Below are 123,394 nucleotides of genomic sequence, written 5' to 3'. Positions count from 1 at the left end.
GGTAAGCTTTAGCTTAACAAAAACAATCTGGTTCCTCGGTCAGTATTTGCACTCCGAAAGTGTGGTGGTTTATAATGATCCTCTTTACATAAAAGAAGTAAATATTTTATGTCCTTTGTCCAACCTGGGAAATATGTTTGTGTACCTTAGGTACAGGTTAGAGGTGCAAATAATACTTTGAAGATTCCTATAACAGCCTCTCTTTCCAAAAATCTTTCTTGACTCTTAAAGCTTTCGATTTTCTTAAGACTTTTTTTCACATTGGAGGTTTACAGTGTTTTCATGTGTTTGTTTTTTTTTGCGGTACTCGGGCCTCTCACTGCTGTGGCCTCTCCCGTTGCGAGCACAGGCTCCGGACTCACAGGCTCAGCGGCCATGGCTCACGGGCCCAGCCGCTTCACGGCATGTGGGATCTTCCCTGACCGGGGCACGAACCCGTGTCCCCTGCATCGGCAGGCGGACTCTCAACCACTGTGCCACCAGGGAAGCCCCATGTGTACTTTCTTAAATGTATACATATTTTGTTTAAATCTCCTCCCAATCAGTATCTCCCGCTTGGGACAATGACCGACAGCTAATCTGCATTCAGGAATGTTTTTAAATAAATGTGACATTAATCACCATACTAGCAGCATAGATCTGAAACACAGAGTTATCCAGATATGTGCAAGACTTAGCCTGAGCCATTCCTTGTTTGCTGAGGATTTGCAGACAACCTGTGTCCTCTGGAAGGCCCCCAGTTGTCCACTGTCTCCAGGAGAAGTGACCGCTACTTGGGGGGGCACTGCCAGGGGCACACAGCTGTCTCCTCCACCTTTTTGTCTCTTGTGCTTAGCATAGGGCCAGCGTGAACTGTGCCATCAGTAAATGTTGAGCAAATTAACTTGGAGTTGTGTTTCCTTTTTAGCTATCAGTCTATCATCATGAGCAATTATGTGGAAACTAGTCTGTCAATGCCGAAGTCATGTGGTCACAGTATCCGAGTTCCTGTTGTGTGCAGAACTGCACTGGATGTCATAAAGGTATTAAAACTAAATACCGAGACGGGGTCTCTGTTCTCAAAATGTTTGGGTGACAAAATGATGTGTGGAAAGCATCTGTTATGTAATATGGGAGGTTTCTATATTGCACAGAATGAGTGTAAAGTGTTGGGGTATTGTTGAGAATGAATGATTTTGTTGGGTTAATGATGAAAATGACACCATTTCCAGTAATTATTGAATCTTACTAACATCCGTGACTGGTAAAATCATTTAGCTTTCAAGTTTGATTCTAAAATATAAGTCTTACATGTTCACTGTGATACTTTTAGTAAAATACTAGTAACTTTTATCAATCACAGTAACATTTTTTTACTTTTACAGCTACGCTAAGTCATCCTGAACCTATCCTGAAGTCTGGTAGAATGGTCAGGGAAAGAGAAACACCCCCATTTTTAATATTAGATTCTTTTTAGCTGTATTTTAAAACTGAAGCACAGTGACCTGTTGGTTTATTGCAACTTTCCACTGGTCCCATCAACAGTCTTGTTAAGAAAGGTCATCTTATATTACATTTATATTTAAGCTATGCATTGTTTGAGATTTTTGAGCATAGTTTGAAGTGTTTCTTTACTGTCGAGCCGCATCCTGTAAAGAATCGGGAGGCTGCACAGTATCCCGAGGTGCTTTATCTTTTGAAAAAAGTATCATAAAGGAATGTGTTTAAAGTTCCTAGTTGAACATTTGCAGAAAACAGTTTCTGAATTTCCATCTAAGAATCCTCACAGATAGGGGTTAACTTTTCCATTGTAGGGAACAGGGTCTCACTCAGGTCACTGCAGGGTAACTGGAGCTTCATCTTGAGGATTCATGTTCACGGTAATGAGACAAACCCTATGAAGGCTGTAGAAGCGGAACCTGGGGTCTGAGCACTCTGAGATGTGGCTTCTTGCTGCGTCTGCTTCTTCCCACACTTCTGCTTCTCTTCTCTTCTCTACCTTGGGGTGTCTGCTTGGAAAGGCAGTAATGTTTTTAAAGTGTTGTCTTTATGGCTAGATAGACTGTGTTTAGGTCTTTAGTCATGTATTAGCGAGTCACCTCATCTTTTGAGTGGCTCCCTAACTTATAAAATGTCTGCCTCGTGAAGGTAAGATAATGTCCTGACACACGGTTCAGTCTCAGTGTCCTTGTCCACGTCCTCCTTATCTGTTTTGTTTAAACTGCTCGTGGGTACACCTGTACCTCATGGCATGCTTATTTGAGCTCCAGGTACCAACTGTGTCCCTCTCTCAAGGTTTCCTATTCAGATTCCCAAGGGAGGATCTGGACCAGCTTGTCAGGGCTGCGTCCTGAGCCACAGATGTCTCTGCATTAGCTGGCGCTCCCCTTGCAGAGGGCAGTCTGCTCCGGAGCTGCGTCAGAGCTCATTGTGCAGAGGACCACGTGCTCTCCACCGCCACTGACCACACCTGCGTCACACAACAATGTCCCCCCACACCTGCCTCTCGCCCGTTTTCATCCTCTGATAGCAAGCATGACTGGCCAGTGAAGAGGGACGGCTCCTCGGCCATGTGAACACAAAGCTGTTTGCAACTCTGGTAAAACTCCTGTTGTGAAGAGTGTCTTTCTCCCCAAATTACGGCTTTTCCAGCTGGGAAGACAGCGGTTAGGAGGGACAGGGCTGCCCTGTAACAGCCACAGCAGTTTGGGATGGAATGGGAGGCACTGTTTGGCTCATCTTATTTAGCTTCCTGGTAATGTCTAAATTACGCTCATGTTATTTTCTCAGCTTCTAGAAGGAGCTCTCTGACCTTTAGAAGAGGCTGGAGAATCTTCCAGGGGAGAGAAGTTTGAGAAGCTCCAGCTAGAGGAACATGAAGTTTTCCAGTCCCTACCAAGTGGACTAAGGACAACAGCTTTCAGGGAAACATCCAAGATTTCTGGATCCTTCCACGGGTATGTACTTTTATTATTTTATTTTATTGTCCTATCTGTTCTCAAGTGATCACACTAGTACGAAGAACTAGCCTGCTTACAAGGTTTAAAAGGAAAAACTAATAAGAATTTTAAGAAGAAGGCTCAATGGGGTAGCGCAGAAGAATGCTGACTCTAGGATGAGAAGGGGGAAGCGGACTCGGGGATGGCTACAGGCTCACGGGAAAGATTGTGACAGTAACAGGCAGAACGGCGATACTGTTGTCAAACCAAGTGCCTCCTCCTGCCTGGCAATCCCAGAGCTGGTGCTACTGGGCTAACGCCTGAAAGTCTAAACTTTTGTATCTGCCAGATCTAACCTACAGAGAGAACTTATGTTTTTGGAGAAGTTACCAGAGGATGGCTTGTTTCCAGTAGTTGTTACCTCGTGTTTTCTTCCTTCACCACTGAGGCACAGACTCATAGGAACTCTTAATACAGCAAGAGGACAGCGGACTTCCCTGGCGGTCCAGTGGTTAAGACTCTGTGCTTCCAATGCAAGGGTTGCGGTTTCGATCCCTGGTGGGGGAACTAAGATCCCACATGCCATGCAGTGTGGTCAGAAAATTTTAAAAAAGAAAAAAATGAGGACAGGAGTCTTCTGCAGAAGGGCCTACGACTGGGAAGACAACCAGAACTGAAGACTAAGACCTACTGCTCCACCCAGGCCTGTGCACAGAATGACACCTTTTCCAGGTGAGAACACTAGAGAAATCGTCTACTGGGAACTACAGTGACCTTGTGTAAAATAATGTAATAACTTATTTAGCAGGCTGCCATTTACAGAACATGTTCAAAATCATTAATTAATCCTAATTTTTTGAACTGAGCATTATTCCCATTTTAAAAACAGGTGTGACTTGGCCAGGATCACATACATGGATTGTGTTTTAACTCCAAGTCCAGTGCTCTTTGACTCGCACTCATCATGTATACAGTTGACCCTTGAACAACACAGGTTTGAACTGCATGGGTCCACTTACATGTGGACTTGTTTCAATAAATAATATAGTACCTGTATTTTCATTTTACAGATCTTTAAGTTACATATGGGGAGAAGTTTGTGTTTGACCAGAGATCACAGTACATGGAATCAAAGAAACTGAGGGCTGAGTCCTGATCCTATCCAAACTGTTTCAGCTTCCTACCAACCCTGGGGTGAGTCATTTACCAATTCATCTGTTGTTGAGGCAGAGATAGCAATGCGTGGATTTTCGACTGAGGATGAGAGGGAGTCAGCGCCCCTAATACCCACGTTTTCTTTCTTTTTTTAAACTTTGATATGGACCAATTTTAGTCTTTTAATTGCATCTGTTACAATATTGCTTCTGTTTTATGTTTTGCTTTTTGGCCAGGAGGGATATGTGGGATCTTAGCTCCCTGACCAGGGATGGAACCCACACCCCTTGCATTGGATGGCGAAGTCCCGCCCCCCGCCCCCGTTTTCAAGGGTCCACTCTAAGAGTGAGTGCCTAGACTAGTCAGAATCACAGGAGAGAAAACATTACACCAGTTATTCAACTTTTTGAGCCTCAGCTGTAAAATGTACAGCTGAACTATTTTTAAGATCTTTCACTTCAGGTATTGTGTTGGGTGGGAGCACCAGACACTGAAGGAGATGGATGTAGGGGAAGATGAGGAAAGAGCTTTCACCAGTCCTGGAGGTGGATTAGAGGCTTGAGAACCCTGAGGAAACTCATCCCAAGTGACTGCCTTTCTCTTTTTAATGATGAAGTCCCTTTAAGAGAAAAATGAATGAGAGGTGATATATTTTAGGCAATATATCTCCCCTTGAAAAATGCAGAAAGCAAATAATTCTAAAGAAGCTGCATATGTAAAAGAATCTTGCCTATTGTGGAAAAAAAAAATGAAAGCATTTGTATAGGCATTATGGCCCAAGGAAAGTAAAAGTTTGTTTTATTTCACAACAGTAACTTCCTTGTAATTGGAGCACTGCCCAAAATTCAATAGTGATACAAATATAATACGTACTTTGACCTCCTAAGAAATTTATATCAGGCGAATTTTCTGAATTCCTTTAAAGGCAGAATGTTTAAACCATAGAAAACAATCAGAAACAATATATCAACGTGTAAAGCCACAGTTCAAAGTTCAGCTGAATATTTGCTATTATTGAGAACATTGCACATATTTTCAATAACTTAAAAGGGTCTTCACATCTCCTAATCCCCCCAGGAAGGACAACTTTCTTTTCACTAGATTTAAACAATAGATCCAAATATCTACTCAAAGTAGGAGGTTCTGACATTAACTATGTGTTTAACAGAAATATAGAAAATCATGAAGATACATGCAGCATTTAAAAATGATCATCATAGCAATTCCTTAGAGGTTGCAGAGGAGAAAGGCAGTTGTCTACTTCCTAATAGCACCTAAGGTTTATGCTACATAATGTAATTCAGCAAAACAGCATTCTGACCAATGATAAGCAACTTACAGAAAATTCTTTCGCCTATTCAGTGTTTCACTATAAAGCTATTTTGACCCATATTAAAATTTTTTAACTCCATTATGCTGACATTTCCAGAAGTATTAGCAGCAAGTTATCTTCATGCCATTTATTAAACTGAAAAAACAGATGGTACATTCTAGTTTTTACTTTAAAAGAGATTTAATTCAATCATTTGGTTCCTCACTATTTGAAAACTACATTTTCTTCCTCAGCACTACACTGAAAACAGCTTCCGTGATCCTTGACTCCCTTTCAACAGCAAACATTATCTGGTTCCCACTCAAACCCCATCTCCAATCCAAGAAAACGTGAGAGAGAATCTAAGAGAAAAAGTTCTGTTCCAGGTAAGACGAAATTCCAATCTCAAAACCATTTTGCTCCAACAACTTGGTTATTCCACCTGCTCCATCATTGAATAGAAATGATCACTGAAAACAAACGACACTGTCGGCACCCTCGTCACCCCCTTGCTAATTAAATCTTATGTCCTGTTTTATATCCAAATACATGCACATAAAACATCTGTACAGATAAATTAGTGTTAAGAATTAAAAACTCACATCTACAAAGGTCCTTTCTTTGTTCTGAAATCTATATAATTGTTTTGCAGACTGGAAATCTAAACATCTTGGCTACACATTAAAAACATGTCAGAATATAAATATGTTATGGAAAACTTCAGAACGGACCTTCTCTTAAAAGCAAACAAACTTAGAGTGCTTTTGTTATAGCTTAATCCTCTGAGACTTAAAAGAAGACACTAAATTCAGGTATTTACCAAATAGTGTTCATTTCTATTAGCTGAACAGCCCTAATACACCCACAGCTGAACTAGTAGGATAGTCTTTCTCAGCTCACTATTAGGAAGTTGAAACATTTTCAATTAAAGCCTTCATTTTTCCTGTAGACTTCAACATGTGTGGCCCAAACTAGAAAAGAAACAAAAAAGACACTGGTTCATGTAACAGTAATGATATGCCCCCCTCCCAATCACGGATCAAAGGTATGTCCTTCATGAAAAACCAAACAGCTAGGTAACATTAAAACGTTTATGAATTGACAAGTTGTTATAAACATGACATATCAAAAAAGTTATGCCTCGAAAACTATAATTACCTTAGCAAGAGCCTAGCTTAGTCCAATTTTACTTCTTTGAATAAAAGAAGGAAGATACAGAGTTTCCTTTTCAATGTCTGAAGACTTTCAAAGATGCTAGAATTTCTAAGAACACATATCCCCCATGGCAGTACCCAGAATAAAGGTAATGTATAAATTAATATATTTGAGCGCTTCCATGAAATCTGTTCAGTCTCCACCTTTGGCATGCCCACAGCCTGCAAGACCCTGGTCAAATGTCTCTCCCTCTTCAGGAGACTTCCTCACAGGTGCCCTAAGAGAAAATGATCTTTCCTTTCTATATCACAGCATTTTTGTTGTCCTCAGATATAAATTTTATTCTAATGAATTTCACTTCCTTATGCTTAAATAAAACAGCATGGAAAATTTAACGTAGGAGACACTAAGCAACGAAACCAGGGGGTTAACTTTTGCTTCCTTCTCTGTGCTCTTCTATAATAGGTAGTCTAGCTGTAGGGAAGGAGTAAATCCTGTAGCATACATCCTTTTGAATCTTGCAGGCAAACACAGCTGAATGTCTCAGAGCATGCAGCAGTGAAGTGAACTACCAGGCTGCGCTAGGAGAGAACTCTGCCCAGTACTCACCAACACTCCTTCGGAGGTGGCCTCTGATTCAGGCTTTGGAATTCCTTTCTCAACGTCACCTTGGCTATCACATTGATACCGATAAGCAAACTTCTTTTTCAGAGCCTCTGCTATGAGGGCAGCAGGGTCGGCAGCGTCCACCGGTTTGGGCTTTGGATCTTGTGCTGACCTGAGAGAAATGAACATAAACCAAGGGGGCGCTGATGCCTCCGGGAAGCACACAGGGAGCTCAACAGCACTTCTCTGGCATCACATACACTTGACAGACACTGACACATACTGATGCACCGAAGTGGAAACACGAGATTTAAGGCTCAATGAAAGAGCACAGAAGTGCCCAATAACAGTCACTCAGGTCCTCTCGGGAGCAGAGATTATGTGCTCCTTCAGGGCAATTAGGGTTCCATTCTTCTCCAAAAGCCTGGTGACTGCCAGAGCAGGGACACAGCACAGCTTCACTGGATGAATGACTGCACAGTAACGAAAAGCCTTCAAATGCAATTGGGGGAGAAACTGGAAAGTTACCTGCAAGTCTTTATTCTGCTAATCTCTTAGGCTCCTGTACACAGTTAACTATCTTTTTTAAACTAAAAACTTAGAGCTACTCGTGTAGTCATGTTATAAAACAAAGTTCTCAAGAAACCTAGTATCTGGGAGATTGATTGGTTCAAGATGGCAGAGTAGAAGGACATGCTCTCCCTCCTGCAGGAGCACCAGAATCACAACTAACTGGTGAACAGTCATCGACAGGAAGACACTGGAACGCACCAGAGAAGATACCCCACATCCAAAGACAAAGGAGAAGCCACAGTGAGACACTATGAGGGGCACAATCACAATAAAATCAAATCCCATAACTGCTGGGCGGGTGACTCACAAACTGGAGAACACTTATACCACAGAAGTCCACCCAGTGGAGTGAAGCTTCTGAGCCCCACGTCAGGCTTCCCAACCTGTGGGTCCAGCAAGAGGAGGAGGAATTCCTAGAGAATCAGACTTGAAGGCTTGCAGGATTTGACTGAAGGACTTCAACAGGACTGGGGGAAACAGAGACTCCACTCTTGGAGGGCACACACAAAGTAGTGTGCGCATCAGGACCCAGGGGGAGGAGCAGTAACCCCAGGGGAGACTGAACCAGACCTACCTGCTAGTGTTGGAGGGTCTCCTGCAGAGGTGGGGGGTGGCTGTGTCTCGCCATGAGGACAAGGACATTGGAAGCAGAAGTTCTGGAAAGTACTCCTTGATGTGAGCCCTCCCAGAGTCCACCATTAGCCCAAAGAGCCCGGGTACACTCCAGTATTGGGTCACCTCAGGCCAAACAACAGGGAGGGAACCCAGCCCCACCCATCAGCAAACAAGTGGATTAAACTTTTACTGAGCTCTGCCCACCACCAGTCCCTCCCATCCGGAAACTTGCACAAGCCTCTTAGATAGCCTCATCCACCAGAGGGCAGACAGCAGAAGCAAGAAGAGCTATAATCCTGCAGCCTATGGAACAAAAACCACATTCACAGAAAGGCAGACAAGATGAAAGGGCAGAGGGATATGTACCAGATGAGGGAACAAGATAAAACCCCAGAAAAACAACTAAATGAAGTGGAGATAGGCAACCTTCCAGAAAAAGATTTCAGAATAATGATAGTGAAGATGATCCAGGACCTCGGGAAAAGAATGGAGGCAAAGACTGAGAAGACACAAGAAATGTTTAACAAAGACCTAGAAGAATTAAAGAACAAACAGAGATGGACAATACAATAACTGAAATGAAAACTACACTAGAAGGAATCAATAGCAGAAGAACAGGTAAGTGACCTGGAAGACAGAATGATGGAATTCACGGCTGTGGAACAGAATAAAGAAAAAAGAATGAAAAGAAATGAAGACAGCCTAAGAGATCTCTGGGACAACGTTAAACGCAACGACATTCGCATTATACGGGTCCCAGAAGGAGAAGGGAGAGAGAAATGACCCAAGAAAATATTTAAAGAGATTATAGTCGAAAACTTCCCTAACGTGGGAAAGGAAATAGCCACCCAAGTCCAGGAAACACAGTGTCCTATACAGGAGAAACACACCAAGACACATAGTAATCAAATGGGCAAAAATTAAAGACAAAAATGATTGAAAGCAGCAAGGGAAAAATGGCAAATAACATACAAGGGAACTGCCATAAGGTTAACAGCTGATTTCTCAGCAAAAACTCTACAAGCCAGAAGGGAGTGGCATGATATATTTAAAGTGATGGAAGAATCTACAACCAAGCTTACTCTACCCAGCAAGGATCTCATTCAGATTCGAGGGAGAAATCAAAAGCTTTACAGGCAAGCAAAAGCTAAGAGAATTCAGCACCACCAAACCAGCTCTATAACAAATGCTAAAGAAACTTCTATAAGTGGAACACAAGAGAAGAAAAGGACCTACAAAAACAAACCCAAAACAATTAAGAAAATGGTAATAGGAACATACATATCGATAATTACCTTAAATGTGAATGGATTAAATGCTCAACCAAAAGACACTGGCTCACTGAATGGATACAAAAACAAGACCCATATAAATGCTGTCTACAGGAGACCCACTTCAGACCTATGGAGATACAGACAGCAAGTTAGGGGATGGAAAAAGATATTCCATGCAAATGGAAATCAAAAGAAAGCTGGAGTAGCAAAACTCGTATCAGATAAAATAGACTTTTAAAATAAAGAATGTTATAGTAACACAATAATAGTAGGGGACCTTAACACCTCACTTACACCAATGGACAGATCATCTAAACAGAAAATTAATAAGGAAACACAAGCTTTAAATGACACAATAGACCAGATAGATTTAATTGATATTTATAGGACATTCCATCCAAAAACAGCAGATTACACTTTCTTCTCAAGTGCGCACAGAATATTCTCCAGGAGAGATCACATCTTGGGTCACAAATCAAGCCTCAGTAAATTTAAGAAAACTGAAATCATATCAAGCATCTTTTCTGACCACAACGCTCTGAGATTAGAAATCAATTACAGGGGAAAAAAAGGTAAAAAACACAAACACATGGAGGGTAAACAATACACTACTAAATAACCAAGAGATCACTGAAGAAATCAAGAGGAAATCAAAAAATACTAGAGACAAATGACAACAAAAACATGATGATCCAAAACCTATGGGGATGCAGCAAAAGCAGTTCTAAGAGGGAAGTTTATAGCTATACAAGCCTACCTCAAGAAACAAGAAAAATCTCAAATAAACAATCTAACCTTACACCTAAAGGAACTAGAGAAAGAAGAACACACAAAACCCAAAGGTAGCAGAAGGAAAGAAATCATAAAGATCAAGAGCAGAAATAAATGAAATAGAAACAAAGAAAACAATAGCAAAGATCAATAAAACTAAAAGCTGGTTCTTTGAGAAGATAAAATTGATAAACCATTAGGCAGACTCATTAAGAAAAAGAGGGAGAGGACAAATCAATAAAATTAGAAATGAAAAAGAAGTTACAGCAGACACTGTAGAAACACAGAGCATCCTAAGAGACTACTACAAGCAACTCTATGCCAATAATATGGACAACCTGGAAGAAATGGACAAATTCTTAGAAAGGTATAACCTTCCAAAACTGAACCAGAAAGAAATAGAAAATAGGAACAGACCAATCACAAGTAATGAAATTGAAACTGTGATTAAAAGTCTTCCAACAAACAAAAGTCCAGGACCAGATGGCTTCACAGGTGAATTCTATCAAAGATTGAGAGAAGAGGTAACACCCATCCTTCTCAAACTCTTCCATAAAACTGCAGAGGAAGGAATCCCAAACTCACTCTATGAGGCCACCATCAATCACCCTGATACCAAAACCAGACAAAAAAAGAAAATTACAGACCAATAACACTGATGAACATAGATGCAAAAATCCTCAACAAAATACTAGCAAACAGAATCCAACAATACATTAGAAGGATCACACACCATGATCAAGTGGGATTTATCCCAGGGATGCAAGGATTCTTCAATATACGCAAATCAATTTGATTCACCATATTAACAAATTGGAGAATAAAAACCATATGGTCATCTCAATAGATGCTGAAAAAGCTTCTGACAAAATTCAACATCCATTTATGATAAAAACTCCCCAGAAAGTGGGCACAGAGAGAACCTACCTCAACATAATAAAGGCCATATACGACAAACCCATAGCAAACATCATTCTCATTTGTGAAAAACTGAAAGCATTTGCTGTAAGATCAGGAACAAGACAAGGATGTTCACTCTCGCCACTATTATTCAACATCGTTTTGGAAGTCCTAGCCACAGCAATCAGAGAAGAAAAAGAAAAGGAATACAAATTGGAAAAGAAGAAGTAAAACTGTCAGTGTTTGCAGATGACATGATACTATACATAGAGAATCCTAAAGATGCTACCAGAAAACTAGAGCTAATCAATGAATTTGGTAAAGTTGCAGGATACAAAATTAGTGCACAGAAATCTCTTGCATTCTTATACACTAATGATGAAAAACCTGAAAGAGGAATTAAGGAAAAACACTCCCATTTACCAATGCAACGAAAAGAATAAAATACCTAGGAATAAACATACCCAGGGAGACAAAAGACCTGTATGCAGAAAACTATAAGACACTGTTGAAAGAAATTAAAGATGATGTCAACAGATGGAGAGATATACCATGTTCTTGGACTGGAAGAATCAACATTGTGAAAATGACTATACTACCCAAAGCAATCTACAGATTCAATGCAATTCCTATCAAATTACCAATGGCATGTTTTTACAGAACTAGAACAAAAAAACCCTTAAAATTTGTATGGAGAAACAGAAGACCCCGAATAGCCATAGTGGTCTTGAGGGAAAAAAACGGAGCTGGAGGAATCAGACTCCCTGACTTCAGACTATACTATAAAGCTACAGTAATCAAGACAATATGGTACTGGCACAAAAACAGAAATACAGATCAATGGAACAAGATACAAAGCCCAGAGATAACCCCCTGCACCTATGGTCAACTAATCTATGACAAAGAAGGCAAGGATATACAATGGAGGAAAAAGAGTCTCTTCAATAAGTGGTGCTGGGAAAACTGGACAGCTACATGTAAAGAATGAAATTAGAACACTCCCTAACACCATACGCAAAAATAAACTCAAAATGGATTAGAGGCCTAAATGTAAGACCGGACGCTATAAAACGCTTAGAGGAAAACATAGGAAGAACACTCTTTGACATAAATCACAGCAAGATCTTCTTTGATCCGCCTTCTAGAGTAATGGAAGTAAAAACAAAAAACAAATGGGACCTTAGGAAACTGCAAACAAGACAAAAAGTAAACCCTAAGAATGGGAGAAAATATTTGCAAACGAATCAATGGACAAAGGATTAATCTCCAAAATATATAAACAGCTCATGCAGCTCAATATTAAAAAAACAAACAACCCAATCCAAAAAGGGTGGAAGACCTAAATAGACATTTCTCCAAAGAAGACATGTAGGTGGCCAAGAAACATGTGAAAAGCTGCTTAACATCACTAATTATTAGAGAAATGCTAATCAAAACTACACTGAGGTATCACCTCACACCTGTTAGAATGGGCATCATCAGAAAAATCTACAAACAGCAAATGCTGGAGAGGGTTTGGAGAAAATGGAACCCTCTTGCACTGTTGGTGGGAATGTAAATTGATACAGCCACTGTCAACAGTATGGAGGTTCCTTAAAAAACTAAAAATACAACTACTGTATGACCCAGCAATCCCACTACTGGGCATACACCCTGAGCAAACCATAATTCAAAAAGACACATGTACCCCAATGTTCTTTGCCGCACTATTTACAACAGCCAGGACATGGAAGCAACCTAAATGCCCACTGACAGACGAATGGATAAAGAAGATGTGGTACATATACAGAATGGAATATTACTCAGCCATAAAAAGGAACGAAATTGAGTCATTTGTAGAGATGTGGATGAATCTAGAGACTTTCATACAGAGTGAAGTAAGTCAGAAAGAGAAAAACAAATATCATACATTAATGCATATATGTGGAACCCAGAAAAATGGTGCAGATGAACCGGTTTGCACAGCAGAAACTGAGACACAGATGTAGAGAACAAATGTATGGACACTAAGGGGGGAAAGTGGCAGGGAGGGCTGGTGGTGGTGTGATGAATTGGGAGATTGGGACTGACATGTATTCACTGATGTGTATAAAATGGATAATAAGAACCTGCTGTATAAAAAAAAATAAAATTCAAATATTCAAAAAAAAAAGAAACCTAGTACTTGGTTTTAGGCATAAAAAATCAAGGGAAGTGAGAAAGAAGGCAAATGTCTCCTCACCTTTTTACTGACCGAAGTTTCACGCTGTTCATGTCTTTAAGGATCTCCAGCATATTTGGCATATCAGATTTCTTTGGATTGCTCTTGACTGAAGTCTTTCCAGCACAGGCGTTTTTCTCTCTTCGATCTCTAATCAGATCAATAGCAGATGCGCTTTGGCAGAGCCCTGACAGAGGGAGGGGAGGTGGCGGAGGGGGAGGTGGCGGGACAGAGGGTGGCGCTGTGGCAACGGATGCCGTAGATTCTAAGTCACCTACAGAAACAAGGTAAAGTCAGTTTGATCCTGCTGGTAATAGGCAAATAAACTATTTTAAAAGCAACATTATGTTAAGGACTTTATATCTGAAAACAGTATCCTTAAAAAGAATCGAAGTTACGTAAGTAGAAAGGAAGTTTCAGTTACTTGGTTGGAATCTAAATGCCTGCATCTCAGTCACTGTATCATTTAATCCCAAACTCTCCAGATGGAAACATTCCATTTAACTTAACAGGGCGCTTTTGTGATCTCCAGTGTTCAAGTCTGACTGCTGCCAAGTGTGTAGCTACTTTTAGATGAAACAGAGCATCGGTACTGCACACGTAACTATCTTCAGTATCTATAGTTTGACAGTTTAGTACTAGAGTATGTGAAAAAACCATTTGATACATTTGTGACTCTTTTTAAGTATATTTACATAGAAGATTTAATTGAGCATTAACTAGAATGTGCATTGACCAAAGTGTGTTTAAAGTTTTAGATTTATTGTTGAACAAATTTCTGGGAAGAAAAAAAAAAGTTATAATTTCCAAAATAAGAAGTAACCAAGAGTTAAAGTGGTTCTAAAATAAGAACCTAAAAATTCATCTTTCTGCATAACTGGAGATTAGAGAGTTGTTTTGGGGGTGAACTATATTAATTAGGGGGAACTCGATGCACACGAGTTTTACTCAAGGAATTTGGATTGTAAATAGAAGTCTAACATAAATCCCCAAATTCTCTCACAATTTACAGTAGTTTTCTAGTCTGCCAGAAGAGGGAGGTAAAAGCAAAAGAGAAATGTAATTCATAGGTTAAACAGAAAAGGGCAGGACTTTTTCCGGTTTTTCGTAAGTTACGTGCAAATTTCCCTTAAGTAACACCAGGTGCGGGGAGTGCACTCACCCTCTGCCCATCTTGGCCTGACCCAGGTTGGATGAGGTTTCCATGTGGGGTTACATTAAATTCTAGGACTGCAAGCAAAGTGGCTCAGAGGCAGAATAACTTGTCCTATCCTTTAACCTTTAGAGCTGGCTTATGCTGAGTCTCGCCAGGACTCAGGGAACAACACTCGGAAAAACAACCACTACCTACCAGCAGGTTAATGGGCTAGGATGTCAAGGCTATAGTTTCTTCTCCAAAGTGACAGTGACACACAAATAAAAGCAACAGTAGTCGTCCAGGAGTCACAGGACCTGAATTCAGTTTCCATTCCGGGCAAGAGGGAGAAAAATGACTATTGAATAGCTACTATGTGCTGAAGGTATCGTATATAATCTCCACGTTTACTCCCTACCATAGGTAACTACTATCCCCATTTTAAAGCAGGAAAGGGAGGTAGAAAGGCCAAGTACTTGCCTCAGGACATGTAGGTCAGTAAACAGCACTCAACCCTGTCAGGGTGGTCTTTTGCGATTACCTCCTGTCTGATGTGAATGGTGCCATTATCACAGACAACTAAGTTTACCACAGCATTCACATAAGTAGCAATTCAACTGTATCAATGTATGTATATGTTGTGTTTTCAGAATACACTCATCATCCTCTCTGACAGCATTAAGATTGTTCAAAACAAACAAAAACTACTTAACCTTGACTGGCTCCTGTACTGGACAAGGCAGAGGACTGACCCCTGATTTTCCAACAAGCCCAATGGCTGTTACTTTTTTTTTTTTTAAACTTTTATTGTAATATAGTTGATTTACAATGTTATGTTAGTTTCAGGTGTACAGCCAATTGATTCAGTTACACTTCTATATATACTTTTTTTTTTCTTTTCAAATTAGTGGCATTCTCCTAATTTCCAGTTTGCTAGTTAAAACAAATGTAGGACTTCCAGACCTGCACTGAGGTTCTGCTGTTCTTGGAGGGTCACAATTTTGGCAATCTGAGCTCTGAGGGCAGCAAGCTCACTTTCGAGGGCACAGATCTTCTGCAGTGCTTCCTCATTGGCCAGTGTCATGGTCCGCAGTGGAGGCTCTTCCAGAGACAGGTTTGGTAAGGAAAACTGCCTGGCTGGGGGCTTCTCAAAGAAAGGAAGATCATCCTGAAGGGGTTGCCTTGACCGGATCTCTGTCCTGCAAGGAAGACAGAAGGTTGGCTGTCACAGGCTTTGTTAGGGAATATAAAAAATCATCATTTCAAAGTTAATCAGAACACAGCAGAACATAACATCTGAGAACTTTTCAGGCTGACCTTACATAAAACCCCTGCTGTAAGTTTCAAAACAACAAAGCACTTATCAACCTGATGTAGATACACACCACGCCAGGTTTCTTGTTGGCATCATTCTTCTTCATCTTTATCTCTACATTATATGCACAAGCCAACACTATCCGGAGGAATCACAGATTCCAACAATGTTTTTGCTAATTCATGTTTTGTTTTGGTGGTTTGAACTAAGGTGATGCAACTTTTAATGCTGTTAAAAATGGTAAACTGGGACTTCCCTGGTGGTGCAGTGGATAAGACTCCATGCTCCCAATGCAGGGGGCCCGGGTTCGATCCCTGGTCAGGGAACTAGATCCCACATGCATGCGGCAACTAGAGTTCGCATGCCACAACTAAGGAGCCCAGAGCCACAACTAAGACCCAGTGCAACCAAATAAATAAATATTTTAAAAAAGGTAAACTAATTATTGGTTATATTTGACAAATCCTATCAGTAATCCATTAGCCCTTCTCCAGGGTCTTGGTTTCTGCATTTTGATGTCCGTGTTTTCCACTTGTGATAGAATACACCAAACTGCAAGACACACTGTAACAATATGGGCCAAATTACAGCATAAGAAACTGAAAAGGGGGGAAAAAGTAATGATAATTGAACCCATGCAGTAATTATACAGATGGTCTCATTTTCACTTGAGCGTAAAGAAAGATTTTCTAATATGCACTGCTTCGTAGGTTGAGAATAAAATTCAGATTTCAACTGTCAATTTATATATTTATCCATTTCCTCCTATTTTCTACAATTAGGTTTTTCCAGCCTCTAAGCCCTTTTCTCTTTTTTCTTCATCCAGCTTTATTGTGGAATAATTGACAAATATTGTGTGTGTGTCTGTGTATATATATCTATATCTATATCTATACACACACACACATATATATACATATATATATAGTACAGCATGGTGGTTTGTTAATGTGTACACATTTTGAAATAATCACCACAATCAAGTTAATTAACATATGCCAGTTTCCCTCACAGTCTCATGTGGTCATGTGACCGAGCTGTGTCTAACAAGATGGTGAGCCACCTTGGAAGGTTGCTTAGAGGGCAATGACTCAACTCTACAAGAAAGAAAGTCCTTTCATCTCTAGCCCTACCCACTTTTCCTGCTTCTGAGAGCCTTGAGAGTCGCTGAAGGCCAGAAGCTAACCTTGACAGGAAAGCCAAAGCTAAGGATGGCAAAGAGCCTGGCTGGTCCCTGAGGACACAATGGAGCCACTGTCAGCTTTGTACTATCCACTCTGGATGTTTCTGACTTGAGAAAAATAAACTTCCATCACCATTATTCTGGGCTTCTGTTTGATGTAGTCCAACTTAGATTGACTGTTACAACATTCACCAACATTATACCGTATTTCAGTTTTCCTTTAACTGAATACTCTGCTATTTTATTTTTGCTTGAGAGCTATGATAATTCATTCTACCTAGTGTCTGAATGAATGAATTCCTGGACCTTTAGCTTCTGGTATTTTGCACTGAATTCAGTTGTGTTTCTTCATATCTCATTTTGATTATGCCCTGTTAATTAAACTGTCATACACAGAGGATGCTTGCAAATTGTTTTTACCTGTAGTATTAATTATTAAACAAAAATACTTGGAGAGTAAATGTCCTCGTTATTACCTAACCCTATTACCTAGCTAGCAACCAACTTTAATAATACTAACCTCATTCACTTTATTTAATTTGGAATATCTGTGGGGTAGGAAAATATATTGGGCTTGCAAAGCTTTAATTACCATTTCCTTTCTTACCCCCACACTGGGAAGAAACAGGTAATGAAATGTCTAAAAAAAGTACATGACGATTAAACAAAGGTAAAAACTTTTATAAGAAACAATACCAGTGCTCTGATTAAATACATTAATGTGTTCTTTGAAAGATTATACGTTATATTAAGTTCAGATGCATGTGCTCTAATCAACCTGCAATAAAGAAAGTAACTTTAATAAGACATTAAACTTTTTAAAAATCACTATGGCTTTTTGTTAATATAACAGACTGAATTTTGATTTCTACTTACCTTTCATAGGGTAGGTCAAATAATTTCGTTAAACGTCTCTATACAATAAACACATTAAATTACAAGAAGACAGAAATTAGTCTACTGAATGAAGTTTTTTGGGGGGGATATTTACATAGAGTAATTTTATTTAATCAGTATAATGTCAAATATTTAATATGCTTCCTCAACTATATTCTTGACAACTGTCTAATCAAACATTAAAACACTACTTTTAAAATAGTGTTTTAAAATACTATTTTAAAAATACTACTTTTTGAAAGAACTAAGGAAACCACTGGTAGATAGAATACTGGCAGAGACCGAATTCTAGTCCTGAGAAAAGATCTGGGTAAAATATAGAAATCTCAAATAAGTGTACAATTAAAGTATCACACTTGTTCAAAACAACAGTGGAGAAAGGAGGAAGACTACTAGTAGGATCGGAGATGGTGGGTCTCGAGCAGGGGATGGATCAGAAGCAGAGAGTTCTCAGGACAGGGGACAGGCGCCCTCGCCACAGGCTGCCCGAGGTAGAGCACCCGGAGGGTGACGACTGGATGGAAGTGCAGCTGAGCAGAGAGAAGCACGAGAGCCTGGAGGTAAAGACACACCTCTACCCGCTACCGTCTCCCATTTCCCATGAAAGTTGGATTCTGCTCTGTTTATCTAAACTTACCTAAGAGAAAGAATATTTTGTTGAGAATGTAAGCGAGGATGGTTTGTTTTCGTATTATGTGTGAGTGCAGAGGTTTCCTAAACTCTATATTATAATAGCAAATAAAGATAAATTTTGGATGCCAGAATCGTTAGTGCTACTAAACAAAAAAATGATGTTATAATAACTGTTTTTTCAAGAACTCGTAGTCACTTTAGTAGTGAGTACACCCTCCCAGATCACAGGATCCAAAAGTATTATATGCTTTTACGTTTGTTTTAAAATGTTATCACTCAAGTAAGCCAATCATCTAATCCCATGAACATTTACTCTTCAGATACCCAGAACTGGAACAAGATAATAGGGCGATTTGGATTAAGAGATCAACTACAAGGCATGTTTGAACAGCTTCCTTTCTTTAAGATATCTTCCAGCCAAAATACATTGTAAGAGGAAATTAACGAATACTTAACAGCAAACGACACTGTTTAAGAAAAATAAGACGCTTCTACCTCTCCCCGTAACTCCTCCAGATGAATTCTATCCTTTTGTTTTTGCATCTACTGAGAATTAAGGGATAAGCACTCATTAATCTTGAAAACCAGTGTGCCAGGGTAAGAGGAAAAAAGTTTAGGACCTTTAGCAAAACGATTTAAGTAACAGTGTCAGATCATCTATATTTTATATGTCTATACTATTTTTATAACTTTGGTATAGATTCTGCATTTCCCTGTGTGAAGTACTGTTGACAGCTGTGGGTTCAAACAAATTATAGGAAATGTGGAAGTTTAAATGTGGATTTTTAGAAGCTGGAAAAGGAAAATAATCCTGAAATGATCATGTATTCTCAAAGACACAGAAAGATTTGACATTTACAGAAGCTTGAGAACCAAAGGCAAAAAAAAATAAAAAGAGTTGCTCTGTAATATTCTTATATATGGAAAAGCTTAGGTTTTATGAAAATTCTCATACATGTCCCTTCCTTCGAAACTATAAACACACACACACCCTTTTCCCACAGACATCTGTTTTGTAAGGCAGTCTACAAATAACTCGTTCTCAGAACCAATCTGTTTTGCCATCCTTCAGAATACAAGGCTATTAAAGAGCTAGAATATAGAGGCGAAAGTAATCCAAACTAAGAAATGCTCTTTTCTACTAAATTTGTGTATAATTCAGAGAAATTTTAAGAAAACACATGTAAAAACAAAAAGAACAAAAGAGGCATCAAGTACGGATGTCCCAACAGCAGAAAACAAACAGCCAAAGTATGATCGTTTCTTAAAAATACTGTCCGCCACAGACCTACTAGAGAATGGACTTGAGGACATGGGGAAGGGGAAGGGTAAGCTGGGACGAAGTGTGAGAGTGGCATGGACATATATACACTACCAAACGTAAAATAGATAGTTAGTGGGAAGCAGCCACACAGCACAGGGAGATCAGCTCGGTGCTTTGTGACCACCTAGAGGGGTGGGATAGGGAGGGTGGGAGGGAGGGAGATGCAAGAGGGAAGCGAGATGGGGACGTACGTTTATGTATAACGGATTCACTGTGTTATAAAGCAGAAACTAACACACCATTGTAAAGCAATTATACTCCAATAAAGATGTTAAAAAAAAAATACGGTCTGCATACTGACTTGTGCTGGCGAGGTTTGTACCCTCTTTGTTTGATTTGGCTCCGAAGTGCCTTATGGCACAAGGGTGCAGGCCCCCTTCAGAGCACCACCCACACGAAGTGTCTGGCTCGCCTACCTTTTCAATGTTAGTATCAAGGGCAGCCACTCTGAAGTACAACATCCACAGACATGAAGGGCTTTTTAAGCTCCACTGACTATGATAAAGAAAATCCTCAATTAAATATAATGTACCTCTGGGGTCCTTTCCCCTTACCTCACAGTTAATGAAAACTCAATATCTGAGATTGTTTTAAATGAGCCCAGTGCCCTATGAAAGGTGGTATTCCCCGGATGACTTTTATTGAGCCTCCCTCACTGTTTTAGTTGAGAGAATAGCTTAGAAAGGTACAGAAATACATGTTATTGTCAATAGGGTGCAGAGAAGGGGCGGAAAACTGGTAATTTAGTTCCCCGAAAGCACAATGCTGGATAGAAAGCTAACAGTATTTTTCAAAGTGAGCAAATAGCTGGATAAAGACAGCTGGCCTAGGGAAATTATTCTGAGGGAAGTAATCCGTGAAAGGACTATAGTGGGGAATAGTCAGGACTGTCAAGAGGCTGCAGACCCAGGTGACTAGTGGGATTCATCGCCTGTTCTAGAGTCTGTTCAACACAAGTCTCTTGTTTTGTATTTTAAAAGCTGGATCTGGGCTTCCCTGGTGGCGCAGTGGTTGGGAGTCCGCCTGCCGATGCAGGGGACACCGGTTCGTGCCCCGGTCCGGGAGAATCCCACATGCCGCGGAGCGGTTGGGCCCGTGAGCCATGGCTGCTGAGCCTGCGCGTCCGGAGCCTGTGCTCCGCAATGGGAGAGGCCACAACAGTGAGAGGCCCGCATACCGCACACACACACAAAAAAAAGCTGGATCTTCCTATAAGTGATATTTAGTGGCAATGACATTTCTTCCTTGAATGTAGTACTGTACTGATGTACATTATGAGTTAATGTCTAGTGTCAAATACTTAAGATGAAAATGGGAATGAATAACACCTGCTGTTTGCTGTGCTGTGAGTAGGAAACCGTCTTGCCCTGATCCTCTGTGTCTCCTGGTCTACACTTGCACCTATGGCACTGTGGCCAGCCAGCCTGCTTGCTTGCTGAGTCATTTCCTTTGGAGTCTTGTTACTCACTGTCATCCTCTATGAGGTTGGGGTTCTTCCCCGACACTCCTTAAAAAACAGCACATTCCATTTTACACTTGATATCTTTAGTCAAAGGCTTCAGTCTCACGTTATTCACTATTCTTATATCAGATTTTTGTAAATACATTCATCTTAATTCATTAGATTACAAACATTCTGGTATAAGAAAAAGGGCTACCCTCAAATACTTTCAAATCCTATGAACCTGTAAATTTTTATTTACTACATACTCAGTTTGATATGTACGTGGGATACAATTAGAAATTAACATATTAACAAAGAATGAACAAAGTGGAGTTAAACTTGAAACATTTCAGTATTCCTTAAATAATGTTCTACTCCAGGGAGAAAATATGTGCAAATGATGGGACCGACGAGGGTTTAATTTCCAAAATATACAAACAGCTCATAAAACTCAACAACAAAAACACAACCCAAATGAAAAATGGGCAGAAGACCTAAATAGACATTTCTCCAAAGAAGACATACAGATGGTCAACAGGCACATGGAAAGATGTTCAACATCCCTTATTATTAAAGAAACGCGAATCAAAACTATAATGAGATACCACCTCACATCAGTCAGAATGGCCATCACTAAAAAGTCTACAAATAACAAATGCTGGAGGGACTTCCCTGGTGGTCCAGTGGTAAAGAATCCGCCTTCCAATGCAGGGGACGCGGGTGTGATCCCTGGTCGGGGAACTAAGATCCCACATGCTGCAGGGCAACTAAGCCCATGTGCCACAACTACTGAGCTTGTGCGCCTCAGTGAGAGAGCCTGTGTGTCACAAACTACATAGCCCATGCTCCCTGGAGCCCGCACACCACAACTAGAGAGAAGCCCACGTGCTGCAACTAACACCCAACACAGCCAAAAATAAATAAATACATACATACATACGTACATAAATAAATGCTGGAGAGGATGTGGAGAAAAGGGGACCCTCCTACACTGTTGGTGGGAATGTAAATTGGTGCAGCCACTACATAAAACAGTATGGAGCTTCCTTAAAAAACTAAAAATAGAGCTGACACATGATCCAGCAATGCCACTCCTGGGCATATATCCAGAGAAAACTCTAATTCAAAAAGAAACACGCACCCCTATGTTCACAGCAGCACTATTCACAATAGTCAAGACATGGAAACAGCCTAAATGCCCATCAACAGATGAATGGATAAAAAAGATGTGGTATATATATACAATGGAATACTACTCAGCCATAAAAAAGAATGAAATAATGCCATTTGCAGCAAAATGGGTAGACCTAGAGGTTATCATACTAAGTGAAGTATGTCAGAAAGAGAAAGACAAATACCATATGACATCACTTATACATGGAATCTAAAATATGACACAAATGAACTATCTATGAAACAGAAAGAGACTCACAAGAGAACAAACTTGTGATTGCCAAGGGGGAGAGGGGGTGAGGAAGGGATGGAGTGGGAATTTGGGGTTAGCAGATACAAACTGGTATATATAGAATGGATAAACAACAAGGTCCTACGGTATAGCACAGGGAACTATATTCAATATCCTGGGACAAACCATAATGGAAAAGAATGTATGTATATGTATAACTGAATCACGTCGCTATACAGCAGAAATTAACACATTGTAAATCAACTATATGTCAATTAAAACAATAAAATTTTTCTTAAATGTTCTACTCCAAATGCAATTAAAAACTTGATGGCAGGGGCTTCCCTGGTGGCACAGTGGTTAAGAATCCGCCTGCCAATGCAGGGGACACGGGTTCGAGCCCTGGTCTGGGAAGATCCCACATGCCGTGGAGCAACTAAGCCAGTGCACCACAACTATTGAGCATGCACTCTAGAGCCTGCGAGCCACAACTACTGAAACACGTGGGCCTAGAACCCGAGCTCCGCAACAAGAGAAGCCACCGCAGTGAGAAGCCCGCACACCAGAACGAAGAGCAGCCCCCGCTTGACGCAACCAGAGAAAGCCCGCGTGCAGCAACGAAGACCCAACACAGCCAAAAATAAATAAAATAAATTTATTTTTTAAAAAACACAAAACTTGATGACAATGCCTATGATGTCTGCTAGAAGCCACAGAGATTATAGTCTTTAATTTCATCACACATAGTGCAAATGTTATGCTGTGTCTATGTCCAAAGACTACACATTCTCCATAGGCTACTGTTATGAAAGAGAACAAGTTAATTATCTGAGACGAGACTACCAGTTCTATTGATTCTTTCAAAGGATCTCAATGCTTCTTATAAAAATGAAGATTTCTTTCCAATCCTGAGGCCATTCTGTTAATTCAAAGGGAAATGAAAACGTGTACAGAACAGAAAAAAAAAATGAGGACTTGTGCATGCCACTGTGCTATAAGTTTTCTCGTGTTATCTTTCAAAATTCTCCTCTCAAAGCAGGTACTGGTACTTCCAATTTAGAGATGAGAAAACTGAAGTTCAGTGTATTTGAAAAACAAAATCAATTGTACAATAACCAATTAAGGACTCCTGTGTATGCCACTTTCCCAGAGAGATAATACCGTAACACTGTAACCAACAGTTACAGAAATGCCATCAACAAATTTCAAGGGAGAAATAAGAAACAAAGATATTGAATAGCCTTGGCTTTCATATAAATATAAATGTGACAGGCAGGGAAACACTCAAATGGCAATATATAAATCTTGAAAGTACTTCATATTATGTTTTTAAGATTTAAGTTACAGTTATGAGTTAAGTTACAAGTTTAAGCTATAAAAAATTGCCATGGAAATGCAGTTAATATCAAAATGACAGACGAAAAAAGACTCCAACTGCCTGGTAATAGTACTAGTATTAAGTAATTGTCAAGACAAAGTAAAATTCCATCAGATTTCATCCTTCTATTTTGTCCTATTGATTAAAATACACGATATGGTAAATCAACTGTCTCCTCAATCTATACAAAACACAATTTATCTGGTATGTGAAACTGATCAAACAGAGCTTCCTCAACGCTCCCGTCCTTAGGAAGAGGGTGAGACTTAGATGTGTCAGCCTGTTTATCAGGATGTCAGCCACAGGAACGTAACACAGAGTACCTTTCCCAGCCATCTAGATTTATTATACACATCCACAGTTAATCACAACTGATGCAAAAGGTGCTATAGCACCACACAGCAAAACAAAAAGTCTGCCCAATCTCTCTAGTCACATGGGCTGTGTCATTAACCTTGGAACTCTGGGGCCACTTCCCACCTGTCTGTCGACTTCCTCCTCCAGAGCATCGTGCAAATCCAGCTGGGTCTCCTGTTTCCTTTTCACTTTGTTCAGGTTCAGATTATCTTTACCTAGAATGCTTCCAGGCACCAATTTCTTTCAACATCACAGACAAAATCCATTATCCAAATCCGTTATGCCCACTCAATTACTCTATAATCGCAATCCCCATAATAGCTACCCCATAATGTCCTATCAAGTACAAACATGACATTTGTGTTAAAGGCCCTTCAGAGACTTTTCTAGGAAGATGGAGCACATGAACTTTTCACTGTTCTTCCTCCTAACTATAACTATAATCTCTGGACATCATACATAAAACAAATGTAAGAAGACTTCTGGACTTCCCTGGTGGTGCGGTGGTTAAGAATCCGCCTGCCAATGCAGAGGACACGGGTTCGATCCCTGGTCTGGGAAGATCCCACATGCCGCGGAGCAACTAAGCCCACATGCCACAACTACTGAGCCCGTGCACCACAACTACTGAGCCTGCGCTCTAGAGCCCGCGAGCCACAACTACTGAGTCCACATGCCACAACTACTGAAGCCTGCATGCTGTAGGGCCCATATGCCACAACTACTGAAGCTCCCACACCTAGAGCCCATGCTCCGCAACAAGAGAAGCCACTGCAATGAGCAGCCCACGCACCGCAACGAAGAGTAGCCCCCACTTGCCGCAACTAGAGAAAGCCTGCATGTAGCAACAAAGACCCAATGCTTCCCTGCTGGTGCAGTGGTTAAGAATCTGCCTGCCAATGCAGGGGACATGGGTTCGTGCCCTGGTCTGGGAAGATCCCACACGCCACAGAGCAACTAAGCCCGTGTGCCACAACTACTGAGCCTGCCTGCCTAGAGCCCATGCTCCACAACAAGAGAAGCCACTGCAGTGAGAAGCCCACGCACTGCAGCAAAGAGTAGCCCCTGCTTGTTGCAACTAGAGAAAGCCCAGGCACAGCAATGAAGACCCAACACAGCCAAAAATTAATTAATTAATTAAAAAAGACAATGCAGCAGAAAAATAAAGTTAAAAAAAAAAACAAGAAAAAGAAAAGTGAAAAAAACAAGACTTGCAGGCAGAGAGAAGGCAGACTGATTTGGACCTTGGGATCCAAAAGAAAAAGAAAAAAACAAAAACCCAGCATAGGAGTGAGTTCCTTGAGGTTTCCTTTTACCTCATATATCCCAGACTGGGCGCTACAGTAACAGGTAACCCAGAAATGCCAATGGATGCAGGGGGAAAAGTCTCAACAAAAGCCTGCTCTCTTAGCCAAAGGACCAAGAAAGGGGCAGCCTCCCACTTATATAAAATAACCGCTCGACTCCAGCCAACATCCCAGAACACGCTGCGGCCCCACCTCCACCAAGGAACGAAGGCTAACCTCCCTCCTTCCTAGGCTGTAATGAGATGCCTCAAACCCTACAAGATGGTGTCAGAGAAAGCAGGGACTTACTCGCCACCCTGTACGACAGTGGAGACAATCTGGGGTGGGGTGTGGGGGCAGAATTACACCCCACGCAGCATCGATGAGGCAGCCTCCCCTATCCGCCAGGCTGGTGCCCCAGGAGCACTGCCCTGGGGGTGGATGGGGGCCGAGGGGGAAACCTGGACTCTGCTCCCAGCTGGCAGTCACAAGATGGCACCCCTCCTCCCTTGCTATTAGTGAAAGCCGGCTAAAAGAAAAAGCTGAGATGAGAGCCAAAGTCTCAGATACTCAAAATATCTAGATTTCAATAAAATCACTCTGCATGCCAAGACCCAAAAAGAACACAAACGGAATGAAAAAAGACAACCAGCAGATGCCAACTCTGAGATGACAAGAGATGTTAGAAGTATCTGACAGATTTTAAAGCAGCTATAATAAAAAGGCTTCAATGAGCATTTAGCAGCACTCTTGAAACAAATGAAAATAATAGTCTCAGCAAAAAAAAAAAAAGGGGGTGGGGAACCAAATAAAACTTTTAGAACCAAAAAGTAACATAACTGAAATAACACAACGGATAGGAACAAAAGCAGAATGGAGAAGACAGAGGGAAGAACCAGTGAACTTAAAGACAGAACAATAGAAATTATCCAACTAGGAAAAAACACGAGCAGAGTCTCGGTGACCTGTGTGGCTACAACAGAAGATCTAATAATTGTGTCATTAGGGTCCCAGAAGGAGAGGAGGAAGACGGCAAGGCTGAAAAAGTACTTTAAAAAAACAATGGCAGGGCTTAGTTCCAGCCTGATGGGCGTCGAAGGCAGGCCAGTCTGTGGCCAAACGACGAGGCCACGTTGCAGCGGGACAGCGACTGCGACCACGCTGTGGGCCCCAGACAGGCGAGGAGACAAGATGGCAGAGCAGAAGGACTTGAACACACCTCCTCTCACGAAAACACCAAAATCACAACTAACTGCTGAACAACCATTGACAAGAAAAGCATGAAACCTACCGAAAAGATATTCAACATCCAAAGACAAAGAACAGGCCACAACGAAATGATAGGAGGGGCACATTCATGATACAATCAAATCCCATACCCACTGGGTGGGCAATGCACAAACTGGCAAGTAATTATATCACAGAGGTTCTCCCACAGGAGTGAGAGCTCTAAGCCCCACCTCAGGTTACCTAGTCAGGGGATCTGGCATTGGGAGGAGCCCCCAGAGGATTTCGCTTTGAAGCCCAGCAGGGCTTGATCACAGGAACTCCACAGGACTCGAGGAAAGAGAAATCCTACTCTTGGAGGGCACACACAAGGTCTTGTGTGCACCAGAACCCAAGGAAAAAGCAGTGACTTCAGAGGAGCCTGGGCCAGACCTACCTGCTGGTCTTAGAGGGTCTCCTGGGGAGGTGAGGAGGGATGTAGCTCACTGTGGGGTCAAGGACACCGGTGACACAGGTACCAGGGAGTACTCATTAGCATGAGTTCTCCTGGAGGCTGCCATTTTGACACCAAGTCCTGGGCCATCCAACAGCCTGTAGGCTTCAGTGCTGGGACACCTCAGACCAAACAACCAACAGGGTGAAAACATACCACATGCATCAGCAGACAGGCTGCCTAAGTCTCTCTGACCCCACAGCCACATCTAAACTCACCCCTTGACATGGCCCTACCCACGAGAGGGACAAACCCACCAGTGGGCAGGCACCAGTCCCTCCAACCAGGAAGCCTGCACAAGCCTCTAGACCAGCCTCACCCACCAGGGGGCAGACACCAGAAGCAAGAGGAACTACTATCCTGCAGCCTGCAGAACAGAGACTGCAAACACAGAAAGTTTGACAAAAAAAAAGATAAACCCCAAAAGAACAACTAAGTTAAGTGCAGATAGGCAATCTACCTGGAAAAGAATTCAGAGTAACGATAGTAAAGATGATCCAAGATCTCGGAAAAAGAATGGAGGCACGGACTCAGAAGATACAAGAAATGCTTAACAAAGAGCTAGAAGATGTAAAGAACAAACAAACAATTGAACAATTGAATGGAAATCACAAATACACCAGAAGAAATCAATAGCAGAATAAATGAGGGAGAAGAACAGGTAAGTGAGCTGGAAGACAGAATGGTGGAAATCACTGCTGCAGAGCAGAATAAAGAAAAAAGAATGAAAATAAATGAGGACAGTTTAAGAGACCTCTGGGACAACATTAAACACACCAACATTCACATTATAGAGGTCCCAGAAGAGAGAGAGAAAGGGCCTAAGAAAATATTTGAAGAGATAAAGCTGAAAACTTCCCTAACATGGAACAGGAAACAGTCACCCAAGTCCAGGAAGCACAGAGAGTCCCATACGGGATAAACCCAAGGGGGAACACACCGAGACACATATTATTCAAACTGACAAAAATTAAAGACACAGAGAAAATATTAATACTAAAAGCAACGAGGGAAAAGCAACAAATAACATACAAGGGAATCCCCATAAGGTTATCAGCTGATTTTTCAGCAGAAACACTGCAGGCCAGAAGGAAGTGGCACAATATATTTAAAGTGGTGAAAGGGAAAAACCTACAACCAAGAATACTCTACCCAGCAAGGCACCTGTTCAGATTCGACAGAGAAATCAAAAGCTTTACAGACAAGCAAAAGCTAACAGAATTCAGCACCACCAAACCACTTTTTCAACAAATGCTAAAGGAACTTCCATAGGTGGAAAAGAAAAAGCCACAACAACAAACAAGAAAATTATGAATGGGAAAGCTCACCAGTAAAGGCAAAAATACAATAAAGGTAGGAAATCATCCACACACAAATCTGATATCAAAGCTAGTAATCTTGAGGAGAGTACAAATGCAGGATATTGGTAATGCATTTGAAATAAGAGAGCAGGAACTTAAAACAGTCTTGTATACACATACTATGAGGTTTTGCTATACCAAACCCTCATAGTAATCACAAGCCAAAAATCTGCAATAGATATACACACAAAAAAGAAAGAGGAATCCAAACATAACACTGAAGATAGTCATCAAATCACAAGAGAACAAAAAAAAGAAGTGAAGAAAAAAGACCTACAAAACCAAATCCAAAACAACAAGATGACAATAAGAACATATGTATCAGTAATTACCTTAAATGTAAATGGATTAAAAGCTCCAACCAAAAGACATAGACTGGCTGAATGGATACAAAAACAAGACCCGTATAATATACTGTCTACAAGAGACCCACCTCAGACCTAGGGACACATATGGACTAAAAGTGAGGGGACAGAAAAAGATATTCCACGCAAATGGAAATCAACAGAAAGCTGGAGTAGAAATACTCTTATTAGACAAAATAGGCTTTAACATAAAGTCTGTCACAAGAGACAAAGAAGGACACTACACAATAATCAAGGGATCAATCCAAGAAGATACAACAACTGTAAATATATATGCACCCAACAAAAAAGCATCTCAAAATATAAGGCAAATACTAACAGCAGGATGAAAGTAAAAGAATAGAAAAAGATATATTATGTAAACATTAACCAAAAAAAAAACAACCCAGTTCTGACTATATTAATATTAAATAAAGTAGACTTAAGAGCAAAAAAATTATCAGGGACAGAAAGGGACATTATATTACAGTAAAAAGATAAAAGACACAGCAATCCTAAATATGTATGCACCAAACAGACCTCCAAAATATGAAAAGCAAAAGCTGATAGAAAAGAAAGGAGAAATACACAAATCCACAAATACAGTGGGAGACTTCAACACCCCCTTTTCAACAACTGTTAGAACAAACAGAAAATCAAGAATGATACAGAAGAATTTAGCAACACCATCAACCAACAAGTTCTATTTAACATTTATAGGACATTCCACTAACAACAACAAGAGTACACATTCTTTTCTAGTACCCACAGAACATAAACCAAAACGGCCCATATCCTTGGGCCATTAAAAAAAAAACTCAACAAATTTTTAAAGAATGGAAATACACCCTTCAACAACACAGGGGTTAGGGGCTCCAACCCTCCCCACAGTCCAAAATCTGCATATAAATTAGATCCGCCCTCTATAGCTGCAGTTCCTCAGTATCCACAGTTCTGCACGTGCAGATTCAACCAACCTCAAACTGTGTAGGACTATAGTACTTACTACAGAAAAAAATCTGCATGTAAGTGGGAACACACAGTCCAAACCTGTGTTATATCCTCTGACCACAACAGAATCAAGCTAGAACTCAATAACCAAAAAATCATAGCAAAATTTCCAAACATTTGGAAACCAAACAACCAAACTCTAACTTCAACAGTTAAAAGAAGTTGTCTCAAGGGAAATTTAAAAATACAATGAACTGAATTAAAATAACAATATATCAAAACTTGTGGGACGCAGCTAAAAGCAGTGTTGAGAAGGAAGTTTACAGCACTAAATGCTTATATCAGAAAAAGAGGATTTGGTTCAGGATGGTGGCGTAGAAGGACGTGCTCTCACTCCCTATTGCAAGAGCACCGGAATCACAACTACCTGCTGAACAGTCATCGACAGGAAGACTGTCAACAGGAAGTCTTCGACAGGAAGACTCTGGAACTCACCAGAAAAGACACCCCACATCCAAAGACAAAGGAGAAGCCACAATGAGACGGGAGGGGGCGGCGCACAATCACAATAAAATCAAATCCCATAACTACTGGGTGGGTGACTCACAAACAGGAACACTTATTCCACAGATGTCCACCCACTGGAGTGAACATTCTGATCCCCATGTCAAGCTTCCCAACATGAGGGTCTGGCAACAGGAGGAGGAATTCCTAGAGAATCAGACTTTTAAGGCTGGCAGGATTTGATTACAGGACTTCGACAGGACTGGGGGAAACAAAGGCTCCACTCAGGGAGCACACACAAAGTAGTGTGCGCATCAGGAACCAGGGGAAGGAGCAGCGACCCTAGGGGAGACTGAACCAGACCTACCTGCTACTGTTGGAGGGTCTCCTGCAGAGGTTGGGGGTGGCTGTGTCTCGCCATGAGGACAAGGACACCGGCAGCGGAAGTTCTGGGAAGGGCAGCGGAAGTTCTGGGAAGTACTCCTTGGCGTGAGCCCTCCCAGAGTCTGCCATTGGCCCCACCAAAGAGCCTAGGTAGACTCCAATGTTGGATCGCCTCAGGCCAAACAACCAACAGGGAGGGAACCCAGCTCCACCCATCAGCAGACAAGTGGATTAAACTTTTATTGAGCTCTGCCCACCAGAGCAACAGCCAGCTCTACCCACCACCAGCCCCTCCCATCAGAAAACTTGCACAAGCCTCTTAGATAGCCTCATCCACCAGAGGGCAGACAGCAGAAGCAAGAAGAACTATAATCCTGCAGCCTATGGAACAAAAGCCACATCCACAGAAAGACAGACAAGATGAAAAAGCAGAGGGCTATGTACCAGATGAGGGAACAAGATAAAACCCCAGAAAAACAACTAAATGAAGTGGAGATAGGCAACCTTTAAATGACACAATAGACCAGACAGATTTAATTGATATTTATAGGACATTCCATCCAAAAACAGCAGATTACACTTTCCACTCAGGTGCGCACAGAATATTCTCCAGGATAGATCACATCTTGGGTCACAAGTCAAGCCTCCGTAAATTTAAGAAAACTGAAATCATATCAAGCATCTTTTCTGACCACAACGCTCTGAGATTAGAAATCAATTACAGGGGAAAAAAATGTAAAAAACACAAACACATGGAGGGTAAAGAATATGGTACTAAAAAACCAAGAGATCACTGAAGAAATCAAAGAGGAAATCAAAAAATACCTAGAGACAAATGACAATGAAAACATGATGATCCAAAACCTATGGGATGCAGCAAAAGCAGTTCTAAGAGGGAAGTTTATAGCAATACAAGCTTACTTTAAGAAACAAGAAAAAACTCAAATAAACAACCTAACCTTACACCTAAAGGAACCAGAGAAAGAAGAACACACAAAACCCAAAGTTAGCAGAAGGAAAGAAATCATAAAGATCAGAGCAGAAATAAATGAAATAGAAACAAAGAAAACAATAGCAAAGATCAATAAAACTAAAAGCTGGTTCTTTGAGAAGATAAACAAAATTGATAAACCATTAGCCAGACTCATCAAAAAAAGAGGGAGAGGACTCAAATCAATAAAATTAGAAATGAAAAAGGCAAAGTTACAACAGACACTGCAGAAATACAAAGCATCCTAAGAGACTACTACAAGCAACTCTATGCCAATAAAAATAGACAACCTGGAAGAAATGGACAAATTCTTAGAAAGGTATAACCTTCCAAGACTGAACCAGAAAGAAATAGAAAATAGGAACAGACTAATCACAAGTAATGAAGTTGAAAGTGTGATTAAAAATCTTCCAACAAACAGAAGTCCTGGACCAGATGGCTTCACAGGTGAATTCTATCAAAGATTGAAAGAAGAGGTAACACCCATCCTTCTCAAACTCTTCCAAAAAACTGCAGAGGAAGGAACACTCCCAAACTCATTCTATGAGGCCAACATCACCCTGATACCAAAACCAGACACAGATACTACAAAAAAAAAATTACAGACCAATATCACTGATGAATATAGATGCAAAAATCCTCAACAAAATACTAGCAAACAGAATCCAACAACACATTAAAAGGATCACACACCATGATCAAGTGGGGTTTATCCCAGGGATGCAAGGATTCTTCAATATATGCAAATCAATCAATGTGATACACCATATCAACAAATTGAAGAATAAAAACCATATGACCATCTCAATGCAGAAAAAGCTTCTGACAAAATTCAATAACTGTTTATGATAAAAACTCTCCAGACAGTGGGCATAGAGGGAACATACCTCAACATAATAAAGGCCATATACGACAAACCCACAGCAAACATCATTCTCAATGGTGAAAAACTGAAAGCATTTCCTCTAAGATCAGGAATAAGACAAGGATGTCCACTCTCACCACTATTATTCAACATCGTTTTGGAAGTCCTAGCCACAGCAATCAGAGAAGAAAAGGAAATAAAAGGAATCCAAATCAGAAAAGAAAAAGTAAAACTGTCACTGTTTGCAGATGACATGATACTATACATAGAGAATCCTAATGATGCCACCAGAAAACTACTAGAGCTAATGAAGGCATTTGGTAAAGTTGCAGGATACAAAATTAATGCACAGAAATCTCTTGAATTCCTATACACTAATGATGAAAAACCTGAAAGAGAAATTAAGGAAAAACACTCCCATTTACCACTGCAACAAAAAGAATAAAATACCTAGGAATAAACATACCTAGGGAGACAAAAGACCTTTATGCAGAAAACTATAAGACACTGATGAAAGAAATTAAAGATGATACAAACAGATGGAGAGATATAACATTTTCTTGGATTGGAAGAATGAACACTGAGAAAATGACGACACTACCCAAAGCAATCTACAGACTCAATGCAATCCCTATCAAATTACCAATGGCATGTTTTTATAGAACTAGAACAAAAAATCTTAAAATTTGTATGGAGACATAAAAGACCCCGAATAGCCAAAGCGGTCTTGAGGGAAAAAAACGGGAGCAGGAATCAGACTCCCTGACTTCAGACTATACTACAAAGCTACAGTAATCAAGACAATATGGTACTGGCACAAAAACAGAAATACAGATCAATGGCACGGGATAGAAAGCCCAGAGATAAACCCACACACCTATGGTCAACTAATCTATGACAAAGGAGGCAAGGATATACAATGGAGGAAAGTCTCTTCAATAAGAGACTGGGGTGGTGGTGTGATGAATTGGGAGATTGGGATTGACATATATACACTAATATGTATAAAATGGATAACTAATAAGAACCTGCTGTATAATATATAAATAAAATAAAATTCAAAAAATCAAAATAAAGAGAAAGTCTCAAATTAATAATATCAATTCTCAGCCAAAGAACCTAGAAAAAGAGCAAAATAAACTCAAAGTAAGCAGAAGGAAGAAAATGACAGGAGCAGAAATCAGTAAAATTGAAAACCAAAAAAAGACAAAAAGAAAAATCAATGAAAGAGAAAGTTTGTTCTTTGAAAAGATTAATAAAATTGACAAATATTTTAAAAAGAGAAGGCATAAATTACTAATATCAGGAATGAAATGGGATATATTACTATAGGCCACGTAGCTATCAAAAGCATAATAAGGAAATACTACAAACAATTCTATACTCATAAATCTAACCAGTTAGATGAAATGGAACAATTAATTGAAAAATACAAACTACTACATCTCTTCCAATATGAAATTCGTAAGACAGTCACATAACTCTACTAAGGAACTTTAACTCATAATTTTAAAAACACACCAAAACTCAATTCCACCTATGGCCAATTAATCTATGACAAAGGAGGCAAGACTATACAATGGAGAAAAGTCTCTTCAATAAATGGTACTGGGAAAACCAGATAGTTAAATGTAAAACAATGAAATTAGAACATTCTTTAACACCATACACAAAAATAAACTCAAAATGGATTAAAGGCCTAAATGTAAGGCCAGACACTATAAAACTCTTAGAGGAAAACATAGGCACAACACCCTTTGACATAAATTGCACAGCAATATCTTTTTCAATCAGTCTCCCAGAGTAACAGAAATAAAAACAGAAATAAACAAATGGAACCTAATTAAACTCAAAAGTGTTTGTACAGCAAAGGAAACCATAAACAAAACAAAAAGACAACCCACATAATGGGGGAAAATATTTGCAAACGAAGCAACCAGAAAGGGAGTAGTATCCAAAATATACAAGCAGTTCATGCAGCTCAAAATACAAAAAAACACCCAACCCAATCAAAAAATGGGCAGAAGACCTAAGAAGACATTTCTCCAAAGAAGACATACAGATGGCCAAGAAGCACATGAAAAGATGCTAAACATCACTAATCAGAGAAATGCAAATCAAAACTACAATAAGATATCACCTCACACCAGTGAGAATGCCCATCAGTCAAAAAATCTGCAAACAATAAATGCTGGAGAGGGTGTGGAGAAAAGGGAACCCATCTACACTGTTGGTGGGAATGTAAATTGGTACAGCCAGTATAGAGAACAGTATGGAGGTTCCTTAAAAAAACTAAAAATAGAGCTACCATAAGATCCAGCAATCCCACTCCTGGGCATATATCCAGACAAAAACATACACGCACCCCAATGTTCACTGCAGGCACTGTTTACAGTGGCCAAGACATGGAAGCAACCTAAATGTCCATCGACAGATGAATGGATAAAGAAGATGTGGTACATATATACAATGGAATATTACTCAGCCATAAAAAGAATAAAATAATGCCATTTGCAGCAACATGGATGGACCTGGAGATTATCATACTAAGTGAAGTAAGTCAGACAGAGACAGATATGATATTTGTCTTTCTCTGTCTGGCTTACTTCACTTAATATAATATCATATCGCTTATATGCGGAATCTAAAATGAACTTATAAAGCAGAAACAGACTCACAGACTTAGAGAATGATCTTACGGTTATCAGTGGGGAAGGGTGGGAGGGAGGGATAGACTGGGAGTTTGGGATTGACAGGTATACACTGCTATGTTTAAAATAAAATGCCTTTTTGTATGTATAAATAGATAGATAGATAGACAGATAGATAGATAGATAGGTAGATAGATAAATCTCACCAAAAAGAAATCTACAGGTCCGGATGGTTCACTGGATAATTCTCATAGATGTTTAAAGAATTAACACCAGTTCTATACAATCTCTTCAGAAAATAGATAGCTTCATTTTTTGAAGCTAGTATTACTCTGACACCAAAACCAGACAAACAATCAGAGACTTAATTGTAAAACATAAAACTATAAACTTGAAAAAAACAAAAACAGGAGAAAATCCAAAGCATCTAACATAGGCACAGAGTTCTTACACTGACACCAAAAGCATGATCCGTAAAAGGGACAAATGAATGCATTAAAATATAAAACTTTTGCTCTGTGAAAGACCCTGTTAAATAGATGAAAAGATAAGATTTAACTTGTCCTACTTGCCCTACATTTGGGAGAAAATGTTTACAAACCCACACCTCTGAAAAATGACTCATACCTAGCATATATAAAGAACTCGCAAAAGAAAACCAAATTAGAAAACGGGCAAAAGACGTGAAGAGACATTTTATTCGAAAGCATATGAAGATGGCAAACATATGAAACGATGTTCAACATTATTAGCCAATAAGGAAACACAAATTAAAATGAGATGCACAATACACACCTATTAGAATGGCAAAAAAAAAAAAAGGAAAAAAGTAACATCATCAAATGCTGGTGAGGAAGCAGAGAAGCTGGCTTAGCCATACACTGCTGGTGGGAATGTAAAATAATACAGCCATTCTGGAAAACAGTGTGTCAGTTTCTTTAAAACTAAACACGCAACTACCTTATGACTCATATAAACCAACAATTGCCCTCATGGGCATTTATTCCAGAGAAATGAAAACTTATGCTGGCTCAAAATCCTGTACACATTTACATTAACTTTACTTATAAAAGCCAAGAACGAATCAATCCAGATGTCCATCAACTGGTGCATAGTTAAACAAACTGTGGTCCATCCATACCAAGGAATACTACTCAGTACTAAAAGGGAAGGAACTGCTGATACACACAGCAATCTGGATGAATCACTAGAGATTATGCTTAGTGAAAAAAGCCAGTCTCCAAAGGTTGTATATTGTATGATTCAATTTATATACCTATCTTGAAATGACAAAATTGTGAAAATGGAGAACAGATAAGTGATTGCCATTAAGGAGGGGTTGGAGATGGAAGTGAAGTGGGTGTGGCCATAACAGGGCCACAGGAGGGGTTCTTATAGAATGGAAATGTTCTGCATCTTGATTTAACCAGTGTCAATATCCTAGTTGTGATAGTGTACCATGTTTTGCAGGATGTTACCACTGGAGAAAACTGGGTAAAGGGTACAGGAAATGCTTCTGTATTCTTTCTTGTAACTGCATGTGAAGAATCTACAATTATCTCAAGAAGTTTAATCAAAAAAATAAAATAAACATCTTAAAAAAGAAAGGCTGTGCTCGCTTCGGCAGCACATATACTAAAATTGGAACGATACAGAGAAGATTAGCGTGGCCCCTGCGCAAGGATGACACGCAACTTTGTGAAGCGTTCCATATTTTTTTCCAATGCAGGGGTTGCGGGTTTGATCCCTGGTCGGGGAGCTAGGATCCCACATGACTTGCGGCCAAAAAACCAAAACATAAAACAGTAGCAGTATTGCAACAAATTCAATAAAGACTTAGGAAAAAAAAAAAAGGCTCTTTACCTGCTCATCCTGCAATAATCTGGTCTGTTCATCTACTGCTATGTCCTCACTCCTACTTGTCATTCAAATCAAGTTCCTTCTTTGCTCTTGGATTACTTCATTCTTATTTTATTCAGCTAATACCACTCAAATGAAATTACTCTCTAGCTAAAGTCAATGATAATCTTTCAACTGCAAAACAAAATGGAAACTTGCTAGGTTTTTGGTTTACCCAGCCTCTAAGTACCTGACACCGATGGAAGTTTACTTTCCTTCCCTGAAGCTCTCCTACCTCTGCTTCCACGACAACACTCTCTGCTGGTTCTCCTTCTGCCTCTCGAGCTACTTCTGGCAGGTAGGGGAGTCCCTTCTTTCTCTTTTCTTTTTCTTTTCCTCCTGATTTACTCCCAAATGCCAGCTTTATCCAGGATACACATGCTCTTCATGTCTTATACATGCTCCTTGAGTACTCTGGGTACCAGCCATTCTATCCACATGTTGAAGTGCAGGCACTCTTTATCAATATCTAGCTACACAAACTGTCTCCAGAGCAATGTCAACGTCCCACAGGAAGCTCAAACACAGCATATTCCACAATGGGCTACCTCTTACTCCCACCCTCCAGAAAGAAATCTGTTTTCCTATATTCTTATTAATTGTTCCATGATTCTCATATCCTAGCCAGAAACCTGGGAGTTATCCTAGACTCTTCCTTTCTCAACCCCAATACCCAAAAAGTTTCTTAAAAAAGTTTGAAATTCTTCTGAGTATCTCTTGATTTTGTCCTTTTTCTCCATGCCTTCTGTCGGTTTCTTAATTTAGTCACACTCTTATCATCTCTTATTTAGCCTATTTCCTGACTTGGCTCCCTTCTATTCTTTACACTGTTTACAAGGAAATCTAACTAAAATACAAATTTGGTATTATTCCTAGGATGCTTACATTGCTTCCATCGCTCTACAGTGCTTTCAGGAAAAAAGTGTAAACTTCTTAGCCTAACATGTATGACCTTTAAACCTCGACCTACTTTCCATATTCACCTCCTACAGCTTAGCCTTCTCTGCTACTCTCTAGCCTCATGGAGCCATTTGGAGTTTCCTGAACATGCCATGTGGTCTCCTGATGAGTACCTTTAAGCACATTCACTGTACCTGGAATACAGCCTTCCTGGTTGAGCGGCTCCTACTGCCCCTCAGCACTCGGCTCTACCAGCCCCTCCCCCCGAGAAGCCTTGCTGAACCTCTCACCCCACAGTGGCTTCTGTATTTACATAGTAGTCTTTCCAGGATCGCTGTTATTGATTTCCTTTTGTAATCTCCTCTAGCAAGTATTTCCAAGTATTCCTGGAAAGCTGGGACGGTGTCTTATTTTATCTATGTATCCTTCATGCCTAATAAGAAGAGCTGAATAAGCTGAATAGGTGTTTATTAGATTGAAGAGTAGTCAGTAATTTACTCAGGCTCTATCAAATAAATGAAAGCACTTCTCTAACTCTTGCATACTGTCTCCTTTGAATCAAAACTCATCCTGAAGCCAGGACATGGAACCAACCTAAGTGTCCATCCACAGATGAATGGATAAAGAAGATGTGGCACATATATACAATGGAATATTACTCACCCATAAAAAAAACGAAATTGAGTTATTTGTAGTGAGGTGGATGAATCTAGAGTCTGTCATACAGAGTGAAGTAAGTCAGAAAGAGAAAAACAAATACCATATGCTAACACGTATATGGAATCTAAAAAAAAAAAAGGGTACTGAAGAACCTAGGGGCAGGACAGGAATAAAGACGCAGACGTAGAGAATGGACCTGAGGACACGGGGCGGGGGAAGGGTGAGCTGGGGCGAAGTGAGCGCAGCATCCACATATATAGACTGTACACGACCGAACGTATAATAGTTCACTGGTGGGAAGCAGCCGCATAGCACAGGGAGATCAGCTCGGTGCTCTGTGATGGCCTGGAGGGGTGGGATAGGGAGGGTGGGAGGGAGACGCAAGAGGGAGGGGATGTGGGGACGTATGTATGCAAATGGCTGATTCACTTTGCTGTACAACAGAAACTAACACGGTATTGTGAAGCAATTATACTCCAATAACGATCTATTAAAAAAAAGACTATCTTGACTGTACAAATTTCCTAATATGATCCACAGTGATTCCTCTGCCTCAATAAGACCATTAGAATTACTTACTTATCTAAACGTATTTATGATAGGTCTTTCTGATTTCTCATTTTAGAATGTAAACTTCCTAAGGGCAAGGAATTCTGTAATTCTTAAGGACTAGGACACAGTTACAGGTCTCTAAGAACTTTACAAATACCAGCTGAGTGTTTAAAATGAACAGAAAAGATGACCGCTCAAAAAAAAAAAAAAAAGAAAAGAACTGGGTTACTAGAGATCAAATTAGGCTAATAAAAGGAAATACTGTAAATGTATCATTTTAAAATACTAAATACCGCAGCTCAGCTCTGATAGCCATCCAGACTAACCTTCGTCTTGTTGAACACTCTCCTTCTTCTTTGGCTACCCATCCAACATCAGCAAAAGACACCACTGCATCCCCTCCTGGCTGTCTGGGGCTCCATTCTGTTGTAGGGCTGGTAAGCTGTAAGTTACAAATAGGGAAAGTTCTTCATCTACCACCACAATGGTAGAATAAAACATTTTCTCACCTAAGGAAAATCAGCAGCTCTAGCATTACAAACACATGGACAGTTTCTAGCATTTCCATTGAAGGTCTCCATGAAAGAGACCTTTAGTTATGTCATACTGTTGTTTAATAGTACATGCAATCTCTGAATTATAATTTAACTCCTTCAATTTTTATTTTACAGGTCAAATGAGACTCATTAAAAAAAACAAAAACCTCTGTTCATCCTAAAACATTAAGAAAATTTTTAGAATTTAAACATTATAAATCAGTTCTTTTCTGAAGAGATTTAGTAAAAAGTACAGTGGCCAATTTGTGCTAAATCTGGGAATATTTTAAAAGGGATATTATATAGATACACTGTTATAATAATGAAAATACATTTTCAAATATCATTAGATCTCCTGATTTTTAAATTAAAGTATTAACTATATTAAAGAACCAAAAATACAAATAGCAGTAGAACAGAATTCTCTAGCTAACCTTAAACACCTAGATGAAGGAACAGAATATGCTGAAATAAATATAACAAAGAAAAAGCATGCAAGTTCTGAAACTGACCTTCAAAAAATGGAAAAATAACTTAATTGAATTAAATTTAAGTTTTGTTATACGGATAATGCCTCAGAGCCAGATGGCCAATGAATAATAGTTATCAGATTAATGTAATACTTCCTACAAGTTGAAGTAAGGTTTAAATAAAAAAGAAAATGCAGACTTTTTAATTGAAGAAAAACGTTTAAGAGGCCAAAGAGATTTACATGTATTTATCAGAAAGCTTCTACAGTAACCCATGCTTTGTTTGAACCTTCTTACTATTATCATTGCCAGATGAAGCTTTTGGAAACTACACTTAAATAATACTTGTTCCGGGCTTCCCTGGTGGCGCAGTGGTTGAGAGTCCGCCTGCTGATGCAGGGGACATGTGTTCGTGCCCTGGTCCGGGAAGATCCCACATGCCGCGGAGCGGCTGGGCCCATGAGCCATGGCCGCTGAGCCTGCGCGTCCGGAGCCCGTGCTCCGCAACGGGAGAGGCCACGACAGTGAGAGGCCCGCATACCGCAAAAAAAAAACTTGTTCCTCAACTGTAAAATATACCATACAAACACATAATACTAATATGGTTAAAATTTTTAAATAATATATCTTTAATTTTTAAATAATATATCTTTACTATTAAGAATAAAATTTTAACTAAACATACTGGCTACTGGTATGTGCACTCATTCAGATATCATAATTACCCAACATGATCAACTTCATAGAGTAGTATTAGAAAACTGACACTTTAACAAGATACTAAGAATATCAAGTATTTAAAATGCCTTAAATTATGGCTTTTGGGAAGGAAGGGGGTATAGGCAAGAAAGAAAACAAGTATATTAGAAGAGTAGAGATTTAAGAACTTAATCCTGGGCAAAAACAAAAACAAAAAAACTAATAACGGAATTAACATGAAAAAGCTTTTAAAATACCAGTGTTTTAAGGCACACAGTGGAGTAACTGTGGTCAGAAGAGAAAAAAAGTATAAGCTTCAGCAAGTACATTGTCAAGAGACATGATCAAAGAAAAACCAAAAAGAAGATTTTTCTACTTCTCCCTTATATGTTTCAGAAACTTATCTAAATAAGTCAATAAACAAATAGTTTTCAGTAAATTGGTATCCTGTACAACTTAAATAATATAAATGAACTGGGCATCACATCTGGTCTCAAGAGCCTGCGAATCTGGCAATATTCTGTTTCTATCCATTTCTAAGAACAGAACGGTATATTAATACCCCCATAACATTATAAAATGGAGATTCTAAGTGGGTTACATGGAGATTCGGGAACAGGAAGGTCCCCCAAGCTCTGTGGAAGCTCCTAGAAGATACAGTATTTAATGGGCTATTTTGTACAAGTGACAAATAATCATAAAGGTAAAACCTGAATGGTCCCTTCCTTAAGGTGCTAGTTCATGAAGATCAATTTGGTTACCTAACTCTTTGTTTAGAAAATAAAATTTTGTTCCAATACACTTACTAGTTGGTAGGAAGAAAGGTATATTTAAGATAAATAAAAATCTAGTTTTGACCTTAAGACTTCTTACCTTCTCATAAAAGCTACAAAAATTGCTGTTTTCTTCCCAGATATTTTCGTTCATAAAAGGAAGTAAAATACTTTTCAAAGAATACTCAAAAATATAAGTTAAACCCATTCTGTGACAGCCTTTCAAAGTATTTTATTTTATAATGTAAAGATCATACAATATTTCTCAATTTTACATCTGTAACACTTCGCATATTAAACATGAAATGTTGCTTTTTGCACAAACTTTAAAAAAAAACAATTATTCCATGGACTTGGTCTGTAATCTTACTGAGCATTGACTATATTTAATCACTGAAATAATACCATGTCTATAACATGTACTCAATGAGATGAAAATGTTAATGATACTGTCAGGAACCAATTCCAAAACTGATAATACCTGTATCATTTCTAATTGACATCCTGCCCCACAAAACAAAGTAGTTTTAGTATTTAAGTCACGTACCTACATTATAACAGTGATTTATGCCACCAAAAAAGAAGCCTAACAAAGTCCCTGGGGAAACTCATACAAAAAACAAAATAAAACTGAAAAAAATCTAATCTTTTTTTAAAAGGCCACTTCAGTTGTTGCCGAAATGGGCACTCAGTAGCATTAAGAATGAAACAGGAAGTACAGTTCACCTAGTAAACTACTAGTTTAGGTGAGGTCACTGTAGGCAAGGGGACTGAGGGCATGGAATTCTTGGAGGTATGATTTAGACACCACTACTAACATGCATGGATGATGAATGCGAAGTTTGAAAAAGAAAAGGTCAACTTACTGAAGGTTCCAGCAAGGTCCTGTCCTACCACAGCTATTGTTAGTAGGGGAAGAAAAAAAAAAAAAAACGACAGAAAATTTTTTTTTCAAAATCAAGGGCATTATAAAATTTAAAGTAAAATTAGTGCTTATTGATTTATCAGTATCCAAATTCCTTTCAGAAAGTAAGAAAAGCATTTCATTCAGAGCAAAATTCAGTAAGAGCATTGTATTTTTACTGATCTTAGGAAATTCAAATCAACATTTGAAACAATTTAAATTATCCAAGATTCAATTACACTTCAAGAATTTTACTGAAGTAATTTCAGGTAATTTTAAATATTCTGATAATGTAAAACTACACTGAAGAAATTGATTTACTTAATAAAACACATAAAAGAAAAATATAAAGCTTGTACAAAAGTTGAAATACTTAGAATAAAATATTAGAAGAGCTCGCTTTGTCCTCATGTGACTTTTCATAAAATAAACACACTGGTATTGGGAACCAGGATTCTCTCAGTTTCTTGCCAAAAACGGTGTAACAGCAAATATACTCAGTCTATTTTACCACCTTTTGTTTACAGCCAAATGCAAAACATGTATTCTTAAAAGTAACATGGTAAAAAAATTTCTAGATTTTTAATTACAGATTTAATTATTCCTCTTTTTCTACCAATTCCTGTCATAGTAAGAAAAAGTAAAAGCAGAATTTCTGCATTGTAATATAGTGACATACAGTGACACCAACAGGCCAAGAGGTATACCTGAGTAAAGAACACCAAACGAAATATTCTAGCTGAGACAGGCACTAACATTGCTGAGTAAGGTGGTCACTTAAAAAAAAACTGAGCATCTATTAACCCTTCCTATTCATGACCCACCTAGAATGGGGGAGGGAAGGAAGGTGAGGGGGAGAATAGGGAGAAGAAAAAGGACCAGAGAGACAAGAGGGAAGGAAATGTGTGTGTGTGTCTCTCAAAATAACCTAGGAAGGTAAGTAACAGTATCCCCATGGAAAAACAAGTCAATTACTGAGAATGAATAAAACATCACAAACATTAGTTATTTACTGAGCTGGGCTTCAAGTTACTACGCCATGTTACCAAATTTATAAAACATAATGCATATATCTGGATTCAGTTACCCTTAAGGGCCATTTTATAGCTAAAAATATCAAGAAATGGACATCACATACAGTATGACATCACATGCCAGCACAGTCCAGATTATCAGACAGGAACTGGGAAAACTATGAAGTTTAACAATGAAGTTTAGTATGAATCCAGGTACTTATCCTCAGATGGCTCAGACATCAAGACCATGATGATACCACACTACATCTCCCACCTCACTAGCTCCTGACAGAGGGGCCTTGTCTTAGTTCCCCAACAGTAACTTCCGTCTTTGCCTCAGGACCTCTGCACTTACTGTTCTCTCTGCCAACACTGCCCCACCTCCATCCCTCTCCCTGACTCTTTGAGGGGCTGGCTCTTTTTAATCCTTAGTTGTCATTCCTCCAGGGATGCCTTCCCAGACCACCACTGTTAGTCTCCCCATGCTATGCCAATTTTTCCTTCACTGCACTTAGTACAAATTATAGTTTTATGCTTATTAGCATATTTCCTTGCTTAAGCTCTCTCCCACTGAACCATATCCCAGTAAGGGTAGAGATCGTGTCCGTTTGGTTCACCACTGACCAACAGCACCTAACATAATGCATGGATTTCAAGCTGATTTGCTAAATAAAGATGGGCTGCCATGGGGCAGGCGGCTGTTTTACTTCTACCTTTAAGTCACAGTGTGTGGACTTCGGTGAGAACCTTATTCATTACTTGTTTGGTTACAGAACATTCCCTCCACCACCAATTCCAACAATCACTCCTAGCAATCTAAGAAAATAGCCTGGGGCAGGGTTTCCACAGGAAAAAAAGGTAATCCAGGTTAAATTTCCCAGAGTTCGGCCAGTTACTGAGCAGGGATTCAAACTACTGTAGCACAGGGCCCAGTCCCCACCCTCCCCTTATCTGATGGTATGCAGAAGCACTTTTTTTTTGCCTTAGATTTTTCTAAGTGTAGTATTTATTACCCCAATGAGCCACACTTAAGTTCCATGTTTTTCTTTAACTCATAAAATTTGAAATTTATAAAAATGACCCTAAAGGTGCTTTAGTGATTACTTCCATAATTTGCCAATAGATAATTATCTTACTGCTGTAAACTTTCTTTAGCAAAATACTAAAACACAATCTGTAAATGAAGTCCTCAAACTCGGCTGCATGAGAAGTTTCTGAAGAGGTTTTAAAAAACAAATGAAAAAAAATCGAATATATGAAATTCGGATTTAGTAAGCCTTGGATGACACCTTATATTCTTTATACGTTCCGTAAGTGTTTTTGCAAGGAGGCTGGGGCCTTGGAGGCTGGGGCCTGAGCATGGATATTTTATTTTTTTAAGCTCCTGGTGATTTAATCATGCAGCCAGTATTGAGAACCACTGCAAATCAAAACCTCTGAACTCCATTCCAACAAACAGAGCAAAGAAACATTGAGTGCTTTCATATGTTTTTTTTAACATTCATTACCTCATTTTATTCCCAGCCCAATATTCATTGGGCCCATTAACTGGATGAAGGTGTAAATAAGTGTGCTGATCTGTGTTCTGATTTGTGAAACTATAAATACACAGAAATCCAATTTGTTTAAAAAAAAAAAAAGGCAAAAGTTTTGGGAATTCCCTGGCAGTCCAGTGGTTAGGACTCCAGGCTTCCAATGCAGGGGGCATGGGTTTGATCCCTGGTCCGGGAATTAAGAGCTCGCATGCCAAGCGGCACGGCCCAAAGAAAAAAAAAATCCAATCTGTAAAATCAGGGAGAGATTAATCTACAACCAAGTAGATTAATCTGCTATTCTGCTGCAAGGTGGCAATAACAATAAAATCCCATCACTAGCATACTTTTATTGTGCGCTAATTATGTACCAGTTACGATATTCAGGGCTTTGCGTGGAGTATCTTGTCTAACCCTCACAACACAAAGTAACATGTCTGTCTTGCCTATCATTTATGTGAGAGTCTTACTTGTCTGCAGATATATGGGTCAGCTGACAACAATGAAAAGATGGTGTGATTTAGAAGGAACATACTGAGGCTTAAGATTTTGGAGGTGAAACTGTTGTGAGGGCGACCAACTTGAGGTAATGCCTATTGAGTGCTGGGTACAAGAAAAGGAATAGAAGTGAAAGTCAACAGGAGCAGAGGAAGAAAAGGAAATACGAGACTAAGTTCCAAAAGACAGTGAAATCACCCAGGACAACAAAGGACTGGCTTTGACTGCTAACTCCTGCTTCTGAATTGACCCATGAACACCTCATTCTCAAGTTTAATCTATTTCAACTTTTGTCTCCCTCCCTGGGTCCCACGGTGGTTCCCCAGTTCCAGACTTCCTATAGCAGTATTTACTCATGTTGGACTCCTAGACAGTCCAAATACATTCCATATCAATCAAACCTCCAAATGAGCCAAAAAAAATAGCAAAAATGAATTGTCAATTTTATTACTCTTAAACTGCATCCCTTATATTTTTTGAAGACTCTACATTTTTTATATTTCTGATAGACGTAGTAAAAAAATTAAATTAAAAAAACAGAAGAATGATAGCAGATTTAAAATATCTAAATTGGGCTTCCCTGGTGGCGCATGGTTGAGAGTCCGCCTGCCGACGCAGGGGACACGGGTTTGTGCCCCGGTCCGGGAGGATCCCACATGCCGCGGAGCGGCTGGGCCCGTGAGCCATGGCCGCTGAGCCTGCACATCCGGAGCCTGTGCTCCGCAACGGGAGAGGCCTCCACAGTGAGAGGCCCGCGTACCGCAAAAAAAAAAAAAAAAAAAAAAATCTAAATAAGTAGCAGATAAAACACTCACTTTAAGATTGATGCTGAATTTGAAAAGACGCAGCATGCTACAAAACTGCCTGGAAGTAAAAAATCTCACTATAAACAAATGTCTTCTGTTTTCTACTACATTCTCAAGTAGGTCACCAACATTTCTCTTACCTTATTCCTCTCCTTTATGTTAATCTATCTCTTTTCAAATGCAGCTCCTGTACTAAACCTAAAACTCTTATTCTGCTCAGATGCTTCTAAGTGACTAATAACATTGAGAAAGAGAATCCTGCCAAGAAAATGAACTTGGCCCTAGTACTTCGGCCCACTGACTGTCGAGGCAGATTTGGGTTGCTACCAGAAAATGCTGGATTATCTCTACGTCCTTTCATACATCTCTAGCTATGTGAACACAAATGCAAGTTCTCCTGCAACTAGGTTAAGCAGACAGATAAAATTTTAATGGAATGGAGCAATCAGAAGAAAAGTTACTAAGTCTTAGTTAACACAATAGTTATTTGAAGGAAACTGGCAAATAAAGCAATCAGCAATTGGTGTCTCAGTGAACTGAATTCTCAGAAATTGTGCTTGAGAGAATTACTATCATAGGTTTCTCTACTTTGATTTTAAAAAGCCCATCACTTGATAAAAATTACTTCTGGAAGGTTCCAATCTGTCAATCTCTAGATTGATGCATAAAGGTCTTGCCAGTCAATCTGCAAGTGGGCATAACAATGACCAACCTTGTTAGTCAACCTGAACAAATGCTAATTTCTACCACATACTTAGAAACAGATTTTTAACTCTCTCTACAAGGAGGAGTGATTTATAAGTAAGACATCTAATAAGCTCGCAGGGGCACTTTTGACCTTTTGACTTATGAGTTAAACTTATCTTCCACATTTCACATGCTAATCTGTTATTTAAAATTGGTATAGATTATCTGCTGAACTTTATATACTTAAATGTTGAACCAAAAGATTTTCTTATTACTGCTGTAGAGAATTACTGAAAAACAAGAATAAAGCTATGTCTCACACTAGAACAACCAAAAGGAACAAAAACCCAAATCAAGAAAATAGGAACTTATCTCCAAGCAGAGCTGAGCTACTCCTGATTTGATGCTAGAAGGCAATGCTCAAGGTCACCTGGGAATTAACAACTGCTTGGCTTATTATATGCTTCTAAGTCTGCGTATGTATTCTTAAGGATAAATGTCTTACAGAGCTTGAATAATCACTTCACAGAGGAGCTAAAATTAGAAAGACTTTACCGTGTTTTTATCCTCTTTTATTTTATTGATAGCAGCATCAATAGAGGGGAGAGGGTCAAAAAGTACTTTTAAAGCTGTCTGGCCTATTTACATCACCAAAGCACATATTAATATAAAATTTGAAATATATAAAATACAGTACCTGAAACTGAACTCTTGGACACTGGATCAGAGATAAATTAGTACCAATTTTCCTTACGATACTTCGAGATGAACCATATGGCTTCCCAGACCAAAGTACCTAAGTAGGAAAAACCAAAAGTTTAATTACAAGACTTACAGAACTGTTAATACAACGCATTGGACAATTAATTGCATGACATGCTGACACATTAATTATGGGATCACAAAGCTCTATATGTTACGGGAAATGAGCTAATATTTCTCAATTAAAAATTAAAGAATATATACAGCAGGTTGTTACTAATTCAATAAAGTTTAATGTAAGGCATTATATAAAAATGTAAAAGAACAACTAGTGGAAGTTCCCTGGTGGTTGAATCCCTGGTTGGGGATCTGATGCAACAAGCCGTGCAGCATGGCCAAAAGGAAAAAAAAAAAAAAAAAAAAAGAACTACTAGTAATTGTAAAATAAAATTATATTAGGAGTAAAAACTCATCTATTTTCCTTAGGTTTTCATACTACTCTGCAGAGGCAACTATTTTATCTCCTCTGCTATATTTTTAGAATTTTATAAGTTTTTCAAAACTACAAGCTACTTATAATAGACTTTCAAAACAAATGCAAATCAGTACAAAGTTCAGAATCTGAATTTGTACGATGCAGGATGCTGCATTTTGTTTGCTGCACAAGAAGGCCTGGCCAAGGGTGAGTGGGGGCCAAACTCCAGTTGTACTACATCTTCTTGTGAAGCCTTGTCTCAGGGGAAAGGTGTCTTTTCCTAATTTATACAAAAGTACTAAATAGGCTAGTGATAACCCTAATGAGCGGAATTTTTCAGATGAAATCATAACACACAGAGGACATTATGCTATGCTTAAAGCAAAAACAAACACAAACCTCCAAAGCAAAAAGCAAACCAAAAATGCACAGGCAGGATGTTAAATCATTACGAATTGTACCTTGAAACTTCTCCCCAAGTATATGCTCTTTCCTTAAAGAGAAAAACTATCCATCTGTTTTGAGTGTTATACCTGAAAGCCTGGACAGAAGAGGTAAAGAGAGGTGGTATACTATTAAAAGCAATTTGGAAAAAAAAGAATTGAGAATGATATGACTATTTACTAATTCATTCAACTGAGATATTCAATTGCATCCTAAAACTATTAAATAAATAGTACCAAATCAGCTGGCATGTATTCTGAGCAATGGACACTGACCCCTTTTTAAAGTCACTCCATGCCCATTCTAATTTAAAGAATGGAATTACAGTATGACCAAGCAATGTTACTGTAAACAGTTGGACCAAGCAATGTCACCGTAAACAGCCATGGCTCCAACACATGGCTCCTAACTAGACCTTTAGACCATTCTAAAAGCATGCACAACTTGTAAAACGAGTATAGAAGCAATCTGACTTCTTAGATTTTAGCAATCAAATCCAATTTAAGGTTAACAGGATGAATCAAAGTGAGGATCATGGGGTATATATAATACCTCTGGCATCTGCCTCTGCTCATATAATTCTCATCATGAATATGTTCAAAGTTTCAGATAAATAACAAGGACCTACTGTACAGCACAGGGAACTATATTCAATGTCTTATAATAACCTATAATAGAAAAGAATCTGAAAAAGAACAGATATATACAAATATATGTATAACTGAATCATTTTGCTGTACATCTGAAGCTCACACAACACTGTAAATTAACTGTACTTCAATTTTTTTTAAATGGATTTTAAAAAATGTTCAAAGTTTCACTGACTGTTTACCTGGGAGAGCTCCAGAAAGTACTATAACCTCCACTGGCTACTATAACCAACAAAAACTGTAACTCCTGTTTTAGAAATATAAATTAAAAGGATGGACAGGTGGGAAAACTGGTCAGTGGAAAGATAAGAAGACATCAATACTGAAATAAGAATATTAAACAAAGAACATAAGAGGTAAAGTTACTGTGAAGCTTAGAAGAGAATTACGTGGAGTTCAGGAAAGCAAATCATTCAAACCAATGATCATACAGAGGATTATCACATGAATAGTGTTAATAACACATGAGGACCAAGAGGAGGAAAAAGGGAAGAATCACAGCCTTACACACTCAACATAAGAGGCCAAGAAAAGCAAGAGGGAAGAGAAATGGGGATATAGGTACAGCTGATTCACTTTGTTACAAAGCAGAAACTAACACACCACTGTAAAGCAATTATACTCCAATAAAGATAAAAAAAAAAAAGAGGCCAAGAAAAAGTAAGAAGGGCAAGTAATTCTAAAACAGACAGTATTTAAGCAAACTCTCTACCTTATACATGTTAACAGGCGTCGATCTTTTAAAAAAATATCCATAGGGCAATAGTAACTACACCATTCAATCATTTCTTGTGTCTTCTATTTAGCCATGAGTCAGAACTCTCCTATGATGTAGGAGAATGCTATTTATACATCACAATGTAACGATTACATAGTCTAATGTGAATCTTCCATCCCTCCAGTAAGCAAAGATCTGAACTGCAGATGAAGAGGACAAAAAAGCTCACGAAGAAAAGTTCCAAAAGGACTTGCCAAGGTCAGAAACTAAGATTTCTGCCAGCTTTTAGCCTTCCTTGCTATGCAGGCTTCAGGGCTAAGTTTCAACTATTATCTTCCCATCTGCTTTATATCAGAAGGAAAGAATACCAGGTGCCTTCAACAAGGGAAGGTGGCCAAAGCTGCAGCTTTTACTTACAAGGAATAAGTAGACTATTTAGGCTTTTGATGCAAAGTTAAGGAAAGTAAAAGAACAGATTGCCTTATGTGATTATTTTTTCAAGTATACACAGTGGACTAACATAATGCTGTTGTTACTTGTGAACTGCATAGCATTTAGCACCAACAATTATGAAGCAAGAGTCTATATAAGCTAATGACTGGGATATTTAGAAAGAAGAGGGGCCATAACCTTCACTGGATTGAAGGAAAAGTAAGGGGACGGAGCAGCTAATTTCCAAGAAGTCTAAAACTAGGTCTTAACTTTATTTTTTCTATTCAGCCCTCATGGAGGGAGAGAAATTGTAAATGGCTGTGAAGAAATAATGAACAGATGGCATGGAAAGTCACCATCTGTGCACTGGGAGGCTGTATGGCCCAAGTGCATCTCCTACCCTAACTGGTGGCTGAACTGTGCCTTGTCAGTACACTTGTTTGGAGAAGGAAAGGCTTCCTTCCTCTAAAGATGAACTGTCATTAATATCTTTTCAGATCTAAGAGAGAGGGCAGGGAGAAAACTGTCCTTACTAGACAATTCGATTTCATTAAGAAATAAGAATTCGGCTTCCCTGGTGACGCAGTGGTTAAGAATCCTCCTGCCGGGGCTTCCCTGGTGGCGCAGTGGTTGAGAGTCCACCTGCCAGGACACGGGTTCGTGCCCCGGTCCGGGAAGATCCCACATGCCACGGAGTGGCTGGGCCCGTGAGCCATGGCCTCTGAGTCTGCGCGTCCGGAGCCTGTGCTCCGCAATGGGAGAGGCCACAACAGTGAGAGGCCCGCGTACCACCGAAAAAAAAAAAAAAAAGAATCCTCCTGCCAATGCAGGAGACATGGGTTTGAGCCCTGGTCCGGGAAGATCCCACATGCCACGGAGCAACTAAGCCCGTGCGCCACAACTACTGAGCCTGCGCTCTAGAGCCCATGAGCCACAACTACTGAGCCCGCATGCCACAACCACTGAAGCCCACACACCTAGAGCCCGTGCTCTGCAACGAGAAGCCACCGCAATGAGAAGCCCGCGCACCGCAACGAAGAGTAGCCCCCGCTCAGCACAACTAGAGAAAACCCGTGCACAGCAACAAAGACCCAACGTAGCCAAAAATAAGTAAAATAAATAAATTTATTTAAAAAAAGAAACGAATTCAATTCCATTAAGAAAAAATTAAGTAATAGCAATTATTATTATTATTTTCAATTATTTATTTTTGGCTGTGTTGTGTCTTCGTTGCGGAGTGCGGGCTTCTCACTGCAGTGGCTTCTCTTGTTGCAGAGCACGGGCTCTAGGCACGCGGGCTTCAGTAGTTGTGGCTCACGGGCTCTAGAGCGCAGGCTCAATAGTTGTGGTGCACGGGCTTAGCTGCTCCGCAGCAGGTGGGATCCTCCTGGACCAGGGCTTGAACCCGTGTCCCCTGCACTGGCAGGCAGATTCTCAACCACTGCGCCACCAGGGAAGCCCTAATTATTATTATTAAACAAAAAAAAACCCGCTCTGCTTTATTTATAAGAACTGCTGATAAATAATGTAATAATAAATCTGTGTGGGGCGTGCTTGTTTGCATGTCCGAGTCTAGTAATGACAGTCCATAGCATCTAGCAACACAGTTTGTAAGTGATGACAGCAAGGAGGAGGATGACAACAGGAGAGCAATTTGTTCTTTTTTAACAATGTGAAATGCTATTGTCGAAGTGTTGAAGTGTGAGGCTGGAAACTGTCATCTGTCTCACCATGATGACTGCAATCAAGCTTTATACGGTAATTCATTTCTTAGAGACTAGTTAAATCTATATTTCTATCTGAGAGTCACCATTTAGCAAGAAAAAATATACACTTAATTCTAATCAAATGTATTTTTCTCAAGAAAAACTATAATATTAACCCAAGGTTCTTATTCTGATATATAATTTCACATATCCCTGAAATTATACACAAAATTATGTACATATACAACATTTTTCTGGGAAGAAGGTCCATACCATTAATCAAATTTTTAGGGAGTCTAGGACCCATCAAAGTATAAATTCTTAATTCCAAGGGAACCAGAGGAAAATAAAAAGTATGTGTTGGGGAGAAGGGGGTGGAGATAGGAAGATGAAATTCTATAACAATTTTGAAATCCCCAACTGAAGGCAACCCTTCCCTCAGTTCTCTTCTTCCTTATCTGAACTCCTAGCCACACTCACATTCTTCCTCCAAAAGAGGAAAACAAGGTTGCAATTCTTAAGTATTACTGGAAATATATTCCTAATACAAATTAGATATTTGCTGTAACTTTTCAACATAAAATACTGAGATGAACCAGAATCACATTAGTTTCATAGCTTGCTTTCTCTAGTTTAAAAACATTTTTACTTGAGGGCATAAATATAGTAATAATAGAATGAGGAGACAGTTTGGACAAATGTGAATACAGCTGACCCTTGAACAATGCTCAGGTTAGGGACACCAAACACTTCCCCCACTTTCCCAACAAAATCCACATATAACTTTACAGTTGACCCTCCTGTATCCGGGGTTTCACATCTGTGGATTCAACCAACCATGCATCATGTAGTACTATAGTACTTACTACTAAAAAAAATCTGCATCTAAGTGGATGCAAGCAGTTGAAACCCACACTGTTCAAGGGTCAACTGTATATAGTTTTAAATTCAAACAAATGTTGAGGCCAAATGGAACGCAGTGAAGAGAAAACATAGAGACCACAGCAGCATATAGGCCTGGTTTTAAAAGTAGGCTCTACCATTTATTGTCCGTATAAAGCTGGCAAATTATTGATCCCTCTGTTTCCCTTTCGTCATCTATAAAATGGGAACAGTATCTACCTGATACACCTGTGAGCCTTAAATGAGTTAAGGGAGGGGCTTCCCTGGTGGCGCAGTGGTTAGGAGTCCGCCTGCCAATGCAGGGGACGCGGGTTCGAGCCCTAGTCCAGGAGGATCCCACATACCTCAGAGCAACCAAGCCCGTGCGCCACAACTACTGAGCCTGAGCTCTGGAGCCTGCAAGCCACAACTGCTGAGCCCACGCGCCACAACTACTAAGGTCCACGCACCTAGAGCCCGTGCTCCGCTACAAGAGAGGCCACTGCAATGAGAGGCCCGTGCAATACAACGAAGAGTAGCCCCCGCTTGCTGCAACTAGAGAAAGCCTGTGAGCAGCAAGGAAGACCGAATGCAGCCAAAAATAAGTAAAATAAATAAATTCTTTCAAAAAACTGAGTTAAGGTATTTAAATATAACACAACTTGAATGAATATCGTCTTCTTCCCCTTCTATTATGAGAGGTAGCAAAGTACACTAAAAAGAAGATTTTGGAATCAAAATTGGGTTCATGTTACAGCTCTGCCACTTATTAGGTAACTTTGCACAAGTCAGTTAAACACTCTGAACCTCAGGTTTCTCATCTGCTAAAAAAAAAAAAAAAGTGTCCTAGTGAACACACAAAATACATGTAAAAGACTGGGCATACTAAGCCGATCAGTGATAGCTATTGTGATGGTGCTGATGCGTACGGTAAAATACAAAGAGCTAATCATCACCAGCTGGCCTAATGGCAAAAACAAAACGCAGATCTCAAAACCTGTACTTTTTGTTTAAAGCAGATAAAATATGCAAAGAATGAAGACATTTTCTGCTCTTGAATACATTCAAATATAGTACCAAGTTCATTTATATATCAAAGCAGTGAGAAATATGTATTTATCATTGAAAGATGGAATTAAAAAGTTTTTTTTGTTTGTTTTTTGCGGTACGCGGGCCTCTCACTATCGTGTCCTCTCTCCTGTTGCAGAGCACAGGCTCCGGACGCGCAGGCTCAGCGGCCATGGCTCACGGGCCCAGCCGCTCTGCGGCATGTGGGATCTTCACGGACCGGGGCACGAACCTGTGTCCCGAACCCGTGTCCCCTGCATCTGCAGGCGGACTCTCAACCACTGCGCCACCAGGGAAACCCAGAAGTTTTTTTTTTTTTTATATTCAGATTACTCTTAAGCAGCAGGCTAAGAGATCCCAGAAACTAAGATAGAAAATAACTCTAAAGGGTCAAATTGCTTAATGTTAGGAGAAAATTTATTTTTTCTAGATTTTCAGTTAACTGATTAAAGGTGATGGTTATATGTTACATAAAAAAATGATCTTTCCATCTATTGGTAGAAAAGGCCCTCAGCTGTGATTACAATATTGGGAGCAAGTTAATGCTCTCTTACCTGGTCCATTCTTTGATGAAAGGCACCCGTGTTACAGCTCAAAATGAACAAAGCTAAATAAGTAAACTAAGCTAAATAAAGTGTGTTATCTGCTCCTGAAACAAAATTCTGCACTTTAGCCTCAATCAGCACTGGTCACATTGCCTGACTTGGGGCGGGGGCAGGGGGATGACAGAGCAAAACAGTAGGAAGTGAACCGTCACTGAATGTACCTACACTACATACAGGCCACTGTGATAGGTATTTTACAAACACTGCCGTGTAATCCGCAGGTTCATTGTGCAGTAGTAGTTCTTCCTACCTGTAACCTGTAGGTGAAGAAAGTGACTGGCAGAGATAAATTTCATACCCAGGTTTGTTTGAATCCAAGACCTACAATCTTTCCACTCAACTACACTTCTTACTAAAATTGCAAATAAATAGGAATCATAAACTGTAAAGTTTCACTTTGGGGGAATCATTAGCAACAAAAGCTTCCTGACTTTCTGAAAAGACATTCTTTTGCTGCCAGTACTGAAATGTTAACCTACCCTATGTAGCCAAACGATGGTAAGTAGCAATTGAGAAAGGTGGTATACTGCATTAAGTGAAGTTCAAAACATGAGAAGACGTAACTGAAAAAGATGAAAGTATTAACTTTACAAACCATTTTCCTATTGTTTATCTGAAAGATAATACTCAAAATTATGTAAATATAAAAAAGGGTAGGGACTTCTCTGGCAATCCAGTGGTTAAGACTTTGTCTTCCAATGCATGGGGTGTAGGTTCGATCCCCAGTAGGGGAGATAAGATCCCACATGCCTCGTGGCCAAAAAACCAAAACATAAAACAGAAGCAGTATTGTAACAAATTCAATAAAGACTTTTAAAATGGTCCACATCAAAAAAAATCTTTTAAAAAAGCGGGGGGGGGGGCTTCCCAGGTGGCGCAGTGGTTGGGAGTCCGCCTGCCGATGCAGGGGACGCGGGTTCCTGCCCCGGTCCGGGAAGATCCCACATGCCGTGGAGCGGCTGGGCCCGTGAGCCATGGCCACTGAGCCTGCGCATCCGGAGCCTGTGCTCCGCAACGGGAGAGGCCACAACAGTGAGAGGCCCGCGTACCGCAAAAAAAAAAAAAAAAAAAAAAAAGCGGCGGGGAGGTAATGTTATTTGGTTCTTTGCTTTTTATCTCCAAAGAAAATAGATGGAAATTTGTGGGACTGGGGGAACAAAACGTTCAACCTTCTCTTAGCAAGATTCAAAGAGACACAAAATAAAAACAAAAAAGTAAAAGTAATGCATTAAAAAGTATACTCATTCAAATTATGTAACCTGCCTATATCTTTAATGAATACAACGTAATTCCATGTCACCAATGACACTGAATGTGAAAATGAGAAACAAATATTCCACAAAATATGCTTGGCACAAGTATCGCTCTAATAACTTTACACTGGATCTGAAAAAAAAATTATGTGTTAGTAGAAAATACTTTTAAAAATGTTAAGATCCGAACATCTTTGGCACAGAATAACCATATTACACTAATTTTTTCTTTGTATCTATAGTTATTATATTTTAGGAGACATGACTTACCTTTTAAACAGCTGTGTGATAAACCACATTATAAAAGCATTCAATATTAACAGTTCTATAACATTCAGAGTTGTCAAGCATTAGTCAAACATATTTTATTCAATGATTTCTATATACATTTAAGCCTTTTCCTCACTAACAACAAATGCATTGCTTTTAACAGTCACATGAATATTGGTTAAGTTTTCAATGTAACCAACCCATCCCTTACTTAGGATGCTGGGTAAAGATTCACTTCCATGATTTAAATAGTAAGCAAATTAAATACTACATAAGTTGGCCATACATAAGATTCATTTTTCTCAGAAAAAATTCTCAATGTCTGGATTTTAAAAATGAATTCCAAGCACTCACCGATTGCATGCTTCCAACCTGTTGAAAAACCATCCTAATTAGGCGTTTAATCCAGCCAAGCATTTAGATGGCAAAGTCTCTCCAAATTTGCATTTCAAGTACTTCAGGCATACATAGCAGCACATGGTCCATAAAGCACACTGAAATTTTAAAATGTAAATACTAAAGTGAAATAATTATTATTTAGAATCTTTACTATCTACAACACATCTCACAAAGTAAGTTTAGTCTACATCTTAAACCTTTGTGTGTATACATTTACTTAAGGAAAAAATTTTTCAACTAAGACCCGACACAGCCAAAATAAATAAAACAAATTTAAAAAAAAAAGAAAAAAAATTTACTTGTGATCACCTTAAATAAACTAATGGTACCATTTTTTTAAATTTTTTTAAGTATTTCTTTTCCAGTCAGGGTTCTACCTTGGAAGCAACAAAAATCTACTGTGGCTGACATAAGTAGAAAATATGTTTATGGAGAGACACCCAGTAGACACCAATCTTAGAAGAAACTTATAGGCTACACAGCCAGGAAAGACATCCAAAACTGCAGAACGGGTCTTGGAAGACACCACTGCCACCTGCCACTGCCACCCCTGACAGAACAGAATCTACCAGTTCCCACTTTCCTGTCCCTGGCTCCTGAGTTGCTGTCCATACTGGCGGAATTTGCTTGGCCGAATCTACCTGGCTATAGTTACAAGCCGATTCTGGCTCCCACCAAAATCATGAAGGAATTCCAGAAACATAAAACAGGAATTCAGAGGCCAGAAGGTCAAAAATAACAACAAACCACACTCACTGGCACTATAACCCCTGCCACTCACCCTCCTCACCTCCCCATCAATATACTGTATATGATAGAATTATGAACTCATATGGCATAAACCAGTTTACCTGAAGTGCTGGTCTCCAACGTGACAAGTTTACACCAGACTATAAATCAACGTGCTGCTTCCTTGTCAAGGAAGCCTTTAAAAAAAAAAAAAAAAAAGCAGTACTTAGTCAGCGGTCCCCAACCTTTCTGGCACCAGGGACCGGTTTCACGGAAGACAGTTTTTCCACGGACAGGGCGGGTGATGGTCCAGACGGTAACGCGAGCGACGGGGAGAAGCAGAAGAGGCTCCGCTCGCTCGCCTCCTGCCGTGCGGCCCGGTTCCTAACAGGCCATGGACCAGTACCGGTCCGCGGCTCAGGGGTTGCGGACCCCTGTACTTAGTGATATACTTGATTTACATTGTGATATAGGCTTACCCCTTTGTGGACCAGAAATAACGTTTGTGGTCTGCACCTTGAGGAGAACTTGATGAAGAATTACAAAGAATGGGGGGTGGGGAATAAAGTTGCCACAAATACGCCAGACGCTGGGTGAAACATGAACTAGAAAGAGCCCAGCCCTAAGGACAGGTCAAAGTATGCAATGAAAGAGTTCTAAGCGCTGACAGGAACACATAATTTATTGATAAATAAGAAATGGTCGGGACTAGAACTTCGGTGAGACATATATTTTAATATTACCAACATCTATAATTGCCTATAAGAATGAATATTCTGAGAGGTAACGGGAATAAAAAGTGCAAAGGGCCAAAAATAAGCTGGAGATGACTGACAAAAAACTGGTCAGAGAAAAAGGATGGTTTTATGTAATTGGAAAACCTATCACTTTTTAAAAAATTGAGATATAACTTACACAGACAAGTGCACAAATTTCAAGTACGTCCAGCTTAATGAGTTTTTATATATGTATAAACCTGTGTAACCTCCATCCAGATCAAGATGTGAAACATCTGAAGAACCCCAAGAGCTCCCTTGGGCCTCTACCCAGTCGATATCCATGCCTCACCTATCTGACTACTACCCTAACTTGTACAGCCTATCACTTCCGCAGGCTGCATGTACTCTTCTGTGTCTGACTTCTGTCACTCAACATTGTCTGTGACATTTATCCACATAATTTGTGAATCACAGTTCTTTTTCACTGATGTTCAGTATTTCGTTGTGGTACTATACCACAATTTACTTGCCCAGTTTACTGGGGGATTTTTTGTTTGTTTTTTCTTTTACTTTATTGGAGTACAGTTGATTTACAGTGTTGTATTACCCAACTTACTGTTCATGAACATTTGGGTTGTTTCCATTTTTTAGCTACTATAAATAAAGTTGCTGAAACAATTCGTGCATATAACATAGCAAGGTATACATAAGAACTAATTTCTCGGACTTCCCTGGTGGTGCACTGGTTAAGAATCCACCTGCCAATGCAGGGGACACAGGTTCGAGCCCTGGTCCAGGAAGATCCCACAGAGCAACTAAGCCCGTGTGCCACAACTACTGAGCCCACGAGCCACAACTACTGAAGCCCCCGCTCCTAGAGCCCATGCTCCGCAACAAGAGAAGCCACCACAATGAGAAGCCCGTGCACCGCAACGAAGAGTAGCCCCCCGCTCACCACAACTAGAGAAAGTCCACGCACAGCAACGAAGACCCAACACGGCCAAAAATTAATTAATTAATTAATTTTTAAAAAGAAGAAGAACTAATTTCTCTTGGGACTTCCCCGGCGGTCCAGTGGTTAAGACTCCACGCTTCCACTGCAGGGGGCGTGGGTTCCATTCCTGGTCTGGGAACTAAGATCCCACATGCTACGCGGCACAGCCAAAAATGAAAAAAGAACTAATTTCTCTGGAGTCTATCCCCAGAAGTAAAACTGCTAGATCATCAGATTATATAGAGAGAGATATATAGCTAAATCTTTAAAAAATCTGTAGAAACTAACATTTTTCTGAAGTGGTTGTACCAATTACACTCCCGCAAGCAGGTATATACAAGAGCTCTAGTTGTTCTATAATCCTTGGTATTGTCAACGGTCAATACTTGATATTGCCAGTCTTTTTAATTTTAGCAACTTTAGTAGCTTCTCCACAGGTTTTGGGGGCATTTTGATACCTTCCATTAAGAAGTGTCTTTCGCTCGCTTTTTTATTTTTTTAAGATTTCTTTTGATGTGAACCAGTTTTAAAGTCTTTAGTGAATTTGTTACCACTTCTGTTCTGTGTTTTGGTTTTTTGGCCTTGAGGCATGTGGGATCTTAGCTCCCTGAGCAGGGATGGAAACCGCATCCCCTGCATTGGAAGGCGAAGTCTTAACCAGTGGACCACCAGGGAAGTCCCTTTCGCTCGTTTTTTAAGTGGATAGTTTTTTTTTTTTTTTAACTATTTTTAAAAATTATTCTTGCCAGGAAGGAGTCTGTGTCAGAGATAAAGATTAGGAAGCACTGGCTTAGAAAAAGGAGATGCAACCTAAGAGTGAATGGGCTAACTCAAACAGAGTAAGAAATGAAGCCAGAATAGAAGCCTCAAGAAACACTTGCACATCAAGCAGAGAAAACAAGAGTCACTGGGAAAAAAATGATCAAAGACGTAATAGAAAAATGAGAGAGGCGTTGTCACCAAAAAAAAAAAAAAGGGAAATTTCAATAAGGGGAATGGTTCTTGTTACTGATAAACAGAAAACACAGAGGAGAGGTCACATAGTCGGTGGCCGCCTCCAGTTACCCTTTCCTCCAAACTTCTCCACTGTGCTCTCTGGAACCCTGTTTGAAGGTAAGCATCCCCTCCCTCGCTGAACTGAAATTTGTCCCTTTAGAATGCTGCTTCAAAGCCTTCTCAAAGGGTCCTGTTGTTGCTTATTCTCTCCTACTTTATATCAAGGCTGTTTCCAACCCATTACTGCTCTAAGCTCTTTGAAAAACCCTCCCTCAAAGGTAAAACTAAAGTGACAACAAAACAGAGCAGTGGGGCTTCCCTGGTGGCGCAGTGGTTGAGTGTCCGCCTGCCGATGCAGGGGATGTGGGTTCGTGCCCCGGTCTGGGAGGATCCCACATGCCGCGGAGCGGCTGGGCCCGTGAACCATGGCCGCTGAGCCTGCGTGTCCAGACCCTGTGCTCCGCAACGGCAGAGGCCACAACAGTGAGAGGCCCGCGTACAGCAAAAAAATGAAAACAAAAAAAAAAACAGAGCAGTGGTCACCAGAGTTATTAACTACAGCAAAGCACAAGGGAGGTTTTGGAAAAATGGAAGTAGTCTATATCTCGATTGTGGTGGTGGTTACATGACTGTGTTCAAAGCAATGTCTGCCAAAAGGAGTGAATTTTGCTGTATGTAAATTATACCTTCATTTAAAAAAAAAAAAAAGCTCTCCTTAGGATGCACTGCTTTACCACCCTCTGTCCCTCATTAGGGTTGACCTAAGGACACCTGAATCATTCCCTATCGCTCAGCTATGACTTCAACCGAGTCTTCTTCTGTACTCCAAGTCCTTTCCTAAATGGAATTCTGCACTTTGGCCTCATTAGCACTAGTACACCAATAAACATATATTCTTGCTGGTGCTAGGTGATTATAATATTCACAGAGATGATGCATCCAACAGAGCACTGTTTGAGTCTATTTACATAAAGATCTAAAACAGGTAAAAGTGAAAGCAATCTCATCAGAGATTATGCATTTTTTTTAAAACTTAGTCTTTTTTTGTTGTTTTGTTTTGAATTGGAGGCAGAGGTCGTGACTGGTAGGAGGCCGGAGAGGGATTTCTGAGGATGCTGGCACTGTTCTATTTCTTGACATAGACAGATCCCTGCACGTGTTTACTCTGTGAAAGCTTACCAAGATACTTTTCTTAATGTAAGTTATGCTTCAAATAAAAGTTTTAAAAACACACAGCCTTTGACCAAGTTATGCAACTTTCAGGAATGTCTTTTGCAGAAATAAAAGCATTATACATAAAGAATATATATAAAGATATTTTCTGGGCTTCTGTGGTGGCGCAGTGGTTGAGAGTCCGCCTGCCGATGCAGGGGACATGGGTTCGTGCCCCGGTCTGGGAAGATCCCACATGCCGCGGAGCGGCTGGGCCCGTGAGCCATGGCCGCTGAGCCTGCGCGTCCGGAGCCTGTGCTTCACAACGGGAGAGGCCACAACAGTGAGAGGCCTGCGTACCACAAAAAAAAAAAAAAAAAAAAAAAAAAAAGATATTTTCTGCAGTGCTTTTCCTACTCACAAAACTGGGATCAACTTTAAATGTTCACCAATAAAACACCTGTTAAATAAATTATTGTATATGCATATTACAAACTTTATGCATCTATTAAAAGTAAGTTAGTCTATGTAATGACTTGATGGTATATATACATGTTACAGGAAGAGTAATATACTAAGTAGGATTTCATTTCTGTAAAACAAAACAAAAAAAAAATCTTCGACCTTTTCATTTATGAAAAGATACACATCAAACTATCAAAACTGGCCAGAGTGGGTAGAAGTCAATTTTTCTTTGTGTGGTTTGTACTGTTTAGACGATGCTACAAAAATACATGGGTTTTTTGGGTTTTTTTGCGGTATGCGGGCCTCTCACTGTTGTGGCCTCTCCTGTTGTGGAGCACAGGCTCCGGACGCGCAGGCTCAGTGGCCATGGCTCACGGGCCCAGCCGCTCCGCGGCACGTGGGATCTTCCCGGACCGGGGCACAAACCCGCGTCCCCTGCATCGGCAGGCGGACTCTCAACCACTGCGCCACCAGGGAAGCCCAAAAATACATGTTTTAATTTTCATTTAAAAACAAAATCTAGGGGCTTCCCTGGTGGTCAACTGGGTAAGACTCCACGCTCCCAATGCAGGGGGCCCGGGTTCGATCCCGGGTCAGGGAACTAGATCCCGTATGCATGCTGCAACTGAGAGTCCGCATGCCACCACAACTAAGAAGCCCACATGCCACAACTAAGACCTGGCGCAGCCCCAAAAAAGAAAAAAAAATCGAAGTTACAAAAACCAAATATGTCACCTTGCAGCTTTCACTCGGACACTCCTGAGTGTCCATACTGAGACCTTCAGTCTCCTCCACTGCACTTTCCGTCAACCTAATCAATCCCTCCCCACTTTCACTTTCTTCTATCTCATGAAGCCCCAACTCACTTGAACCACTGCTTTGTTAGTATTTTCAACTCCTTTTTCTACTGTTTTGTTTAGTCTACAAGCCAGAACTTGATGAGTCCACAAGCCTACACGTCCTACAATTGGGCTGTAGAAAAATGACCATATCTCACATTTTGATGTTGCTACAAATGTACTACCTCTGGTCTCAACTGGGCCTTCACTGCTGCCTAGCGTTCAGGAGAATCTTATTTTCTGCTCTTCCCACTCTTCCATTCTCCAGAGCAGCTATTTCAAGCATGCTCCATGCTACCCAAATCTCTCTAACCCTTGCTCCATCATTTCTCAGCAGATGACCAAGCTTCCTACTTTAACTAATAGAGAAGTCTTCTGACAGAGAACCCCTCAACATGCTGCCACGCCACATGCCATACACACAGCATCTCTGCATCCACACCTATTCTGTCCCTCTAAGTCTGTCCCCCATTCTCTCCTGTCCCTCCTTCCAACTAAGTGCTCAGGATTATACGCCCCTGCGCCCCCAACCCACAGGTCTCATTACATCAGCTCCGTCCTGCATTACATGGATTCTCTTTCCTCAGCCCTGTTAAATTCAATCACATGCTACCTTCTGGTTTCTCCCATCTTCTTTTAAACCAAAGAAATCTGAAACTGAACTCTTCAACTTTCCTCCTAAATCTGTTGCTTACATGTTCCCTACTTCAGAAAATGGCACACCTAGTCAGTTATTCCTTCTTTCTCTTTCATTTTCTACAATCAAGTTCTATTTTCCCTCCTAAATATATCAGATTCCATTTCCATTGCCCTTACTGCTCTTCTATAGACTCTAAGTCTATACTATTGTAAAAATCTATTAACTAGACTATTTGCACCACCCCCTCCCCTGATTTTGCTATCCCTTTCTATTCATTCTCAATACCAAAGTAGGTCCTTTATGATTTGGTCATAAAGAGGGTTTTCCTGATCAACCAGGATTAGGGCCCTCCTGTATGTATTCTCTTACATAGTGTATTAAAACAATGTACCTAAACTGCTTACCTCCTCCACGGCACTTCAATCACCGTAAGTGCAAAGACTCTATCTTATTCATCACAGTGACCCCAGCATGTAGCACAACATACAGGATATAACAGTTGCTCAGTTAATATGTGAATATTAAATGAAAGGCATCTAAGCCCCAAGCCAGTGCCTTTTCTATACTGTCTCAATTTCAAACAGATATCTTAAGAGGAATTTTACTTCTATTTACAGGTGAACTAGGTAATTTCAGACAAACCCTCCTCCCACTGAGGACAAGTAAACTAGGGGACAAAATTTTTAAAATCATCTATTTGAAAGCATCAGAGAACTATTAAGGCAGAGAAGTATAACCAGGCCAAGAGTTGGTTCTTTGAAAAGACTAATAAAAAGAATTGACCTCTAATGAGATTTACTGAGGAGAGAGAGAAAAGGCACTTTGCCAGTATCAGGAATGAAAAAAGGGACATCACTATAGATCTTAAAGCGTGAAGAAAATCATAAAAGGCAAAACAAACCTATAGTGTAAGAAGTTACAATGGTGGTTACCTTTGGATGGGGTGGGTAAGAGTTGGAAGGGCGTATAAAGGAGCTCTCTGGAGGGCAGACAACTTTCTGTTTCTTAAACTGGGTGGTCTCTGCATGGATATTTGCTTTGTGATCATTTATTGAGCTGTATATTTATGTCTGTGCATCTTTCTGAGTTACACTTTGTGTGTGTTATACTTCACAAGAAAAAAGGTTTAAAAAAAGATAGCTAAGAATCAGGCTGCACTTTGTTTTCTAGGTTCTTTATGTATGTGTATGTGTGTGTGTTTGTAAAATTTAACTTCTAGGATTATACGATGACGGTATAGGCTTATAATTGAGCCTACTCTAGCGTAGACCAGACATACAGAAATATCGTGCAGAAGTAGCGTGGTGGGGTAGCTGGCAAGGCAGTAGAAGAGAAAACCAAGAGTAAAGGAGAAACAGATGAACTGTGAAAACAGACTTTCTTTTCCCGCCGCAAATACTATGAAACTATGTGTGTGCAGGTAGACCAATTAAAGTGTAGAGCAATCAAATTAAAGATAATACAACATAATATTGTTTCAACTAACGCAGTGTATGTTTTTGAGATACTTATAATAAAAAAAGTTATTAGCAATAGTTTCACAATAAACCTGTTAGCAGTGATACCAAAGTTGTCATTAAATTTAAAATTCCAAAAACTTTAAAAGCTACAACAGTATGTGGGGCTTATTTTTACAAGGTCTTTTGGAACTATTCAAGGAAATGACCATTTAATTATCTTTACAATGTAACAGAAGAGTGTGACCATTTCATTCTGGGGTCAGAGGAGTCTAAAAAGATTAATAGAACATTCTTAGTTATTTGGTTTACTAAATTACTGGAATAAGGTTTCCTGTTCTCAGAAAACTAAGAGATCAGGTAAACCATATTAGTGCATCCCAAAAGACAGTCTACACTCTGGATGCAAACAATGATGCAAAAGAAAAATAAGGGCCATGAAGTAAAAAACAAAAACAAAAACTTATTCAATTTAAAATTACTGTCCTTTATTTTGAGAATATGTCCTTCTTAGGTTTTTAGCATGAAAATGCTTTTTCTTTTAGGATGTGGGGACAGTAGATGAATGTTATTTTTGATTTTGTTTTTAATGCTTACTTATAATAAAAAGTTGTCAAAGCCCTACCCTACTTTCTGGGTATTAAACTTGAAATTCAAGTCTAGTGACCACTGCTATACTTCAAGTCAGTCTGGGCTAAGACTTTAAGTCAGAACACTTAGCACACTATAAAACAATGACATAGTACTCAACCTATGGGTACAATTTACTGGCAATATTCTGAATTAATATTCTATACTATTCATGCAAATTAAGTACACTGCTACATTCCCAGTACCTAGCACAGAGCCTGAGCACAAGTTTAACTTTTTTCAGTCCACAAATGAATAAATCTCATGACCTGTACTACATCTCTCAAAAACAAAAAACAAAGCTGTTCAGATAAGAAACCTAAGAACGTAACCTAATTAAAACTTGATGAAAATTCTTTCAAGTTAATGGGCTATAGATATGAAACTAAACTTCTAAAGGACATTTTCTGTAACATTTTTAGAAGTTAACTTTCTCTCCGTATGCTATAAAAGAAGTTAGAGGTAGCTTTATATTTCCATTTGAACTACAGATGTGCCATTTTCATGTGAGGATCTCTGACATATAACCCTCCTGTGAATGAGATAGGAATTTCCTTAAAGCGTTATTTTAAGTATTCCCATGCAAATGAATTAAGTATTCTGGCATCAATTTTAAAACAATCTTTCGAAAAGACTGCTCAAATATCTTAAATGGTCCTGGACATCAGTAGGAAAAAACACTCACACTACTTGGAAGTCAATAATATTTTTCACTAAGTAAAAGTGCTTCCTTGGGCCAAGCAAATTGATGAAAATTCACTATAAACGTGATTTTGATAAGTTGTGTAATAATTACTGTCCCCTACATATTATGTGTATTAAAAAATTCCCTTATGGAAAAATTCAGTAAATTATACCTTCATAAGTAAAGGTGTTCATTTTTTTTCCAATTTTAACAATACTTTTTATTTTTTTAAATGAAGTATAGTTAATTTACATTGTTGTGTTAGTTTCAAGGAAGATGTTTAGTTTTTAAAAGCTAGTAAGGGTAGTTACTGAAGTATCAGTTGTAAAAGAGAAACTCTAGAGGCAAACTAAATGTCCATCAATAAGGAAATAGTTAAATTCAACATACCTATTCTAAGTTTATGGCCATTAAAACACAAAGCTATACATGAAAGGATTTCATGATAAAAATCTAAAGACTAACACATATGTGATTCTGTTTTTAAAAAATAAAACAAAGCATAGAAATATGGTGAAATAGATATTTTATGTACTCATGTACACAGAAGAAAAGATTTGAAAAGATACCAAAGCTTAACACTACTTGTGTCTGAGGCTTGGTGAGGGAATTCTCTACCTTTTCTTCTTTATATTTATGCACTTCTGTATCATTACATGGTGAGATTACAGTATCACTGTTTGTTGCTTATCTAAATTGTGTAAGTTGTATCAACAGTAAATAAACATGAAAGAACAGATGAACAGCCGAGTAGTTAACATTTCAAAAAGCAGCTATATAGTAATAACACTCATCACCAAGACTGCCCAAGAAAACAAAGGGGTAGAAACTGAAGTTTATCAGCACTTCAGAACCTGCTGCACCACTGTACCATGCTGCCTCTTCCCCTCTTTTTTTTTTCTTTTTTAAAAAATTTGTCTGCGCCACTCGGCATGTGGGTTCTTAGTTCCCCGACCAGGGATGGAACCCCTTGTACCCTGCATTGGGAGTGCGGAGTCTAAACCACTGGACCGCCAGCGAAGTCCCTCTTCCTCTCCTTCAGAGTATTTTTTTTTTCTCCACTCCTTTCCTTATATCCATACATTCACCAGTTACCAACTTCTATTTCCACCAGGTTAATTCACTAATTGCTTCACATCTCAGGTGAAGCCATTTTTTGACAGGGCCAGCTCCCTATCTTCTTATGAGACTGTGATCATGTCACTTCTTTGCTCAAATTCAAACTCCTTAAACTTGGCACTCAAGTTCCTCCATGTGTAAGTCTAACCTTACTTCTAGACTTTTGAACTACTCCCCTACAGCAGGAATCCGAAACTCCAGTTTAACAGGTCTTCTCTGCTGTCCTCCGAACAAGCCCAGCTGTCTCTTTCTAGTCCTTGCTCCTCTAAAACTACTTGGATGAAGACGAAGATGCTCTCTAAGAAGTAATAGAAGATAGAAAAGATGAGGGATACAGATTAAAGTATCCAGTATACATTGCCAGTATATGCTAAATGCCGAGAGAGGTAGAGATTATTCATTGATACATATTTTTTCCCTTTTCCCTTCCTCTTTAACTGGACAAATTCTATAAAATACATGTTTTAAATTCTATTTACTGAACTACACTTATATACTTTGCTCATAACTTTAAATTCAATTGTGTTAACCTTTTATTGTTTCAAAGAAACAAAAATACCTAGCTGACGACTGTACGCATAAATACGCAGGGTTGTTTTTTTTTTTCTCCCCCCATTATGGATTTGTAGCTCAACAGCATTTCCCACAGCAGTTAATTTACTCCACAATTCTTAGGACATTCAATTATGGTTGAAAGAGCAAGAACTTCGCAGTGACCAGGGTCAGCATCCTAAATTTCAGCCCCCTGCCCCTTACATCAGTGTGATTGCAGGCAAATTGCTTAACCTCTCTAAGCCTCTTTTCCCCTCACCTGTAAAATGGGATAATACCTACTTCACACAGCTGTTGTAAAAGTTAAACGAATAGGTGGAAACAATTTCAGTGCTTCATACATATCAAAAACTCAGTAAATATAAATTATCAACACAAAAAAGATTTTAATAAATCATCAATACATAAGGCTACTCAAACACAGTAAAGCTACAGACAAAACTAGATTATCTGGCACCTTTATTTTCAGTGATTTTGAAAAACTGAGCACCAGGTAATGAAAGTGCACCGTCAGGGAACTGCCCTCATTCCTGCAGCGCAAACTAAATTAACGCTGTCTACGCCTTCAAGTGTGCCTCATTTTACTCAACCTCTCTAGAAAGCAAATGACTGGAAAAGAAGTATGGTTACTGATCATGAGAAATATGTAAAAGAGATGAAAAGATATGTCTGGGATACACTTCAAAATAACCCGGGGAGAGGGAGCAAGCCTGGCCACTTAAGAATACTTGTTGAATTGGTGAAATTGAGTGATGGGTACACCGAGTTCTTTACACTATTCTCTCGACCTCTGCAGAGTTTGCAGATTTCCATAATAAAATGTGTTTTTAAATGTCCAAAGGTCGACCCTTGGGGCTTAATGCAAATCCTGGTCATGGTCAGGAAGACACTGGGAAAGTCTTGGGCGGCGGAAAGTTAACAGTAACGCCGGCCAGCGGAGGCTGGTTAAACCTCCCCGGCCGCCCGGTAGGCGTGCTCCTCCCTCCGAATCCCCGAGGCCTGGCCGGGAGATGCGCCCGCCAAGTCCGGCCGCCGGTCCCGGGAAAGAGCAACACCCACGGGAACCGCAGCCAAGGGCCTTTCAGACGGCCGGCGGGCCAACTTAGGGCTCCGGACGACCGACCGAAGCCCGGGGGCTCGGGGGCGCAGCTGCGGGGTGGGTGAGTGCCAGCCTTCGAGGCAAGTCGGCCAAATTCCCTCTGCTCCGCCTAAGCTCCAGCCCCACCCGCGTCCTCAGCCACCCCGGCTGCTCCAGATCCTCTCCGCCTCCCTCCAGCCGCGGCGCAGACACCCAACCGGCCCGCGGAGCCCGCCGGCCTCCCCGCAAGCCCGAGCCCGGCTCCTTCAGCGCCTACCCTGTCACCAGGGTTTCCCACCGCCGTCTGGCCCGGGGGCGCCTCCTCGACCCCACGCCAACCGCTTTCCAGAGTCGCTAGCCCCACTTTACCTCGGCCGCGCGGCAGCCAGACGCCCCATGCAGCAACCCCGGCTTCCAGCTTGGCTGACCCGGGGCGTTGCTGCCAATCACCCGATCTCCGCCCCGAGCCCGGGCCAGACTGACCAATCAGCGGTTTCCTCCGGCCCTGAGGCGGGCACTGAGAGCGGGAGCGGAAAGCCAGAGGACCGCCGGAAGCGCCTGGAGAGGCCTTTTGCAGTGTGCGCACGCGCGGGCCTCGGCTGGGGCGTGCGCTTTCTCGTGGACCTAGCTTTTCGTTTTCACTTCCCTGCCCTGGGAAGTGCCTTGTAAACCTCAAGCTCTAGGCATATAGGGAGAACCACATGATGAATGTAGCCGCAAGTGTGCATTACCTTGAAAGAAGCTGTGAATCTTAAGCCCTTGTTAAGCTCACCAGTATGGAGCTCTTTCATCCCACGCTGTAGGGACTTGTGCTCACCCGGCTTATCGTCTGCCTTTTACAGACTTTGTATCCCCGGTGTGTTTGTCTTTAGGGGGAGTGAGGGTGTGGGGTTGTACAAAGTGCCAGATGGATGAGGATTTTACTTTACTGAGTCTTCAGTTCCAGCATCTGTTTAGTCTGATTCATTGGGACACATGGTTTTTAATAGCTGAATATCCTAGGACACTCTGGATTGCAAATCATTCTGTCATGAAAATATGATTATTACATTTATAGCTAACAATATATTAAGCATGGTAACGTGTGTAGTACTGATAAAAGATTCACAGGTAGAATGAGAAACCTATTTCTGTATGGCCTTTCAAGAGGCTGTTGCTGATTGGCTTGATTAGCTGCATCTCTTACCTTCCCATTGTAATTGATCCCAGAGGTCAGTCTGCAGACAGCGGAGCGCCGATGTTCTTATCCTGGGACCCCCAGTCTCTCCCTGGCGAGGGCTTCCCTCCTTCAGCAAGAGCATTAATTCATTTACTCAACAAGGGCTTGTTGGGGCCCACTATGACAGAACAAAGATTTTAAAAAGCTTTGAACCACGCCCTCAGTGAGCCTACAGGCTAACAACGAACTTAACTTATATTACCAAATGTTATCATGGAGATATGGAGGGGCCTGGGAGACCTGCCTAAGCCTGCCCCGGGTTCTCAGCACATCCGGAAGGAGTTAATGCTTGGGCTGGGATGAAAGAGCAGCATCTCCTGAGCTAAAGGGGCGGGGCAAAGCATGGCGGCATTTCTGACAAAGTTCAGCTGTTTCTCCTGAGATCTTTCCCCGGTGGAGTTATGCTAAGCTAAGGAAGCTTCTGCCCGGGCCCCAGGACTTGCAACAGGTCTTTCCAAGACCCGAGGTGGGCCCCCAGCACCGAGTTCACCTTATCACATGTAGCTTTCGACTCTTTTTAAAAGGAAGATGTCTTAAAGCTCTCCTCAACGGGGATTGGTTAAGGCTTTTTTCCGTTCCAATTTCCTTTCCTTCACATTTCCCTTCATCCTAGGTACCCTGGAGTGGCCGTGGGCATTTGGGGAATCTGGGCGAGGGAAAAAGAGTTGAGATGAATTTGAGCCACTTCCCTTAAGTTATTGCTGACTCTCCCGGTGTTGGAATGGCTTCCAGGAAGACTCCTAGCCATGCTTTATTCCATCTCACAAATGGAAGTGTCCCGTGGCACCTAGCACTAGAAGTATTTAGCTGGTGGAAGAGAAAGAGAGTTTGAAATGTGCTCAGCCAGAAGCTAACCTAGGGGGAAATCTTGCAGTCATCACACTTTTAAAATTATAAGTAGGCTGCTTTACTTTTTGTTTTTAATCAATTTTATTTTGGAATAACTTTAGATTTACAGAAAAGTTTGCAAAGATAGTACAAAAAGTCCCTGTGTACTCCTCACCCAGTTTCCCCTAATGCTAACGTCTTACATTATCATAGTACATTTATAAAACTAAGGAGCCAACCATGGTACAAATTCCAGACTTAACTCGGTTTTTACTAATCCTTTTTCTGTTCCAGAATTCAATCCAAGGTGCCACATTGCATTTAGTCATCATGTCTTTTTAGACTGCTCTGGTCTGTCAGAGTTTCTCAGTCTTTCCTTGTTTTTCATAACCTTGATGTGACCACGACAGTCTTGAGGAGTGTGGTCAGGTATTTTGTATAGTGTTCCTCAATTTGAATTTGTCGGATGTTTTTTCTCATTATTAGACTGGGATTATAAATTTTGGGAAAAATACCGTATGGGTGGAATGCCCTTCTCAGCACGTCATATCAGGGGTACATGATGACTTAATTACTGCTGATGTTAACCCCGATCACCTGGACCATGGTAGTGTTTGCTAGTTTCTCCACTGTAAAGTGGCATTTTTTCCCTCTTTCCATATTCTCTGGAAGCAAGTCACTAAATCCAGGCCACACTGAAGGAGAGTAAGAGATTAAGCTTCACCCCCTGGAGTAGAATATCTATACAAATTATTTGGAATTCTTCTGTAAAGAAGATTCATCTCCTTCCCCACCCCCCATTTATTTATTTGTATTCAATAAATTTATAAATATGCATGCATATTTATTGTATACTTCATTTTATATTCTATATATGATTTTTATTTTGTTGCTCAAACTGTTCTAGCTTGACCATTGGAAGCTCTCTTAGGTTGGCTCATGTGTCTTTTTTGCTTTTTTTAATTAAATTAAATTAATTAATTTATTTATTGCTGTGCTCTGCATCATGTGGGATCTTAGTTCCCCGACCAGGAATCGAACTGCTCCTGCATTGGGAGCACAGAGTCTTAACCACTGGACCGCCAGGGAAGTCCCTCCTTTTTTGCTTTTTGATCATCTTTTTTCTTGAACTACAAGGGGCTCCAGGCTGATTTTGTACTTTTCCTGCCCCAGCATTAGAGTCAGCCATTTCTCCATTTCTTCAAGGAGTCCTGGAATGGTATTTAGAAATCAAAATCTAGATATTGGGTGTACTAGTTGCTCCTGGGATATCACTGAATCTAACCTCTCCTGGTGCACATATATTGCTGCCTTGTTTTTTAATTATTTGTTTATATCCCTGTGATAGGCAGCCTCTAATATGGCCCCCAAAGATCTCTGCCTGGTATTCATGCTCTTGTGTCATTTCCTCTCCTCTAGGTGGATTGGACCTAGTGACTCCCTTCTAATGAATAGACTACAGCAAGAAAGATGGGACGTCATTTCCAAGATTAGGTTACAAAAAGATTGTAGCTTCCATCTTGCTCTCTCCTGGTCTCTCCTTCACTCACTCTGAGAAGCCATCCACCATGATGTGAACTGTCCTATGGAGAGGTCCACATGGCAAAAAACTGAGGGAGGCCTCTGACCATCTGTACATCAGCCTATAAGAAACTGAATCCTGCTAACAGCCATATGAGTGAACTTGGAAAAAGATTCTCTCTCACTTGAACCTGGAAATGATTGCAGCCCCACTGACACCTTGATTGCAGCTTTGAGAGAGACCCTGAGCCAGAAACATCCAGCTAAGCCACACATGGATTCTTCATGCACAGAAACTATGAGATAATAAATGATTATTGTGTTAAGTTGCTACGTTTTGGAGTAATTTGTTAGGAAGCAATAGGTAACTAATACAATTTCTGACTCCTTCATAAGATCAGTGGTTCTTAAATTTCACTTTGGAATTTGTTTAAAAATGCATATACCGGGCTTCCCTGGTGGCGCAGTGGTTGAGAGTCCCCCTGCCGATGCAGGGGACACGGGTTCGTGCCCCGGTCCGGGAGGATCCCACATGCCGCGGAGCGGCTGCGCCCGTGAGCCATGGCCACTGAGCCTGCACATCCGGAGTCTGTGCTCCACAATGGGAGAGGCCACAGCAGTGAGAGGCCCACGTACCGCAAAAAAAAAAAATATATATATATACCCATAGAGAGGCATGATTAATTAAAAATATATAAAATATGATTCCATATTGATTTAAAAAGCAAATGTGAATATATTGTAATATGAATAGAAAACTCTTTGGAAGGATATATATAACAAAATGTCAATAGTGTTTGTCTCTGGGTGGTAGAATTATGGTTTTACTTTTCTGTGTTCTTTTCTGTATTTCAATAACTTTTGTATATTTAATATGTGTTAACTTGTATAATAAAATTAAATAAATTACAAAATAAAAAATAAATACATATACCCAGGCTCCTTCCCAGAATCTTAGGTTGTTGTTCTGTATAGCTAATTCTTAAAATGTAGAAGGTTACAGGGCAATCCATTTGGGGATTTTAGAAGACAATAGACTTTTCTTTTTAGTGTATCTGATCCTGGAATTCTTTACCCAAATTAATGGCTCAACTTTCTTGGCAGAATCCAGAATAACTGAAATTTCATCTGCTAGTTGAAGTATTTATTATATAGGGGAGAAAAAAACAGCAGAGTTCTCTCTTACTCAACATACAGGCTTGAAAAAGTCCCTTGACCTTTATATGCCTCCAGATTCCTAACAGGAAATTAAATGATTATAATGCTGTTATTTAGGCAAAGAGATTTATCATTATTAAGTGTATATTAGGCAATAGAAAGGTGACCAAGGCCAGGCGTGGGCCAGTTTCCTCGCAGAGATTTAACAAGAGGTTAGATTCCCACTTGTTCATTTTGGTTGATGGTGAGGCAGAATTCTACTGTAGAAAGACTGTGGGCTTCTAAGTCTGACAGACCTATATTCAAATATGCCTCTGCACTTACCAACTGTAAGTCTCTGCAGGTCTCCATTTCCTGACCTCAATCTCCTGACAGTGGGGAAAATAGTCACCCTTGAAGGGTAGCCCTGAGGACTGATTGTGTAACATTTATAAAATACTAAGGGCAATGCATGCCTTATCACAAGGGCCCAATTAATAATAGCCATGAAGGACAAACAGTCAGTTCATGTGATTGTGACCCTGATATTGGTAAAGTAAGGGATAGACAAATGTCCAAATGTGTCCATCAGTCTGTTTCTCATATTAGGTTTAAGGACAGCCCTATTTGGTGAGACAGGTTGAATAAGCTGCAAGCCTTACACAATACTTTCCTTGGAAATCGAGACCCTTTCTCTAGTTCTGCTTTTTGACAGCTCTGATTGCCTGTCTATAAAAAATATATCACACTGAAATGGGCCTCAAGACGTCCTGAGTTAGAATCTAGGAACACCTAGCTGGTAAAAGACCACTGGGTAGGACAGTGAAGTACCCATGTGAGGGACACTTTAAGACAAAGGGAGGCTGGATGTGTCTAGGAGAGGTGCAGCTGCAGGACTACTGGTCAGAGCTAACTGGTGGGCCAACGTGATCTCACATAAGGGGACAGTCAGAAGATGCCGGTTAATGCCTAATAGTTCAGGGCTCTTGGCTTCAAGGCAGGTATTGTTGAGAATAACTTTTAAATCTGCTTCAGTCATGTAAATCTCAGTACAAACGAATGTGTTTTACCACGGTGTCCAATGAAGAATTGTTAAGCTATTGTGATTTAATCATGTACTATTGGATATATTTGGTTGTTCTGAGCCTTGAAACTACTTTTCTCAGGTCAGTGTACAAAGCGATCTGATGTACAGTATATCCTTAAAGATGTATATCCAAATAGGTCAAAAGGTCACTGTGTTCCAGAGATTGTGATATTTCCTTCTCTAAACCAGATCTTGGGATAGACACTGACCCACAGAGCTCTTTTTTATGTTTTTAAATGGTTTTGTTTTTAAAACTGTAATTCTGGGGACTTCCCTGGTGGTGCAGTGGTTAAGAATCTGCCTGCCAATGCAGGGGACACGGGTTCGAGCCCTGGTCCGGGAAGATCCCACATGCCGCGGAGCAACTAAGCCCATGCACCACAACTACTGAGGCTGCGCTCTAGAGCCCACGAGCCACAACTACTGAAGCCTGTGTGCCACAACTACTGAAGCCCATGCACCTAGAGCCTGTGCTCCACAACAGGAGAAGCCACTGCAATGAGAAGCCCGTGCACCACAACAAAGAGTAGCCCCCCTCACTGCAACTAGAGAAAGCCCGCGCAGCAATGAAGAAAATAAATAAATAAATAAATAAATTTATTTTAAAAAATTGTGATTCTGGAAAATGTTAAACGTACACAAAAGTAAAAAGCACAGTATAATGAATCCTCATATATCCATCACACAACTTCAACAACCAGCCACCTAGTCCTACTGGTTTCATCTATGCCCTTTCTTGGCCTCTTTGACTCTTTTTGTTGTTTCTTTTTTAGAGGTGATGCCAGGGAATAAACCACAAGTCCTCATACAAGCAAACTCTTTGATTCTCTTGAAGCTAATCTCAGGCATGTCATTTCAACCATAAATATTTCTGTGTGTATCCCTAAAAGATAAGGAGTCTTTTATTTTTGTTTGTTTTTTATTTTGTTTTGGTTTTTTTGTGGCCCTGCCATGCGGCTTGCAGAATCTTAGTTCCCTGACCAGGGGTTGAAACCGGGCCCCTGGCAGCGAAAGCGCTAGGAAGGAGTCTTTTGAAAAATATATCTATACTATTATCAGGCTTGAAACATTAATAATTATTTCTTAATGTCATCAATTCCGTGTGTACGTTTACCTGGTTGTCTCATTTATTTTTTATTTTTTTTATTGTTGGTTTCTTTGAATTGGAATGTTAAACAAAGCCATGCATTACATTTTGTGGATATGTCTCTGAAATCTGTTTTAATCTACATAGCACGCCCCTCCAGCCACCCCACTATTTCTTGTTTTGTTTTAGCGAAGAAACTGAGACTTTTGTCCCATAGAAATTTCCCACATTCAGGACTCTGCTGATTGCATTCCTATGGCAACGTTTACCAATTCCTTTGTCTCCTTTTATTTTCTGTAAACTGCTGATTAGATATAAAGGCTTGATCTGATTCAGGCTCAATTTTCTGGCAAGAATACTTCATATGTGGCGGTGTATTCTTACATCAGAAGCTACATAATGTTCATGTGCTTCTTTTTGTAACATTAACAGCTATTGATGATCACTGCCTAGATCTGGTTTGCAAAACAGTAACACAAAGGGATGTGTTATCATCCCTTTTCATTTGTTAGCTAATTGGTTACCTTGAGGCATGTTTGTAAAGGAAAGCAGGTTGATGCTTGTTTCTTAATAGCTACCAGTTTTCGCAATAATTATCTCATGTCAACAATTTTGTTACACTGAAGTGTAGTACATTTAAGAAAGGCAAATTTAATGCTTGGTTTGATTCTCTCTTTATTTAGCAGTTTTCAGAAAAATGAGTTGGTTCCTTCAAATTCTCTAAAGGTAACCAGTGACATTTCTTTTTTCCCCCCCTCAGTATTCAAGCATTCTTGAATTTTATCATTATAAATTAGCTTTTATCAGATCTTTTCTAGATAGCAGATTTTTTACAGAGAGACATGGGACTAAATGTACATTTATGGAACGTCTTCTAGATACTGGTCTGGGTGCTCTCACTTGCACTATTTTATCTAATTTCCACAGCAATCTTGGAAGGCAGGTGCCATGATCTCTGTTTTGTAGAAGAGACTGAGGTCCTCAGCAGCAAAGTGACTACTAGTACAAAGTCATACAGTCAGCCAAGTAGTCAAACTCAGATTTGTCTGAACCATATGGCACCATGTAGCTTTTTTGAATTAGGTCCTACAGACGCTGAGGCACTAAGTAGGGCTCACTGGTTGCCCCTCCAGCCTCCTGCCTCCTATATATCTTCCTCAGACTGTTTGGTGACCCCCAGGTTGTCACTCTCACACTTACAAAAGTACAATAGCTCCTTGGAACTGCTAAATACCCTTTTGCCTTTTAACCTAACACATAGATACACTTTATTACATATATGATTTTACTTAATGCAAATTTATACGTTATATATAAAACTACATTTACAACCCCCTAGTAAAGTTACCTTATTTTTAAAAAAATTTTTGGCCATGCCGCGTGGCTTGTGGGATCCTATTTTCCTAGGACTAGGGATCTAACTCGGGTCCCCTGCAGTGAAAGCGCAGAGTCCTAACCACTGGACCTCCAGGGAATTCCCAAAGTTACTTTATTTATTTTTAGCTTTTCTTGGTGTGGTGGGTTCCTAGTCCCCCAGATCCTACCCTATTTATTCATGTAATATATGCTGAAAACCTAGATTATATCTCTCTCTATATTTTCCATGCTCACACAATAACATATAAAGATATATAAACATGTGTAGGATATTTGTTATTGTTTTCAAAAATCAGGTCATACGGGCTTCCCTGGTGGCGCAGTGGTTGAGAGTCCGCCTGCTGATGCAGGGGACACCGGTTCGTGCCCCGGTCCGGGGGGATCCCACATGCCACGGAGCGGCTGGGCCCGTGAGCCATAGCCGCTGGGCCTGCGCGTCCGGAGCCTGTGCTCCGCAACGGGAGAGGCCACAACAGCGAGAGGCCCGCTTACCGCACACACACACACACACACAAATCATATCATACTACCTATAATTTTAAGCATCTTACTTTTATCACTAAACATTGTGTCTCTTCCTAGAGCTCTAATTTCCTTTTCTTAATGACTTTCTAATATAGTTTTCATAATGGTCCATGGTTTTTAGCTATACCTTCATTTACCAAAACATTCCACTATTGATATGCATTCATTTGATGTTGGATATTTTTGTTGGCGTTGTTTCAGGGTTTTTTTGTTTTTGTTCCAACATGAACAATGCTGCAATAAACATCTTTGTTCTTACTGTCTTTATATACTGGTGCTTTTTGTTTCTGTGGTTTAGATTCTTGAGAAATGAATTGCTGTATCAAATATGAATTATTTTTAATAATACATTTTTCTAGATTGCGTTCTAAAAGGCTGTAATAATTTACATTTTCACAGCATTACCTGAGAGTCCTCTTCCTACCCAGTATCCCCACCAGCAAATTTGTGTCATTTTGATTTTTGCTAGTCTGATCAGCGTCAAGTGGTTATTCTCATTGTTATATTAATTTGCATTCCCTTATTACAAGTGAATTTAAATGTCTTTTCTTGTTTATTGGTCTTATGGATTTTCTCTTGATTAAATTACCAATTTATATTCTTAACCTAATTTCCATAGGGTTATTTACGCCCTTCTTGACAACTTGTAATCAATTTTTTTTTTTTGGCCTAGTGGCTTGTGGGATCTTAATTCCCCCACCAGGGATTGAACCTGAGCCACGGAGGTGAAAGCTCCAAGTCCTAACTACTGGACAGCCAGGGAACTCCCAATTTGTAATCAATTTTTGAATGTTACTATCTGTCCACCGAGTTGCAAATTTACCCCCAAATCTATTATCATTGACATTGCTTATGTATCTTTTTTCTTTTTTTTTTTTTTTTTAATTTTTTTACGGGAGTGCGTGACAAGAGAGGCGAGGGGGCACGCCGCGGACACAACGAGAAGAGCGGCCCCGTTCGACAAGAACGTCCGTCCCTCGTCTGGCGCGACTTCGGCCCGGCCCAGGAGAGCGCGACATCACCACATCGATCAGTCATCTTTTTTCCATACCAAAAAAAAAAAGTGTTTTTAAAACAAGTCAAATATGACCATTTCTTCCTTTTTATAAAAATTTCTTGGCTCCCACTTTCATTTAAGGACTCCCCTACTTCTTTGCTATAGTCTCCAAGATTTTCCTAAAGGATTTTTAATATTTTATTTTTTACGCTTGAGTGTTTAATCCATCTGGAATTTAATATTTTGGTAAATGAGGTAATAATGGATACAATTTTATATTCAGTGCTTCTATTTATAATTATTTCTCATCCTTTAAAATTTTCTATTTTGACATATTTTAAAGTCTACATCAGTATATATATAGCATTTGTTAATAAATACATATACATATATCAGAGCTATGTTCTCAGAAAATTTTTTTTAAGCTGAAAGGAATGCTTGAACAAAAAGTTTTGGAAACCACTGCACTAGACCATGAGCTCTTTGAGGACAGTGATTATGTTTTTCCTCATCTTTGAACCCATTGCTAAGACTGTCTTTGGCACATTGTACGTGTTCCAAAAATGTTTGTTAAATAATTGAATGAATAAAACTGCCATTATGTGATTCATGTGTCTTAAGCAACACAGCCATTGAGAAACTTGGCATTCCAGTTGTGTCCTGCCTGCGGTTAAACACAAGCAATGACTCACAATGGCAGGTAGTATAACTTTACTGGTGTTGAGTTCATACATTTTTAATATGGGGATATAAATTCTTAAAACCTTAAAAGACTTTCCTGTGCTTACAATCCATAGTGCTTATGAAACTGGTCATTATTTTTTGTGAATACATTCCCTGCTTTTTAACATCAGTCGCCTACTCTCTGTAATGGCAGTTTGCTAGGAAGAATTGGTCTTTTTGATACTGTAAAGTCAGAAGTGTGACTATATTTATTTACTTATTTCCAGCTACAAAGGTTTATTTTTTTACTTTTTTATTATTTTATATTTTTATTATTTTTTTTACAGTAGGTCCTTGTTGGTTATTTATTTTTTTTAATTTTAAAAAAATAAATTTATTTATTTTATTTTATTTTGGCTGCATTGGGTCTTCGTTGTGGTGCACGGGCTTCTCATTGCAGTGGCTTCTCTTGCTGTGGAGCACGGGCTCTAGGTGTGTCGGCTTCAGTAGTTGTGGCACGTGCACTCAGTAGTTGTGGTTCACAGGCTCTAGAGTGCAGGCTCTGTAGTTGTGGCGCACGGGCTTAGTTGCTCCGCGGCATGTGGGATCTTCCCAGACCAGGGCTCGATCCCGTGTCCCCTGCATTGGCAGGTGGATTCTTAACCACTGCACCACCAGGGAAGTCCCTGGTTATCTATTTGAAGTATAGCAATGTGACATGTCAATCCCAAACTCCCAATCTACCCCTTCCCCCCACTCTTTCACCCTGGTAACCATAAGTTCATTCTCTAAGTCTGTGAGTCTGTTTCTGTTTTGTAAATAAGTTCATTTGTCTTTTGTTTTTTTTTTAGATTCCGTATATAAGCAATATCATGATATTTGTCTTTCTCTGACTTACTTCACTTAGTATGATAATCTCCAGGTCCACCCATGTTGCTGCAAATGGTATTATTTCATTCTTTTTTTACGGCTGAGTAATATTCCATTGTATATATGTGGAAGTGTGACTATATTTAACTTTAGATTGTGAACTTCTAAAAGTCAAAAACTCTATTGAACATATATTCTGGGTGGTGCCAAAAACCTATATCAATAATTAGTTGGGAAAACCCCAAATGACTTTTCCTTTTCTAATATACAAATTGACCTCAGCAAAAATAGCAAGTTTATTTTCCTGGGTTGTTTTTGATAACAATACTGAACAAAGTTTAATTTACTCAATCAAATGGGCTATGTTTAACCTCTTTCCTTTGTACTTCTTATTTTTTTACAGTTCTCTACATTTACCATTCCTTTTTTCCCCTATTTCTTTCTTTCTTTCTTTCTTTTTTTTTTTTCAGTTCAAGCAGTTAATTGGTCTGGCTGATTTTTACAAATGAGGCTGGTGCTTCTATCACTGGACATCATGCACCATCTCTTTTCTCCTTTTTATTTTAGATTCAGTATTCACTTACTACCACTCCCTCTTGTGACTTTGGAAAGTAGAAACCAGCCAGATGTGTTTTTGCTATAGGTCAAACGGTGTGAAAGAGATCTTTTCTACTCAACTTTGCCCCATTTTGCTTGACCTTATTAGGAGGAAGAGAAGGATAACGAAGAACAAGTGAAGGCAAAGGAATTTGGGCTGAAGTAACCGTTTGGTTATTAAATTCACTTACAGACGAATCAAAGTATTGGAGAAACATTAGGAGAGACTACTGTACAGCCGGGGATATTTATTCTCACTCACACTCTTTCTCCATTAGAGGCCTCTCAAATTCCTTCGGACTTTAATATAGGAGGTACGTGGCAGAATCAAACTGTGAAAGAGAATTCAGAATTTTTTCAGTGAGGTTATTGAGTGCAACGGAAGCATTATAATCAGGCTGGCCTGTGGGATTTAAATTATACTTACATTTAGAGATATATTAAAGAACATAAAACCTATACCTAAACAGAACAAAAACTTCAGTGACTGCCATGAATAGAACAAGAATTTAAACCCTTACTTTGATAAACTAAATAGAAGACAATGTTTTAAAAATACTTCTTCACGAATTTGAGAAAATTCCCTGATCATAAGGCTCTTTTTCCTTACACACACAAAAAAGTTCCAAAAAGAAGTTTCTATTTAAAAGCAACAAAAACTGTACTTTGCTACCTTAGCGCTTCTACGAAGACAGTGCTACTGTCCTCAGTAAAAAGAAAAAAAATTGAAAAGATTCTGAATTAAGACTCACAGAAGCCAGTGAAATATTACAAAGCTGCCCTATTGGAACTGAACGAGTTGCTAGAGAAGTTACGTTCAATTTGAATTTCTGAAGGCCGGAGGGCACAGGTTCCTCTACCGCAGGAACGCTGGGAATTGTAGTCGGGAAAGCGCGACGGTTTCTCAGGGGGAACCACGTTTCATTGCTTAGCGCTTAATGGACGGAGAGTCGTTTGGTCCAATTCACTCTTCCCGGGTTCTCCCTAGACCCTCCTGTTCAACGCTTCGGGCATTTCCCTTGTTCACCAATGAACGCTTTAGTCTAAGAAGGCCTTCGCTGATTGGCTATCTTACTCTCTGTGGAATGGTATTAGCCAATGGGAGGGCAGAACCGGCCGAAGTGGCTGGGTCATGGGGGAGAGTCTGTAAAGCCTCTCCCCGCCAGCGTCCTAGGTTTTTTGGCTCTTAAAGTCAGCAGGGTCGTTTGTCATCGCCGAGGCCGCGTCTGCGAAAGGAGGGACTCGCTCCGCGCCTGCTGGGTTCCTCTACGTTATCCGTTGGTGTGGCCCTGATGCTGCGGCAGGCCCCGGCTTCCTAGAACGCTGGAGAGGTAAGTAGGGTCCAGTGACGGCAGACAAAGCGGTGGAGCCGGGAAGGCCGCAGAAAGCGGCCCCTGCACGCAGGCGGCCAGTCCGCCTGGGCGGGGCGCTCTGCCTGTCTTGAGGCAGTGCGTCCCTCAGGTGCTTTAAAGCTCTGTGCTCCCACGTGTCCTGGGAAAATGTTAGCTTTGTTCAGTTCCTCCCCGTCCCCTGCACGTCCTATTTTCACAAACCCTAACATTATTAATGGGTGTCATCTCACTTCTTCATCCCCCCAGGTTGTTCTTTCGTAACTTTCTATTAGCTTTATGCCCCTGCGTGTCTACTAAGAGCAGAATGACATGGTTGGGTTCGGCTTCATTCAAGCGAGACCAGCGTTCACATCTCTGTATTTTAAAAACAGTTCTTGGGGGCGTTTGTGCCTACAGCACCTCCTTTCGTGGTAGTGTACTTACGTGTGTACCCCAACACGTGGCCAAATAGAGGTTCCCACAGGATCAAGTATCGTTCTTGTTTGCTAATTGCTGGTACTGTTAACACCATCTGAAGTTCTTATTTTCTTTGATCCTGACAACCACTCAGGATTATTATGAGAGGAAGCTGAGGCTCAAAGGAGGTAACCCAACTTCTCAAAGTTAGTTGCTAGTAAAGGTCAAGCCAGTTTGATGTCACGGCTTAACGTTATTTTTTAAAAAACTCGCTTAACTGAATATGGATTTAAGTTGTGGTTGTGTAGCTCTGTGTATATATATTAAACTCTGTATATGAGAGCTAATTAATTCTTTGAGTTGAATGGTACATCTTGGTTGAAAGAAAATCAGGCAGCTGCCTAATTACAGGTGCTTCACATCTATCACTTAACTCCTAGTTTTTTTCAGGCAGCTGCCTAATTACAGGTGCCTCACATCTATAACTTAACTCCTAGCTTTTTAAAGCGTCATTCTGGCAGCATAGACCTCACCTGGGAGCTTGTTGGAACTGCAGAATCTCAGACCTCACCCCACCTATTGAATTAGAATTGGCCTTTTAAAATAAGATCCCTTAAAAAAAAATAAAATAAAATAAGATCCCTTAGGTGATCAGAGTGCCTGTTAAAGTTTGGGGTGCATTCATTGTCATAAGGATTTGTTTGCCCGAATTGAACTAAACAAAAGAGAAAGTAAAAGGTATACCTTGTGTTATTCCCTACATTTTCCTGGGCAGACCCTAATTTGAGCCCTCTCCTTCTGAATGGGCTGATAAGGTTAGAAGTTTTAACTCTTGGCTTTTGTTCATCTCAAAGGAACAGGAAAGGCTATAACTTTCAGAATCATTCCCACCGGGTGGTTCTCTAAGTACTCCTTAGATGAGAATGGAGCGCTCCAGTTTCAAGGCCAGTGTTGTATGCAAAAGGCCATTACTCTGGGTATTTGGTTCTTAAATGTGACTTGGTTCTTGGGCCTTTGGGCCGGTGATTGGTTCTGCAGTTTTCATTCTTGATAGGATTTGTGCTGGTGACAGCGCATAAAGTTCATGATGCGTAAGCTGGCTTGTAAACAGCGATATTCAGGATGTTGATGGTAGAAGCACCTAAGAGGCAAGCCCTTCAGTCTTATTTCTGTGTACAGTATTCAGTCTATTGCTTTTTTGTTAAATCCTTTTTAAAATTGCTGAAGGAACTATATTTTCATTTTGAGAAAATTATCTGCCAAATACTATCCTGTTGAAGCCTTGTTTTCTCTGAGTCCTTTATTTTACGCTTGCTTGCAAACTTCAAAAATTTAACTTTTAAAGTATTTTATCTGGGATATGATTTTTTCCCCCATGTGTTATGTGTTATGTGTTAAAGATCTTAGCAGTGGTTTTAAATTGCTTAGAAGTTATTCCAATACCCTTTATTGAATAATCTTACTATTTTTCATTGATTTTTGACTCCATGTAACGTGCAACCATTATTTATTGAGCACTTAACAATGTGTCACCTAAGCCTTTTACGTGTATTGTTATTTCATCTGGACAGTATACCATTTGATAGCTGCTATGACTAATCCCATTTTACAGATGTAGAAACTGAGGCAGAGTTTAGGCCATCTGTCTAAAATCACATTTACCAAGTGGTGGAGCCTGGGTCTGATTCACGTAGAGCCTGCTTTCTTAGATGGACTGTATAAACAGCTTTCTTGGCAGAAGTATCTCTCAACTACCTCCCACCCTGTACTACTGCTTTACTCTTTATATCTTTGTATATTTCAATATATGGGAAGGCCATTTCAGCTTTATTACCTTTTTCCTCCCAAATAACTTTAGTAGGCTGTCTGGAGTTACAGAATAATTTCCCAGCCCGCCTCCCTCAGTTGGCATGGTTTTTGAAATTAGCATTAAACTAACTCATTACTTTGTGGAAAGTATTTACACCTTTATATTCTTTTTTTTTTTTGGCCCTGCTGCATGGCATGCGGGATCTCAGTTCCCCCACTAGGGATCGAACCTGTGCCCCCTGCAGTGGAAGCACGGAGTCTAAACCACTGGACCGCTAGGGAATTCCTCCCCCAACACCTTTATAGTCTTCCTAATAAGAAATATATTTTTTATAAAAAGAAATATATTGTGTAACTTGGTTGATGGAAGTTACTATTTTTAACTTTCTGCATCTGTGAAAATTATTCCTTGTTATTTTGTATTTCGGCTTGTATGTTTATCATGTTACATTTTCTAAAATATCTTGTTTACTTTTGTGGGAAAAAGGTATGCTGAGTTTAAAAGGGAGGTATGGGAAGTGGGACTGCTGACCAGTTTAGGAGATAATAAATAAGCTTTTAGCCCAGTTCTATACTAACTAGCTTTTGACACCTGGGGCAAATTATTTAACTTCTCTGTGACTGTTTCCTTATCTGCCAAATGAACTACCTCACCTCAAAATCTGTTTCATTCTTCTGAGTTTGGCCCACTCAGGGCCGGACAGGCATGGTTAGAGGTTAGATTCGGTTCGGATCCACCCTGATCTCGAAGACTCCGCTGGCCTGAGGCACAGGGCAAGGTCCCCTTCTTGGCTTCTTTGTTCATGACCTTCTTTGACTCACTCCTTCTTAAGGGATGTTATCTTTTGTAACCCCAGTAAACTGGCTTTTGTTCACAGATGATTTAGAAAAAAAGCTGTCAGCCAGCCACTTTTCCCTGAGACACTTGTCTTAGGCTCCAGAAGTGTTCTAGAGGGAAAAAAACACTGGCAGTGTTACAGTTTGAGAAGTGTAGCAAAGGTTATAAGTTTGAGCTGTAAAGATCTTGTTTATTGTGACTTTGGTGTTAAAATATGTATTGCTAAAAAGTTTATTGGAATAATGAGGATGACATATGTTCTTTAAACATTGTGCACACATAAATAACTTTTTTTTTTTTTTTTTTTTTAGTTAGCTTCCTGTGTTCTCAGGAATGGCCAAATGCTTAAGTTTTTGTGATTTAGATTCATCTGTTTCTTTCTGAAAGTGCTGTGATTCTGATTATTTAACAAATGCCATAATATACCTCACTAGTCTGGAACTAATTTTGCCAACCACTTCTACAGAATTTAAGAAGATTTTGTTCACGTGTATGGCATAGAAGATGAATTCGTCCTCCTCCACCATGAATGAAGAACCTGATGCTCTCTCGGTAGTTAACCAGCTCCGGGATCTAGCAGCAGATCCATTAAACCGTAGAGCCATTGTCCAGGATCAGGGATGTCTGCCCGGCCTTATTTTATTTATGGACCATCCCAACCCCCCTGTCGTCCACTCAGCTCTGCTCGTAAGTTGCCTTTAGTAAGTTCAGTCTCAGTGTTACAATTTTGCAATTAAGGAGAACTTGAAAAAGTATTAGATGACATGGTAAAAAGTTAAAAGTGTAGAGCAAATAATAGTAAGTTTGTATGTATTTCTGTATGTGCAAACATGTACGTGTAGTCCTCTTACACAAATGGTAGCATACTATACTGTTTTTATTCTTTGACTCAAATGGTAGCATACTACATGCATGGAATGTTCTGCAGCTTCCTTTTTTTCACTTAAGAAGAAATCTTAAGGATTATATTATATCAGTACAGAAAGACACTCAAAGAGGCACTTACTGTTTTGTTTTTCTTTTGTAACAATTTTGTTAAGATGTAATCACATACCGTGCAATTTAACTAAAGTGTACAATTCGATGAGTTTTAGTGTATTCACAGAGTTGTGCAGCCATCATCACCATCAATTCTAGAACATTTTCATCACCTCAGAAAGAAACTCTGCTCTTTACCTGTTGTTCTCAGCCCCACCCTCTTTCCCTAAGCAGCCATGACTTCCTATTTCTTTGTATTTGCGTATGTCTCTGGCAAAAGCGCCTGTATATATTTTATATAAATGGAAGCATATAATATGTGGTCTTTGTGACTTGTTTCTTTCACTGAGCTAATGTTTTCAAGGTTCATCTACATTGTAGCATGTATCAGTACTTCATTCCTTTATATGGTTCCTTCATTCCATTATATAGTTGTGCCAGATTGTTTATCTGTTCATTAGTAGGTGGATGTGGCACTTGTTTTAATACAAGATGGGAAGGAAAGATAAAGGAGAAGAAATGAGAAAATATACAGGATCATAGCTAATAATGCACAAGGAACTACCATATTATGAGAAATATGGGGGCTAGAGAAACATGTTAAAGAACAATACAAAGCAATCAGGCAAATACAGAATGTGAAAATTTCTGGAAGACAAAATAATCCAGTTCAGTGAACAATAAATTGCATTAAAAAGGCAGTTGGGGTGTGCGAAAGGCATAGCAGTAACTGTTACAGATTTAGAGAGACTTAAGGGACATATCAGCCAGGTATAGTATGTGGACCTGACTTGGATCCCAATTTGAACAAATCAACCATAAACATATTTTTAGATAACTTGAAATGAATGTGGACAAGACAGTAGATAATATTAAAGAACCACTTACTGCTTTTGCAGGGTATTGTAATAGTATTATCATTAAGTTAATTTTTAAAAAAACATTAACTTCTTAGGGATATACTGAAGTATTTACAAATGAAATTATATGTTCTGTGAGATTTGCAATAAAATGCTCCAGTGTGGTTAGCGGCAGGGGAGATGGATGAAACAGGATTGCCTAGTGGTTGATAATTGTTGAAGCTGAATGATGGATACATGGGGATCACCACACATTTTCTCTACTTTTGTGTCTTCTTAAATTTTCACAGCAAAAAGTTTAAAAGAAAATTACTGTCATAGAAAATTTTAAACTCATTGTCCTTAAGGATCCATGATCAATTCCCATTTAGTGTAATTTCACAAGTTCATACAGAAAAACAATATAGGCTCTTTCTTTTCAAAAATCAAAGTACATAATACAGATTTCCTATTTTACCTTCATAGAATGACATTTATTTAGGCAAAACAGACATTGATATGAGTGAACAGTAGTAAAAAATGGGGAATTTGTGTGGCCCCTAGTTCGGGTCCTATTTCAATGAGAATTGGAATGAGAGGAGAGAGTGTGTTGGTCTCTTGACAGAGACTTGGGGTTGAAGGGGGTTGTTTATTTTAAATAGACTAGACTTGAACTTATTTAAATTCAGAAGGCAAGGGGCTGCTGCAGTGGGAAAGGTTTGCGGAGAAGGCTCTCACAGTTGGTACAGAAAATGGGCAAGGTTGCTAACTGAAGAGGATGGTGAGATTGTTCACAAGCGTTGAGGGGCTGCTTAGTTTGGTAACGCTGAATTGATGTGAGGCTTACAGCTTATGAAACTCCTTTTTCACCCTGCTTCCGGCCTGCCATAGGCCCTGAGAGCTAGATAGTTGGATTTGTTTGGGGTTGATTCTTGGCCAGGCAAGTTGGTAATTAAGGGAGTTTAGGATTTGGGCAAGAGAGTAGTTGAAACAACAGACTGTAGGTGCTGGGCTGAGTAGGAAGGGAAGTCAAGTCATGGAGGGACCTAGTAAGGAGAGAGTAGAGGGAGCCAGGGGCTCAGAGTTCCCAGAGAGGTTGAAGAATATGTTGGTGTTCTCATAATTTCATTTTATCTTCACTGTTGACTTATTAGCTATACCTTTTTGTTTTTAATTTTTTTAGTGGTTGTTCTAGGTTTACATTATACATCTTTTTTTTTTTTTTTTTTTGCGGTACACGGGCCTCTCACTGTTGTGGCCTCTCCCGTTGTGGAGCACAGGCTCCGGATGCGCAGGCTCAGCGGCCATGGCTCACAGGCCCAGCCGCTCCGCGGCATGTGGGATCTTCCTGGGCCAGGGCACGAACCCGTGTCCCCTGCATCGGCAGGCGGACTCCCAACCACTGCGCCACCAGGGAAGCCCTACATTATACATCTTTAACTTGTTACAGTCTACTTCATGTATAATGTAAGAATCGTACAACCGTATATTTCCATTTCCTTCTCCCATCCTTTGCTATTTTTTTGTCATACATTTTACTTCTATGTATGTTTAAAAAATCTACAGTATTTTTTTTCTTTTACTCTAAGCCATTATCTTTTAAAGAGATTAAAGTTTTAAAAATCAAGTGTATTTTATATTTACCATCATATTTACCATTTCTGGTGTTCTTCATTTCTTAATACAGATTTGTATTTCTACTGGTGTCTTATTTTCTGCCTAAAGAAGTTTAACGTTTTTTGTAATGCAGTTTTGTTCTTGGCTTTTTTCCCCCTGGTGCTTTATAAGATGTTTCATTTTCTTTTTTTTTTTCTTTTCTTTTTTTTTGGCCGCACCGAGTGGCATGTGGGATCTTAGTTCCCCGACCAGGGATCGAACCTGTGCCCTCTGCGTTGGAAGCACAGAGTCTTAACCACTGGACCGCCAGGGAAGTTCCGTGGATGTTGTTTTATCTTCTGGCTCAAATTATTTCTAATGAGAAGGCTGCTGTGATTCTTACCTTTGTTCCTCTCCATAAAATATATAAGCCTTTTTCTGGCTTCTTTTGTGACTTTATCAATGGTTTTCAGCAGATGATTATGATGTGCTTAATATGGATGGTTTTCTTTGCGTTTTGGTTTTGTTCTTGTTTTGCTTGGGATTTGTTGGTCTTGGATCTATAGTTTTCATCAATTTTGAGAAATTGTGATGCATCATTTTTTCAAGTTTTTTCTGTCTCTTCCCTGTCACTCCTCTCGTGGGACTCCAGTTGTATGTGTTTTAGATACCTCATGTGGTCCCACAGGTCACTGTTCCTTTTTTTTTTTTTCTTTAAGCCTTTTTCTTTTCTCTCTCAGTCCTTCGTTTTGGATAGTTTCTGTTGCTGCATTTTAAAGCTCACTGATCTTTTTTTCTATAGTGCCTAATCTGCTGTTAATCCTATCCACTGTGGTTTCCATTTTAGACATTATGTTTTGTCCTCTGGAAGTTACATTTGGGTCTTTTTAACATCTTCCATTTTTTTTTCTCACCATACTTAGGTTTTTCTACTCATCCTTGAGCATACGGAACATAATTATAATTGCTATTTTAATGCTTTTATTTTCTAATTTTACCTCTGTCATATCTTGGTTTGTTCTATTGATTTTCTTTTCCCTCTTCCTGATTATAGGTCATATTTTTCTGCTTTTCATGTCTGGTAATTTTTAGTCAGATACCAGACATTGCAGATTTTATCGTATGGGCTTTGGATTTTTTGGTATCCCTATAAATGTTCAGCTTTGTTCTTGGTTGCACTTAAGTTACTTGGGATCAGTTTGATCCTTTCAAGACTCCTAATGGGATGCTCTTCTGAGGATTCACCCTGATTCCTCCTGCATTGTGAGGTCTTTTCACTTCTGGCTGGTGGTGTCACAAACTATTCTCAGCCCAGTGTGAGGTCCAGGAATGGTTTTCCCTCCTTTCTGGTGGTTTTAGTCCCTGGCCCTTTGGTCTTTTACTCCAGGCACGTGTAAGTCAGCATTCAACCATAGATTCTTGGGGACCCCTCCGTAGATCTCTGGAGCTCTCTTGCTGTGCTGATCCCTCCTCTCTGTTACTCTGCTCTGCACATTCTAGCTGCCTGGGGTATTTTCTGACACCAGCCAATGTCTTCTGTGGATACCACCTGGGTGACCAACAATGCAATTTTGACACTAACCACTCAGAGTTAGGTATCAAATTCCCCAGGTTTAAGACTCAGTTCCACAAGACTGCCTTCAGTTCAAAGGCCAATTGCAAGTATCAGGTCACCCATATTTCTAACAGAGCAGCTATAAGTTGGGTGTTTCCAGTGACCCCCTCCTCAGTTCAGTAATTTACTAGAATGGCTCCAGACCTCAGGAAGCCACTTTACTTGCATGTACCAGATTTTTATAAAGGATACAAATGAACAGGCACATAGGGCAGGATCTGGAAGGGTCCTCTGTGCAGGAACTTCTGTCTCTGTGGAGTTGGGGCACACCACCCTGGCAGGTGGATGTACTTACCAAGCCAGAAACTCTGAATCTCCTTGTTCAAGAGTTTTTATAGAGCTCAATTTCCAGCCCTTCCCTACCTCCCAGGTCAGTGGGTGGGGCTGAAAGTTCCCACCCTCTAGTCACTTGGTCTTGCTGCATCCCAAGGCCATCTAGGGGACACAGCCTAACACACTTCTTTAACGTGAACTCACCCAAGTGTGATCTGAAGGGCCTCCTTAGGAATAACAAACTCATCACAAAATTCCAAGGGTTTTAGGAACTCTATGCCAGGGGCTAGACGAAGACCAAACATGTATTTTTTATTATACTACTCCACCCGAACCTCCCCAGCTCTCATCTCTGTCTCCCTAACTTGGCAAGACCCCTGGACCTCACTGGGCTTCCCTCTCCCTGTGCTGCAGTCTGGAACTGCTTCCAAAGCAGTAAGATGGGGCAGTTGTAGGACCTGCCTCATCATTTCTCTCAGGGATTCCAGTCCTATGCCGCTTCTCGTCCAGTTGTCCCGTTTGTTAGTTTTTTTATGAAGGGAGGGCAGTTCCCTTGGCAGTTAATCCTATATGGACCAAAGTGAAAATCAAGGTAAGACGAGTTACAGAAAGCATAGGAGATTGCAGTCAGAGACAGGTTGTTGGAGTTGTGATCTCATGGACGGTACCATTTTGGGTAAGGACCAGGCACTGTGGAAATGCAGTGTAGAGGACTAGTAGGAAATGTGAAGGTCAGTGAACTGAGAGGGCAGTTCTGGATGGTGTAGTTCACAGAGGTGTTCCCCTGCGAATCAGGTACTAAAGTCTGCAGTGAATGATCAGAGATTAGGAAGTCTGTAGAACAGCTAATAAAATCCCTCAAGAATCAGCGTGTGAAGGAAATACTTGCAAAAATATACTTTAAATCTTAAAAGAAAAGCATCCTAGAAAAGTTAAATGCACAAAATAGGAATTTGTGAGAGTGAGTTCATCTTTTGGTTTTCAGTTAAAAAAAAAAAAGACATTTTAAAGGTGTTTTATAAAACTAGAAACAGTTCATTCCATAAAGCGGGTTGTCTGTTTTGTCCCTCTCAGCAGTATATTTTAATTAATATGTAAAAAGCACCTAGGGAAATGATGGCTATTGGGACTGCTCCCTGAAATTAATAAATGGACTATAGTTCCTTGTATCCTTGTCAAGATGAAGTGGTGAAAATAAAACCAGAACAGCCTACTTTTGACCTTGCAGATAAGTTGGGAACCTTCATCTCAAAGAGCAGATTCAGCTACTGCAGCTCAAAGGATTATTTTTGTCCCCTCGAGGACTGCTCTGCTGGTCATGTTTAAAGAAGAGTCTCTAAACATTCAAAACGAGTTGGTTCTAAAAGCAAAACCCCGTTTTTCGCTCTTTCTTCTCGCAGTACGTTAGTAGTGGGTTTAATTTTGAGTAGTCTGGCATGTGGACTGACCTCTTCCTGCTCTCGCTGTAGGCTCTTCGATACTTGGCAGAGTGCCGTGCTAACAGAGAAAAGATGAAAGCAGAGCTGGGTATGATGCTAAGCTTGCAAAGTGTTATACAGAAGTAAGTACAATAGATAGTGTCTCCTAATGGAGTAGAAAAGTGGGTCGTGTTACTTTACTGAAATTTGTACTCTAATGTGACGGCATACTTTCGTGGGTTATATGTCCAAAAATGTTCTGATGGTTAGTGTTGTGATTATTTCTACACGTTGATATTAACAGTAGTTCTTATGAAAATGCTCAAATTTTATTTTATTTTATTTTATTTATTATTTATTTTTTCGGTACACGGGCCTCTCGCTGTTGTGGCCTCTCCCGTTGCGGAGCACAGGCTCCGGACGCGCAGGCTCAGCGGCCATGGCTCACGGGCCCAGCCGCTCCGCGGCATGTGGGATCTTCCCGGACCGGGGCACGAACCCATGTCCCCTGCATCGGCAGGCGGACTCCCAGCCACTGCGCCACCAGGGAAGCCCACAAATTTTATTTAAAATGTTGATACACATTGTACTTATGAATAATATTTCTAAAAAGAGACAGTGTTACCTTGTATGAAGTTTTGTGAAGTAGATGTAAATGGATTTGCTAACAGTGCAACACAGGTGCCATTTGAAAATGCAGCATCATAGTATGTATAGTACGTAATTCTTTTCTTACTTCCTCGCAGTCTTACTCAAAAGAACCTTGATCTGTATCACGACAAAAAGGGCTTTTGGTGAGATTTTCCTGAGAAGTATTGCGATGTCTCTTAGAGATTTAGAGCCATGTAATTTGAATTCTAGCAAATGGGTGGTTTTTAATTGTACCTTTCATCTTAGGAAGGTTTTTATATCTATCATCTCATTTTGCTATTTACAGCTTTTTGAGGTAGGTTAGACAGATAATAGTTTTATGGGTGAGAAAATTACAGAGAGGCCGAGTTTCTTATCTGTAGTCCTTCAGCTGTGTTGCCTCTGGGAACGTCTGGTTTTGCTCCTTTCCTAGGCCTTGCTGATTTCCTTGTAGAAGGCTAGAAATGGAAGATTAAGTGTTTTGATATTTCCACTGTGTCTGAAAGCAAAAAAACTGTGCTTTCTCAGGCTTTATCTTAGTTTACTTTGTATCTTGATCTTATTCAAGACATGACTGCCTTTAAGACTATACTAAATAACCATTTAATTTACTGATTTTTAAAACTTGCAGTTTCTTTGGCTTGAGTGCTCACAAAACTTCTATAATTCCCAAACACTGTGAGTTAAATTATATCAGTGGACAACCATGCAAACTGACTTCCAAGGTAGTGTATTTTTTTTTTCTTAGTGTTCTTGGCTTCTATATAAATTTTATTTTAATAAACTTTTTTTTTTTAAATCATGCTACCCCTGATAGGTGCCTTGATCTTTAATAATGACAAGTTAGAGACTGAAGGTTTTTTTTTTTGTTTTTAGTCAGGTGATCAGTTAGGAATAAATATTAGAAAATATTGACTGGCATCAATTGTATTAATCATTACCTATGGTTTGAGGTCAGTTCCAGTAGTAAAATTTGGATTTTAGTTCTGACTTGAGACAAATGATCTCTTTGACCCTCAGTTTCCTTATCCATACACCTGCAGTAACAACTTCAAAGTGCTGGATTCAGTGGGATGATCCATGTAGAAATGCTCTGTAAATTCTAAAGTGTTGTATAAAATATGAGGTTGCATTGTTCTTGTTCCTAGTATGTTTTAATGCCATGTAATTATTTTTAACTGGCATATTCTTTTGGAAATCGTGACAGGATGAAGCATAATATGGAGGCTTCTGTAGGATTATTTTATTCATATGATGAACTTAAGATTGTGTATTTCTTCAACAGGTTTGGTTATTGAAGCTGAAAATACATGGTAAAAATTTTTTTATGTAAGAAATTATATGAAAAGTTAATGTTGATATTAAAATATGCTTCAAGGGCTTCCCTGGTGGTGCAGTGGTTGAGAGTCCGCCTGCCGATGCAGGCGACACGGGTTCTTGCCCCGGTCCGGGAAGATCCCATATGCCGCGGAGCGGCTAGGCCCGTGAGCCATGGCCACTGAGCCTGTGCGTCCGGAGCCTGTGCTCCGCAACGGGAGGGGCCACAACAGTGAGAGGCCCGCGTACCGCAAAAAAAAAATAATAATAATAAAATAAAATATGCTTCAAGGGGCTTCCCTGGTGGCGCAGTGGTTGGGAGTCCGCCTGCCAATGCAGGGGACGCGGGTTCGTGCCCCGGTCCGGGAAGATCCCACATGCCGCGGAGTGTCTGGGCCCGTGAGCCATGGCCGCTGGGCCTGCGCGTCCGGAGCCTGTGCTCCGCAGCGGGAGAGGCCACAGAAGTGAGAGGCCCGCATACCGCAAAAAAAAAAAAAAAAAATGCTTCAAATTTGAGCTTTAAAGATTTAGAGCAAGTTTTAGAGGTACTGTAGATTTAACCTATAAAACAATTTCTTAGCTTGGTTGGCTAAGCTTGTGGTATGTGCATATGTATGTGTGTATCTGTAAATGAGAGATACATCTAAAGTATTGGGTTGGCCAGAAAGTTTGGGGTTTTCCTTAACATCTTAACGTTAGGGAGACAGCTTATATATATTTTTTAACAAATTTATTTATTTTATTATTTATTTATTATTCTTGGCTGTGTTGGGTCTTTGTTGCCACGTGCGCGAGGGCTTTCTTTAGTTGCTGCGAACGGGGGCTACTCTTCGTTGTGGTACACCAGCTTCTCATTGTGGTGGCTTCTCTCGTTGTGGAGCACGTGCTCTAGGCGTGTGGGCTTCAGTAGTTGTGACTCGCGGGCTCTAGAGTGCAGGCTCAGTTGTGGCGCACGGGCTTAGTTGCTCCGCGGTATGTGGGATCTTCCTGGACCAGGGCTCGAACCCGTGTCGCCTGCATTGGCAGGCGGATTCTCAACCACTGCACCACCAGGGAAGACCAACAACTTATATCTTTATAAGAGAAGTATTGTGTCAGTTCAGGTCATTATCTTGCAGTGTCATCTGGGAAGGAGATCTTGAGATGGAGTTAGAAATGGAAGAGGTTTATTGTGAGATATGGACTGTAGAGGTAGAAGGGAATGAAGAAGGATTGGACTATAGTCATTAGACTGCAATGTAGATCTGACATCTGTAAAAGGAAAGTGAAGAGGAAACCGAATGGGGCAAGGAGAGTCTCAGATTGCAGTGCACATCTGACAGACAGCTCAAGGGGGAGCTCCAAAGCGAGGATCACCCGGTAGATGAGTCTTGCATTGGGCAGAAATGGCCAGGCCCTATAGTGCCCCCGCTGCCCAGGCATTGAGTGGGGTCTCCCTGGGAACGGTCAGGCCTTGGAATGAAGGATTGAATGGCGTGAGAGATCTCAAAGCCACTACTGCTGGTGGCTCTACTATTCTACTCCCTGTAGCCAAAGGGCAGGTTTCCTTCTTAAAGGGAGATGCATGCAGTGTGTCTCCACGGTTGCCACAAGCAGCTTCTCTTTAATACAAATGAGGTATATTTTTTAGGACACTGTGGTGATCGTTGCTGGCTCCTCCAGCAGTAAAACAGGTATGCATTCATTGCATATGCCATTATAATTTGGTCCTATACCCCTCTCAAAAGTGGAGATACGATGTAATAATTTTTATATATATTTTCCAGCTCATTTGGCTGTTGGAGATCTCAGATTTGAAGGTTACCTTTCAAGCTTTTTTAAAAGTCACCTCTGTTTACCAAAATAATCATCTTAGAATTTATCAGTTACTGTTATCAGAAGGTCAATAAAACTATGTGTTTTAGCTTGTAAACATTAAGACTGTGAAGTATTAGAATCAGGTTTTGGTTTAGCATGTTTAGCTTTGTGTTGTGAATTGTCTCATGGCTTGGACATGATTTTCTTTTTTTATATATTTTATTTATTTATTTATTATTTATTTTTGGCTGCGTCGGGTCTTAGTTGCAGCATACGGGATCTTTGTTGTGGCACACGGACTTCTCTCTAGTTGTGGCATGCGGTTTTTCTCTTCTCTAGTTGTGGTGCAGGGCTCCAGGGCACGTGGTCTCTATAGTTGTGGCGAGGAGGTTCCAGAACGCCGGGGCTCCAGGGCAAGTGGGCTCTGTAGTTTGTGGCACGCGGGCTCAGTAGTTGTGGCACACGGGCTTAGTTGCCCTGCGGCATGTGCGATCTTAGTTCTCCGACCAGGGATCAAACCCGAGTCCCCTGCATTGGAAGGCAGATTCTTTACTACTGGACCACCAGGGAAGTCCCTCATTTTCCTTTTTTAAGAAATTAGAGGCCTTCCCTGGTGGTGCAGTGGTTGAGAGTCCGCCTGCCGATGCAGGGGACACGGGTTCATGCCCCGGTCCGGGAAGATCCCACGTGCCGCGGAGCGGCTAGGCCCGTGAGCCATGGCCACTGGGCCTGCGCGTCCAGAGCCTGTGCTCCGCAACAGGAAAGGCCACAGAAGTGAGAGGCCCACGTAATGCAAAAAAAAAAAAAAAAATTAGATTGCTCTGGCATTATTATTTTCTCCTCATTTACTTTTTTCTTTTGGGTACCTGTATTAAAAATTCTTAAAAAATCAAAAGGAAAAGTTTTTATCATATAGAGCAGGGTGAGTTTTATATATGCATAATTGTTTGACACTGTAGACATATGTTCTTTAGACATTATTTTGCATTTTGACATCTGTGTTGGCAGATACAGATGACTGATTTACCACTATTCTATTGTTATGTAGGTCATCTTGGTAAGCCATAGCACAAGAGATCTATATTGTATACCCCAGTTGTTTTCATTGATGTGGCTGCCCCATGACAGCTAGGCAGTCAGGGTGGGATTCGGATCAGTTTTTCTCTCTGTTTAGGAGTACTGAGTTAGGGGCAGATTTAGCTATGGTTCTGTGGAACTATACAACTAGGGAAGCAGCAAAAGGATCTTTCCATACCCCAGTAAGACCCAGAGAACAAAGAAAATCTGTTGTGGAGGGATGCTGCTTTACTGACTGAAGAGAAACCTTCATCTGGAGTGATCAAAGGGGAAACCAGAAAGCAGAAGTAGGTGGGGAGAGTGGAGGTTATTCTTAACATGAGAAGCAGAGAACAATGTTTTATAAAATAGGGAAAATTTTGCGTATTAAAATTTTTTCCCTTTAATCACCAAATTATGTTTTGCTACAAAATTTTGCTGAGATTTTAGCACGTTATTCAACAGCAGGTTTGACTTAACGTTTAGGTCAAATTGGTGCTTACAGATGGACAGTTGGATTGATTTCAAAGTCACTGTTACTTTCAGTTCTTCAATTGAGAAGAGAATTTTAAGTTCTCTGTCACTCAAAATGAATCTGGCATTGTGTTCTAATTTTAATCTTCCATAAATGAAAACTTGTCCTTAGAGCTTAGAACCTTTTTACATTTTATTTTTAACCCTGGATCCCTTTGTGGAGAGAATTTTCAAAATGTCAATCTAGGAAAATATCTAAATGCAGTTTAAGACATTTGTTAATTGGTATTTCAGGAGTAATACTTCTGATACAAAATGTATTTTATAAAAGCACTTGTGAATATCTAACATGAAGTATGCTATAAATAAAAGTCAGTTTAATAAAATGTGGCATCTCAACTTTAAAATACTTCATTTCATCTGGAGAACTTCCTAAAATTCTAGATTTTAAAACAGTGCCATAGTAATGATGGTCTATTCTTCTTGCTAAAATCTTGGATGAAAAGTATGTGCTTCATTTCTTTATGCCTTTCTTCTGTGTTCTTTTATTTTCTTTAAAATACTATTTTAAAATCTTATTACAAGTATGCCGTATGTGGTTTATTTATAAAAATTCAAAAATATAAAAAAGAAAATCCATAATGCCATTTATCTTTTCATTTAAATATGTTTATACATACATATTTTTTTAAACTTTAGTTTGAAATGACATCAGACTTTCAGAAAAGTTGTACAAACAGTACACTGATGCCTAGATAAGTACACTGGTAGTCCCCAGATTTTAACATTTTACCATTTGTTTTACTGTGTTTTTGTTTTTTTAAATATTTATTTATTTTGGCTGCCCTGGGTCTTAGTTGCGGCATGAGATCTTTGTTGCGGCATGTGGGGGTCTTTTAGTTGAGGCATGCGGGCTTTTAGTTGCAGCATGTAGGATCTAGTTCCCTGACCAGGGATCGAACCCAGGCCCCCTGCACTGGGAGTGCAGAGTCTTAACCGCTGGACCACCAGGGAAGTCCCTTGTTTTACTATTTTAACATTTGCTTTATTCTTTCTCCATACATGTTGTTGTTTGGTATATATGTCTTCATAACTTATATATAGTCATTGTGAAGTATGTATTTTAGGAGAAAAAAATGTGTCCTTTGTCATGTTTAATGCTTGGATTTGGGGCTGGAATTCTACTTCGTGTGATGGCAGTACACAGTTCCTTTTCTCATTGTTTCTATTCGCCTCATCTACACTTGCCCATTCCTTTATTTCTGAATCACTTTTAGTTGTGTCTTGTTTTGTGAGTCAAAATGAAAATCTTTTAGTGGGGGGAATAAAGTAGGAGCTTGAGATTAACATACACACACTACTATATATAAAATAGATAACCAACAAGGACCTACTGTATAGCACAGGGAACTCTATCTACTCAATAACCTGTTTGGGAAAAGAATCTGAAAAAGAATGAATATATGTATACGTATAACGGAATCACTCTGCTGTACACCTGAAACTAACACAACATTGTAAATCAACTATACTCTAATAAAATTAAAGTAAAAAAAGAAAATCTTTTAAGTTAGTGAGCTAGGTCCATTTACATTTATTGCCGTTACTGATATATTTCATCATAACTCATTTTTGTTGTAATTACCATGTATATTATAATAGTTGTGTTTCTGTGCCTGCTGTTTTCTTCTTTTATCTTGAAAATTTCTTCTGATTTGTCTTATTGTTATAGTGGTTACCTTTGTACTTATACTTTAAAGAGGTGTTCTGAGTTTTCTGTTTTCTTATTTAAACTCACCATCTTGCTTGTTAGTTTTAATGGTAGTCTTTTCACTCCCATAGTCAATGACTTTTTCTACTTTTCCCTTTTCTTCTCCCTTTTCCTTTTTTTAAGTTGCATTATTTCTGCTTTATCAGAACATTTATATATTCTATTCTCTTTTCCACTTTAGTTTTAAATTTAGATCTACAGTTAAATATGTAAAATGCTCCTCATCAGTCCTTTTGCTGAAGTTTTCCCAGTCATCTCTTTCTTGGTTGAAGCTTAATTCTCTAGTAGATTGCTCAAGTAAGACTCTAGTATTCCTTGAGTTCTTTCATGTTTAAAACTCCTTTTCTATAACCTTGATACTTGAAGGACAACTGGACTGCATCCGTGGTTCACCTTTTGTTTTCTTGTGATTCTTGAAAATGCTGCTCCATTTTGCCTTGATTTTTATGTTGTTTTTTGTAAAGTTTTTAGAACAGAGGGTGGCAACTTTTTTTCTGTAAAATAAAAAGCCAGATAGTAACTATTTTAGGCTTTGCTGGGCTCACAGTCTCTGTTGTGGCACTCAGCTCTGCCCTTGTGGGTTAAAGCAGCCAGAGATGATATGTAAATGACGGGCTTTTGCTCAAGGATCATGGTTTTCCTGCCTTTGGACTTCATTGTTACCTAAGCAGAGCTGCTGACTGCCTTCTTAGAATCCTTTTTAAGTTAGGATTGGTTTTACATTGAAAAATGAAGGATGATTTTCTGAGTTGCATAAATGTTATAAGAACACTTTTTTTAGTGAACAACACAGAAAAAAAAAAAAGCAAAACCAACTCCTAAAGGAAAAGTTGTGAAGATCTTCAAAAGATGATAACAAGTCTTTAACATTAAAATAGTATATTCACTGCTTTCATGAAGTATATGGAAGTCTTAACTGGCTTTTATAGGCAGTATAAAATGTTATTAGTAGCATCTATATAGAATTAGAGTGAATTGGTATTTATGACCAGTGAAGAAATACATTCAAAATGAAAATTATTTTTGATATATAATGAAGATCAGAGTTCACCTTTCAGTTGTGTTTTATGAATAACATTTTGAACATTTTCAATATAGATAACTATTCAGAAAAAGTGGTGAGGAATCAATATACTTCATTATGGAATAGTAAATTACTGAGCAGAATTCCAGTTATTTAGATGAAAGAGCTTTTCAAGATAGTCTTTTCTCAGATGTCATATTTTAAAGACTGAACTAAATCCAGGGCATTAATCAGCTCTTTCAATTTTCACTTGCCTAAGAAGATTAGGACAACTAATACTTGTTTAATTATACAGTCTTTCTTATGTTTATGGCCAACTGTACCATATAACTCTAGACTTTTTGTACTTGAATGTTTTGAATCACAGTATTTGAATAGTAATTTTTTTTTTTTTTTTTTTTTTTTTGCGGTACGCGGGCCTCTCACTGTTGTGGCCTCTCCTGTTGCGGAGCACAGGCTCCGGACGCGCAGGCTCAGCGGCCATGGCTCACGGGCCCAGCCGCTCTGCAGCATGTGGGATCTTCCCGGACCGGGGCACGAACCCATGTCCCCTGCATCAGCAGGCGTACTCTCAACCACTGCGCCACCAGGGAAGCCCAGTAATTTTTTTTTTTAAGACTAAGATACCTGCTTCCAAATATGTAGATGCTCTTGGCTTTTTTCATTTTGGTTTTAAAAGCATTTAAAAAAAATAAAGCAGTAATTATTTATCATTAATTTGTTGAACAGCAACATGCATAGATATTTGTGATACCTCATATAGTGCCCAGATCAAGAAGTAACTTCGTTTTTTTTTTTAAACATCTTTATTGGAGTATAATTGCTTTACAGTGTTGTGTTAGTTTCTGCTGTATAACAAAGTGAATCAGCTATACATATACATATATCCCCATATCCCCTCCCTCTTGCGTCTCCCTCCCACCCTCCCTATCCCATCCCTCTAGGTGGTCACAAAGCACCGAGCTGCTATGCGGCCGCTTCCCACTAGCTATCTGTTTTACGTTTGGTAGTGTATATATGTCAATGCCACTCTCTCACTTCGTCTCAGCTTACCCTTCTCCCTCCCCATGTCCTCAAGTCCATTCTCTAGGTCTGCGTCTTTATTTCTGTCCTGCCCCTAGGTTCTTCAGAGCCATTTTTTTGTAACTTCGTTTTTACTTCATTTTTGCTTATATGCTTTTGCAAATTTCATTTTGCCTAAGACAAGATTTTACTTAGCTTTAAGGGAGATCTGTGTCTATAGAGGTGTTCCCTTAACTGTTTCGTAGGAAGGGTAGCAATAAAATTAGTGCTATGAAGTATACCAGAAAAACATACTTAGAACAACAGTGGGACCATCATGTTGATTTGACTATGTTATTCTTTTAAAATCTTTTGGTTTTAAGTAGATAGGAATTGAAAATCTTCCAGAAAGGAATTTATTACCGTATGAAAATGATGACACTTTGAACTATGAAATAAAGGAAGTTAAAAATAGTGGTGGTGGGATTATTTATTTCCTATAACCATTTTTGCCAGTCTGTGGTCTGTAATTGCTTTATCTAAGTAGATGTAGCCTATGTGACTCTAGAAATAAAGTATAGATCAGAATGAAGAAAACAAGGTTTTGCCAAGTTGAGGAATAAAATTACAGAATCAGTAGAAGTGACAAGACTACTTTGTTAATTTATATGTTTCTTTTCAAGGACTACAACTCCAGGAGAAACAAAACTGCTGGCCTCTGAAATCTATGAAATTCTTCAGTCTTCCAATATGGCAGATGGTGATAGTTTCAGTGAAATGAATTCACGTCGAAGGAAAGCTCAGTTTTTTCTGGGAACCACAAACAAACGTGCCAAAACAGTGGTTTTGCATATAGATGGTCTTGATGATACGGTAAGACTTTTATAAACACGTGGTTCATAACATGGGAGAGAGAAATCATGTTAACTGGTTATCTCAGCGTCACCTGCTAACAATCTTTAAGAATAAGTCCCTGGCTTCCCTGGTGGCACAGTGATTAAGAATCCGCCTGCCAGTGCAGGGGACACGGGTTCAAGCCCTGGTCCAGGAAGATCCCACATGCCGTGGAGAGCAACTAAGCCCATGCGCCACAACTACTGAGCCTGCGCTCTAGAGCCCGCAAGCCACAACTACTGAGCCTGCGTGCCACAACTACTGAAGCCCACGGGCCTAGAGCCTGTGCTCCGCACCAAAAGAAGGCATGACAATAAGAAGCCCACAGACTGCAACGAAGAGTAGCCCCCGCTCACCACAACTAGAGAAAGCCCACATGCAGCAACGAAGACCCAACACAGCCATAAATAGATAAATAAAGTAAATAAAAAGAAAAGAATAAGTCCCAATATTAGCATTTTATTCTGATAAAGAGGGGCATTTTGTGCTTAATGGGTCAGTTATTCAAAGGACATAACCATGTAAATATTTATGCCCTAGTAATAGAACTTCAAAGTATATGAAGCAAAAACTGACGGAAATGCAAGGAGAAATAAATTCACAACTAGAGCTGGAGATTTGAATACCGTTGTCTCAATTAATAGAACAAGTATACAGAAAATCAACAGGGATATAGAAGACGCAACACTAACAACCAACTTAACCTAACTGATATTTATAGAAAGCCCCACTCAGCAGCAAGATAATATTCATTCTTTTCATGTGCACATGAAACATTTACCAAGATAGACCATATTGTGTCCCATAAAACAAGTCCTGATTTAAAAGAATGAGAACCAAGCAAAGTATGTGCTCTGAGCACAATGAAAAGCAAGTTAGAAATCAATCACAGAAAGACACCTGGAAAACCCCCTAAGAATTTTTGAAACTAACACATTTCTAAAATAATCCATGGGTCAATGAAGAAATCAAAGGAGAAATTAGGAAGTATTTTGAACTGAATAAAAATGAAAATGTGGGGCTTCCCTGGTGGCGCAGTGGTTAAGAATCCACCTGCCAATGCAGGGGACTTGGGTTCGAGCCCTCGTCCAGGAAGATCCCACATGTCGCGGAGCAGCTAAGCCTGTGCGCCATGACTACTGAGCCTGTGCTCTAGAGCCTGCGAGCCACAACTGCTGAGCCCGCATGCCTAGAGCCCTTGCTCTGCAACAAAGAGAAGCCACCACAATGGGAAGCCTGTGCACCACAACAAAGAGCAGCCCCCACTCTCTGCAACTAGAGAAAGTCTGCGCGCAGCAACGAAGACCCAATGCAGCCAAAAATAAAAAAATAATTAAAAAAAAAAGACGTAGTATCAGAATTTGTGGGAAGCAGCTAAAGCAGAGTTTAGAGGGGAATTCATTAGCGCCAAATGCCTGAATATTTATATACAAAAAGGAAAAGGTCTCAGTGACTTAAGCTTCTACCTTAAAAACTAGAAAAAGAAGAGCAAATTAAATCCAAAGTAAGCAGAAGAAACAAAAAAAAAAACCAGTAATCAGTGGAATGGAAAACAGAAAAATCAGTGAAATCAAAAGCTGATCTTTGACATGATCAATTAAATTGATAAACCTCTAGCCAAATTGATTAAGAATAAAAGAGAGGTCACAAAATATCAGTATCAGAAATGAGACAGCATTGCTATAGATCTTTTAATATGGACACTGAAATAAAAATAAGTGACTATTTTGAATAACTTTATGCCAATAAATTTGATAATGTAGATGAAACAGGAAAATTTCATGAAAGATGGATTGCCAAAGCTCACTCAAGAAGAAATGGGTAACCTGAATGAATAACTCTATGTCTATCAAAGAAATTGGATTTGTAGTTAAAAACCTTTCCATAAAGACAATTTCTGGCCTTGATATCTTCATTGGTGAATTCTCCCAAACGTTTAAGGAAAATGTAATACCAGCTGTACTGTCTTTTAAAGTATTATTCAGTAGTAGTTGTACAGTGTAGGTTTTTCTCAACTCATTCTACCTTGTCTGCTTTTTTTTTTAATATATTTTTTTATGTGGACCATTTTTAAAGTCTATTGAATTTGTTACAATATTGCTTCTGTTTTGGTTTTTTGGCCACAAGGCATGTGGGATCTTAGCTCCCTGACCAGGGATCGAACCCATGCCCCCTGTATTGGAAGGCAAGGTCTTAACCAGTGGACTGCCAGGGAAGTCCCTTGTCTGCTTTTAATATTAGCTCTTCAAGCGTTCTTTTGATTATAGTGTGTGTCTTCTATTTGTGTCTGTATTTCACATGGATTTCTTATAGGCACCATATAGTTGGGCCTTGCTTTTTTAATCCAATCGAAAAATTTCTACCTTTTAACAGGAGTGCTGGGATCATTTGCCTTTAGTATGATTATTGGTATGACTGGATTTAAAACAACCATCTTGCTAATTGCTTTCTATTTGTCCCATGTGTTCCTTGTTCTCTTTTCCTCTTTTTCTGCCTTTTGGACTAATTGAAAGGTTTTTTATGATTGCATTTTATCTCCTTTGTTGGCTTATTTGCCTTAATTCTCTTTCCTTCCTTCCTTTCTTTTATGTTTGTTGAATTAGGGTTTATTTTGTGTATTTTTGAATTTTATTTAGGGTTTATTTTCTGTATCTTGAACTTATCGGTGTAGCTTCAATTAACACTAATCACTTCATGCATGAGACACTTATAACACTATACTTTCATCTGCCTTATCTCTGCCTTTGTGTTCTTGTTATATGTTTTACTTCTGCATATGTTATAAACCCCAGATTACTTTGTTATTACATTAAATATTCTCTTTTTTTTGATTAAAAATTTTTTTGTGTGGTAAATTACACTTAGCATAGAATTACCATCCATCTTAACCATTTACAAGTATTTAAAGACATTAAAAAATAAGAGTATTTTCTGTCTACCCACGTATTTACCATTTCTGGGGCTCTTTATTCCTTTGTGTAAATACAGATTTTCGTCTCATATCGTTTTCCTTCTGCCTGAAGGACTCCATTAACATTTCTTATAGTAAGTAGTACAGGTCTGCTGAGGATGGACAGTTGGCTTATTTCCACCTTTTGGCTATTATGAATAATTCTGCTATGAACATTTATGTACAGGTTTTTGTGTGGATATATGTCCTCATTTCTCTTGGGTATATTCTTAAGGGTAGAATTGCTGGATGATACGTTTAGCTTTTCGAGCAACTGCCAGACTGTTTTCCACAGTGGCCGCTGCATTTTACATTCCCATCAGCAAGGTGTGAGGGGTCAATTTTCTCCACATCCCTGCCAACATTTCTTATTTTCCATTTCTTAAAAAAATAGCTATTCTAGTGGGTGTGAAGTGGTATCTTATTGTGATTTTGATTTGCATTTACCTAATTACAACGATGGTATCTTTTCACGTGCTTATTGGCCATTTTTAGTGGTTGACTTATTGTGTATGTCTTTAATTTATCACAGATTTTCTCATTTGGAGAAATGTCTGTTCATTCTTTGTCCATGTTTTTAAAAAATGCTTATTATTTGTCTTTATTCTTGAGATGAGTTAGTTCTGTTAATATCATGTATTGCATCCGTTGATTTTCATATGTTGAACCAACCCTTCATTCCTAGGATAAATCCCAATTGGTCATGGTGCATAATCTTTTTAATGTGCTTCTGGATTCAGTTTGCTGGTATATTATTGAGGCATTTTGCATCTGTATTCATACAGGATATTGGTTTGTAGTCTTTTTTTCCCTCGTGCTGTCTTTTTCTGGTTTTGGTATCAGGGTAATCCTGGCTTCCTAAGAGGAGTTGGGAAGTGTCTGGATGAGTTTGTGAATGATAGGTGTTACTCTTCTTTAAACATTTAGTAGAATTCACCGGTGAAACCGTTTGGTCCTGGGCTTTTCTTTGTGGGAAATGTTCTGATTATTAATTCAGTTGCTTTACTTGTTGTATAGGTTTATTCATATTTTCTTGCGTCAGTTTATGGTTTTGTCTTTTGAGGAATATATCACTTCACAGAGGTTATCTGATGTGTTGGCATACAGTTGTTCACAGTATTCGCTTATAATCCTTTTCTTTTGGTAAGACTGGTCATAATATATCCTCTTTTATTCCTGCTCTTAGTATTTGAGTCTTCTTCCTCTCTTTTCTTGGTCAGTCTTGCTAAAGGTTTATCAATTTTGTTGCTCTTTCCAAAGAACCAACTTGTGGTTTCATCGATTTTTCTATCCACCCCTCCCCCATTCTCTATTTCTTTTTCCCCCTGCTCTAATCTTTATTATTTCCTTCCTTCCGTTTGCTTTGGGTTTAGTTGGCTCTTCTTTTTCTTGTTTCTTTTTTTTGCGGCTGTGTTGGGTCTTTGTTGCTGCGCGTGGGCTTTCTCTAGTTGCAGCAGGCAGGCTTCTCATTGCAGTGGCTTCTCCTGTTGCAGAGCACGGGCTCTAGGCTCACGGGCTGAGTAGTTGTGGCTCGCGGGCTCTAGAGCACAGGCTCAGTAGTCATGGCGCACGGGCTTAGCTGCTCCGCGGCATGTGGGATCTTCCCGGACCAGGGCTTGAACCCGTGTCCCCTGCATTGGCAGGCGGATTCTTAACCACTGCGCCACCAGGGAAGCCCTTTTTTCTTGTTTCTTGAATGGAATCTCAGGTAATTGGTTGGAGATTTCCTTCTACTTTAATGTAGTCATTTTAGCTAGAAATTCCCCTCTAAGCACTGCTGTCTCTGCATACCATCAGATTTGGCGTCTACTTTTTCATTTCATTCATCTGAAAGTATTGTCTAATGTTTTTGGTGATTTCTTGTTTGACCCATTGGTTGTTTAGGAGTTTGTTGTTTAATTTCCATATATTCATAGATTTCCCAAATTTCCTTTTGTTACTGATTTCTGATCTCATTTCATATGTGTGATTTCAATCCTTTTACACTTGTTGGGGCTTGTCTTGTGGCCTAAAGGTCTATCCCGGCGAATGTTCCATGTGCACTTGAGAATCTATATACCTTTGGTTGGAGTGTTCTACAAGTGTCTGTTAGGTTTAGTTGGTGTACAGTGTTAAGTCGTCTTCTTCCTTGTTGATCTTCTGTCCAGCTGTTCTATCAGATGGGCTTCCGTGGTGGCGCAGTGGTTAAGAATCCTCCTGCCAATGCAGGGGACACGGGTTTGAGCCCTGGTCTGGGAAGATCCCACATGCTGCAGAGCAGCTAAGCCCATGCGCCACAACTACTGAGCCTTGCTCTAGAGCCCACGAGCCACAACTACTGAGCCTGCGTGCCACAACTACTGAAGCCCGCACGCCTAGAGCCCGTGCTCCGCAACAAGAGAAGCCACTGCAATGAGAAGCCTGTGCACCGCAACGAAGAGCAGACCCCGCTCGCCCCAACTAGAGAAAGCCCGCGTACAGCAGTAAAGACCCTGTGCAGCCAAAAAATAAATTAAAAAAAAAAAAGTCAGATGGATATTGACGTCTCTAACTCTTTGAGTTTTGTGTATCTGGAAAAGTCCTTACTGTATTTTTCTTTTGAAAGATATTTTTATGTGTATAGAACTCTAGATGACAGTTCATTTTCTTACCATACTTTACGAATATTGTCCCACTGTCTTCTCCCTTGTATTGTTTCTATTCAGAATTCTGTCCTTCTTTTTTTTGTTCTTCTATATGTAATGTATCTTATTTCTTCCCTCTATCTCTAGAAGTTTGATTTGAGCCTTTTTTATATCTCCTTAACAGTTTATACTTTGTCTACTTGAACATACATAATATGGTTAGAATAACTGTTTAATGTCTTCGTCAACTAATTCAGTCATGTGTTATTTTTGAGTATGTTTCTGTAGGTTGATTTTTCTAGTTATAGGTTGTATTTTCTTGCTTCTTTGCACGCCTCATAATTTTTGATTGGATGCCAGATATTACAGATTTTACATATTGGGATACAGCATGTATTTGTATGCAAAGCCTTTAAATGTTCTTGAATTTTGTTCTGGATCAGCTAAGTTACTTGCAAACATTGGATGTTTTTCAGTCTTGCCTTTAAGCTCTGGTAGGCAGACTACAGCACCGTTTAACCTAGGGATAATTTTACTGTGCTACTGAGGCCATACTCTTCTGGGTTCTCCGTCTATGTGCTGTGTACATCAGTTTTCTCTGCTCTGGCTGATGGGGACAGGAAGTATTCCCAGCCCTGTGTGAGTCCGCAGGATGGTTCCTTCTATTCCTTTCCAGCCTGGTTGTTTCCTTCATCACTCAGCTGAAAACCAGAGGGGAGCCCATTGCCGATCTCTGGTGTGTGTCTTCTCTCTGAGGGGCCCCCTTTGTGCAACTGTGTCCTCTCATGCTCTGTGCTATGAATTATAGTTGCCTTGACCTCCCTGAATTTTCAACTTTGTGTCCTCAACTTGGGGAGACTGCTGGTTCTGCTTGGCTTCCTGCTTTGTGAGTCACAGCCTAAAAATTTTCCAGGCAATATGCTGCTGTGCTGGTGAGCCTCACTTCATTTGCTTCCCTTCTCTTGGGGGTCACCTGCTTTCCAACACCTGGAAATCATTGTTTTATTCATTTTATTTTGTCTGTATTTTTAGTTGTTTAAGCCTTGAGGGTAAATCTGGTCCCTGTTACTCCATCTTGACTGGAATTGCAGGTCTCCCTGAAGTTATCTTGAGCAGTGATAAGTTATATACTTTCACATATTTAGGGCTGGCAACTGGTGGATTACCACTTATCTCTTTAGCTGTGCCAGGTAGGTTACATTGGATTATCCACAGCTTTTTCTAGTTGTGGTATTGGGGCACCTAGCCCTCAGGATTTAAGATTCAGTAAACGGGTTGGGGAAAACTTTTCATATGCATATTATCCATGACATTGCCAAATAAGTTAACAACTATCTTATCGAAACTGGGGCCAAGATCCCAAAAAGTTTCTAGAAAGCAGGTTCTGGTAAATGTAAATTAATTGAATGAAAGATATTAAGATATATAAATTGTCACCAGTACTATTTGTTTAATGTTAATGAATGAAAACAGTACAGTTCCTTTTTAAAGCTAGCAGAAACCAAATAATAAAACCCAACAAAGCTCACACACACAAAAATATAGGCCACATAGGGGGCTTCCCTCATTAGGCAGTGGTTAAGAATCCGCCTGCCAATGCAGGGGACACGAGTTTGAGCCCTGGTCTGGGAAGATCCCACATGCCGCAGAGCAGCTAAGCCCGTGTGCCACAACTACTGAGCCTGCACTCTAGAGCCTGCGAGCCACAACTGCTGAGCCCACGCGCCACAGCTACTGAAGCCCACGTGCCTAGAGCCTGTGCTCTGCAACAAGAGAAGCCACCGCAATGAGAAGCCCGTGCACCGCAATGAAGAGTAGCCCCTGCAACTAGAGAAAGCCCGTGCACAGCAACGAAGACCCAATGCAGCCAAAAGTAAATAAATAAATAAATAAATATATTGAAATACATATATAGGCCACTATATCTTAAAAATGTAATTGCTAAAATCCAAAAAAAAAAAAAAAAGCAAGTTAACTCTGAAGCTGTACTGTAATGTTTTGGTGGCATAACCTGGCACCTAGTATGTGCCAGGCACTATTTTAGGCACCAGGGATACAGCAGTGACCAAAATAAGCAAAAGTTCTCATAAATCCTATGTTTGACTTCATTAAGCTAATATCATAGTTGGAGGAGACAGTCAACAAGCCAAGTTTTATAGTATAGTAGCAGTGGTAAGTTCCATGGACAAAAATAAAGGGAAAGTAGCTAGGGATTACTAAGGGGTGGAATGGTGGATTATAGTTTTAAATAGGATGGTTTAAAAGTCCTCTTGGAGAAACTGACATTTAACCAAAACTTAGGAGTGAGGCAGTGGATATATGTGGAAGAGTGCATGTTCCCAAGAAAGGGAGCCATGAGTGTCAAGCCTTCACACATAGACAACTAAGAAGATACCTAAAAGTAATAAAAGGATGTGGAAGAAATTGCTTTAGGAAAGAGCTGTAGTTTAACAATAAAGTTTTTGCTTTGTCAAATGTATTCTTAAAACGTAAAAACAAGTAGGAAAATATTTGTAATGAATAATTGGTTAGTGGCCTTATTACTGTATGTAAAATAGATAGCTAGTGGGAACCTGCTGTATATAGCACAGGGAGCTCAGCTCGGTGCTCTGTGATCACCTAGATGGGTGGGATGGGGGGAGAGGGTGGGAGGGAGGTCCAAGAGGGAGGGGAAATATGTATACATAGAGCTGATTCACTTCATTGTACAGCAGAAACTAACACAACATTGTAAAGCAACTATACTCTAATTAAAAAGAATAAAAATAAAAAAATATATATTAAAAAAATCAACAGAAGAAAATCGAACAGGAAAATGGGAAATTCCTGGAAGAGATGTAGTTTCCAGTAAATAGTATCAGCTAACATTTATTGCAGTACTTGCAGGTACCCTTCTGGTGTGTTAACTCATTTATTTTTCATAAAACTATAAGGTCTACTTATAGTCCCAGTTTACAGATGAGAAGACGGAAGCACACCAAATTGAAATAGCTTCCTGGTATAGTAGAAGTGGTGAGTGAAGGACATGGGATTTGAATCTAGGCAGCGTGGGTCTAGCTGCAGAACCCCGCTCTTAACTGCTGCTTTGGACAGCTACGCAGGGAAACGTGTCTACTCTCACTAGTCATGAAAGCAGTGTACATTACTTTAGTGTATGTATCAAGGCTTTTAGAAAGATATTCCTGATTTTGGATTGTCACAAACATTTTTCCTTTTGCTTTGTTTCCTCAGCTGCAAATCATGCTACTATGGAGTCTTTAGAAATTGGAGAGAGGCTACTATCTACATCTTTTGAATTGATACACATACACTCTCTCTCCCCCTCCCCCTCTTCCTCCCTCCCTCCCTCCCCCTCCCCTTCCCCTCTCCCTCTCTTCTCTCCCCCGCCCCGACCCTTCTCCTAGCAATTGCCAGGCAGTTAACTTTGACCCATCTACCTCCTTGCCCAATTCCTAATTTTATCTGCTTATGATTCTTAAAACCTAATCTTGATCCTCTATCCCCATCAAGAAGTTACTCATCCTTTGCAGCTAATTCTTGATCCTATTTGCTCTGTTGAAGATCTCATGTTTACATCTTGGAATTGGACACCCCCCCCCCCCCGCCTTTACCTGTTGCAAATGTGTTGCATTTGTGTTAAAATAAAGATGAATTGGCATCGTGAATCTGGTTTTTCACTGTCACACATAGTTGGAATTTAACGTCAGACTCTTGTGATAAACCAGGCAAGTTGCTTAACGTTTATATTTGTTGGTTTCCTCACATTTAAAATAAGGAAACAGATTAGACTAGTTGTATCCTAACTTTCATGTTGTACATGCTATGCAAACTTTTGTTCACTTTTAAGTTTACCTGGTGTTGAATATGTGGCAGAGATAAACATGGACCGTTTGGGCACTAATCCACCAAAGGCGCTTCGCAGAAGGGGCAGTGCGGTACATGAGCCCCGTGCGCTGCTATGCACCACTGTATGCGAGACCCTTGCCTGAATAGTGTTGAAAGGCAGAAGTGGAAAAATAGTTTAAGTAGGAGATAAACAATGATGTGAGTTGTTTTGAAGGATGTGGGAATAAGTTTGAAGACTGATTTTATTCAGTAGAAGAGAAGAATGAATCAGGTAATTGAAGGCAGTGCTTCCTAGGCTATGACCCAGAGACTTGGTGTCATTTGCCGATTCCTGTTCCCTCAGAAATACTGAATCGGAGTCTGGTTTCAATACAGAAACAGGATAATTTAGAGATGTTGGTTTGATGTATGGGTTGGAGGAGGAGGGAGGGATGGGGAGAACTGTAGTTACTTTTAATTCATTTTCTCTTTGGATCTTGTGTTTAAGATGACCACTTGTTATCCACGTGGATGTGTTTGTAGACAAATGAAAATAAAATCATATTGGACGTAGACTTCTGTGCTTCTACATGGTAGTGATGTTTGAAGTGATCTGAATAGTCTACTGAGGGATGAAGTAGAAAGAAAATCACTTAGTTTTAGCACTGGACCTTGGAGATAAAATGAGACAGAGGTGAAATACTCAGTGGTGTAAGCAGAACACCAGGGTAGTGTATTATTAAGAAGTCAAAGAAGCATTGAAGGACGTATGTTATATTGTGTTTGTCAAGAGGAAAATGGGAACCAAAAAGTGGATATTGATAACCCTTGAGAATGCAGTGGTAACCACCGAGAATGCCACGAATGAGGGATGCGGTGATATAAATACCAAGTGATTTAAAAAATAGTGACTCATACACTGAATGCTCACTAATTCTAACTTCAGTCTGTTAGAATTTATCTCTGGAGGTTTTAAAGCTAGAGCAGGGGTCAGTAAACCCTTTCTTTAAAGGGCTGGATAGTAAACACTTCCGGTTTTGCAGGCATATGGTCTCTGTTATGACTACTAACTCTGCTAGAGGGTGAAACTAGACTTGGACAATATGTAAACAGATAGGTGTGGGTGTTTCCAATAAAACTTTATTTACAAAAACAGCTGTTGGACCGTAGTTTGCCCACCCTTGAGCTTGAGGAAACTCTGCTTTTCAGCATGTTTTCTATATTATTCTTCCATTCTGTTTGGTTTAAGATTTAAATTAACACGGGCAAATTTATTTCTGATTAAAATGATTAAAATTAAATATTAGTAATGAAGCTTGAAAAAAATCTAGCAGGAATTACTATTTTGTTGGATCTTATAAATTTTCATAAACTTGACTAAGCACCACCCTTTCTGTGCCCTCAAATGTGTGACTGTAGAATTGAAATAGGGACATTAGCCTTCCCTTGCCCTGTGTTCCCTCCTTTTCCCCAAATATAAAGACTAGTTCAGTGTTGTTTGGCTTGATTTATTCCCTTATTATTTTGCTAGTTTTAATAACAATTTGCTTTTACTTTTTCAGTCTCGGAGAAACCTGTGTGAAGAGGCTTTGTTAAAAATTAAAGGCGTTATTAGCTTTACTTTTCAAATGGCTGTTCAAAGATGTGTGGTGCGAATCCGTTCAGATCTGAGAGCAGAGGTTGGTATTTTAAACGGCTAAACATGCTTGAGGTTACAGGTAAACACATCGGTGTTCAAAATTGTTGTCTTTTTATCTGGCCTAGGCTTTGGCATCGGCAATAGCCTCAACCAAGGTTATGAAGGCTCAGCAAGTTGTGAAAAGCGAAAGTGGAGAAGAGGTAAAAGCTCTGTTTAGTTTGCTTTATGCTTGACTCCCTCTTGCTGATCCCTTGTGGCCAGCAGATTGCTAGTATTTTTAGACGAATAGCTGCTGAGTATATAGCGATGTGGCTGAGTCAGATTATTCTAATGTTTCTTGTTTAGCAGTTAACACTTTTAGAAATATAGAGAGATCTTTGTTGGATTTCAGAATCTCTCAGACTCTGTTCTTGATCTCAGTGGAGATGTCTTGCTGATTTTATTTGGAAATAAAGGATATGGGGTTTCCTTGCATTGGTTTTTAAATACTTTCTAACCCTTAATTGGTTTTGCCAGTCCAAAAATAAAGATCCAACCCATCGTTGGGCAAGTATATATAGTGATAATCTTTGCATCTTGCTACTCTTTCCACTAGCTTTGTGATAGGGAAGAGGGATCTATATGGCTTTAGCTCATTTGAGTTTCCATAGAAAGGAGGTTCATTGGCCCTTCAGGGCCCCATAGCAGCCAGATGCTTGTTTTTGTCGTCTTTAAATAGAGGTTGAACATTTATTCCTGGAGCCTCAGGAGAAAAGCATCAGCATTTTCATGTGTACTTCTTCCTTCTGCGCTTACATAGTGCTCAACAATTGGGCCTACCTTCATAGAAGAGGATACTTTTTAAAGGAATATAGCCTCTGAGAATAAATATGGTGATGAGAATGAGACGTAAAGTTGACTTTTAACGTTTGACATGTACTTATATCAATTAGGTTGACTTTGTAACAACTCTTAACATGCTCTCTGCATCAGATGCTGGTCCCGTTCCAGGACACACCTGTGGAAGTAGAACAGAACACAGAGCTGCCCGACTACCTGCCTGAGGACGAGAGTCCCACAAAGGAGCAGGACAAAGCAGTGTCCCGGGTGGGCTCACACCCAGAGGGTGGAGCTAGCTGGCTGAGCACAGCTGCAAACTTTTTATCCAGATCGTTTTACTGGTGACTTCAGTTTGGGGCTCAAGGACTGTGTAAACGAACAAGGGGCCGGTTTTCCATTGTTGTGGTGAACTGTCAAGTGCAATTTGCAATAAGTTATCATGAAAAGTTTCTAGATTACATGATTAAGAATGCTGCATTTTACATTTTACTGGACATTTTACCCCACTAAGTGGTAAAAAGGACAGAGGGTACAGGTGGAATTGCTTTGTTTATGAAGGCGTTTTGGTTTTGTTTTCCTTTGTTTAAATTGCCTCACTTTTTAAAAAAACATGGGTCCACTGTTAAACCAAACATGTATTTGTGCAGCTTTACATTTTATTTTACACAAAGCACGTGATTAGGAAAACTTGTTTTCTCAAGCCTCAGGACCTATCTGAAGAGAAGTTTGTTTTTTTTTTTTTTAGCTCAAGTTGTGCATGAATTACTGAACACTTTTCTCTGCCTTTTCTCATGAAAGATACTTGCTTTGGTACTCTTTCTTTCTCGTGAAAGATACTTGCTTTGAAAGCATTTCTCATAATTCCCCTTTTGTGCCTTTTTTATTTTGCCAACCATGTTTATAGAAAGGACGTTACTAGTGACATTTTGTGAATTAAAACATATTCATAGCAACGTAACAAACCCCTAAAAATACAACTCTACAAAAACTTGGCAGTCTTATTTGTTATAATTTTTAAAAGATTAACACAAAATCAGTCGAGAAGGAAACATGTATATCAGCAAAGTGTTATTGAAAGACCATTTGAATGTGACCAAATGTGGTCCTAGTTGACTACTGTTCAGTTTGGTTTATATCAGCTCTTGAGAATTATGTCCACCCTAATATTGGGAGTGACTGTAAATGGTCTCTAGGCCTTACATTGTGATTATACAGTATCCCTTGCTAAGAAAAAAAAAAAAAAAAAGTAGTAAAGAACTGACAAACTTGAAAAAAGAAAACAAAAATGGAATGCCTATAATGCCATAGTGCTATTTGGTAGAGTCTAACCTTAAAACATGAATTGCTTGGCAGATGCCTATTCAGTAGGTGTTTCCTTGTATTGCCTTTTGTGAATTTATTATGAACATGCAGTCATATTGAATGAAAAGAAAAAAAGACTCAAATTATTGCTTATAAAGAAATAAAGCCAGCGTTTGTCCATCCACTTAAACTTTCTGCCAGAAAAAAACAGGACTTCAGCAAAGGTAAGATAAATAAATATAAATATATATACATATATATTTTTGGTATAGATTTAAGAGCTAATTACATATATGTAATGCTTTATTAAATTTCTGAAATATCTGGCAACAAAAAATTTTCTTTTGGAAATCCAACTAACTCCAGATAAAGTTTAATGCTAATATGATTAAAAACTAATAGGAGGAGATCAAAAACTTTTTTCATCAACATGTAGAGCTGCTATTTTACTCCTTGGAGAATGTGAACTGAAAATTGGACCCTGGAGGGTTTCCTTGCATTTTCATTGCTTCTCTTTTAGAGAAAACTAAAAGCATCCAGTGTCACTGAAGAAGAATTATTGTAAAATAGTTCGCCAACAAGAATCTTGAGTTCAAGAACATTGTGACCTTATGGAGGGAGGGGTGTTGAGGGTATGGAGAGTAATATTTTTTCACCTGGGCTCTGATTCAGGTGATGCGCACAACTGAAAATATAAGCTTTCAGGGCATGTATTGCTTTAAATGCATAGTACAACTTGCTGCCAGACCAGATGTGTTGGGAAAAAAAAACAAAACAAAGCCACCTCCTTTCTATAGCCATTGAAACAAAGTTTACTGTTCTGTTTTAACAGGTTTGTATTTTATTTTGCATTGCCACACATCTGCTTATTTAAAAAACGACATCCTTTTGATAGTAATTGTTCAGCACAAGTAGGTATTACAGCTTGATGTTTGTGTGTTCTAATTCTCAGTGTTCCTTGATTCCAGGTCTTATATATAGAGCAGTTAAGGCAACTGTAACAGCATTTTTTGAAATATATTGTAAAATAATAAAAGGTAAGATAATTAAAATTGAATGGATATTGCATTTTTGTGGTATAAGCATTACTGATTTCGCTAAAGCCTGTTTGTATCCACACTGCCCGGCACCTTCTCCTCACTCCCTCGCTGCAAGTGCGTTACCCGACTAATTCCCGGGCATCTTCCATTCATCTCCTTCCCAGCACCACACCTGCTTCTTCCTGGGTTTGGATCAGTGCCCCTGTACATATATGCATTGAGGTGTTTATCGCATTAGATTAAAATTATATTTACCAGTGTCTGTCCCCTACTTAGCTCTCTGAGAACCGAGAAAGTCTGTAGCAGTACCTGGCTAGTATTTAATGCTCAAATTTTTTTTTTTTTTAAATTCATTTTATTTATTTATTTGGCTGCGTTGGGTCTTCGTCTCTACGCGAGGGCTTTCTCTGGTTGCGGCGAGCAGGGGCCACTCTTCATCGCGATCCGCAGGCCTCTCACTGCTGCGGTCTCTCCCGTTGCGGAGCACAGGCTCCAGACGTGCAGGCTCAGTAGCCGTGGCTCACGGGCCCAGCCGCTCCGCGGCACGTGGGATCCTCCCAGACCAGGGCTCGAACCTGTGCCCCCTGCATTGGCAGGCAGACCCTCAACCACTGCGCCACCAGGGAAGCCCCTCAAATATTTTTTTAAGAGAATGAACAAAGAATTTTTTTTTTTAATCAGTAAAAAATAAATGGAGGGTACTGTTGAACTCGTTGGGCAAATAGGAAAAATGTCAGGCTGTATTTTTTTTCTTTTCTGGGCATGTTTGTTTCTGGCTGATTAATGCTAGGCAAATTCCCCCATTTATTTTGTCATTTGATATTTATTTTTTCAAAAAGCAGGAGAAAGAGGTATACTCCATTGAATGAAGTTAAAATTAACTTATAATATCCTGATTCTTATAAAATTATTTTAGGAGAATATTACATATATATAGTACTGGTACAAGTATAAGATGGAATTATTGTTACTGGAAGTTTGACATGATTCTCTTCTTTGAGTCTCAAGCAAGACACTGTGCCTTCCTAGTCACACTCTATGTGACTCATCTTTCTGTATCCAGTCAGAGGGATTTTTGTTTTTGAGGCTAAGTCCTCAGCTATTTGATTTTTGTCTGAATGTTGACCCTTGAAGAACTCATCTCTTGTCTTCAGGTACCTCTGTGTAGATACCTTCTAAATCTCCATTTACTGTCGTCTTTGAGAGTTCCCCTCTCCTTTGCTGTACCTATCAAGTGTAAAGTCTGTGAATTTTTATTTCTCTTAGAACTGAGGTCATGCAATAAATTTCACAAAAACTAATTCTGTGCCAGGCACTGTGCTAAGTGCTTTACAAATATTTGTTCATTTAATCCTTAACAACTGTGAGGTAGGTACTGTTATGTCTCCATTTTATAGATGGGGGGAAATGAGACAGAAATTAAGTAACTCATTAGTCCCAGGTCGCAGAACTAATAAGTGGTGAAGCCAGGACTAGACTGCGTGGCCTGGCCTGGTTCCCGAGCCTCCAACTCTCACGGGCAGCCTGCGTCCTGGGTCCCCTGCTGAGCCCTCCCGTCTCCCACCACCAGCGTTCCAGCAGTCCAGTGACTTCACCCGGGTGTCTGTTAGCAATCCAGAACTCTGTCTGGAGGCCAGAAGAGTTAGGTACGTGAAAGAAGTGAGTCTGTTTAGGCTACAACGTAGGAAAACACGGAGAGTGCCCAGCCTGTCTAAGGAGGGAAACCATGTCTTCTCATGTGGACTGTGGGCTTTTAACAATCAGAGTTTCTGGACTTTGTTGCTTTTCCAGACCCTTAAAACACTACCTGAGCCACAAGAAACATGCCTGTGGCCAGAAATTGGCTACTTTTACTGTAGAGTAGCCACATTCTGATGTGTCAGATTAATCTTAACAATACCTTTGTCGTTTTTCTGCTTTAATGTCAACAAAGGCCCATGGATTAGTTTGTACTGCTTTGTCCAGCACCAAAAATGCCGTGAGAGCTTAGCCCCCAACCTAATCTTTCATACATTCTGCAGCATTACCACAGCCTTTCTATATGTGAAGCACAGTTGTATATCTCGTTTCAAAAACAGTCTGTTTTTTAAAAATATGAGATGGAGACCTAGAATTTTAATCAGTGCAATACAGTTTGTAAAACTCTTAAAAAAAAAGTCTGCTTTATTTAGGCTTGCCTGTGTATTATAACCTAAATATTCTATATTCAGCCTGCCCTCTAGATTTGCTCATATTCTTTCTTATCTAGAATTTCCTCCTTTATACTCTCATCTCCTTTAAAACATTTTCTTATGAAAATTATAGAAATGCATAAAGATGCAAGTCATCTGTCCATCCTACAAATGGACAATATTGATAACAGTGAATGTTTTGATTTATTTTGTTCTCACTTGTTTCGATTGGTAGGAAGTATACACTTTGAATTTTTTAACATGTTCAAGATAGGTATCCAGTGATGAGTGACTCTTCCTTTGAACCTTAGTCACCTGGTTCCCCTCACCAGGGACAGCCATTGCTACTAAGTTTGTGTGCCCATCAAGGATAGTCTGTAAATTTACCAACTTTTTCATGTTTTTGTCCCACACAAGATAATGCCCTGCACCCTACTTTTTTCACTTAAAGTGTATCTTAGAAATTACTCTATATCCCTGTATAAAGTAGCTTCCTTCTTTCACAGCTTCACATTGTTAACATTCTAATGTTCCACTGTTTATTTAACCAGTGTTTTGATTATAATCCCTTGCTTCTACAAATGTTGCTACCTAAGTATATCTGTAGAATGGATTCCTAGATGTAGAATTGCTACGTCAAAGGCTGTGAGGGCTTTTAATTTAGATAGTTCCTGCTTCCTTAGAAATTATTCCAGTTTCCTCTCTCACCAGCAGGATATGAGGTTTCCTGCTTTCCTTCATTCTCTCCAACTGTGTTATCTCATACTTAGCCCTTTGTGGTCTAAAAAAATGGATCTCTTATGATTGAGAGTGAGCTTTTTATGTATTTAAGGGCTGTTTATTTTTTTCTGTGAGTTGTCTCTGTCCTTTTTCATTTTTTGGCAGGGGGAGAAGGATTTGGTTTTTCTTACTGGACTTACAGAAGTTCTTTAACATGTTAAAGAGAAATGCCCATTTCTTTAATAAAAATATTTGCAACTTGCACACTGTACAAAGTATTTCCCACTGCTTTTTATTCAAATCCATTACACCCCTGTGGTCATTTTTCACCCCATGATTCTTTCTTTATCTTAACTGCTATGTTACTTACTTAGGTTTGGGACCTGTCATTTATGGTCCATTACTTTCCATAAGTATATTACTTATTATTGAGATCAAGATCTGTAAGGGGAGGGAGTATCTCTTAGGTTTTCTTAGTGTTTGCCACACTATGGAGTGTAATACTGTGTGTGCCCAACATTTGGGGAGTGTTTACGAATGAGTTATTATGGTAAATTAACAGTGATAGTAGTACTTCCATGTCGAGGGGATGGGTATTTGGTATTTTGAGTCTTCTCTTGTTTGGAGTAATTATTGTACTTCTGGATTACTGCCACCTGCTTCTTAGTAACATGTAACATTACTTGAGCGTTAACTACATTCCAGGCCATGTACTTGGGCTTTTACTTGTGTAATCTCCTTTAATCATCCCAAGGGTCCAGTGAGCTGGGATTTTAGTACTCATTTTACAGAGGAAACTGAAGGTTGAAAATAAAATAACTGGAGTTAAATATAACAAATAAGTGTCAGGTTTGGGGTTTTTTTTGTTTTGTTCTGTTTTTGGCTGTGCTGCGTGTCATGCAGGATCTTAATTCCCCGACCAGGGATTGAACCCATGCCCCCTGCAGTGGAAGCATGGAGTCTTAACCATTGGACTGCCAGGGACTTCCCCAGGTTTGAGATTTAAATCTCAGAGGTCCTTCTTAGTGACCAAATTGTTGCCAAAATAATTATATATTTTTATTTTCTACTCTCCTAGCTTTAAGCCTTTAGTGACTTTTATTGTGTCAAATCTAAATTATTCTTACGTTCTCAATATTCTCTGTAACCTGTCCTGCTCTTCTAATTGATCCGACATTCTTATTTTTAGTTGAGTTGACATCTTTAGTCTTCAGTAAATGCATTCTTTTCTCAAATGACCAAATTCTATCTATTCTTCAAGGCTATTCCACGGAGCCTTCTCTGCCCGCTTGGGCTGTTGCCAATCTTTCCTAACCATTTAAACTCTTTCAGCGCTTACCTGGTCTGCTGTACCCTTGACCACTTAGTTGTGTCTTTTTTTTTTTTTTTGCGGTACACGGGCCTCTCACTGTTGTGGCCTCTCCCGTTGCGGAGCACAGCCTCCAGACGCGCAGGCTCAGCGGCCATGGCTCACGGGCCCAGCCACTCCGCGGCATGTGGGATCTTCCCGGACCGGGACACGAACCCGCGTCCCCTGCATCAGCAGGCGGACTCAACCACTGCACCACCAGGGAAGCCCTAGTTGTGTCTTTTGTCTCTTCATTCCTACGCATGTTTATTTTGTAAGTTACAACAGCCTAGGTCACTTTCAAAGCTGTGCCTCCTCTTGCCCTGCCCCCTTATCAAGCCCACCTTGAAGCCTAGCTCCAAGCCTCCTCATTACTGATGGCTTCGGGACTAGCCTGTTTCCCGAGGTTCTTTTCTAATCTATTCTTTTCCAATAAGGACTTAAACATGAAAATATGAGTTGCATAAGTATCCATTTTCTCATGTTTAAATATTCCAAGTGGAAGGATAGTTTATTAGGACACAGATATTTCAGATATCCAGTTACATTTTCAGAAGAAAAAGTAATCTTGTGATTGGTGGGAAAAAAGGGAAAATTTTAGCTTCAGATAAATGCACTAGAAGACTGGTAGGTAAGTAATGGAAAAAGGCAATACATGGAAAATCAGTCACCCTGACCTTGCCAATGAATGAAAAAATAGAGTGAAAACCCTAAGGCAGACTGAAAGAGTTGAGCTAGAAGGCAGGGCTCCATTTTAGGAGATAACATTTTAAGGGAAAAAGAATCATTACCTCTCCATGTAGAAACTCAGAGAAAAAGTGTACTGCTTCAAGGAAATCGTATGTAAAAATAAAGCTTTGTAAAACTTTCTTTACATGGGCATTTATACTTTTAGTTTTGATTTTATTGATTTTTTTTAATGTATCAAGTTCTTCCAGGCGATATAAGGTCTTTTTTAAAAAAATTAGATTCACATGAATTAAATTAGATTCACATGGAATTAAAGCAAGATGTACCTAGTGAGAAGAAATCCAAGTGTTTCCGGTCCCACTGAGAGTTAAATTCAGTAAAAAACTAGTGTTTTTTACTGAAGGACGATAAACAATGTATAAAGACTTCTGGATGAAGATACTTATGGTGCTTGGTATTAAGGACTACTAGTATTTTATTTTATTTTATTTTATTTTTTTATAAATATTTTATTTATTTATTTTTGGCTGTGTTGTGTCTTCGTTTCTGTGTGTGGGCTTTCTGTAGTTGCAGCGAGCAGGTCCACTCTTTGTTGCCGTGGGTGGGCTTCCCATTGCGTTGGCTTCTCTTGTTGTGGAGCACAGACTCTAGGCGCGCAGGCTTCAGTAGTTGTGGCTCACGGGCTCTAGAGCACAGACTCAGTAGTTGTGGCCCCTAGGCTTTGTTGCTCCACGGCATGTGGGATCTTCCCAAACCAGGGCTCGAATCCATGTCCCCTGCATTGGCAGGCGGATTCTTAACCACTGCGCCACCAGGGAAGCCCTAGTATTTTATTTAACTTCTTGTGGAAACATGTAGTAAAACTTGGGGATGACAATCTACAGGAATTTTTTCTCTGATTGGATAGTAAGTAGCAAGTGTAGGCTGGTAGAAGGTAATGAGTTAAAGAAAAATTATTCTAAATTAAGATCCTGATCACTGAGCTATTAGTTATGATACAGGATGGGAAAACAGATAAACTTTTTTCCTTCATTACCATTTCTTAGTGTTATAGCAAAATAGGCCAAGCAGATGGTTTGTCACCTCCATAACTTATGTTAGAAATACAAGTTTAATACTAGGAAAAAGAAGATACTTTCCTTACTCTGGTTGGTGAAGCTCAATGGAGACAAAGTGATGGAGAAATGCCAACAATTACCAACTCGTGCTGACACTTGAGGGTATGTTTCAGTTAGGTCATTAAAGTTAGTTATTAAACATTTGAAAACCTATATTGTCCCAGTCATGGTGCTGATGGATGGAGTTATAGACATGGTCCTTCATGGGGTTCATGGCCTAGTGGGAAGGAAGGAAGATCATGGAACAGCTCATTACAAATATGATGTACCTGGAAGTAGCACAGGAGGTTCGGGAGACCTGATGTTGTCTGGGAAGGGGGATGGAGGAGTCAAGATAGGCTTCTTGGAGAAATTAAAGTTTGAGCCAGAACTTGAGTGATGAGCAGGAGTTCATTGGCCAGGTGGGACAAGGAGAGCATTCCAGGCAAAAGGAACAGCTTTGTGAAGGCTAAGTAAGAGTAAGGCTGATGTGTTGAGTCTAAGATGAGACGGAAATGTTGGTGGAGGCCAGATAAAACAAGACTTTGTAGGCCCTTTTAGTCCCTGAATATTTTGTTTCCTCTACTAATGCAAATGGTTCAATTGCTATTAAGTATTTGTACATTAATAAACTAATAACTACCATTTATTATGCTTCACAGTTGCTAATTGCTCTTGTTTAGTATTCATTTGATCTCAATACTTCTATGAGGTCTGTTAATTTTAAAAAAGTGGATTTGGGACTTCCCCGGTGGTCCAGTGGCTAAGACTCCGCTCTCCCAATGCAGGGGGCCCCGGTTCAACCCCTGGTCAGGGAACTAGACCCCATATGCCGTAACAAAGAGTTTGCATGCCGCAACTGAGATCCCGAACGCGGCAACGAAGATCCCTCGTGCAGAAGGAAGGGAGGGAGGGAGGAAGGAAGGAAGGAAGGAAGGAAGGAAAGACTGAAACATGGGTTTGGTAACTGGTAATTTGCCCAAGAGATTACTTAGGCTACCATGT

The 123,394-nt window shown here is 39.7% G+C and overlaps 2 protein-coding genes across 4 annotated transcripts; one reads left to right on the top strand and one right to left on the bottom strand.

Moving 5' to 3' along the window:
- Nucleotides 1-6,198: 6,198 nt before the first annotated feature.
- Nucleotides 6,199-69,637, bottom strand: MTFR1 (mitochondrial fission regulator 1). 3 transcript variants are annotated; one of them, XM_081258219.1, is made up of 9 exons: nucleotides 69,568-69,637; nucleotides 57,995-58,069; nucleotides 57,099-57,238; nucleotides 48,237-48,335; nucleotides 39,945-40,060; nucleotides 15,578-15,813; nucleotides 13,501-13,753; nucleotides 7,150-7,318; nucleotides 6,199-6,356 (listed from the first exon to the last, which is right to left on the bottom strand). In XM_081258219.1, the coding sequence occupies exons 3-9, from the start codon at nucleotides 57,159-57,161 to the stop codon at nucleotides 6,288-6,290; spliced, it is 1,005 nt and encodes a 334-aa protein (XP_081114345.1). In that variant the 5' UTR covers nucleotides 57,162-57,238; nucleotides 57,995-58,069; nucleotides 69,568-69,637; the 3' UTR covers nucleotides 6,199-6,287. The 3 variants fall into 3 exon arrangements, with proteins under 3 accessions (XP_081114345.1, XP_081114346.1, XP_081114347.1); XM_081258220.1 differs by lacking the exon at nucleotides 57,995-58,069 and having other exon boundaries at nucleotides 69,568-69,629; XM_081258221.1 differs by lacking the exons at nucleotides 57,995-58,069; nucleotides 69,568-69,637 and adding an exon at nucleotides 69,476-69,537.
- Nucleotides 69,638-82,218: 12,581 nt separating this feature from the next.
- Nucleotides 82,219-116,373, top strand: ARMC1 (armadillo repeat containing 1). The gene is made up of 7 exons (XM_081258749.1): nucleotides 82,219-82,437; nucleotides 85,968-86,188; nucleotides 92,272-92,363; nucleotides 101,975-102,164; nucleotides 113,126-113,242; nucleotides 113,328-113,402; nucleotides 114,175-116,373. The coding sequence occupies exons 2-7, from the start codon at nucleotides 86,006-86,008 to the stop codon at nucleotides 114,364-114,366; spliced, it is 849 nt and encodes a 282-aa protein (XP_081114875.1). The 5' UTR covers nucleotides 82,219-82,437; nucleotides 85,968-86,005; the 3' UTR covers nucleotides 114,367-116,373.
- The last annotated feature ends 7,021 nt before the right edge of the window (nucleotides 116,374-123,394 follow it).

The sequence above is a fragment of the Mesoplodon bidens genome (genome assembly GCF_964165515.1).
Source record: "Mesoplodon bidens genome assembly, chromosome: 16".
NCBI classification, from domain to species: Eukaryota; Metazoa; Chordata; class Mammalia; order Artiodactyla; family Ziphiidae; genus Mesoplodon; species Mesoplodon bidens.
This window is presented reverse-complemented; position numbering and strand designations above follow the sequence as displayed.

What these genes read in the sequence shown, in the direction of transcription:
- MTFR1 (XM_081258219.1), bottom strand. Translation starts at nt 57,161, where the DNA reads ATGCTTGGCTGGATTAAACGCCTAATTAGGATGGTTTTTCAACAGGTT. An exon ending in AGGTTGGAAGCATGCAATCG is followed by an intron (nt 48,336 to 57,098) that starts GTGAGTGCTTGG and finishes TTTCCTACTTAG; the next exon opens with GTACTTTGGTCTGGGAAGCC. An exon ending in ACAGCAGAACCTCAGTGCAG is followed by an intron (nt 13,754 to 15,577) that starts GTCTGGAAGTCC and finishes TTGTTTCTGTAG; the next exon opens with GTGACTTAGAATCTACGGCA.
- ARMC1 (XM_081258749.1), top strand. Translation starts at nt 86,006, where the DNA reads ATGAATTCGTCCTCCTCCACCATGAATGAAGAACCTGATGCTCTCTCG. An exon ending in TCGTCCACTCAGCTCTGCTC is followed by an intron (nt 86,189 to 92,271) that starts GTAAGTTGCCTT and finishes CTCTCGCTGTAG; the next exon opens with GCTCTTCGATACTTGGCAGA. An exon ending in TTGCAAAGTGTTATACAGAA is followed by an intron (nt 92,364 to 101,974) that starts GTAAGTACAATA and finishes TTTCTTTTCAAG; the next exon opens with GACTACAACTCCAGGAGAAA.